At 38.7% G+C, this 127,833-nt stretch overlaps 1 protein-coding gene and 1 long non-coding RNA gene across 2 annotated transcripts; one reads left to right on the top strand and one right to left on the bottom strand.

The window, feature by feature from the left end:
• Positions 1 to 55,366: 55,366 nt before the first annotated feature.
• On the bottom strand, positions 55,367 to 73,896 carry LOC118980422 (uncharacterized). Its single transcript, XR_005065104.1, has 2 exons — positions 73,482 to 73,896; positions 55,367 to 55,454 (listed from the first exon to the last, which is right to left on the bottom strand). It is a non-coding gene; the product is annotated as an uncharacterized LOC118980422 (long non-coding RNA).
• Positions 73,897 to 74,176: 280 nt separating this feature from the next.
• On the top strand, positions 74,177 to 104,241 carry USPL1 (ubiquitin specific peptidase like 1). Its single transcript, XM_037037058.1, has 9 exons — positions 74,177 to 74,325; positions 77,268 to 77,433; positions 77,961 to 78,089; positions 80,798 to 81,446; positions 84,108 to 84,221; positions 90,678 to 90,807; positions 94,078 to 94,203; positions 100,195 to 100,352; positions 102,177 to 104,241. Exons 2-9 carry the CDS (start codon positions 77,335 to 77,337, stop codon positions 104,054 to 104,056), a joined length of 3,285 nt encoding a protein of 1,094 aa, XP_036892953.1. The 5' UTR covers positions 74,177 to 74,325; positions 77,268 to 77,334; the 3' UTR covers positions 104,057 to 104,241.
• The last annotated feature ends 23,592 nt before the right edge of the window (positions 104,242 to 127,833 follow it).

Below are 127,833 nucleotides of genomic sequence, written 5' to 3'. Positions count from 1 at the left end.
TGGAGAACAAAAATCCCATGCAAGTCCTAAAACAAGTATAAATTTATTTCAATGTTTGAGAAGCAAGAATTATACTCTAATATTTGTCAATGAAACAGCTAGAGATGTCACATTAACTTAGATGTCATGCTCAGGGACTACCTTTCATAAGCACCAAATATTATCGAACATAAGTCTTCTGATTCTAAGATGTACCAAGAAAAAATGCTGCCAATTAAACTATGAGATAATACTTTCTTAATTACCTATACTTTGTTTAAGACTGAAAAATCCAGTTGACATTTCTTTTTAAATCTTCACCTGAGGATATGTTTATTGATTTTAAGCTGGGGGAGAGAGAGTTGTCAAAGGAAGAACATCTACTTGAGAGAGAAACATAGGTCAGTTACCTCCCATATGTGCCCCACCTGGGGATCGAATCTGCAACTATATGTGTCCTGACCAGAGATTGAACCTAGTGGGTGTGAACTGATAGATCATTGTGACCATAACACTTATTTTGAAAGCACTTTCACTTGAATTTTCTCATCTGATCCTGACAACATCTATAGCTGTTCCTTTTTCACAGGCAAGGAAGCAAACACAGAATGACTAATTTGCTCAGGTGCCTCCAGATTCTGGGACCATGGCTCCTCCACTGTAACTGGCTATTCTATATCTAGCACAGCTGTCTGCTACAGAGTGGGATCAAGAAGGACAGGGATTGCAGGTAAAATGGTGAGGGTGGGAGGCTGGTGCAGAGCATAGACCTGGCATTTCTCTTTAGATGTTGGGGTGCTGCTGCTGGCGTTCATGAGACAGCACTAGCTGGTGAGCTGTATTGACTTGCGACGGCTCACTAAGAGGAGTCTGATTTTAGGAAAAGGTGCAGGTATAGCATAAGAGGTACAGAGGCAAAAAAACTGACAACTTGCAACAAAGTCTATAGCTTTGCCACTACAACTTATAGTAAAAGGCTGCACAATTCAGGTTAGTCTTTTTTTTTTTTTGCACATTTGTTCTTGGAACCATAACACTGAGAAAGCCCACCTCCCAGTAGGATTCGTTACTTTTCTTGTTCATGAACTGAGATAATGAAAGAATTTTTGCTTACATTTACATTTTCTATTCAAGAACTATCTTCATTATGTGCAAAAAATCAATATTTTATGAAATAATCTTCTTAGAGGTTAAGTGCTACAGTACCAATCTTTCCTAGTTAGAGAAAATCTGTATGTTACTAAATCTGCATGCTGCCAGCTGAACAGAGAAAAGACCTTTTAAGGGAAGCTTTCCTACCTCACTAGTAAAGTCACCTTCTAATCACTGGATCAAGAAACTCTATTGGACTTAAAGAGTGCAACAGATTGATTGGCATGTAATGCATCTACTGAAGTCAAACTTTTTTTTCCAGGATGTGTCCCAAAGATGTGTTACATTCTCAGTATAAAAACAAAACAATATTATTGATATTATTATTAAGGATCAGACCCTGAGCCTTCTCTCTCCCCACCACTCACTGCATATGCTAGTGTGGTTAAGGGAGTTGGTGTCCTCTGCACACCTGACAACTTAGTTGTTATTCTCATCATGTTGACAGCAGCTGTCACTTGTGGCATCTGACACTGCTTTTGGTTTTGTTGTTATTTTAAATTGGAAGGCAATATGTAACAGCATTAAATAACCCACATCTATCAACTTTTAATTATATACTATTTTGTGTTTTTATTAATCTAACAATATTTATAAACATTCTACTTTTACATTTTTTATAGATATTTTAGTGGCTGTATACCATTCTGTCCTAATCTACTAAATCTTTTCCTATCGCTGGACACCAGGGTGACTTCCAGGTTACATGCCTATGATAAGATCTCTTGTTCCTTTTTATTATTTCATTGGGGCCTATTTTTATAGAAGAAAAGTTGCAGTTATCAAATATCTTTGTACACCATGAACTTGATGTGAACTAGTCATTATTTCTCCAACTCTGTGGGATGATATTTTTAAAAAATTCCCATTGTGCAGTTAAGAAATGAACACTGAGAGATCTTACATTATTTAACTTAAGCATCTCAGATTCTTCATCTATGAGTATAAAACAGAAGTGCCCTGGCCAGTGTGGCTCAGTTGGTTGGGCATTGTCCTGCAAACCAAAAGGCTGCAGATTCAATTCTTGGTCATGGCTCATGTCTAGGCTGTGGGTTCGGTCTCCAGTGAGAGCACAAATGAAGGCAACAAATCGATGTTTCTCTCTCACATCGATGATTTTTTTCCTCCCCTCTTTCCCCTCTCACTAAACCCTCTCTCCCTTCCTCTCTTGCTAAAAGCAATGAAAAAATGTCCTTGGGTGAGGATAAAAAAATTAAAATAAATTAGAAGTAATAATAGTAACTACCTTACAGGACTGTTGGAAGCTCACAGCTATAAAGCACCTCATAGTGTTTGGCATGTAGTAATTTGTGAATGGCGAAAACTACCATCACGGTCCTACCTCCACCATCACTGCCAAGTCCCTTGTCTCCCAAAAATAACTAGAAAAGGGCCTTGTCCACCTGGCACCAATGCTCATCATACCTTCTCTACCACACCACTACCCTCCTGTGACAGGGGTTAGGTCAAAGATATCTTTATATTCTTGCTATTTTCCACATTTATTTTAATAATTTAGCAGCACCTGGAACTGTTTTGTCTCAGGTGCTCACAGCACAATCAGCCTGAAGTCTTGTCCCCATGAGCCAATCACTTCTCATCTCAATGTTTTCGATATGCCTGCTGATGGTCTTTTTCTTCACATCCCACATCTAGGCAGGCTCCTTGGCTAAGTAGGTGATGGAGAGGACTAGCAGTGTGCATTTTCCACAAGTGGCCTGGTAGTTAGATGTTGGTGGCTCAAGGACTCCCACCAGAACAGGGTCCCCAGTGGCTATGGATCAGACCCTGAGCCTTCTCTCTCCCCAGGGAGGCAGGGGGAAAATGAGAACAGGACCCTGACTGGGGAGGCAATTGCCAGGACCCAGGACTTAGTTCCATTGGCTCCTGTTGGCCAGGAGTGAAGTGTCACTTCTGAGAAACACTCCAGGGAGAGAAGGCACCAGCTAGAGCTCTCAACCTCCTGTCACCTCCATTCAGCTAATCCAGGACGGAGGTGCCTCCCCTTTCCTCTATGGCATGACAGGGGCCTTTGAGGCAGTGTGATGGGGTGAGTAAAGCCTGAGGCCTGGGTGAGAGCTCCTGTGACGCCTCTACTGACCCTCCTCAGGTGTTTCCTAGTTTGCCATCACTGGGTGCCTTGCTTCTACAGGTAAGATGAGACTGTCTTTTGCCTCCTCCCCAATCCCCATGACTGTCACTTCCTCAGGGTCAGCATCACCTTGTAGCATCCAGGGCTCCCTTAAATACAGATGGAATAGAGGCTCTGACTCATTGTGATATAAAGAGATGGGAAAGGAGGGCACTGGGCCAGACAGACATGTACCTACTGCCTTTTCCATATTTGTCATTTCATGTTCACAAGACTGTAAAGCAGCAACATTCCCACTCACCCAAAAGCCAATCAATACTTAAAAGTAACTTTCCCAGGGCCATACAGCCAAATATTTGGTGAAGCCAGGGTTTAAAGTCAAATATGTCTAGTCATGGAAAATTCTATTCTTTCTTTTTATATTAGAATGCCTTCCATAGTCCTGAAATCTCCCCATTCTACCTCATATATCAAAAATTTAAAAAAGCAAGCCAGGTGTTAATTGTTTAACATTTTTATTTAAAGTTGAGAACAACTGTTTAAATAAATCTGTCAGGGATTTATGTGCTGTGGTAAAATTAAACTGGAAAAGGCAGACACTTTTACAGCATCTCGTCCTTTTGTGGTCTTCACGACCTGATCCCTGCAGGGAACTCTGTGTGCTGTAGCTCCGGTGACCAGCAGCTCACTTCCCAAGATGTTTTCTGCTTAAAAGTTTTGACTTAGGTCTCCTGTCACCAGCAAAATATGAATGTAAATTGTCCTTCTTCAGGTGTTGGGGAAGGGTGAGGTGAGTGATCTTAAACTTCCCACCCTCTTTCATGGCCAACCTCAAACTAATTAGGAAAGTCAGAGGGGTGGGATAAAGGAAATAAGATGTTTTCAGCTAAGAGTCCTTCCTTTTCTAGGAAGATAAAGAAGATCACTACTGTGGTGGGTGGAGGGTAAGGTCATGTTTACTCACGAAGTACTAACTCATTACACCCCCTTGCTTTTGGTGCCACAGGTTGACCAGAAGGCCTATGCACCTATGTCATATACGTATTTGCTTGATTTAAAAAAAAAGAAAGAGAGAGTCCTGGCTGGTGTGGCTCAGTGGATCAAGTGCCAGCCTGCAAACCAAAAGGTTGCTGGTTCAGTTCCCAGTCAGGGCACATGCCTGGGTTGTGGGCCAGGTGCCCAGTAGGGGGTGCATGAGAGAGGACCATATGCTGATGTTTCTCTTCCTCTTTCTCCCTTTCTCTATAAATGAAATCTTTTAAAAAGAGAGAGAGAAATAATGAACTAGCTGTGAATGCAGTGTGTTTGGAAGACATAACCTCTCAAGACATAGAGTCCATGGGGAAAAAGCTGACAGGTATTTAAAAAAGAGAGAACCACTGGACCTACCTGGGGAACTGAAAGGGAATCAGGAGGAATGCCCTCCACTGACATTTGTGTGAAATTGACTTGTTTTTGGAGGCCCTGGTGGTCAGGAGTCATATTCTTTCACATGTAGGTGTCTCCAGGTGGTGAGTGGAGATGAACAGTATCCTAAATGGTGAACAAAGCAGTGGCATCTGTGAGTTCCTTGCATGGTCCCTGTCACAAGGTACTCTGGAGGCCAGTCTATCTGCTCCCACCCCCCATCTTGGTGGCAGTCCTGCTCAGGGAGGCTTGCACCTCTATCAAGACACCTGATTCTAAAAGAGGAAAATAATGTGCATTGCTCAAGCATTGTAGTTCACATATGCATGGGTTACAGATGCCCTATGAACCCATGACAACTGAGGAGGTAAAATGTGACTGAGCTATTACTGGTTGCAAAGACATTTGAACATCCTTTCTGCACTAAAGGAGCTATCTGTATTTTTCCACATTTACAGTTTCTTTACAGAGCTTTGAAACATGACCATTTGAAGAAGTGATTCTGAAATAGGTTTTCATGAAATCCCTTAGGTATAGAGGTACCATTAGGTGATGAATACAGACTTGACAAACTGGTATTGGCTTCTCCAGATGCTGAATCAATATCATGCCAGATCTCTGTGGGAAGAAGTGCACAGAGAAAAATAGACAAGATTTCTGTACTTTCAAAACAAGCTGAACAGGAAGAGATGGCCCATCTCAGCCAGGTGAGGGACTCAAGAATGCTTAATCAGCAGCCATACGGGTATTGGTTTCTATGCATGGAAATATGCCACCATCTAACCTATGGCCAGAGATGAAACCATAAATAGAGTACCTTGCACCATCCTCTCTGTCTCCTCTTTTTCGATGCTCTCTCCTGGACCCCATTTCCAAGCACATTCAGACATTCCTCTCACCACTTAAACAAGATGTAAATTCTAGGCCAGCCTTCCTGTTAGATCTGCAGAACTTGCATTACATTTCCAGATAGTTGTGGCAACAAAGACGTTTTCATCATCACCCACTGAAAGAAATTCAGATGAAACAATGAGATCCACTTTTTCACGTATTAGATTGACAAACATTTTAAGATAGTAATAATTACAATATAGGTGCAGGTATATATAAGAAAGGAATTCATACAATCACTGCTGGTAGGAATGTAATTTAGTGCTTCAAGATAATAATTATTATCCGCATAGATACTTTTTGAACAACACTAATTCTACTTATAGGAATTTGTCCTTCAGATCTCCTCACTAAAGTGGGGAAAAATATATGTAAAAATATTTTTGCAGCATTGATGGCAAGAGCAAAAATTGTATCAAAGGGTAATGGTGAAATGAATTATGATAAACCTATAAAATAGAATATTATGCATTTCTTTAAAAAATGTACTATATCTAAACCTATGCTGTGAAAAGATATTTATTGGTATATATGATATAATTTTACCTGTCTAACAAATACACACACATGTTTGTACACACAGAGAAGTTTGGGAGACCATACAATGAACCATTTCTGTTTTCGGGGTGTGGGACTTGAAGTTAAGAGTGGAAACAGAGACTTCAAGTTTTTACTTTACAAAATTCAGTATTGTTTGAATATTGAAGACAAGCTTAAATTGCATTATAATTAAAAAAAATAAAATGAGCCATGGCATGTCCTGTGAAGGGTGCTCTGAGCTCATTGATTAAAGCTGATGATGGAAAAGGGGCACAGGTTTCAACTATGAGTCTAATCAGAAAAGAAAAAAGTGTATTTTCATGCAGAAACCCTGGGCACAATGGTTTTTCCACTGCTACAGGAATATTTGATTTGAAGATGAAGAACACTTGTGCTGAAAGTGATTTCCATAACAACCACTAACTACTAAGGTCTAGTTGTGTCTCCACAATTATTATACTGGGTAATACACACATGCATATATGTATATACAGCTAAGTTTTTTTTTCAGAATATAAAATTCATGCATGCTGATTGTGAAAACAGAACAATTTACAAAACAGAAACGTAAAGTCCTTCATAATTCTGACTTCCAGAGAGATAACTACATAATCATCTTTATACTATTATAGCATTTCCTTATGCATGTCCAAAATATATTTTAAAATATTAAATCATGGCTTTACAAGTTGCTGGTTTTTTAAAAAAAATACTGTAGTAGTATTCAAGTATCTTTTTGTATCACTTGATCTAGGTCCATCTCCTTCTTTTCCACAGCTGCATAGTATTCCAAACTATGGATATATAATTTTTTAAAAAAGATCAGCCCCCTATTATTTGTTTCTAAATGTTTGGTTCTCTAAGTAAGACTGCAATCAACCATCCATGCATACGAACCCTTACACGAGTGCTGCAGAGGTACACTCCTGGACAATAGCTCCATTGACGGGAACATATCCAGGTATCCCTTGCTTTTCAAAAGTTTGCTTTACATAACATCACTTTTACAAAAGACCTATATTACTGCCTGTTTTTGTTAGTTGAAAGGAACCCAAAAAGGATTTTTGCTTTTATGAAAAAAGGTGAAAAGAAGAAAAGCATTTGTTTGGCAGGCAGTTGCTGTTGTAGTATTGACTTCCAGTCATAGGATACTAGGACTCAAATTTTTTCTCACAACACAGCACACTTTCCTTCTCCTACTTTCCTAATATGACAGTTTTTAAAAATTGAGTCCATGTTCAGTATTTATATTGTTAGATGACGATGTACATCTTACTCACTGCAGTGGACCATCACAGTCTTTTCTCTTTTGCACATCTCTGTGTTCCTACAGTTCATAGCTATCTATTTTCTTGTCATCAGCTTAGACCTCTATGTGCCTGTCACCTTTTATCATGCTCCTCTCCAGCAGCACTGTACATCGGCTCTCACCCATCAGGCTGCTTCTCAGTGGTGTTCCTCTTGGACTCCTGGACCTCTTGGGACCCATCCAGGCCACACAGAGTCATTGCCAACCTGCTGCATGGCCATGGTCTGGTGTTTCTTTTTACCATCATTTTGGAGATCGTATTCCCCTCTCTGCTTTCTGGATCCTCTGTCTTCCCTGCTCTCCTGTTCATGAGGTATATATATCTTCTAGAAACCTCCTGTGAAATGGTGCATGGGAGGTAAATTCTTTTGAGACTGTTTTACGAAATGTCTTTGTTTTACCTCCTCACTTGAGATTGGGAATAATTTTTCTCAGTGCTATGGGCATTTCTCCATTGTGTTTCAGGTTCCAATAGTACTTTTAAAAATTCTTAAGTTATTTTTTGGCTTGATTCTTTCTTTTCCCCAATTATATCTTCACATAATCCTGGTTTGGTGGTGACAAATTCCTTTAGTTTTTTTCTTGTCTGAGAAGCTCTTTATCTGCTCTTTGATTATAAACGATGGCTTAGAGCAATCTTGGCTGTGGGTCCCTGCTTTTCATGACTTTGAGTATTTCTTACTAATCCCTTCTAGCCTGCAAAGTTTCTTTTGATAAATCAGCTGACAGTCTTTGGGAACTCCCCTGTAGGTAACTAACTGCTTTTCTCTTGCTGCTTTTAAGATTAATTCATCTTTAACCATTGGCATTTTAATTATGATGTGTCTTAGAGTGGGCCTCTCTGCATCCATCTTGTTTGGGACCCTCTGTGCTTTTTGGACTTGCATGTCTATTTCCTTCACCAAATTAGGGACATTTTCTTTCATTATTTTTTCAAATAGACTTTCAATTTCTTGTTCTTTCTCCTCTTCTGGCACCTCTGTGGTGTGAACGTTGGATTGCTTGAAGTTATCTCAGAGGCTGCACATACTATCCTTGTATCTTTTGGATTTTCTTCTTGTTTGTTCTGATTTTTTTTCTTTTATTTCCCTATGTGCCTATATTATCCTTGTTTCTTTGGATTTTCTTGTTGTTCTGATTTTTTTTTATTTTCCTATGTTCCAAATCATTTATTTGATTCTCAGCTTCATCCACTCTATTGTTGCTTCCATGTAAATTCTTCCTTATTTCAATTAGTGTATCCTTCACTTCTGATTAGATCCTTTTTACACTGTTGAGGTGATCACCAAGTTCCTTGATGATCACCTCGAGCAGCCTTATAACCAGTGTTTTGAACTCTGCATCTGATAGATTGTTTATCTTCATTTTGTTTAGTTCTTTTTCTGGAGATTTGATCTGTACTTTCATTTGAGCTATGTTTCTTTGTCTCCTCATTTTGGCAGCCTCCCTGTGTTTGTTTCTATGTATTAGGTAGAGCTACTATGGCTCCCTGTCTTGGTATTATGGCCTAATATAGTAGAGGTTATGTAGGGTCCAGCGGCACAGCTTCCCCTATCACCCAAGCTGGGTACTCAAGGTGTGCCCTCCATGTGGTTGAGTATACCTCCTCTTGTAGTTGAGCCTTGACTGCTGGTGGCAGGTCAATGGGAGGGATTTACACAGGGCAGTCAGTGGCAAAGACTGGCTGTGACCACTGACCACCAATCTCCACCCTCCATGGAGAATCAGCTTTTCAGGGGCAGGGTGGTGGTGCTCCGGTGTGGCTTGTAGCTGTCCACTGATGTGGTTTGTAGCTGTCTGAGGTTTCCTGGGTGGTGCAGACCAAGGTGAGCCCCAAATTGTGTTCTGCCCTGGGGCCACCTTGCACGAGCTATAAAGCAATCAGATGGCTACTGCTTGAGCTGGGCTTAGAGATTCCCAGGTGAGGCTAAATTGTGAGTTGAGACTGGTTACTCTAGTGCCAGGTCTGGGACCACTTAGCAAGAGGTACGAGGGTATGGGGGCTCACTGAGGCTGCCTGTGCTTGTTTGATAGGATTTAAGAAGTTGTGAAACAAGAGCCAAGACCTGCTGTTCATTGGAAAAGTCACTTTAACAGTTTGGGTGTCCTGGTAAGTTGGGTGGGAGGGAGTCTCAGGGGATCTCCCAGGTGGGGCGAACAGTGTTCTCCTTGTTAATGGAGACTCAGATATGGCACCTGCCTGCCAGCTCTGTGGCTCTGTGTAGGGAGGATTCAGAATAGGTATAATGGTCTTGGCCCACTTTTCTGTCAGGGAGAAAGCTGTCTCCAGCTCTTGCCTTGAGGCCTGATACTTCAGTTCCTCCCTATATGCCTCTGGTGCTTTTCAAGGTGCTACCCCAGAGCTGCAATTCAGATGGAAAGAGTCTGAGTAATTCTGTATGTGGATTCTTTAAGAGGAACTGCTTGAGACTTCAAAAATTACTTCCACTGACTCAGTCCCTGCTGGTTTTTGCAGCCAGATGTTATGGGGACTTATCTTCCTAGTACTGGAACCCTGGGCTGCGGTGCCTGGTGTGGGGCTGGGCTCCTTGCTCCCAAGATATCCCTCCCGGATTTTTATCCACCACATGTGGTCGTGGGACCAGTCCATTCTGCATGTCCCCCACTCCTACCAGGATGGAGGGATGTGGTTGTTTTAAATCCGTAGTTGTCGCTTTCTATTCAACTTGATTTGTGATCTTCCAGGTGATGGCTGTTCTGTATTTTAGTTGTAATTTTGATGTGGTTATGTGAGGGGGTGAGCCCTATTTACCTATGCTGCCATTTTGACTGGAAGTTTTATTAATTATTATAATATGTTCCATACAAACAACTGTAAACCACTTGTGTCCCATGCTGTATTTCTGCCTTTTGTATAATTCTATTAAAACACTTATCACATTCTATTATATTGTTTTTTTCCTTTTTGGTAGTATCTGATATTTAACTAACTTCAACTCCTCTTGCACGTCACATGCTACCTGGTAGCTGTTGACTAAATGGATAAATAAGTGAATGAATGGTGACATTCCAGTTTCTCATTATAACTGTCTAGGAGCCTTCTGGGTACCACTTGGGCCTTCTTGATTTCACCTCATTTCGAAAGTTGCTACTGGTGCCCAGTCCTGTACAGACTTCTCCTGGCCTTGTGTAGGTGCAACCTGACAGCACCTCACTCTAAGCCTGGGCTGTGAACCCCAATACTGGCCTTCAAAGCTACACTGGTGTGGTGGCAAAGGATTCCACAGAACTACTTGACCCTCAGTCACGTACACAACCTGGACTTGACTTCATGGACAGGAATTCATGGAAAAAGACATCCCTCACTTTTGATCCCAGGGTGGCCAGTTCTGAGACTAATTTTGTAAGGTTTCTCAGAAGCTCCCACAGAACCAAGTAGCAGATGTTCATAATGGCTGCCACTTTGAACAGGAGCCTTAGATTGGCTTCCCCTCTTTGTTGGGGTCATTCCCATTTCTCACACTCTGTTCCCTGTGGTCATACTCTTAACAGGCTACCTGTATCTAAGTCTTTGGTAGAGTCTAAGGATCGCCCAGACTAATACAGGGTTGTAAAGTGCAAAGAACATAGTCTTGGGAGTTAGACAGACTTGAATTTGAACCCATGTTTGTTTATCTACTACTTACGATTTGGGGGTAGTAATTTACCTTCTATCAGCCTCACTTTTCTCAGTGTACAATGAGGATAATAATACTTTGCAGGATTGTGATAATTAGAAATCCCTCCCCTATACAATGATATATTGTGTGTATGTATGTGGGGGTCTCTGCCTGCAGGCCCTCCCTGGATGCCATGGTTGAGAATAAGTCTACCAAGACTTGATCTGCCTGGGGAGGAAAGGTAACTGATCTCTCAAAGGAGAAGGACCTTTAGGCTCTTTCTCAGTGGGCTTTTATTGGGTTTAGTTTACATAGGAATACAGGGAACAAAAGTAAAGCTCAACAATCATTGTCAGGCAGAAATGATTAAATGATAGATAACACTCAAAGAACTCTGAGAGCTTATTCTGAGTCAGAATAGTTAAAGGGCCATAAAACTTTGGGAAACAAACTTCATGCTTGGACCCTTATTATATAAATTAAGGTTATTAGCAAAGCAGTTTTCATAGGATTTTACACATTCTTTTTTAGGCCTGATTGCCCTGGGGGAACCAGCCCTTCCAGGGCCACACCCACCTCTGACATTGTTTCAGGCTCAAGGCATTGTTTCAGGCTTAACAATGTCAGGTAGGGGAAATAAGGCAGCCAAGAGATTAGGAGACTTCTCACAGACAGAATGAGGACTCAGACTATGTCAAAGCCGAGGGATGAGGGTCCATCACCCCCTTTTTCTATAGGCCCCTTAAGTCCTTTCCTCAGGGCCCCTTCTTGACCATGCCTTTCTTAGGTCATCCTCCTTTGAGAGATCTTACCTATCACTGGCTAACCAGTTACCCACCCGAGGCCAAGCAGGGTGAAGTAAAGGGGTCAGAGGCAGTGCCCATACAAGGAAGATAAGCTTTGTCTCCTAAGTGGCTTATGGTCACAAATTCTTTTTACTCTGCCTCAGCCAGGAGGGATTACGGCTTCTGAAACCAGGCAGCGCAGTTCCCAAATGTCTGCATGCATGTATGTGTGTATAAATACAATAAATACATTTCTAGAGTAATACTTGATGACAACAAACCATGTTGGATATTTGTCCAGCCTAAGTAACCATCTTTCCCCTTCTCATTTCTCCTAAAACTCAGTTCACTAGGAGCGGGCTCATGTGCTTGCATTTTTACTAGGAGACTCTGTGATTATCCCCCTCTAGCCATAGCTAAATGGACTCAGTAAATTCTTTATCTTGGGAAATTGGACTTGAGTTCAAGAAACAGGCAGTTAAGCTCTTATATGGCTTTAGCGATAACATGTAAATCCAGGATCTGCAGAAGGGATAAAGAAACACAAATATCTGGTATAGAAAAAAGCAAGAAGAGAGTACACTCATCATTATGGTGTTTCAGAAGCAGACACAGAGACAAAGAGGACAGAAGAGCTTCTTGGAGTCCTGATGGCCTCTAGTTCCCTGGTCCTCTCCTTTTTAGAGGCCTAGCTTTATTCTTCTATCCACAGCCCTTTTTTTTTGCATTGGTTAATTCTAGTCATTTTTAATAGCAACCAAAGTTCTAACTAATACACTGAATTATTTTAAAAAATTCCCATCTAAAATTTAGGAAAAGACAAACCATATTTCATAGTATAATGCAATGTATCAAATCTAAATTTGAGGAAGAAACTCTTAATTTGTAGATGAAAAACTGAAAAAAAACCTCCAACCAAGTATGCCATCGACATCTCAGAGAAATACGTTGTCTTATTTCTACCTAAGATTTTTGAAGCTTTGAGACCTCAAGAGTAGCTTTAATTCAAAACCCTCAACTAATTACTATAATCTCCATAGTCAAACCAGAATGTATGAATGTTATTGTGATTGAAATATTGACTCATATTGATCTAGCAAAATACTCCAGCTTCTTATGCGCTTATAGTGGGAAGTGAGATTTTAAAAAAAGATTCTACTTTCTCAACAAAAGTATCAGAAAGCAGGAAAGGCCTCAGAAGAAGCAGATTTTGGAAATTTCTGCCATAGTCATTAATAAGCAGGTGACACTAGCAAGTCTTCAAAGAGAGAATTCACTAAAACAATTTACTGAATTCTTAAGATATACTGAAATTTAATTAATTTACCTATACAACAACTTTAAAACACATTGTTTTTTAAACTTATTTTTACTATATTTTTCCATTATCATTTATCTCTCTGATAAACTCTTCCACCTCAACCTTTCTCCCCTGCAAAAAACAAATGATTTCTCATGTTAATGTTTTTAATGCCTAGCTTTTAATGATTTTTATGCAAATATTTTAAATGTATATAATGGGATCCCCCTGGCTTTTGTGGCTTAGTGGACTGAGCACTGGCCTGAAAACCAAACCATCGCAGGTTCGATTCCCAGTCAGGGCACATGCCTGGGTTGTGGGCCAGGTCCCCAGTAGGGGGCATGTGAGAGGCAACCGCACATTGATGCTTCTCTCCCTCTTCTTCTCCCTCCCTTCCCCTCTGTCTAAAAGTAAACAAATAAAATATTTAAAAAAGGATAAATGTGTATAGTGGGAAAATTATAAGTGAGTTTTTGTATGCTAAAAAATTTTACATTGAATTACACATTTGGGGGGATTACCTTTTTCCATGTTTTCATTTTTTTTTATACAAGCAGTGTTCTAATGGAAGTATGTCCAATTCTGGCAAAAAAATTCTTAGCTGCTGCACATCAGTCTAAACAATGTAATCTCTAAGCATTTAATTCTAGGTACAATCATGGTGAATCTCATCACTAGTTGAAGATATCTAACATAGCCCAGCACATACTATTTTGTTACTATTTGTGTATTTTTATATGTGTAAGTGCATATGATGCTTGAGGGTGAAGATCAGGCTTTATCTCTTGTATATGCCCAGTGTCTAGTACCATGCCCTGTGCAAAGCTGTGCTCTAATAAATGTTGATGATAGAATCCTGGATTATAAAGTCATCTTAGAGCTAGCTACCAGGGCTTTCAAGGTCATCTACCCCAATTCTTTGACTACCATCCTACTGTACAAATTCCCAGTCTTTGCTAAAACATGTCCAGGAAAAAGACTGCATCTATGCCAAGTCAGTTTCATTGACCATGACAACACTGTTGCATAATTATTTCTTAAATTGAGTCAAATTGTTGGTCTGGGTTGAAGCGGGTTTTAAGTCTGGTATATTGTTATACCAGTGCCCCAGAGGTTCCTGTGCCTGGCTCTTCACTCTTTTCACATGTCTAGCATGTTCTGCGTATGCCTGAGAAGGATCCATCCTAAAACTGTAATGACATATATACCTAAATTAGCAACACACAACTTCCAAAAATTGAGCCTATGCAAAAGCTATTTAAAAAACAGGATAGTGGAGGGAAGAAGGCTTCTTGCCTTCCTCTTGGAGCCTTCCCAGGTACACACTGAACAGAAAGCTCTTCTTGTCACTTCTGACTTGCGGCAGCAATCTGGAAACCGAACCCTTGATACCTTGACCACCTGACAACATTTTTCAATAGAAAGGGAAAAATGACAAAAAAATTCTAGGTACTCTATAATTTGACACAATTCAGTTTATGCTCACTTGGCGAAATTGAATAGTGCTGACTTTTGAGCACTAGTGTCTATATTTTGCATCTCACTGTTAGCCAAAATGATGGAGTTTAAAAAACCATCTGCTCACCAAGACCTCAGGAGGAAAATACAAAAGAGATCATTGAAATGACCACACGATTCACGTAAGAAAAGAAATGAACATTTTTTAAGATAAAAAATGTTAACCTTGCTGGCTTTAGGGAACTTTAAGTTAAAATAGCTGGGCTTTCAGCAATAACATTAGTTCTTATCGAAATACCTGTATCTCTAGCAGCCATGGATTCTGAAATCTGCTAAGATATTCTGACAGATAAAGCCAAATCTTTCAAGTGTCCAACAAGCACTGCAAATGTTAATTCTAAAGCCCTGTTTTAGCTTGGCTACTCTAACAAATTATCACAGATTGGGTGTTTAGACGACAAACATTCATTTCTCACAGTTCCAGAAGCTGGAAATCCAAGACCACAGTGCCAGCCAGCATGGTACATTTCTGGTGAGACACTTCTTTCTGGTTTATAGGTGCCTATCTTCTAGCTGTGTCTCTCACAAGGGCAGGGCAGAGAGGAAGCAAGCTCTCCCACGCCTCTTAGAAGAACACTAACCTCATTACCTAGGGCTCCACCCTCAGGACCTAATCACCTCCCAAAGGTGCACCTCCTCCTCCTACCACATTGCGGATTAAGATTCCCAGGAACAAATTTTGGGTGGTGGTGGTGGGAGGACACAAACATTCATTCAGAACAAAACCACAGGTGTTTCCTTTTCTGTATTCCCTACAACAATGGGTCACAAAGTGTTACTTGAGGCCGGCTTCAGGAGCACTACTTGAGAATTTGTTAGCATTGCAAATTTTTGGGCCCCACCCCAGATCTACTTACAGAATCAAAAACTCTGGTGGTGAGGCCTAGCAACGAATTTTAGCAAGCCTCCAGGTGACTCTGCTGTATGTTAAAGTTTAAAGACGTCAAGAGGTTATGCCTGTGAGGGCAAGGACCAAAGCTCGCTGAAAGTTGAAACCTGGCACACAGCTCCTAGCAAAGTGTGTTGAATGCAGGACTAGCCTACACATTTCCCCAGAAAACTCTGATTCTGTAATTATTTTCAAAAATAAAAAGTACCTTTTGAGTATTTCATTAGAAATAGGTGACTTGGGGACTTCCGCCAAGATGGAGGCATAGGTGGAAACACTGTGCCTTCTCCCACAACCAAGTTTGAATACAACAAAGGTTTGGAGAAACAAAGACACAACCAAAAGGCAGAAAATTGAATTATACGGAAGTCCGACTACAACTAACCGTTCAACAGGGACGGTAAGAGGGGCGGAGCCAGCAGCAAGCAGGGTCGGGCAGGACAGGGCCCCCGACCCAGGCGCGCAGGCAGACGGGAACCAGTTGGGGTGCGGGGCAGACCGAGGGTGCATATTCGTGCACAGTGAGACAGACCACGCAGGCCCCAGGGGGCGAGGGCTGACGGCGGTGGCACACTCGCGTGCAGTGGGACGAAACGCGTGGGCCTGGTGATGGCAGCAACTGCGGCACCGGTGAGGGCCATGGCAGCAGGCGGCGGACAGGACGCCATAGTCCCTCTTTGACCCCGCACCCACATACAGCGTCACAACTCAGCGACTTAGTTGACCTGCAAGACCAGTGAGAGCCATTGTCCCTCTTTGACCCCGCCCCCACCTATAACGTCACAACCCAGCGACTGAGTTGCCCTGTTCTAGTGAACACTTTAGGGCTCTGATCCTGCTATGGAACAAGCACGAACAACCCGAAAGATGACACAAGAACTCAAAGTCCCAGAGCCAATAACTCTAAGCGACCAAGAAATTGCCAGCCTCTCAGAAGCACAATTCAGGACACTATTTCTCAAGATGCTCACAGAACTGGTTGATTATAGTCACAAATTAGAGGAACAAAGTTACAAATTAGAGGAACGTGTAAGGGCTGGACTGATTGAAATGAAGGGAGATGCACAGGAAACCAATAGTGATGGAAAGGAAACTCGGACTCAAATCAATGGAATGGACCAGAAGGAAGAACAAAACATCCCACCAGAAAGGAATGAAGAAATGAGAATTCAAAAAAATGAGGAGAGGCTTAGGAACCTCCAGGACATCTTTAAACGTTCCAACATCCGAATTATAGGGGTACCAGAAGGGGGAAAGAAACAGCCACGAGTGGAAAACGTATTTGAACAAATAATAAAGGAGAACTTCCCCAGTCTGGCAAAGGAAATAGACTTCCAGGAAATCCAGGAAGCTCAGAGAGTGCCAAAGAAGTTGGACCCAAGAAGGAACACACCAAGGCACATCATAATTACATTAGCCAAGACCAAAATGAAGGAGAGAATCCTAGAAGCATCAAGGGATAAGGGGACAGTCACCTACAAAGGAGTACCCATCAGACTGTCAGCGGATTTCTCAAAAGAGACCTTACAGGCAAGAAGGGGCTGGAAAGAAGTATTCCAAGTCATGAAATCCAAAGACCTACAGCCAAGATTGCTTTATCCAGCAAAACTTTCATTTAGAATGGAAGGACAGATAAAGTGCTTCTCAGATAAGGTCAAGTTCAAGGAGTTCATCATCACCAAGCCCTTATTATATGAAATGCTAAAGGGACTTATATAAGAAAAAGAAGATGAAAAATATGAACAGTGAAAGGACAGCAAACACACAGTTATTAACAACCACACCTAAAACAAAAGCAAACCAAGAGGACAGCTAGATCAGGAGTGGAACCATAGAAATGAAGAACACATGGAGGGTTAGAAACAGGGGGGTGGGAGGGGGAGAAGAGGGGAGAAGGTACAGAAAATAGCATAGATGGTAGGCAGAAAATAGATAGGGGGGAGGGCGAGAATAGTGGGAGAAATATAGAATCCAAAGAACTTGAGACACGTGGTTATAAACTAAGGGGGGGGGGAGAATGGTGGGGGAGGGAGGGTGAGGGTGGAGGGGGTTGAAGGGGGGGAATAGAACAACTGTAATGGTATAATCAATAAAATATATTAAAAAAAAAGAAATAGGTGACTTGGTTTCTTAAATCTAACTTTAGGCACAAAGTCATGAAATGTCTTACATTTCCATTGTCTCTTAGATTCAGATTTCTCAGCTTTGGCATTAGCAGTATTTTGGACCAGATCATTCTTTGTTGTGGGGGTCTGTCTCATGCATGGTAGGATGTTCAGCAATATCTTTGGTCTCTACCCACTAGATGCCAGTAGCGCACACCAAGTTGTAATAATCACAAATGTCTCTGCGCATTGCCAAATGTATGGGATGGGGGCGGGGGGCAAAATCACCCCTGCTGAGAGGCAGGGCCTCAATTTATTCCTTACCAACATGATTAAGCCCTTACCCTAACTTCAATGCTGCCTTCTTTGCTTTTGAAAGGTGAAGAAAGGACATCAAGGGAGAACTCTTCCTTGCCATGACAATGGTCACTCACAAAACAATGGACTGTTTTACAGTTAAATCCTTGATCCCAGTCAGATTGCTAGGTTCAGTGCTGATTTTCAATGCTTCCTTGAACAGCAAACCAAATAGTTTGTCAAAATTATGAAATGGTGGATGTTAGGTTCAAACCAACTGTGTACTCTGTCCACACCTTTCAACCCCATTGTGACCCTAAAAGGAGTGTTCATAGGTAGTAGGCTGCCTACTCGAACACATGAGATCTACAGTTAAAGAGCTGTCTGTGGAAAATGCAGTTTTTAAGTGGATACAATTCAGTTTCAGACAGATGGACAGCTGGAATGCTGTGGAGTTCTGTTGCTGCTCAAATAAGGCATAACTGAAGAAAATGGACAAAAATCTATTTAAGTCCAGTCTCTACATAACTACTAATAGGAAGGAGGCTGGGAAAGAAAAAGTAAAGCATAGAAAAAGGCTAAAAATATCTCCATTTGGAGACAGCAGATTATGAAAGAATATGTAACTGACAGTTATTAAATAATTAAGGGTATGACTAAGACAAATATGCATTCATTCACCAAAATCCCATACTGGAAAAGAAAGTAGTATAGTTTGAGGTATGAGTCCTATGTATGTTTCAGATCTCAGGTGTACCAAGACAAGGCCCCTACCTAACCCATGAGCACACAGTGCTTAGTAGAATCCATAATGATTTATTGTTATTTGTGTGATTATTTGATTGGCTCTCTTTCCTTGAATCCTGTGAAGTCCATGAGGGCAAGGACTGTGTTGTACACATCACTGCAGCTCTAGGGTCAAGTTCAATATTTGTTGAATGAATCGAGAGGAGTCCCAATACTGCAGCAGAGGAAAAGGCTAAAAAGTTGGGAGTAGTGGCAGGAAAAAGTAGGATCATGTAAAACAAAAGTTCCAAGTGGGAAGGTCAGCAGTGAATAACATCACAAAGGTACAGTATAAGTTAAAGATGAAAAACCATCCACTGGTTTTGGCAAACGTGAAGCTTACAGGCAAGTTAGCAAGAAGTACTTTGTCAGAGATTTGGGGACAGAAGCTAAGTGCAGTGGACTGAGGAATCAGGCACAAGAAAGTGGTGATGGCCAATTAGAGGGCACTCTCACAAAAAATTTGATTCTCGGTAACGTAGACATCTTTTCCCAAGGAGGATAGGAATATAACAGTGGATAAAAAAGCCAGTATCAACAGAGGAGTTAGAATACAGTCCTGGAAAGAGAGAAGGAATTAAATCTGGCTTAGAGAAGGGGAAGGACATTTCTTCTCCTGGAACAGAAAATAAGGAAGAGTGGATATACTCACACAGAAGTATATTTCTAAGTGTTAAAAAAGAGGCCCTGGCTGGTGTTGCTCGGTGGATTGAGCGCGGGCCTGCAAACCACACGGTCATAGTTCGATTCCCAGTCAGGGCACATGCCTGGGTTGCAGGCCAGTTCCCAGCAGGGGACTCACAAGAAGCAACCATACATTGATACTTCTCTCCTTCTCTCCTTCCCTTCCCCCCTAAAGGTAAATAAATAAAATCTTAAAAAAAAAAAAAGAGGCTGAGGAAATTCTGGTGGGATGGTCTCATTCCACTCCCCTCCCTCTCACCACCTCTTTTTCCTGTGAAGCAGGTGGCAAAGTCAACTGCCAGGAGAAAGGATAGTGGTAACAACACTAAAGGATTTGAAGAGTGATGGAAATTTGGAATAACCACTTAGACCAGCAGAGGTGGAAGTTCATTGATCAGAACTGGCTTCAGGTCACATAGTTATATACATGGAGCAAGAAACAGGAGAGCTAGGTGTTTGAAGAGCTAAAAGATCAGTCAGATGAGGATAGCTAGGGTTAGTGTGAGGTCAGAGCATTCAGAGAAGTAGGTAGGAGCCAGATAATCACTGGCCTTATAATTCACAATTCAAATAATTGAAGTACTTTATTTAGTAGGAAAGTGACAGATTTAAGAAGATAGAAATATTTGCCAAAGAAAGTGGAAAGAAAACCAAGGCCTTCTGGAATCAAAGAAGCCAAAAGAGAGTATCCATCAAGGTGGGAATGGTCAGTGACATCCTTGTCTGGAGCTCAGAATGAGGAGGCAGCTCCTTCTGGTGGAATTACAACCATGGACGTAGCTGAGATCACCTAGCCTGTGGGTCAAATGAGAAGAGAGTAAGGACCAGGAGAAGTTCCCAAGGAGCATAAGTGAGGCAATGGTAAGAACACAAGCCAGGCTGCAAAGACTGAGCAAGCTATCAGCAGAGAGGTAGGTGGGTGGACTCAGAGAAGCTGAGGGGAGATAATGCATCCAGAAGAAAGGACATATGAGTAACCGTGAGATTGCTGCCACATATGGGTGACCAATGGTGACAAGGACATCTCTGAAAAGGCAACGAGAGCAAAGTCAGTGCAGTAGTAGGAAAGAACACAGGACACTGAGTTGAGAATTGAAAAGAGTGTGAAAAACGTGTGAATGGAAACAGAGGTGTAGATCACTTTTCTAAGGTATTTAAGTAGAGTTTCAGAAAAGAGGAATAACTAGTAAGGGATGTGTGGCTGAGGAAGAATTTTTGTTGTAAGATACAAGATACATAGGCATGTTTAAATGTTGGTGAGATGAAGTTCACAGATCCTGAAAATAGACCTCATTCTTGGAGACATGATGTCAGGATGATTGGTGCATGGGTCAGCATTTAATGATGATAGAATTGCCCCAAGCTGGCTTGGAGGAGGTCCCACTACTGTAATGGGAGGTGGTTGGTCTTGATGACAGGGAGCAAAACAAGGAAAAAAATTCTTGTTTTCCATGTTATTACTGAGACTAGAGGATTCCAAGAAGGTATGATTAAAATGCTTTATGGAAGGCAAAAGATTAGTAATCATGAGAGATTAACTCTGGAAGAGGAAATGAAATAGGTTAAGCTTTAATAGCCACCATGTAAGAGCTGGAATGGGGATGAATGTTCTATACAGTTTGGGGTATAAATCAGGTGTCAGTCTCCAGAGCTCAGTGCTTAAGTCTCCACACAGCAGTAATAGCAGGGAGTCCCCTAGCCCTGCCTTCTAAGGGCAATGACTCCAGTAAATTTTACTAAAACAAGGAAAATTTACTTCAAGGTCAAAATCAATTCCTGCCATTTATAGAAACAGCTAAAAGTTCTCTTGTTTAAAGAATAGGGGAAGATCCCCACAAATTTGATTTCTGATAGGGTGCCTTCCTACACTGCTTGACCAGTATTAGTAACATCACCTGGCTATTAATAGTAACATTTTATTTCTTTCACTCAGAACATTATAGCCATGTGCTTCAAAAGCTAGCCAAAAGTAAATTCTAGCCAAAAGTAACCTAGGATGTTTATGTTAGAGGTGCCTTTGCCATAAGTGTTACATGGGAGAAATGTATCAATCAGTTGAAGATAAATACGCCTCACTGTCAACTGAGATGTGGTTTAAGGTTTTGATGTAGCCAGTTTATTTATTAACAACTTATTTAAGTTTTATTAGCTGGCTTTCTACTCTATAGCTGTGCTTTTAATATACAAAGCAATGAAATTAAGATAGCAAATGGAGAACCTATCTTTCTTTTCAAAAAAGTGTTTATTTTAATAACTTCAGGGGCATTGTGCCCAAAATGTTTTAGCTGTGGAAATAAATTCAATTCACATTTTTTTAGAGTCAGTTTTATTGAGGGGATAGATTCTCAGAGGAAATGTAGACAAATAAATGATCAATGACAGCACAGGCTTAAGATACCAACCACTGCCCTGTGTTTGCAAAGGTCAGTTTTCTTCTATTCTCATGACTGCTGGAATTAAATTTCAGTAGGTTTCTGATAACTATCCTACAGAAAGGTTCTGTTGAAGTTTTCTGTTTGTGGTTAGTAGTGGCACTAATCCAGAAGTCATATTTAAAGAATACAATTAGTACACTCAGTAACTTTTCAAATACGTACTTTTATCCCTCTAATATTAATGATTATAATTTATCAAATTGACCTGATAGTATAAATTGTACCCTATGATACTTCGTGGTGACAGAAACTGAATTGTACCCTATGATACTACATGGTGACAGAAGCAGAAATGGAAATAGGAGATGAAAAAATTATGTAATCCTAAAACTCAGCATAGATCATTCAACATTAGTAGTTGTAATGATTTTATTGCAAAATTTGTTGGTAAGCTGCCACATATTGGTTAACTAAAGCATAAAGAACCATGATCTCCTAAGTTAGCAAACTAAAACATATGATAGCTATAATTACTGAAACACATAATTCTTTCTGGGCACTGTGGTATCTCCTTTACATAGATTATCTTCCATACTCATATTCTCTTTTTTTGCTATTTGTAAAAAAATGTATTTTATTGATTATACTATTACAGTTGTCCTATTTCCCCCCTTCACTCCCCACTGCCCTGCACACCCCCTCCCACCCACATTCCCCTACTTCAGTTCATGTCCATGGGTTGTACATATAAGTTCTTTGGCTTCTACATTTTCTATACAAATCTTACCCTCCCCCTGTCTATTTTCTACCTATCATCTATGCTACTTATTCTCTGTAACTTCTCCCCACCTCTCCCCTTCCTTCTCCCCTGCTGATAATCTTCTACGTGATCTCCATTTCTGTGGTTCTGTTCCTGTTCTAGTTGTTTGCTTATTTTGCTTTTGTTTTTGTTTTAGGTGTGGTTGTTGATAATTGTGAGTTTGCTGTCATTTTACTGTTCATATTTTTTATGTTCTTTTTCTTAGATAAGTCCCTTTAACATTTCATGTAATAAGGGCTTGGTGATGATGAACTCCCGTAATTTGACCTTATCTGAGAAGCACTTTACCTGCCCCTCCATTCTAAATGAAAGCTTTGCTGGATGGAGCAATCTTGGATGTAGGTCCTTGCCTTTCATGACTTGGAATATTTCTTTCTAGCCCCTTCTTGCCTGTAAGGTCTCTTTTGAGAAATCAGCTGACAGTCTTATGGGAGCTCCTTTGTAGGTAACTGTCTCCTTTTCTCTCACTGCTTCTAAGATTCTCTCCTTAATTTTAATCTCGAGTAATATAATTATGATATACCTTGGTGTGTTCCTCCTCAGGTCCAACTTCTTTGGGACTTTCTGAACTTCCTGGAAGTCTATTTCCTTTGCCAGCTTGGGGAAGTTCTCCTTTATTATTTGTTCAAATAACTTTTCCACTTGTTGCTCTTCCTCTTCTCCTTCTGGTACCCCTATAATTTTGATGTTGGGACATTTAAAAATGTCCTGGAGGTTCCTAAGCCTCTTCTCATTTTTTGAATTCTTGTTTCTTCATTCTTTTCTGGTAGAATATTTCTTTTTTCCTTCTGGTCTGCACCAGTGATTTGGGTCCCAGTTTCTTTCCCATCACTATTGGTTCCTTGTACATTTTCCTTTATTTCACTTAGCATACCCTTCATTTTTTAACCAATTCAACCAAATTCAACCAATTCTGTGAGCATCCTGATCATCAGTGTTTTGAATTGTGTATCTGATAGGTTGACTATCTCTTCATCACTTAGTTGTATTTTTTTTCTGGAACTTTGATCTGTTCTTTTGTTTGGGCCATTTTTTTGTCTTGGTGTGTCTATTGTGTAGTGAGGGGCAGAACTTTAGGTGTTCACCAGGGTGGAGCAACTCACATCACTGTGCTGTGATGCTGTATGTGGGGGACAGGGTCTGAAATGAAACAGTGTGGCTTGCTCCACTCTCTGCTGGTTTTCAGTCACTTCCCCCACTCCCCCCATGCGAACTGGGCCATTCTGGTGCAGATTCCCGGGTGGGAGGGTTTGTGTACATTTTAACACCCTGTGGGTTTCTCCAATAACTTTCTCCAAACTCTCCTGTGAGGCTAAGAGTTTCTCCTGCTGCCACCTAAACCCCCACAGGTGTTTTCAATTAGTGGTTTGAGGCTTTATTTCCCTGTACTGGGGCCCTGGGTTTCCAAAGTCAGTCCTGCTCCCCAGGTGTTCCTCCTGGTTTTATCTGCGTGAGAATGTGGGACCACCCACTCCACCAGCCACCACCTTGCGTGCCCTGCTCCACAATCCACTGCCTTGCTGGGTTCACCACCCACCACCTAGCTGAGAGTCCTCTCCACCAGGCCACCCATCCCTACCCCTCCTACTGGTCTGGATGAATGTGTCTTCTTTAACTCCTTGGTTGTCGAACTTCCATACAATTTGATTTCCTGTCAGTTCTGGTTGTTTTTTGTTTTTAAATAGTTGTTGTCCTTCTTTTGGTTGTGCGAGGAGGCACAGTGTGTCTACCTATGCCTCCATTTTGGCCAGAAGTCCATACTCATATTCTTAACCCAATTTTAGAGATGAGAAAATTGCGGCTCAGGAAAGTTATGTAAAAATGACAAAATAAGTGACAGAGCTGGGACTTGAATCCAAGTATGGATTAAGTTTCCATTTCCTGGCCCCAGCTGGGTAGCTCAGTTGGTTAGAGTATTCAACCTGATACAACAAGGTTGTGGGTTCAATCCTTGGTCAGGGCGCATATAAGAATCAACTAATGAACTTCTCTTTTTCCTTTCTTCTCTCTCTAAAATCAATAAATAAAAATTTAATTGAACAATTAAAAAATAAAAACAAAAAGTTTGCATTTCTGAATTTATATTAGGTCAAGACTTGCCTCTTTGGCCCTTTAAAATATTATTTGGCCCTGTGACCTATACAGGCAAGCCATCATTTTCAAACCTCCTACCTGCCTAAATTCCCACTCCACCACTGTTCACATTCACTGTCAGGGCTCCTAGTGTACAGCCACAGAAAATGCTAAGACTTTGAAGGTTTTAACCCTGAGGGTGTAAGAGAGGAAGAAACCAAAAAGGAGGTATAGTCTAGGGGAGTAGGTTCCTAGGCAGAGCTGTCATGTTTATGGATAACTTCCCAGGACCAAAAATGTATGCCTCCAAACTGCCTGAATATGTCCTTTCACTTCATAACATTGCCTGAAGTCCTGCAAAACTAGGACTTTATTTGGATCTCATCTCAATTTTCAATGCACACACAAATCACTTGAGGATCTTGTTAAAATTCAGAACCTGTCAGGGGGTCTGGTGAGAGGCTGCAAGGCTGGCTGCATTTCTAACATGCTCCCAGGTGGCACAGTGCTCTGGTCCTGCAACCAAATTCCTGGCAGCAAAGCTGTAGAAGGTGTTTGATTTATATTCTCTGGTTGCCCTTGCAGGGCTGCTCCTTTGGAGGAAATCTCTTTGTGCATCGTAAAGGGAGGGATGAATTGAAAATTAGCATTTAATATTAGAATGAGTTATTCACTCCTTTAATTTAGTTAGAGTGAGTTGTAATAGCTACCTAGCATGTGACCTAGGTTTGGCCAATCCAAAACTTCTTTCCAAGACCATGACCCTAGTGGCTACATTGCAAAGATGCAAGGACAATTTAGAAACGGGTCCCAACACAGGTGGCATTGGAAGCTTAATGTCAGTGGTTTCAGAGGCAGTGTCCTATTCAGACAGATTGTTCCTTGGCTTACCTGTCCCACTCTGCCTCTGAATATGGTAGAGTGTCTGCCCAGCTTATGGGTGCCTGTACACTGTCCTCAGTCCCCAAGAGAGAAGTCTGGCAATGATTTGATATAGTGCACCCACACTTTCCTTGGGTCCATCAACAGATTCAGGGGACAAACTCGAATTCTTGATATTTTGAAGTTCAAAACCAGGATTTTGATAAAGCCTACATTACAGCTTTTTCTGTAATGAGCTGGAGAGTTAGTGTTGTAGGCTTTCTGAGCCACACATGGTCTCTATTGCAACTACCCAGCTCTGCCATTGCAAGGCAAAAGTAGCCACAGATAATATGTAAGTGAATGAGCTCTGTTCCAGTCAAATTTCATGTATCATAAAATATTATTCTTTTGATTTCTGTCCAAATCTTTAAAAAGGTATCAACTACTTCTGGTCTGCAGGCCATACAAAAATAGGCAGTAGGCTTAGTCTGGCTCAAGGGTCATACTTTGTTGACCTCTGTTCTGAAGTAGCAATACCTTAATTGATCTATAGCAATCAAATTTTCTCCTTGGAACCAGGCATTTATTTCTTTTTACTAAGACAACAACAAGTTATTCTGAAAAATTAAGACCCAGTACTTATTTAATTCAGCATTTAGATCATGTCATGTCCTTCTCAATATTTTTATCATTATGGAAATCAGTTACATCACCCTAAAAGTTGAGTGGTGATGGAATATACTAAATAACTGGCTGACCAAACATCTATACAGGCACTGTGATAGAAACTATGAATGCAAAAAGGAAAAATGCAGTTATTAACTTTGAGAGTATCTTGGACTAGAGATGTTGAACAAATGAATTTTGATTTTAAAAACTTGTGCAATGCTATGTTCATAAGCAGCTTGCTATGCATATTGGTAAAAAATGTTATCATACAGTTACAACTCTCCACTGGCCTGGATTTTCTTCAACTAAAATACCATTCCAAACATTTTAGGGACAGCAAACAGGATCAAATTCTAAGTCTCTGAAAGGGCCTGGGTACTAGCACAAGTCAGAAGTCACTGTAGAGTCAACGAAATAAGGTGATTTCCTAATCTTTCTATATTCAGGCCTTATAGCTAATTTCCAGTGCTCCATTCAATGAGACACCCACAAATGTCAATAGTAATCCCCTCCATTTATTTACTTGTTAACCAAATTTCCATTAGATGTACCTTAGCCACGAAAAATTCTCGATAAAAGGGATGATGGTGGGAATGTGGAGAGGAGAACAAGTACTGGTAATGTGGTGAAGTGAGTGGATGATGGAGAAGCACTGTGGATGGTGGTGAAGTGGAAAAGCTGACAAGTACTGGTGATGATGGTGATATGACAGAAGGTGCTGACAAGTACTAGTGATGAAGGTGACTTGATTGGAGGGGATAACAAGTACTGATGATGGTAATAATGTGATTGGAGGGGCTGATAAGTACTGGTGATGTGGTGAAGGTAGCAGAGGGGCTGTCAAGCTCCGACAGCTACTGCTACCTTCTTTAGCTGGTGCTCCTGTGAACATCTCATCATGACTCTCAAGCCCAACCACATGTATGCACTTCTAGCTCCACTGCTTGTTTTTTATCCAAATATAGCTAGCAGGCTCCAGAAACTAGAGAGCACTGGCACAGTTCAAAAGGAAAACTGGACAAATCCCTCCAGTTCACCTGCAGCTAAAGATTGACCTTACCTGCTGGGCAGAAGTTTATTTCTACCTACAAAATTAACCTTCAGTGGTCCCATGACAACTGGTAGGGAAGCTCAAGTGTTCCCACCCTGGTGGAAATTTCAGGAAGTACAGTTTTCCTTTACCAGTTCACCTTCCCATTCTCCTCAGATCTGGTCTTTTCTCTCACACAGTATGTATATAGTAGTTGAACTGGAGTCCTCCAAAAAGATATGTCCATGTCCCAACCCTGGAATTTGTGGAGAGAAATACGGTCTTTGCAGATATAATTAAATTCAGGCTTTTAAATGAGATCATCCTGGATACAGAGTGGGCCCTAAGTCCTATAGCAGGTGTACTTATAAAAGAAAGTTGGTGGGAGATCTGACATAGACACAGAGGGGAAGGTTATGAGAAAAGAGAGGCAGAGATTCAGCGATCAGCTACAACACATGGTATGCCAAGGAATGCTGATAACCACCAGGAGCTGAGAGATACATGGAGCAGTTTCTCATTCCAAGCCTCCAGCAGGAACCAGCCTTGCTGACTCCTTGATTTTGGACTTCTGGCCTCCAGAAGCATAAAGAATAAATCTGTATTGTTTTAAGTCCCCAAACTTGTAATTTGTTATGGCAGTATTAGGAAACCAATTCAAAGTATAGCAGAGTAGGAAACGGTCATCCTAAGGCATAGGTCATCCTAAGCCAAGTCTTAAGAAGCAAAAAGAGGTTGATAGTCTGTGGTTCTGTGTTTGGCAAAACAAGCATATGTCTAGGATTACAGGAGCATTGGGATAAGCTCTGAAAAAGGAAAGCCTTTTCCACTAACTGTATGGCATTCCTAATTTCATATTTAGAGGTTATATCTTTAAACCCTATTAAAAAGTAAATGTTTCTGGAATAACACCTTGTAAGTTAAATGCATGACTCTTACTGCAAACAAGTCTACTTCCATTTCCATTTCCAGCTATTTAGAAGTGTTTCTATATGTTGGGCAGTGTACTAAAGACTTCAACATACTGCCTTGCTTAACCTCTGAAGAATTCTGTGTGGTAGGCATTATTCCTATTTTACAAATGAGAAAATGGAGCAAGCAATGCCAGGTTGCCTCACTTGTCTGAAATGATATATTCATTGAGTGTCAGAGTCAGGCAATAAACTACTTTGAGTTTGATTTCCAAAGCCTCTATTCTGAATTCCCATGTTGCCTTCATAGAGTGCTTTGATAGATACTGTGTAGAAAGCACAGGTCACAAAAGGGAAGGATGCAGGTGGGTGGTGGAGACAATTAAGAAAATAGCAAAGAAAGCACTAGGATACCAAAACCAAATTGTATATACTTTACAACTTGTTTCATTTCTTGAGTTAATGAGGCCAAGGGCTATACATTTCATCTCTGCACGTTTATCCTTGCTCAAGTCTTGAGAAAAAGACAGTCTTAAGACTGTCTAAGCAGAGTCTATAGACACCCAGGGTTCTCTAACAACCGGCTAAGTAGTTTATATATGCTTGTGCTTCAATAAAGCAGATAGAATAAAGCAGAACAGATGATTAGGAAGTCAGTGCATTCCCTGAGGATGGGTGTTTGTTTCCCTCTCTCCCCATTCATATGTTGAACCCCTACTCCCCAGTAGTGGTGATCTTTGGAGTGAGGGCCTTTTGGAGATGATTAGGTCATGAAGATGGAGCCCTCGTGAATGGGATTAGTGCCCTTACAAGAAAAGACCCAAGAAATGTTGTTGGACTTCCAGAACTGTGAGAAATAAATAAGCCATCTAGTGTATGGCAATTTGTTATAGCAGCCTGAGTAAAGAGAGACTTTTCTTTGCATGTGAAGGATAGTGCACCAGTCTTGATGACTCATAAGCAGAGAGAGTAGGAGTGAGATAGAAGTCTGAGGCTTTGCATAGAAGCAACCCTTCTGCTTAAATAAGTACACCAATGAAACAAGCAATAAATGATTCATATTCTCATTCTTTAAAAAATCACTTGTAAATTTCTAGATGTCAGTGAAAACTTTTTAGTGTTACAAAACTGCTTTAGGGTGTAATTGGGTCTTCCTTTTACTCTTAGCCTAAAGGTGACTTTTCACTTTGAACTTCTGCATCTTATTTTATGACCACTTAGCTTTCATAAAGCAATTTCAGTATGTACTTTACTTACTCTGCAGCCACACACTGACACACATAGCTATATTTACATATCTTTCACGTGATTAAGCTTCTGGAAATCTTGAATTTTCTACATGGTATGCTTCCGATTTTGTATGCAGCTTTCTTGTTCAAGCACCGTGTTAAATAAATGCTCTGCTCCCTACACTTCTAGGGACAATGAGAATAAAAGCAGTTTCAGTTAATTCTTCATATCAGAGGAAGTTCATCTCCTGATTATTAAAAGCTTTTGCTAAATACCCATCTTTAGGTGCCACTGTGCTACACACATCAAACAGATGGGGCTCATGCTCATTAGAGATAATTATATACTCCATAATTTTTGAAGGGGAATTCTTATTTCATGCAATCCCCCCCTTTTAAAGTATATTTTATTAATTATGCTACTACAGTTTTCCCAATTTTCCCCCTATATCCCCCCCTCCACCTTGTACCCCCAACCCTTCAGCATTCCCCCCACTTAGTTCATGTCCATGGGTTGTACATATAAGTTCTTTGAGTTCTGTTTCCTATACCATTTTAATCTCTCCTTGTCTATTTTATGCCTCCTAATTATGCTTCTTCTCCCCTATACCTTTTCCTGCTATTCCTCCTTTCCCCATCCCCACTGAACTCCCTCTGTGTGATATCCATTTCTCTGATTCTGTTCTTGTTCTAGTTGTTTGCTTAGTTTTTGTTTTCATTATTTTTCTTTCTTTTATTTTTTTAGGTTCATTTGTGATAGTTGTAAGTTTGTTGTCATTTTACCGTTTATATTTTTGATCTTCCTTTTCTTAGATAAGTCCCTTTAACATTTCATATAATAAGGGCTTGGTGATGATGAACTCCTTTAACTTGACCTTATCTGGGAAGAACTTTACCTGCCCTTCCATTCTAAATGATAGCTTTGCTAGATAATCATGGATGTAGGCCCTTGCCTTTCATGACTTGGAATATTTCTTTCCAGCCCCTTCTTGCCTATAAGGTTTCTTTTGAAAATCAGCTAATAGATTTATGGGCATTCCTTTGTAGGTAACTCTTTCCTTTCCTCTTGCTGCGTTTAAGATTCTCTCTTTGTCTTTCATCTTGGGTAACTTAATGATGATGTGCCTTGGTGTGTTCCTCTTTGGGTCCGACTTCTTTGGGACTCTCTGGGCTTCCTGGACTTCCTGAAAGTCTATTTCCTTTGCCAGACTGGGGAATTTTTCCTTCATTATTTGTTGAAATAAGTTTTCAGTTTCTTGCTGTTGTTCTTCTCCTTCTGGCATCCTTGTAATTCAGATATTAGAATGTTTCAGGTTGTCCCAAAGGTTTGTAAGTCTCTCTTCACTTTTTAAAAATTATTGTTTCTTCATTCTGTTCCAGTTAGATGTTTATTGTTTATTTCTTCCTTTTGTTCCATATTGTTGATTTGAGTCCTGGTTTCCTTTCTTTCACTGTTGGTTCCTTGAATATTTTGCTTTATTTCATTTTGGGTATCTTTCACTTGTTCTTTCATTTTTGACCAAACTCAATCAGTTCCGTGAGCATTTTGATTACCAGAGCTTTGAACTCTCCATCAGATAGGTTGGCTATCTCCTCATTGCTTAGCTCTCTTCCTGAGGTTTTTCTCCGTTTTTTCATTTTGGCCCTATTTCTTTGTTTTAGGGCACCTGTTAAGTTGTTAGGGGATGGGGCCTTAGGTATTCACCAGGGCAAGGCAACCCTCCTGCTGTGCTGGAGCACTGCCTGTGGGGGAGGGGCCAGAGAGGGAACATTGCAGTTTACTGCTCATCTGTAGCCCACTTTTCAGAGAACTCTCACGTGAGACTGGGAGTTTTTCCCACTAAGGCAACCACTGTAGTGCACAGTCAGCTCTGAATCTGTTTCCCCTTAAGTCAGCACCCCCTGTGCAGCCTGTTGCCTCAACTGAACCCAGCCAACTTGCCAGTTTCTCAGCCAGCCCTGCCCCCACAGTCCGCAGCCTCACCAGGATTTCTCTCTGTCTGCCACCTTACCAGTCTGGTTGTTCTGTTTGACTGTTTCTTTAATTCCATGGTTGTTGGAGTTCCATGCAGTTGGATTTTTCTGGCACTTCTGGTTGTTTATTGATTTTATTTAGATCGGTTGTTATTCTCCTTTTGGTTGTGCGAGGATGTGAAGGGTTTCTACCTATGCCTCCATTTTAGCTGGAACTCTCCTGTTCCCCCTTCTTAAATAAATGCAACTTTCATATTCTTGTAAGATTTTTCATGTAAATTATTTCTCAAAAAATAGTATCATGGGCCCTTTAAAAATAGTCTTGTTCAAAGGTCAACCTCATGAATGAATGCAATTATGTTTTCATACATTGAAATTTAAAGCAGTAAGAATAGTTGGAAGTTGTTAGAAAATTTTTTTCTGGCCAGAAATGCACAGTCACAAGCAAACTTGATGTATATAGACATTTTATTCTGTATTGTTTTCTGTTTGATTGTTGTAGGCAAAAACTAGGTAGGAAGTCTGACAACTGATTAGCAAAAAATGACTAAGTTCTTTTATGAACAATTAAGCGTAAGAATAAGACTCCACTTTTCATCGATGGCATAATATCTTGCAGTCTTGAAGCCACAAAGAGGTAAATGCAAAGCATTTAAATCTGTATTAGTCTGGAGAGAACTAGCAGTGTCTCCACACTCAGAGTGGAGACTGGAAAGAGTTTAGTTTAAGATTAGTAAGAAAAAGAAATTTGAAAAAAGAAAAAGAAATTTGAGTATTATATTTTGCATTGTTCTTAATAATAATAGTAGCTAATACTATATAATATTACCAATAATTTTAGAGAGTTTTATATATTAAAAATAATTTAATGGACAATTGCTTATATTCAATCTTGGTAAATTTAGTGTATTGTAAGTCCAGGTCATACTATGCACTGTGAGACCACACCTGAGATTGTTTTTATATTGATGTTTACCTGAACAGCAAGTATTACTTAGGAGACATAAAACAACTTCAGAATATAGTTCTAGTTTATGGTATGAGAGGAAGTATGACTTCAAAGAACTGACTCTGAGTTAAAACTTCAAGAGTGGATGTGATGTCAGCAGGTATGAAACAGTTCCAGGATTGGTGAAGGGTATTTGGGTTGTGTTGATAAATACTCCAGTTAGAAAGTACCTTTCTTTTCTCATACAAGTCAGCAACAGACTATAAGAGTATATCAGAGATAAAGTGTTTACCTTGGCTTTCCGAGACCAACCAGTTACATTTCATAATGGCATAAGGATTACTTAATTTTGAAGGTAATTCTAAATATAAATTCTCCACTTCGTTGATGGAAATTGGGGTGTTTAGTCTAAAACATTTTAAACGAAGTAAAATATCTAATTAGCACTATAGTAACAAAGGCAAAATCAGAATTCAAGACTTTACAATCATGGTAACATTATTTTAATGAAACTTTTAATTAACTGTAATTTCCTTTACCTTGATATCTAACTTTTAGTTTGCAAAACATTTTTCTATTATTTCACCAGAGCAAGATACCAGAAGGGTAAATCTTGGATCAGTGAACTTTGCCAATTCTTAGTAACTCTGGGATGAGGTTTAAGGAGAAAGTGAATGAAATTTTCATATACTTCTGCTTTCCCTAACTCCTAAGACCACTATGGAGAATAACTATTTACAGACACTATTTTAAATTTTGGATTAAGGAAGACCATGATTACGCATCATAACTTTTTAAAAATTAAATGGTTTCATTAGAAAAGCACAGAGGCCTCCCACACTCTAGATTTAACCTCATCATTCCCTAACTATCAACAACATTCTAAGTAGTTGGTTAACTACAGATGTCAAGGGCTGACAGTTTCACTTTCAGTTTTCAGAAGATGTATTGTTTCCGTGGTACAAGACCATCATCAGAATTCCTATAAAATAATTACTTATAATTGTAACTTGCATTAAATTAGCAGTAAAGAAATCAAGAAGATACAATAATTAATTATGGGAATTTGACTAAGACCTCTTCTGTGGGGGTGAGTTCTGAATTTCAAATGAAGGCATCTTTGCAAATCAGACTCAACTCCTCACTAGTTTGTGATGAAGGCTCCTCCAAATGGTGGCAGAAATGCATTGCTATTTAAAAACTCTAGAGCACTGCTAAAACTCGTGGTTCTGTAGAGAGAAGAGCAAATTCACAGAAATAAATTCTTAGAACAGTGTTATTTAAAATAAAAATACTATCATTACTGCATACCAGGACAGCTTTTCTACAATAGTAGGTTCACTATGATTTTCTGCATATTATTTAGATATTAGAATATTATTTTTTAATGTGAAAAAAATAAGTGACTTGTTTTAAATATGACATTTTATGTATGACTTAAAATTTTTAATTATGTAACTAATAGACTGATATACTCAAATATTTTTGATAAGCTTTCGAATATACACAAAGTACATCAATTGTAAAAAACTCTTAACTACTTAAAATTTCATGTAATGATAGTTACCAAATTATTATGGTAGGATGCAAGAGAGGGTGGGTGCAAGAGAGGGAGCCAAATGATTCTAGGATTTCCCAGCAGAAAGAATTCAAGTGTGAATGGTAACATCAGTGATCATGTTCAAGATCATGAGACCTAGAGGTGTGGCACAGCTGAGTATAGGGGGAAATGGTGAATATACCCATGGACACAGTGGATTTGAAACACCCAAGATGCCAGTGGGATAGTTCTTCAAAGTTCAACTCAAAAGTTACTTTCTCTATGAAACCTCTCCAAATATTCCCACCTCCAACTAAAATTTCCCTTTTGGGCTTACAAAAGAGAAAAAGATTATTTTGCATTTTGATAACAGAGTAACTATATTTTGTTTATAGACACTTCTATGACTACATGGCTTTATAGTTATAGTTTTATATAGTTTTATATAGTTTTTATATAGTTTTATAGTTATATCTTCACATTTCTTTTGCAGCATCAATCCTTTTTATCATAGCTGTTTACAAAATTTTTTTTCTCTCTTCTCTCTACTCTCCCTCAATCCCACTGCTTGAAGGCCTGTCATATTCATTTTTTCTGGTTGGTAATTCATCATTACCAACAGCGAGTATTGACACATTAGTGATACTCAATAAACAGTTGCTAAATATATTCTCTTATGAAAATAGCACTATTAATATGATCCTCAGTCAAAATTTCTTCTTAATATTTTACTTGATGGGCAAAATGTATTCATTTAATATGCTAAGTGAAATAAGCCAGGCAGTGAGGGACAAATACCATATGATCTCACCTTTAACTGGAACCTAATCAACCAAACAAACAAGCAAAATATAACCAGAGACATTAAATTAAGAACAATCTGACAGTAAACAGAGGGGAGGTAGGAGGGGATAATGGGAAGAAGGGGGAAAGAGTTTTCAGAAACAAATATAAAGGACACATGGACAAAACCAAGGCTGGGTGGAAGCAGGGGAGGGAGGTGGGGACGGCTGGGTGGGGGTAGAGTAGTGGGGGGTAAATTCAGATAACTGTAATTGAATAACAATCAAATAATTTAAAAAAACAGAAAAACATTTATCAAAAAGCTACTAACTTTCATGAACTATGATGGGAATATTAAATGAAAACTGTAAGCTTCCCATTCTACTGAACATCTTCACTAGTGCAGCACTATGGATCAAATTTTTCATGAAATTCCTTCTGTGGCTAAGATTTCTTATTTGGAATAACACATGTTACAGGTTCTGCCAAGATTTTCATATGCTCTGAAACTAAGCTTTGCCTATTTCATAATTTTGCTGAGGGCTCTGCCTGATACTATATTACTATACCATACATAAAAATTATTTTATTATGGACTTCTAGCCAAGATGGAGGCATAGATAGATACACTTTGCCTTCTCCCACAACCAAAGGACAACAACACATTTAAAAACAAAAAACAACCAGAACTGACAGAATATTGAACATATAGTCTAACAACCAAGGAGTTAAAGAAAAAACACTCATCGGGACTGGTAGGAAGGACAGAGGTGGACATCAGCGGTGGAGAGGATTCGTGGCAAGGCACTGGCTGGAGGACAGGAGAGAGAGAGGCAGCGGCTGGTGGATTAGGCAATCACATATTTGCATGTGGATAAACCAGGAGAAACAACTGGGGAGTAAGACAGACTGTGTGACCCAGGGTTCCAGAACAGGGAAATGAAGCCTTAAAACCTCTGTCTGAAAAAATCTGTAGGGGTTGGGGCAGTAGGAGAAACTTCCAGTCTCATAGGAGAGTTTGTTGGAGAGACCCACAGGGACCTAGAACATACACAAACCCACGCATCTGGGGAATCAGCACCAGAAGGGCCTAATTTGCCTGTGAGTATCAGAGGAAGTGACTGAAAGTTAGCAGAGAACAGAGCAAGTGGCATTGTTTCCTGTCTGACCCCTCTCCTACATATAGCATCACAATGCAGTGACAGAGGTTGCCCTGCCATGGCGAATACCTAAGGCTCTGACCCTTATTATGTACCTGGTGCACCAAGACAAAAAAAAAAAAAGGCCCAAATGAAAGAACAGATCAAAGCTCCAGAAAAATAGAACTAATTGATGAAGAGACGGCCAACCTATCAGATGCAGAGTTCAAAACACTAGTAATCAGGATGCTCACAGAAATGGTTGAGTGTAGTTGCAAAATAGAGGAAAAAGTGAAGTCTATGCAAGGTGAAATAAAGCAAAATATATAGGAAACCAACAGTGCAGGGAAGGAAACTGGGACTAAAATCAACAATTTGGAGAAGGAAGAAATAAACATCCAACCAAAACAGAATGAAGAAACAAGAATTCAAAAAAAAAAATGAGGAGAGGCTTAGGAACTTCTGGGAAAACTTTAAGTGTTCCAACATATAAATCATAGCAGTGCCAGAAGGAGAACAACAGTAAGAAATTGAAAACTTATTTGAAAAAATAATGAAGGCAAACTTCCCCAATCTGGCAAAGGAAATAGACTTCCAGAAAGTCCTGGAAGCTCAGAGAGTCCCAAACAAGTTGGACCCAAGGAATCACACACCAAGGCACATCATAATTACATCACCCAAGATTAAAGATTAAGGAGAGAATCTTAAAAGCAGCAAGAGAAAAGGAGACAGTTATCTAACAAAGGAGTGCCCCTAACACTATCAGCTGATTTCTAATAAGAAACTTTGCAGGCAAGAAGGAGCTGAAAAGAAGTATTCAAAGTCATGAAAGGCAAGGTCCTACATCCGTGATTACTCTATCCAGAAAAGCTATCATTTAGAATGGAACGGCCAATAAAGTGCTTCCCAGATAAGATCATGTTAAAGGAATTCATCATCACCATGCCCTTATTGTATGAAATGTTAGAGAGATTTAAGAACATAAAAATATGTACAGTAAAATGACAACAAACTCACAACTATCAACAACTGAACCTAAAACAAAAACAAAAGAAACTAAGCAAACAACTAGAACAGGAACAGAATCACAGAAATAAATAGAGATCACATGGAGGGTTATCAGTGGGGAGGGGTGAATGGGGGAAAAGGTACAGGGAATAAGAAGCATACTTGGTAGGTACAAAATAGACAGGTGGAGGTTAAGAATAGTATGGGAAATGGAGAAGCCAAAGAACTTATATGTGTGACCCATGCACATGAACTAAAGTGGCGGAATGCTGGTGGGAGGGTGGGTTCATGGCAGAGGAGAATAAAGGGGAGAAAGGGACAACAAATAGCATTACCAATAAAATATACTTTAAAATAAATTTAAAAAATAAATTTGAATAAGAAAGTCCTAGTATACCACCAGAAACCATAAAATTAGTAAGTGTTCAAAACAAAATATAACCTCTGCTTTATTAGCCAACAAATACCCCTCTGAGAAACCTCAGAGGGTGTCACACACACTAAAGGTTGGGCACTAGTTCTCACAATTTTTGTTTCAGTTACATGTGTGTGTACTGGGTTGAAATGTAAAATGCTTTACCCATTGTGGGGTGTGATTTTCAAAAAAGCTTAGAATATAGTCATTTCTTACTTTAGGATAATTCATTTTTTATGATGACCTCAATTATAATATAATGTCCACCATGTTTGAGAACATTTAGCGAGATGTGAAAATTTGTTAAGTAGAATGGATGTGTATCATAGCTTACTGTGACCTTACCAAACTTAATTAATTAGACTTACCCACAAGTTTCAGTTTTCTCACTGAAATCACCTGGAGGACAATAATAGTACCCTCCTCACAGACTGACTGTGAAGATTATTGGAGATAACGTGTGTAAAGACCTCAGCTTAGTGCTTGGTACCTCATATTTACTCAGCCAGTCATAGCAATAATTATGGTGATAACAGCATGGATCCTGGCACATAAGACATTTAAAAATGCTAATTCCTGCCTTCAATCAAATAAGCTTTAATAATCAATTTAATTGATTACTGATACCAAATTAGGGTAGGAATTCATTGCTAGCATCTTGGAAAGAGTGGTTAAAATAAAAAATGACAACCTGTAAAATTCATGTTAACCAAGTCAGAACCATCTGGTACACAGTGGAGCCATTCAATTGGAAGGAAAAGGAAAACAATACAAATGAATATATAATCATACACATGACAGAAAAAATAAAACAGCAGACTATCAGTTTCCTAGAACAAAACTTTATTTCTGATACAGAAACAACAAGAAGAGAGGGCTTCCCTCACATTAACTACTTCATCTCTTTTAGATTCAGTTTTTATCTGTAAAAAAAAGTTATTTTAAAGTTTTTCACTTAAAAAGAGTCCTAGTACATCACCAGAAACCCCCCAAATTAGTAAGTGTTCAAAACAAAATCTTAGTTCTGCTTTATTAGCCAGCAAATACCCCGCTGGTTCTAACCCCCAAATTAGCTCTTACTTCTTTTCATAAATGAGTCTGTTGTATTTATGTAATTCAGTCACTTCCTTTTACATATTTCAGTGCCATGTGGCAGTATGAGACAGGAAGAGCTACTTTAGTGATCTTGCTTAAATTGCTACCCATCACAGGCTATTTGGATTCACCTTGGGTTCAAGGTTGAACATTTAATTTTTGCTTGCTTTATCAATTTATCCATTGTTAATTGAACCCATTAGAAAATAATCTGCAAAAAAGATCATTTTATTGCTTTATAACAGGAGATAATAATTAAGTCACAAATATTTATTGAGCATCTCCTACATGCCAGGCAATGAGCTATACACACAAAAAAATCAGAATTGGATCATTTATATTAGGCATTTTTTCCCAGTAGAAGGGCATTCTCAGAAGACACTGCCTAGCACTGCATCTTGCATGTAACATTTAACAACTATTAGTTGAACATACTTAGAGACTAGAATGACACCCCAAGAGGCAAGAAAGTAAATTTGAATCTTTTGGAGAATTTCTATCATGTTTTCCCCTTGAGTTGTCTTTATCGATTCTCCATATTATTCCATTATCTAATCACCACTGGTAATCATAATTTAAACACCCTTTCCCTAAAAGCCACTGGCTATATGAGGACATTCTTCCTCCTTGGCATTTCTATTGTAGATGATGCAAACTTACAGCAGCATATCTACCTGCCTAATACAAAAAAATTTTTTTGTACACAAAAGAGAATCAAATCCCACCATTGAACCTTATAATTCACGTTACTCATGAGTAGATATATGATGCCTCCTTCTAATCAAATCTCATAAATAGCACAGCCAAGCTTTTGATTATAGCTGAACAGTGTAATAGTTTGTCTACTCAAGGCCTAGAGAAATGTTTAACAAATACTGGCTCCTAGGCTAAATCTGACCTGTATCTGGTTTTTCTAAATAAACCTTTAATACAATACAGCCATTGCCATTCCTTTTTGTGCTACAATAGCAGAGTTGGGTAGTTGACCCACAAAGATGAAAATATTTGTCACCTGACCTTGTCTTAGTCAGCGTGGGCTGCTATAACAAAACACCATAAAGTGGGTGGCTTATAAAGAATAGAAATTTATTTCTCATTTCTGGAGGCCGGAAGGCTCATATCAGGGTGCCAGTAGAATCAGGTTGTGGCAAGAGTTCTTTTCCAGGCTGCAGACTGCCATCTTCTTGTGGTGTCCTCACACAGTGAAGAGCAAAGAGGAAGTGAGCTCTTTTGACTCTTTTAAGGGCAGTAATGCCAGAGAGGAATCAACCCTCATAACCTCATCTAATCCTAATTACTTCTGAAAGGCCCTGCCTCCTAGTATCATCACATTGCATGGTAGGCTTTCAACATATAAATTTGGGTGACAAAAACATTCAGTCTATAATAGGCTCTTACAGGCAGCTTGCTCAATCTTGGGGAGTATAAGTATTCATGTTGCTGATGAAGAGGAGAACCACATGAATTTGAGGCCAGACAAGGAGATGATAGAGTGAATATCTATAATGGGAACGAGGTTCCTAATCAGGACTCCTGCTTTGATAGAAGGCTACCTTAACTCAGAGAGGAGTGAAGACACCTGCAGGCAAATACAAAATTCCTGCAGGAAGAAGTTTAAGTCCATTTAAACATGTGAACAAAGGCTCAGTTATTTATTAAGTCTGTTAACTGAGCTCCCACAGATGGTTTTCCGTGGCAAAGACTGCTTTCTTCAATAAGGCCAAGACCTTCTGGAAAGGTGGGAGAGATAGATGGGAGAGAAAGTATCTAGGGACTTGCTGAAGAGAGTGTTTAATAGTTTTCAGCAGAATCACCGAATTATGCCAGAACAAGTGATCATCAAAGCTGAAGCCAGCAGCAAGGAGGTAGAGCAAAACAAGACAGGAGAGAGAGGACGGGGCGGGGGGGGGGAGGTTGGTGCTATGGACGCTTCCACACGACATGTTTTCAGTGTGCTAGGGGCTGGGCACTTAAACAAGATGACACACAGGAATGCTAATAAAACAACAGCCCCTACTGGAATAGGTACAACTTATCCTGTTACTTTGATTTTGCAATCAAAAGCTTTAGAAATGTTTGAAAAATACTATATTATTTTTTAACTGGAAAGAAAATTACTTTATGATATCATTTAGATGGGAATGAGAATGAAGAATTACTGTCCAAGAAGAAAGGGACATAGCTGCTTAAATCATTTCTGTATTTGATATTTAACATGGCACCATAACAGGACAGGTGCCTAATAAACATTTCTGCTGAATATGACTTTCTCTCACACCCCACACCCAATCCATCAGTACATCTTATTTAACCAACCTCTACCATCTCCACTGTAACAACTTTAGTTGAACTATCATAATCCCTCACTTGAATCACTATAGATGCTTCATAATGAGCCTTCCTGTCTCTGTTCCACACAGGATTCAGAATGATCTAAATTGAATGGATCTTTAATCCTTCTCTGATTAAAACCCTTCAATGGATTACTATTAAGAAACCCAAGTCCAAGTTCTTTACCTTCCTCAACAAAACTCAAATAGTCGCAACTGCCTGAGCGTCCCCCACCGCTCTACTCCAATTGCTCCATAGCCCAGTCACACTGGCCTCCTTATCTTCCTGTTGCGGACAAACACAATCCTGCCTCACAAAATTAACACTTGCTCTTTTCTCGGACTTGAACCTCCTTTACCGATTATTCGGTCTTAATTCAAAGGTCACCTCAAAGAGGCTGTTTTTGATCACTTAGCAAAAGTATCATCATAGTCCCTCTCTACTATTTTATTTCTCCATAGTACTTGCTAGTGCTATGCTAAATATTGAGCAATGGAAATGTATTTCTCACAGCTGAGGCTGTAAGTACAAGATCAGGGTATGAGCATGGTTGAGTTCTGGTGAGACCCTCTTCCAGGTGCCCACTGCTCTCTGAGATGCCTATTTTTAGGGCACTAATCCCATTCCTGAGCACTACGCCCTCATGACCTTCCAAAGCCTCTGCCTCCTAATACTAGCAGATTGGGAGTAGAGGGGTTAGTATTTCAAACACACTAATTTTGAAGGAACACATTCACTCCATAACAAACTCTAATCATAATGTTGAATGCCTGGTTAATCATTTTTATTTTATAGAGAAAACAAAGGCTCAACAAGACTAAAGCTGAGGTCACAAGATGAGTGGAAGGGCCAGGATTCAAAATGGAATCTGATTCTTAAGACTATGCTATTTCCACTATATTTAGAATGAAGTGGATGGATTCAAGAAATATGTAGAAGGTAAATTTTTTCCAGGTGTACAGTCTGGAAGATATATATGTAAACCTAAATTTTTTGCACAGTAAAGTGCCAACAATAAAGATAAAAATGCCAATAAAAGGAAGGAATCTAACCCAGAAATTGGAAACAAGAAGGATCAGTTGAAAATGTTTCTTGTATTAAATGACACAATTTAACTCTTGAAGGACAAGTAGTCTTCGGATAGATAAGAAAGGAGACAAAGCAGTGGTGGGCAAGAGACAGTAGACAAAAGGCTCCAAGAAAGCACTGTGCAGTAGAACATTCTGCAGCAAGGTAAATATCCTGCTATGTGCACTGTCCAATAAGGTGGCTACTAGTCCCATGTGGCTACTAATAAGCACTTGGTATGTGGCTACTGCAACAGGAACTGGATTTTTAATGTAATTGTAATGAATCTAAACTTAAATTTAAATAGCTGCATGCAGGTATTGGCTATCAAAGTGGACAGTGCAGTTCTAAATTGTTAAAGTTAGATGTGAGCAAGGAAATGACAAGATGTTCACTGTTGTTAAAATATTAAGTACAAGGTGGTCTGAGGCAGGATAGAGGGGTAGAGAGGGAGGTAGAAGACATGTTACTAAGAAACCCAAGAGAGGGAAGATGGTGGAGGAGTGAAAGGAAATAACACTGACCTCCTCCCAGGGCTAATCTGGAACTTCAACTCAATTGTGGAGAAACCACCCAGAACAAACAACTGAGCAATAGCCAGAGAGAAGCCATATTACTTCAAACAAACAGAAGAACCAGCTTTTGGCACAACCTGTCTGGTAAGGAGTACAGGTAGAGACTGGAGAGCGCAAACTGGGCACCCTCAGGCAACAGTACCAAAGGGATAATTAAGCAGCCAGTTGAACCCCCCGGAGAAGTATGGGGTCTAAACCCTAAGCTAGAATTCCCAGTCTAGAGCACCAGAGCCCAAAAGGTACACAGATAACAACCAGCAGCAAAAAGTGACAGGACTGCAGAGACAGACAGCAGGGTACACAAGTCATTTAAAGGGCCTACACACAAATATTCATTTGTAGCCACTTACCTGGGCTCCAGCAAAGGTGAGGGCAGGGTGGGCAGGAGATGCCTGAGGAGAGACTGGGGACAGAAGCCTTGGGGAGAGAACTGAGAGAGTAGATGCTTGGATCCTGGTGCTGAGCCAACCATCCTGCTCAGGCAGACTACCCTCCACCAAGCAGCAGCAGCCTGAGGAGAAACAATAGCCTCCACCCCAAGAGGGATTGAGCCCCACACTATGGTGCTTAAATGTGACTTCTGAAGGCAGAGTGACCACATTAACAATTGAAGGAGACAGCCAGTGACGGCAGATCACTGGAAGTATTGAACAGGTTGCCTAAGGTCAGACAGGGTCAATATCTGACATCACCAGAGGCAGATCCACAAAGAAAAAAAACAGTGGTAAACACAAAAGGCTACTGAGAGGAAAGCCACTGTGATCTTCTTCAAGATTAGTGGTATTTTCTTTCCTGCATAGCTTTTTAGCATTCATTTCTTGTCCAGCAAGTTTGTACACATTAAGTCACTAGATTTTATACTATAGTGTATTTCTTTTTTTTTTAAAGATTTTTTAAAAAAGATTTTATTTATTTATCTTTAGAGGGGAAGGGAAAGAGAGAGGGAGAGAAATATCAATGTTTCCTCTCATGCGTTCCCTGCTGGGAACTGGCCTGCAACCCAGGTATGTGCCCTGCCTGGGAATTGAACTGTGATCCTTTGGCTCGCAGGCCTGCACCCAATCCACTGAGCTACACCAGCCAGGGCACTATAGTGTATTTCGATTCACATATTTTGCCCTTTCCTCCTCTTAACCCATTTTACCTTCCTCCTTCCTTGCATTATTATCATTTCAAATTTTGTTTTCTCTCTAGCTACAACTTGTTTCCATTCCCCACTCTTACTGTTTCTCCCCTGTCCAGACACACAAAACCAATTTTCTTATCAAGGGTCATTTCACGTGCTTTTGCCCTGCTCTTAAAATATCGATATTCTCTCTCCACCTTTAACGATCTTTGATCATTGGTTGTGGGTAGGGTAGTTGTTGCATCGTTTTTTCATCACTAGAATTTCACCAATTCTGTAGTTCAAATATCAAATTTTACTGGTCCCCTGTCCTACTTTTTTAGTCTCAAATTTTAATTTTGCTGTCTTAGCCTGTTTTTTTTCTTTTTTGTCTTTCTCCTATTTCTCTTTCATCCTGCCCTTTTATTTTTATTTATTCTTTTTTTTCCTTTCCCTTAAATCCCAAATTTTAATTTTTCCCTCTCTTAGCCTGGTTTTTGTACCTCATTCTTACCATTCCCTCTCCCTCCCTCATTTCAAAATCACTTCTCATTCCTCAAAACATCTCTTAGACTTTTGTTTGTTTCATTTTTCCCTCTTATTCCCATACCACCTATATTAATTTTGGCTCATTTGTTTTTTGATAATACTGTGGTGGATCTTTCTCTCCAATATTTGGCTCCTATATTTTTATTAATTATTTACTATTTTCCCTTCCTTTTTTTCTCTCTCACACTTAATTTTATTATACATTACTTCCATTTCAGTTTAAACCTAATAATATATGCTTCCCTTCTCTTACTCTATTCCATATTCTTCATTCTCTTTTTTATTCATGATGCAAATTTTACTTTCTCTCTTTGTATTACTCTGACTCCCAACTCTTATTAGTGCTCCTCCCTCCACCCTCTCAAAATCATTTTTCTTTAGGCAGGTCATCTCATATCCACTCCCCTTCCTTATAATAATTTTAATCTCTTTATATCTTATTAATACTGGTTCATTTGTGGTTAACAGTAGCATTCCGGGGGGGAGCAGTTATTCTTGTGGGTGTGGGTTTGTTTCCTGGGTTTGTAGTTTTTTTCTGGCACCACTTACACAACAGCACACAAGACATGGTGGGCAGAGTGCCCCTCAGTCAAAGAGCTGGAGGGAAGGACCCATGAAAAAAGGACCCAACAACAATCAAAACCCAATTACACCCAAAGAACCAGCATAAAAGGCATAAAGGGCATCCCAAGAGCATCAAGTTCAGATGATCAAGAGGACTTCATCACTGAATCTCACAGGCCTCCTACCATAGAAGTTCACACCATAAAGTCAGAAAGTCACAACATATTGATTTAAGAAGCAGAAGCAAACAAGAAGAATCCCACAAATGATGGGAAGACAAAACCCCAATCAACAGGAAAGGAAGAATCCTCAGGAAGAATTCTAAATGAAACAGAGGCAAGTCAACTATTAGATATTGAGTTCAAAACAATGGTTATAAGGAAACTCAAGGAGTTCAGTGCAAATTACCAAAAACTACAGGGAAACCATGAGGAACTTACTGCAAATTATATTAGCATAAAAAAGGACATAGAAACCATCAACAAGGGCTAAAAGGAAATGAAGAATACAATTTCTCAATTAAAGAACACAGTAGGAGGAATCAAAAGCAGGCTCAATGAAGCAGAGAGATGGAGGACAAAGTAGAAAAAAAACACAGAGCAAGAAAGGGAAAAAAGACTCAAGAAGAACAAAGAGGGGTTAAGGGAAATACAGGAAAACACAAAATGAAATAGTATCTGTGTAATAGGGATACCAGAAAAAGAGGAGGAGCAAGGAATAGAAAACTTGTTTGAAAAAGTAATGATGGAAAACTTCCCTAATTTGATGAGAGAAAAAGACACACAAGTCCAGGAAGCAGAAAGGGACCCAAACAAGAGGAACCCAAAGAGGCCCACTGCAAGACACATAATTAAAGTGGCAAAATTCAAAGACAAAGGGAGAATATTAAAAGCAGCAAGGGAAAAACAGGAAATGACATACAAGGGAGCCCTGATACGATTAGTAGCTGACTACTCAACAGAAACATTACAAGCCAGAAGGGAATGGCAAGTGATGAAGAGCAAAGCCCTGCAACTGAAACTACTCTATCAGTAGGGCTGTCAAATAAAATCCAAGGCAAAATAAGGAGCTTCTCGGACAAAAACCAAAAGCTAAAATAATACACTTCCACCAAGCCAGTACTGCAACATATGCTAAAGGGTTGCTTTAAGAAGACAAAGAAAAACAGTGAGAGAGAAAGGAACAAAGGTACAAAGGGAGTAAAATGGCAACAAGTAAGTACCTATCAATAATAACCTTAAATGTAAATGGATTAAATGCTACAATCAAAAGACATAGGGTAGCTGAATCGATAAGAAAACATGATCTACGTATGCTACGTACAAGATACCCACCTCAGAACAAAAGACCTACACAAACTGAAAGTGAAGGGTTGGAAAAAATATTCCAAGCAAATGGCAGAAAAAAAAAACCTGGGGTAGCAATACTTATATCAGACAAAATAGACTTCAAAACAAAGGCCATAAAAAGAGAAACAGAGGGACACAGGGTAAGAGAAAAGAGAGTGTGTCTATCTTTTCCCTTGAGACAGATTCTCAAGGGAAGAATCTATCAAGAAGACATAAACATTGTAAACATATACCCACCCAACATAGGAGTATCCAAATATATAAGGAAAATCATGGAGGATTTTAAGAACATATAGACAGCAACACTTATGCTAGGGGATTTTAATACCCCACTGTAAAAAAATGGACAGATCTTCCAAACAAATTATCAATAAGGATATTGCAGTATTGAACAATGTCCTAGATCAAATGGACTAACCAACACATATAGAACCTTTCATCCCAAAGAAGCTAAATATACATTCTTTTTAAATGCACATGGAACATTTTCAAAGGTTGACCACATGACAGGACACCAAACAAGCCTTAACAAATTCGAGAAAACTGAAATCATATCAAGCATTTTCTCTGACCACAAGGGACTGAAACTAGAAATCAATCTCAAGGAAAAAACCCAAAATACTCAAACTCATGGAGATTGAATACCATGCTATTAAACAGTAAGTGGGTTAAGAATAAGACCAAGAAAAAAATTTAAAAAGTTCCTGGAAACAAATGAAAATGAACTCACAACAACCCAACACTTACGGGACAATGTGAAGGCAATCCTGAGAGGTAAGTTCATAGCAATACAGGCCTAACTAAAAAAGACAGAAGCATTTCAAAGAAACAGCCTAATCCTACACCTACAAGATCTGGAGGAACAACAACAAAGACAGCCCAGAACAAGTAGAGGGAAGGAAATAACCAAGATCAGAGCAGAACTAAATGACATAGAGACTAAAAGCACAATTCTATAGGATCAATAAATACAGGAGCTAGTTCTTTGGAAAGATAAACAAAATTGACAAACCTTTAAGCAGACTCATCAAGAAAAAAAGAGGACCCAAATAAATATAATCAGAAATGGAAGAAGAGAGATTACAACTGACCCCACAGAAATACAAAGGATTGTAAGAAATTACTATGAAGAACTATATGCCAAGAAATTTGAAAACCTGGGTGAAATAACAAATTTCTAGAAGAATATAACCTTCTGAAACTTAATGAAGAAGAACCAGAAAGCCTGAACAGATCAATAACAAATGGCAAAATTGAAACAGTAATGAAAAAACTCCCATCACACAAAAGCCCTGGACTGGAGGGTTTCACAGGAGAATTTCAGAAAACATTTAAGGAAGAGCTAACTTCTACACTTCTCAGACCATTCCAAAAATTCCAAGAAGATGGAAGACTCCCAAACTCTTTTTATGAGGCCAGCATCATCCTAATCCCAAAACCAGCCAAAAACACAACAAAAAAAGAAAACTACAGGCAAATGTTGCTGATGGACATAGACGTGAAAATCTTCAACAAAATATTGGCCAACCACATCCAGCAATATATCAAAAACATCATACACTGTGATCAAGTGGGATTCATCTCAGGTATGCAAGGATGGTACAATATTCTCAAATTAATAAACATAATACCTCACATAAACAAAAGACAAAAATCACATGATCATATCAATAGACATGGAAAAAGCATTTGATAAGGTACAGGACCTATTTATGATGAAAATTCTCAGCAAAGTGGGAGCAGAGGGAGCATACCTCAACATAGTAAAGGCCACATATGAAAAACTTACAGCCAACATCATACCAAAAGACAAAAACCAAAAGCTTTCCCGCTAAGATCAGAAAGAAGACAAGAATGTCTGCTTTCACCATTCCTTTTCAACATACTACTGGAAGTTCTAGCCACAGTAAGCAGGCAGAAGAAGAAACAGAAGGCACACAAACTGAAAAGGAGGAAGGAAAACTATCATTGTTTGCAGATGACAAGATAGTATACATAGAAAACCCTACAGACTCCACCAAAAAACTACTTGATCTAATAAGTGAATTGGGCAAAACAGTGGGACACAAACTCAATATTCAGAAATTGAAGGCATTCTTGTACACCAACAATGAAATATCAGAAACAGAAATCAGGAAAAAAAATCCCATTTGATCCCAACAAGAAAAGTAAAGTACCTAGGAATAAACCTAACCAAGGACGTAAAAGACCTGTACTCAGAAAAATACACAACACTGAAGAAAGAAATTAAGGAAGACACAAATAAATTGAAGCCTATACCATGTTCATGGATTGGAAGAATTAACATCATCAAAATGTCTATACAACCCCCCAAAATTTAGAGATTCAATCCAATACCTATTAAAGTACCAATGGTATATTTCACAGATATAGAACAAACAGTTCAAAAATTTATATGGAACCAAAAACGACCCCAAATACCTGCAGCAATTTTAAGAAAGAAGAACAAAGTGGGTAGGATAACTCTATCTGACATCAAACTATATTACAAGGCCATGACAATCAAAAACAGTCTGGTACTGGCATAAAAACAGACCCATAGGTCAATGGAACAGAATAGAGAGCCCAGGAATAAACCCAAGTCTCTATGGTCAATTAATATTTAGCAAAGGGGGCAGAAGCATAAGATTGAGGAAAAAATACCCTTTTAAACAAATGGTGTTGGGAGAGTTGGACAGTTACAGGCAAAAAAAATGAAATTTGACCCCCAATGTACACCATACACAAAAATAAACTCAAGATGGATAAAAGACTTAAATATAAGTCATCACACCATAAAAGTCCTAGGGGAGAACATAGGCAGGAAAATCTCAGATATTCCATGCTGCAATATTTTCACCAATATGTCCCTTAGAGCAAGGGACATAAAGAAAAGATTAATAAATGGGAGTTCACCAAAATAAAGGCTTCTGCATGGCTAAAGAAAACATTAGCAAAATGAAAGAGGAACCAACAGTGTGGGAAAATATACTTGCCAATGATACCTCGGACAAGGGTTTGATCTACAAAACATATAAAGAACACAAACATCTCCATTCCAGGAGGACAAATAACCCAATTAAAAAATGAGCAAAGGACATAAACAGACACTTCTTCTAAAAGGACATACAGAGGGCCCATAGGCACATGAAATGATGCTCAGCATCACTAACCATCAAAGAGATGCAAATTAAAACCACAATGAGATACCACTTCACACTAGTGAGAATGGCCATCATAAACGTATCAATAAACAGTAAGTGCTGGTGAGGTTGTGGAGAAAAGGGACCCTAGTACATTGCTGGTGGGAATGACAACTGGTGCAGCCACTCTGGAAAACAGTATAGAATTTCCTCATAAAACTAAAAATGGAATTGTCTTTTGACCCAGCAATTCCACTGCTAGGATTTTACTATAAGAAGCCTGAAACAGTGATTCAAAAGAACCTCTGCAACCCAAAGTTCATAGCAGCACAATGTATACTAGCCAAGTGAGGGAAGCAGTGTAAGTGCCCATCATTAAATGAGTGGATCAAAAAACTGTGGTATATCTACACAATGGAATACTATGCAGCAGAAAGAGAGGAGCTCCAACCCTTCGAGACAGCATGGATGGAACTGGAGAGCATTATGCTAAGTAAGCCAGGTGGTGAAAGACAAATACATACAGTATTTGACAAAGATCAAATACCATATGATCTCACCTATAAGTGGAACCTAATTAGCAAAACAAACAAGCAAGCAAAATATAACCAGAGACACTGAAATTAAGAACAAATTGACAGTAAGACGACAGGAGGAGGGAGGAAAATGATGTGGGAAAGAATGGAAAGGATCATAAATGAGCATGTATAAAGGACCCATGGCAAAGCCAAAGAGGGGGTAGGATTGAGGGTGGGATGTGGGAGTAGGTAGGGCAGTAGAAAGTGGTGGTGCAAAAATGGAGACAACTGTATTTGAACATTAAAAAAGAATAAAAATAAAAATTTTAAAAAAGAAACCATTTTAAGTTTGAAGCATATAAAATTTCCGATATTAAACCAGTTTTGATTTTATAAAGATTTACTCAGTAATTTTATATATCACATTGTGCTAAAGAATTCAAAACACTGAATGCTGCTCTGTAAGATCTGTACAATGCAACACAGAGTTTTAAATTTAAGACAAACTAGTCAACTCTTAAACTATATTAACAATGTAAATAAGACACTCTAAGCAGTGTATGTCTCATTTATAATGAAAATCAGAGCCTATCTTATGGTTCACAATACTGCCATTTTATGGTCAGCCCACTAAGGTAGTTTGAAGGATCAATTACATTTATTGCAGTTTAATATTTATACTTTCCATTACTATTTAGTGCCCTTCTATATCCATCCTCCCAAGCAATCACCACACTGCTATCCATATCCACGGGTCCTTTTTCATTTTTCTTTAGTCTGTCTACCCCCACATCCAGCTGTCATCCTGCACTGCATCTATGGGTCTGTCATTTTCCTTGCTAATTCAGTTCATTTACTAGATTTCACATGAGTGAAATCATTTGGTATTTTCATTCTCTGACTGATTTCATTTAGCATAATGTTCTCCAGGTCCATCCATACTGTATAGCAAAAAGTAAAATTTTCTTTTCTTACAGCTGAATAGGATTACTTTGCATAAATGCCCCACAGTTGTCTTATCCACTCATCTAGCGGTGGACACTTGGGCTGCCTCCATATCTTGGATAGTGTAAATAATACTGCAATAAACATAGGGGTGCTTATGTTCTTTCAAATTAGCATTTTGGGTTCCTTTGGGTATATTCCCAGAAGTGGGATTGCTGGGTCAAAAGGCAGATGTTTTTAATTTCTTGAGGTATCTCCATACTGATTTCCACTGTGGCTGCACTAATGTGAATTCCCACCAACAGTGCAAACGGGTTCCCTTTTCTCTGCATCCTTGTCAGCACTTGTTTGATTTATTGATGGTAGCCATCCTGACAGGTGTGAGATGACACTTCATTGTAGTTTTAATTTGCATTTCTCTGATGATTAGTGACGTTGAGCTTCTTTTCATATGTCTATTGCCCCTCATGTCTGTATGACCTTTTTGGAGAAGTGTCTATTCAGGTCCTTTGCTGATTTTTCAATCTGGTGGTTCTTTTTGTTGTTGTTGTTATACTTTTTGGTAGGGACTTCATAAATTTTGGATATTGATCCCTTCTCCAAGATTTATTAACGAATATGTTCTGCCACTCTGTGGATTTATTGTGTTGATTTCCTTTGCTGTGCAGGAGGTTTTTAGTTTAATGTAGTCCCATTTGTTTTTCTTTTTTGTTTCCTTTGCCTGGTGAAATATATCCAATGAGATACTGTTACAAGCAACATCTGAGATTTTGCAGCCTATGTTTTCCTCTGTTTTTAAAGTTTCAGGTCTAACATTTAAGTCTTTGATCCATTCAGAATTTATTCTTGTGTGTGGTGTAAGATAGTCCAGTTTCGTTTTTCTGCACTTATCTGTCCACTTTCCCCAACACCATTTACTGAACTATCATTGGCCCATTGTTTGTGTTTGCTTCCTCCATCAACTATTAATTGGCTATAAAGTTGTGGGTTTATTTCTGGGCTCTCTGTTCCATCGATCTATGCCAGTACCGTGCTGTTTTGATTGGTATGGCCTTATAGTATAGTTTGCTATTAGGTAGTGTGATTCCTCCAACTTTGTTCTTTCTCAGGATTACTTTTGCTATGTGGGGCCATTTGTGGTTCCATATAAATTTTTTAAGAAAGTGTTTATTGCTTACAATGACATAAAACATATCATTTAAACTTCCCTCTATTTATTAAGTGCTTGATAGCAACAGCATAACAAAACTTTTGTACATCTGATGAGCTCGAATGACTTGTCTCATGCTGGGAGAGGAGAAATAGTAATAGCAGCTCTTTTGCTCTGAAAAGGCTATATTGGTGTAAATTAGTGGACAACCCTTTTGTATGTCAAATTGTAAATTTAATGTTTTCATTAGAATGGTCTTTTATATCACAACTCTCCAACAAGAAACAATAAAACAACTAACAGTAAACTCCAGTACAAGTACACTCTCCAGATTAACAAATAAATGTAAAAGGTAAATCACACATGACACAATTGAAGCAACCAAAGCAATTTAATAAAAAAAATTAAACTGCTTCAAATGCTTTACATACATTTCAACATAAAAGTCCCCAGAACAGATTTTTTTTGAACTATTTGTTATAGTTCTGTGAAATGTGTCATTGGAGTTTTGACAGGAATTGTGTTGTGTCTATAGATTGCTTTGGATAGTACAGACATTTTAATGATGTTAATTCTTCCTATGCATTAACATGTATGTGAGATCAATTATATTTATATACTACACTTAACTGCATGGGTAAAAAGATGTGTTCCTTTCCTCTCAGAAAATTATTTTGACTAAAATGTATACTTATCAATTAAATATTTCTCTTTGGTATTTACCAACATAGATGGATACATATAAAAACACACACCCACAAAACCTTTCCTCACTCTTATGTGAGATTCTGGGTCTTCTTGAATTCCTTTCTGTTCTCTAGGTGTCTTTTAAAGTCATGTTTCTGACGATAATAAAAATTCACATCTCCTTTGCTTTGGGCTGGTATTTAGCTATTGTATTAACAAAGTATAATACAGAATTTAGGATACATAGCTATTACATTTTCCTTATTCTTATATTGAGAATCACATGAAAATATCAATCTTCCTAGGGAATACAATTTTAGTCAAAGATCAAGAATATCTACAATAGTACAGCCATACTCATTCCCCTATGTTATGTTCAGAAAAAACAAATTATCTTTAGTGGTACTCTTGTTAGAAATAATTCCAGCTTCAGCATATTAGTATGCTATTTCCAATTTCAAAAGAGTATTTTGGGAAGCCCATGCATGACATTCCCCTACTGAAACCAAAGTCACAGAGTTAAGTGGCTGAGAATGGATTAGTCATCAGGTGAAAGTAAATGCCTAGGACTCTGGCACACGCAGAGAGTGAGGAACAAAACCATAATTAAGATCATAGCATCAAAAGATGCAAAGTTGTTTTATCTTCAGGCTAAAGAGACATTTTTCACACGTTAAACTAATGTGAAACATTCACCTGTGATACTGGTGGGAATGATGCATAAATAAATAGGTAATTAAAAATTCAGTGATATTATTTTTTAAAGTGAATTCCTGGGCATCTCATACAGCACAGAACAAGCGCAACAACTGAAAAGTTCAAGCATTAAAAAACAAAATCTGCCCTGGCTGGTGTAGCTCAGTGGATTGAGCGTGGGCTTGCGAACCACACGATCACGGTTCGATTCCCAGTCAGGGCATATGCCTGGGTTGCAAGCCAATTCCCAGCAGGGGACTCACGAGAGGAAACCATACATTGATATTTCTCTCCTTCTCTCCTTCCCTTCCCCTCTAAAGATAAATAAATAAAATATTTAAAAAAACAACAAAAACCCCAAATCTATTTTATCTTCCAGTCTCTTACAAGGTTGTTAAACATGCTGAAGTTTAACTGTAATTCTTAGGAATTACACAGTTAAAAATTTAGGGGTACAGGGCTATGCTGCAGGTAAACTACCGTTAAATGATTTAGAATAAATATTCTGTGTGTGTGTGTACACACAAGGCACCAAATCTAGGCTGTAGGGGGTGCTGAGCCACCTGGATGATTTTATGTTTTGCCCAAAAACTCTGCATGAGACGTGATGCATGAGCAGGCACATTGCTGTGATGAAGCTGCCAATCACCAGTTACCTGTAACTGCTGCCTCGTGAATCACCCACATAGTTTTCACAAAGGAATGTATAAGCTTAATGCAAAATTGGATGCAGATTCATTGCTCTACTAGCTCATTTTGAATGCGACAGCCACACAGTACATACACTCACTCAATGGCATCTATTGCCCCCACTGACTAGTACAGTGAAGTTGTCATTGTTCATGCATGTACATTCCAATCCACTATCCTTGCCTGCTAGGTTACATCAATGTTGTACAAACCATTCATATTATATTAATAATGGCTGGACTTTAGTCAAACTAATACATATACAAGCACATGTGTATATATACACAGTACTTACAGATGCAAGCATTGAGAGAGCAAACATGATAAAGTGAAAGACACAAAATCTTAATAGGTGAATTTAGGTAAAAGGTATATGGGTGTTCTTCATGTTATTTTTTTCAACTTATCTGTAAGTTTGAAATTATTTTTAATTAAAAATACAAGCAAGTAGGAATAAAAGGCATTCTTTTCTCAGTAAATTCTCTAAAGATGGCCACCTCCAACAGTTCTTTCTGATCCTGTTGTGCTTAGATACTTGTTAAAATGTTATCCCCCATATGGGCAACTGCATTTGTGTTTCATCTTTAAAACACTTTATTTTAAAGAAAACCTATTTAAAATATTGCCTTTATATCCAAATAAAAGAGTAGAGGTAATTTATACCTTTCCCAACAGAAGCAACAGGTACAACCCTGGTGGCTCTAGCCTTCATAGAAGTTAATCACAGTCAATTAAAAATATCTTCAGAGCAATGTCATTTCCACAATATCCTACTGGTCACAGAAGTCAATCCTATTTAGGCCAGGAGTACATGAGTAATGAATCGCAAGAGCCATTGGAGGCCATCTTGTGGTAGGTCAACTACCACAAAAAGTTGTACAAGAGGTAGAAAATACCAGGGAGTGAAAAGGAGGTACAATGAAACTCCATTCCTTGGGATGCCAATGATAAGAAATATTAGGTTATCTCTGGGTATATAAGCTTTTAAATTTTGTTCTTTACTCAGAAATCTAGCCAGTAATCACAAGAAAAAAATGACAATCTGGCAATATTCCTCCCTCTTGTAATCAAACATCACTAGATTGTATACCTAGATAGCTTTACCAAGTTTTTATAATTAGACACAGGGGCTCCACAATTAATACCCGTATATACTGCTCCAGGCCAGGTAAGTTTTAGTCTGTGAAGATGTCTAGCATATCTCCTAAGTATAAAGTTAAATGTATGGTCCCTAACCAACAGATACCACAAGAGGGTCTCATTACATTCAGAATTAGAATTTTAGAATTATAAGAGATTTCTGAAAATCTCATCCCTGCTCTTAAAGAAAAATGGGAATTAAGGCTTAAGAAAGTAATTTGTCAAAGGTCAAAAATAAGTTGAGTACAGAGCTTCTGGAGGAACATCTGCTCAGCAATGCTGTTGTAATAGGCAACGCACAGATCCACACCAATGGATGCTCTCTACAAACTTCCAACCACCACCTAGCCTGCACTGTGCATACACACTTAGACACTCTCCAGTAACAACAGACAATTGATCGATTCTTTCTAAACTAAATATACAAAAATGGTATGTATAATTTAATGTAAAATTAGTGCATAATGTGCTTGTTTCTGTAATGGAAATGATGGATTAATTCTGATCCATCTCTACTTTGTTTTTCTTCTGTGAATAATGAGGGCATATAAAACATGTGGAATAATATAACTAATCAATTGTATATTGTGGTATAAAGCATGTAGGTGAACAAGTACTGGACCAGACAGAGGACCTACATTTTAATACTAGTTCTTCACACAGAGCTGTAGGACCTGAATGACTTCTTTATACTTTCTTGACCTCTGTGTTCTCATCTGTAAAACAAAGGAGAAAATATTATAGGTTGAACTATATCCTCCAAAAGGATGGTGAAGTCTTAAGCCCCAGGATGTGTGAATATGACTTTATCTGGAAATAGGGCCTTAGCAAATGATCAAGTTAAGATAACATCATTAGGGTAGACCATACTCCAATAAGTCTGTGTCCATATAAAAAGGGAAATTTGGACAGAAACAGAAATGTACAAGAAAAATGCCATGAAGACAGAGATTGGAATGATAATGTCAACAAGCCAAACACCACCAAAATCTTCCAGCAAAACACTGGAAGCTAGGAAGAGGCCTAGAACGAATTCCTTCTCATAGCCCTCATGACGAACCCACCATATTGACTGATACAGTGATTTCAGGTATCCAGTCTCCAGAACTGTGAGACAATAAATTTCTGTTGTTTAAGCCACCCAGTTTGTGGTGCTTTGTTACAGCAGTCCTAGAAAATTAATATAAGGGAGATGATTTCTTAACATTCTATCCAGTCTAAAATGGAATAATTCTGTGAAGTACTACAAATGTTCAAGATGATTTCTCACATTTCACTGTTTATGGCGTGTCACCAATCTTTCAACCAAAAACACAAAACATATTCTCCGTAACTATATGAAAAGAATGGCAAACTTTTTTACAAAGAGTCAGATAAGTATTTTAGGCTTTGTGGACTATATACAGCCTCCATCATATACTCTTGTTTTTAACAATTCTTTAAAAATGTAAAAATCACTTTTAGCCCAAGGGACATAAAAAAAAAACCAGGCCTCACTATACACTTAATCCACAGACCATTTCTGACTCCTGATGTGTGGAGTTAATCTTTTCACTCGACCTCCTTTTTCTTCAGAATTCCAAGTCTATGGAAAACTATTACAAAGTCTTTTCACAACTAGGTGGAAGATAATTTACACTAGATGAGGCATGATCCCAAAGTACTTAGAGTTAACTATTGACTATTGACTATTACAACTGTTACAATAGTCCGGGGATTAGCAACTTTCTCCATTTTTCCTCCAGTTACTCTCCAGTTACTCTCCCTGTAGCTGCTGCTGTTAAAAATGAAGTGAATGTTCCCTGTTTGAAAAATTTTGTGGAGATGCTTTATCAGACTACTTTTGAACTGAGCTCCAGAAAGAAGCATTCATTGGCTCTGTATCCACTAATTACCTGCCTTCTATGTGTCAGTCAGAAGCAGTTTTTTTTTAAATAACTGGCATATTTTCCTACAGAATTGTTTGTCACATTTAAAGAATGGCATGGGCATGTCGATTACTTATGACTGTCAACAACATACTTTCAGAAGCACTAGCAGCAGCCCCCTGGTTTTTCCAGAGCCTTTCCCTAAGGATACGCTGCTCTCACACCTTACAAAATTATTTATATCTAAAGATTTAAATACAGGGTTTGGCACAAATAATGTCCCTTTTTATCATAAAATCTTTTATTTCAAAATCATCAGCATGTAATTCTGTTACAACAATATCATACTCAAGCATACCAAAGGACGTTTTAGGTGAAAAGTTCAAATTTCTGTCCATGTCGTGTGAGACATTCACATACCCTACCAACCACAATGAAGCAGGCACACTACTTCTGCTGGACCCTGTAGTTAGGGTATTTTTCATAACCACCAGGTACTATGGATCTGGGTAACGGCAGGGCTAAGTATGTAAAAAGCAGGGCAATGGCCAAAGACCCAAAGTTCCAAAGTGGCGTCACAAGGCTATCACAGTTGCTCTTCCTTCACTTTTTCCAAATTAGGCCACTGCTGTTTTCTCATTAAAGAAGATGGTTTATGTAAAGTAACATAGTGCCTAGCAAAAAATCGGTGCTCCATAAATGTTTAAAGCCCTCTCTCCTTCTTCAGTCAGGCTACTCACATGTCTTTTACAAAGTAAAGATAGAAAAACAACATGGAAGATTTGCCTGATGGTTAGGAGAAATAGCTAAGGCTTGAGAGAATATACCTGAAATATAAGGACTTAAGTGGAAAGAGCCAGGCATCTGGTATGCATTCATGCTGGAATGGGATACAGTGGTGTAGGGCAGGGTGAAAAGAATGGAGAAATGAAAGAGAAAATAAAGGATAAAATAAAGGATAAGAAGACACTTCTAACCTGGTCTATTTCAAAAACCAGATCATATAACTTAAGCACTTTTAAAGAAATGGTTCCTATAATCCATTTCTAGTTGTTTTTCTTAAACCAAAAATTTTGGGGTTTGAAAAAATAACATTAAACACCATATGTAAGGGTGGAAAATGGGTCTTATATTAGTCTTCTAGGGCTGTCATAATAAAATACCACAATTGAGTGGCTTAAATAATAGAAATTTATATTCTCACAATTCTGGATGCTGGAAGTCCAAGATCAAAGTGTCACCTGTTTTGATGTCTCTGTTCTGAGGCCTCTTTCTTTAGTTTGCAGACGGTCACTTTCTCACTGGGTTTTCATGTGGTCTTCTGCAGGGTACATGTGCATGTGTGTTCTCATCTCCTTATAAGGACACCAGTCATATTGGATTAGGGCCTGCCATAGTTTATTTTAACTTAATCACCTCTTTAAAGACCTTACCTCCAAATACAGTTACATTCTGAGATATTGGGGTTAAACCTTCTACATATGAATTGGGCAGTGCGGGGGTGGGGATGCACACAGTTTAGCCCCTAACAGCCCCAAACCTTAATCTGTCAGCACTGTAGTTGTATTTATAGTACAGTAATTGCATCTGTGTTTATCTAAATGTCATATATGCAAATGAAATAATATAGTGTGATGATATGAATTTATTTAAAGGCATCTCCTCTTTTTTCTATGGAAATCCAAATCTATAAAATGTACAAAGTGTGGTGAGTTACTTGGTAACATGCCAAACCTGGCCCATGGTGACAGGTATACCACAAGGCACACCATAAAAAAATATTTCCTAATCTTAGTTTCCTCACTAGCTTGCCACAAAACCTAAAATTCTATTTTATCCCTTCATTGGCATTTTATTTCCTCTGAAAATGTAAGTAACCTCTGGGAGAGTAATATATTAGGTGATCATCAGCCACTAACACCTTACGGTATAACAGCTAAGATTGCAGTCTACAAATAACTAATTGCATTGGAATGGAATATTTTTTATTGCCACTCTGCTACTGGAATGTTAATGACAGTCTCTTTTAATAATAATTCTAGGCTAGGACATTTGCAACTTTTTTAGGATAATGAGACAAATAGCATGTATAAAAACATTTCCTCATATAATAAAGAAACTTGAGAAGAGTAAGAGGAAGGTGTAAAACTAACATTTTTGAGCACCTGCTCTCTATCATGTGCATTGCTAGGCACTTTAGAAATGAAATTATTAGCCCTGGCTGGCATGGCTCAGTGGATTGAGTGCCAGCCTATAAACCAAAGTATCACTGGTTCGATTCCCAGTCAAGGCCCATGCCTGGGTTGCAGGCCAGTTCCTCCAGTTGGGGGCTTGCAAAAGGCAAGCATACATGAATGATTCTCTCCCTCTTTTTCTCCTTTCCTTCCCCTCTCTCTGAAAGTGAATAAATAAAAGCTTTTAAAAAAGAAATCAAATTATTAAATACTAAAAATAATTCTGTATAGGAGTATTAATGTCATTTTATAGTTGAGGAAATAGGATCAGATACATTAATGTTAACAAATTTGCTGATAAGTAAAGAGAAATTAAAACCTATGTCTGGTTCTGTGGCTTGCCTGTACTCATGGGTCAAAATAGTGCTGGGCTTTAGTTTCTGCATTTTAAAATGAAGGTATTATTGGTACCTACTTTTAATAGCGTAGTTGTAAGGTTTAAATGAGTTAATCTGCATAAATAACAATGTGGTAGAATGTCACAGAGGTGATGTTTGGCAACTTCTGACAGTCTCAGAAGCCCTGAAGCCTTTTGCTTTTGTCCTCTTGAACATTCTGCTGCCATGTTAAAGTCTGAGAGAGACTACCAAGGAGAGACTTCTGGGAGACACAGAGGCCCAGCTGACAAGCAGCACGTTGAGCCCCAGACACTCAGTGTGGACATACTAGATTGACTGCAGCTGCAGGAGCAGACCCAGGTGAGACCAGCAAAAGAACTTTACAGTTACCCACAGAATCATGAGGAATAAAAAAAAACAAAACCCTTTTTTTGAATCCTTAAATGAGAGCATGCTTCTTTTTTTTTTTTTTTTGAGAGAGGAAGGGAACAAGAAATAAAAGAGGAGAAATGTTGATGTGAGAGAAAAACATCAATCAGTTGCCTTTCACATACACCCTGACTGGGGACCAAACCTGCATCCTAGTTATGTGCCCTGACCTAGAATCAAACCTACAACCATTTGGTTTGTAGGATGATGCCCAACCAGCTGAGCCATAACAGCCAGGGCAATAATAAAGCATTTTTCTAAAGCCCCAAAGTTTTGGAGTGTTTTGTTGTACACCAGATGACTTTCAATTATACTAAAAACACAGTTTACAATCCCAAATTAAAAGTTTAAGAATGAGATTAAAAGAACACATCATAAACCATACTTTAAAGCACTTCTCAAAGATCTCCAAGTTTGAAAAAGTAATTTTTTAAATACCTAATAATTAAAATAGCCTTAGAACCTATGTGACTTGTCATAGCAAGCAGGCTCTATTTATCTAATCAACACTTTGGTAAGCCCTGAGGAAGACCACGAGTTCTATAGTACAGATGACCAGGTGACCCTATCTCCTTCGTTCCCCTTGTCACAGAGAAACACATCAGCACTCTCCACCCTTTCATTCCCACCCCCCCATTGTGGCATTTGATTCAAGAACTTTTTATCATACTAAATGACAAAGCTTTCCTTGCAATTCTGACAATGTAAAAATTTCCTCACTTATGCCTATTATTTCGAAATCTGTACCTACAGTCACATTTCTCCTGAGATCAAGACTCCTATCTCTTAACCACCTGAGAGAACAATCTCCTCATGGAGGTACCTTGGAATCAGTTCAAAACTGAACATATCACTTGCACCACTCCTCCTCATCCCTCTCCACAGTTACTGACCTTTCTTTTCTCTATACTATCAGTCAGTCCTATTTAGGCACCTTTTTTTTTTCTGGGAGACCCTTCAATATCCAGGGCTAGGTTAGGGGCTAAGCCTTTCTTGACATTTTAGCACCTATCTTGGTACATTATTGCAATTGTGTACATTATTAAAATTGTGCATCTTGTATACATTATTACCATTGTACTTCTCACCTTACCATTCATTCAAGAAATACAACATGTAAGGCAGTGATAAATTATGCAGTAAAGAAAAATAAGGCAGGGTAAAGGGTTGCATTTACTTAGTTGAATGGGTGCCCTTGATAATTTGCAAGAAATCAGCTCTACATGAGAAAAAAAGTGATCTTCACTTATATGTGTGTGCATACAGAAAAGGAATTTGTAGAAACAGATTTGAAGTTTCTTCCCTTCCCTAATGAGATGGGAAGCCACTTTTGAGAAAAGGTATGAAATGATGTATGTGTTTACATGACAACTTGGTTGCTAGATGGAGGATAAACTAAAGGGAGGAAAAGAAGGAAGCAGGGAGAACAAGAGACCATGGCTATAACCCACTGGCTCTCAACTGGAGGCAGTTTTGCTCCCAGGGGATATTTAAGCTGTTTGGTGACACTTTTGGTTGTCACAACTGTGGAAGAGGGGTTGCTACTTGCATCCAGTTGGAAGAGGCTATAAATACTACTAAGCATCCTATAATGCACGGAACAGCCCACTCTCCCCAAAAGTAGTACTGTCCCCGAATGTCAAATAGTGCCAAAGTTGAGAAACTGTTGTAATCTATGATGGAATGAATGGTGGCTTGGATTCAAATGGTAGTGGTGAGAGATGGAGAAGTACTTAGATCCTGGATATATTTTAAAAGTAGAGTTGACCATATTTGCTGAGGATTAAATGTACAGCACAAAGGAAAAGAGAGGAATCAAAGATAAGAGCAAGGTTTCTCATCTTGCTCTGTGGACATGTGGAAGAATGTGGGAGGAGCAGGTAGGGAACAGGTGCTTTGTTTTATTTGGGAGTGAGCAAAAGTGACTAATGTTACTCAAGCATTCCGTTTTATACATTATTAAATTTAAAATTCTATCTACTTGGCACAAAGGGAATATACAAGGTCAGCAAATGGATATATGAGTCTGAAGTTCAGGGATGAGGTTGGGATTGAATATATAAACTTAGGAAGCTTAGCATTTACACAGTGTTCCAAGCTGTAGGACAGGTAAGATTATTTAGGCTTGAATACAAACTGAGAAGAGCTTTGAGGCATTCCAATGTTTAAAGAGGAGGATAGTAGAATATACTACACAAGTAAAGAAGGCCTGAGATAGGCGGAGAACTGAGAGTAGGAGTGAGTGATAAATGCTATCTGGAGGGGACTATTTTCCTCTCAACTTCTTTACATACTCAAACATACAGGAAAGTTTATAGCATGATAACCCCCAACTTATATCTACCACAAACTCAGCAATTAACACTATCATGTTTTTCCTATATGTACACATTTATGCACACATACATATTGAAGATAATTTTACCTCTAGATACACATTAAAAAAAAGAAAAAGGTCATTCTCCTAAATAATGTTAATAACCATCAACACACCTAGGAAACTAAAAAAAATATCCAAATTCCCCTAATATGTTTGACAGCAGTTTCCCTCCCCACCCAAATCATGATTTCGTATGTCTGCATTGCATTTGGCTATTGTGTATCTTTGGTCTCCATGAATGACATTTGAAAAGACCTGTCTTATAAAATAGATCTGACTGATTCTTTCTGTCATGCCATTTAACTTGTTCTGTGGAAGTTTTGGAAGGTAGTATACATATTCATTATTCCTGGCACAATAGCCTAAAATTAACATTTCCCAACTTTCCTCTCTCTCTGCCCTTGAATTTTCAGAAAATAATTTATTTCAAAATTTCTTTTTATTTAACTGCCAAGTGAGCAACTTTCAGGGCTTATATACTCCATATTCAGAAAAATATACTACCACCTCTCATTTGCTATAAGAATTCATGGGAGATCTCTTAAAGCTAATCAGCATCTAAACCAAACAACATTTTATTGATTAATCATGACAAATTACATGAGAAGTAAAATGAATTCTCTGAAATTTCTTCCCTGATTAGCAAAATAGCATCTTCCTGATACTTGAGCATAAAAGCTGCTGTTAAATATGCCTACATGAATGGAAATTATAATGGCCAAATGAGCCCACTGGTCTGGTGCCAGATTGTATGCTCTATACACTCTTCTGTATACTGAATAGCTTAAATACTGATAAATTCTTTAAACAACTTAATGAGGATTCTTTTAGCAAATTAAAATGCAAACTGATTCATCAATGTTTATTGCTAGAATTCCAAAGAACACTGAGGCATTGTCAGTTAAATCATTTTCTGCCTTCATCTTCAAATTATTGTCTTTTCCACTGTTAGAAAGCATTAAAAAGAGAACTTTTTATATAAATGCTTTTTTTAAAAAGGACATTTATTGATTTTAGAGAGAGAAGAAGCAGGGGTTGGGAGGTAGAGAAAAACATGATGTGAGAAACATTGATCAGTTGCTTCCAGTACATGCCCCTACCAGGGGATCGAGCCTGCAACCTAGGTATGTGCCCTGACCAGGAATCCAACCCATAACTGTTCAGTGCATGGGCCGATGCTCCAACCAACAGAGCCACATCATGGGCCAGGGCTATAAATGGTTTTTATACACATGAACATTATATTCTTTAATTCAATGATGACTTCAAGTTCCCTCTAACTTACATTGCTATTTTTGCTATTTTACAAAGCCTAAAATTATTTCATATATTAAATGAAATCTGAATTATAAATTAATTCCATATTTATGAGTTCATAATGAAATAAAATGAGTGAAACAGTGAAATAAAAGGGTTCATCTCATAGGATAAAATGACATGGTTACTTATCATTTTATTAAAAATTTATTAAAGTATAATTGGCATCCTGGCTGGTGTAGCTCAGTGGATTGAGCACAGGCCTGCGATCCAGTGGATCACGGTTCAATTCCCAGTCAGGGCACATGCCTGGGTTGCAGGCCGGTTCCCTGCAGGCCAACTCCCAGCAGAGGACGCAAGAAAGGGAACCATACATCAATGTTTCTTTCCCTCTCTCCTTCCCCTCTAAAGATACATAAATAAGTAAAATCTTAAAAAAATATTTAAAAAAGTATAATTGGCATAAAATATTAGTTTCAGGTGTACAACCTAGGTATTTGACATTTATTTGTATGTCTTATGTGATCACCACAGTAAGTCTAGTAACCATCTATTACTGTACAAAGTCATTACAAAATTATTTTGTGATATTCCTTGTGCTGGAAGCAACATGATAGATAAATGGATAAAGATGTGGTATAATATGAATATTACTCAGCAATAAGACCAGAATTTTATTAATAACTGAAATTTTTAAAGACTGCTTTATGGCAATACTTTATAAGACTTTTTGTGGTAAATATCACTATTTTAAGGACTTTTTAAAAAGAATCTAAACATTTATTCCTTTTTATTCTGCATATAGAGGGACTTCAGTTCTATTTTTCTATCTTCATCACCAAAGTCAAAATTCAATTCTAAGAGGCCCCTCCTAAATTTAAAATTAATCATCATTTCTTCATTACTGCTACAGAACATTGCTTGTACAACCCTATTTAGCATTTACTTCATTTTGCCTTAGGTGAAAGCTACTTACTTAGAAATGTTTCTACTTCTCTTTGAGGATAAGGACTATGCATTATTTGCCTTTGTTGTTGTTGTTGTTGTTGTTGTTTTTCAATTTTTTAAATTTAATTATTTTTCAAATTATTCACCTTTGTGTTCATCCAGCATTTAGCATACTGCTTTGATCACTCATGAATAATATTTTTCTCAGTAAGATGAGCATATGTTACATACACTTCTTCTACCAAACCAACCTGAAGTAACAAATATAAGTATACGGGATAATACACCGATGAAATTCTTTTATTTTAAGTTTGGACAGCCACATAAATTGGGAATTGGGAACCACCAAGATCATTCATTCATTAAAAATATGTACTATGTACCAGGCAATACATATATAGTGGTGAACAAGACAGATGTAGTCTTTGCCCTGAGAGCTCACAACCTAGTAGAGACAGACAATATATGTATACAAGAACAAAACAGACAGCAAGTGGTAATAAGGAATTGGAGTGGGGGTAGATGGCACAGGACTGCTCAAATACAGCTTGACCAGGCAGCAGAGTTAAGGCCCTCAAAGTGTGATAGTAATGTCAGGGGATGTAATGCCAGCTTCAAGGGAATATAATTACTACAGCACATTCGCCAACATTTCTATAATCTCCTCTCCTTTTCTGATGGTTTTCCTGGCTAAATTAAGTGATGATATGAACTCCAGGAAATATAAGACTCTGTTTCTAAATTATTCTAATTTCCTTCCAGTCCTTGTAACTGATAAACTCACCTAAAACTGACACCTACGTCCCAATTAAAAGTGTTTCTCCATATCCACTTCAACTTTTTATTTGGAGCCCTCCTGATTGCTAATCAACATGTTGTATGATTACTTCAATAATTACTTACAAAACGTTATTTTACCACCAGAAGAAAGCACTGCTGCTTTCTGAACTCAAGGTTGCCCGTAGGGGTGTCCAGCCTTTTGGTGTCCCTGAGCCATACTGGAATAAGAGTTGTCCTGGGCCACACGTTCAATATACTACAACACATAATCGCAAAAAAACATCTCATAATGTTTTAAGAAAATTTACAATTATGTATTGGGCTGCATTCACAACTATCCTGAAATGCATGCAGCCCCTGGACCATAGGTTGGACATCCCTGCTAGAGCCTAGGCATAGTAAATGTATCTAAAGTAGTCCCTAACCATTGGGCATGCTCAGATCTGTTAAACACAACATGTTAAATTATGAGAGCATTTGATATACTGGAAAGAGTCCTGGATTAGAAATAAAATATAAACTCTAGTCCCAGTTCTGCCACTTTGTTATGCAAATCTGTGTAAATTGTTTACTTCTTTTAGGCTTAGCTTTCTTTTTTTAAAAAAAGATTTTATTTATTTATCTTATAGAGAGGAAGGGAAGGAGAGAGAGAGAGAAATATCAATATATCGTTGCCTCTGGTGTGTCCCCTGCCGGGAACTGGCCTGCAACCCAGGCATGTGCTCTGACTGGGAATGGAACTGCGATCACCTGGTTCACAGGCCCGTGCTCAATCCACTGAGCTACACCAGCCAGGGCTTAGCTTTCTTATTGGTAAAGAAGAATACACATAAAATTACACATACACATAAAATACACATAATACACATAAAATTACATCATATACTTCTGACCAAGATGGAGGCATACATAGATACACTTTGATCCTCACATAACCAAAACAACAACAAATTTAGAAACAAAAACAACCAGAACTACCAGAAAATCAAAGTGTATGGAAGTCTGACAACCAAAGGTTAAAGAAGAAACATTTGAAAAGGACACAACCCCCGCCAAGATGGAGGTGTAGGTGGAAACACTGTGCCTTCTCTCACAACCAAGTTTGAATACAACACAGGTTTAGTAAACAAAGACACAGCCAAAGAACAGAAAACTGAACTATACGAAAGTCCAACAACAACGAACCATTCAACTGGGACCAGTAAGAGGGGCAGAGCCAGCAGCGGAGCAGGGTCCGGCAAGAAGGATCCCGCAACCCAGGCGCGCAGGCAGCTAGGGTAGCATCGCGCACCCAGTGAGGGTGCGGAACAGGCTAACCTTGGTTGCACTTTCTCGAGAGCACAAATAAACCAGCAGAGGAGTGAGCAGTGAGACGGACCCTGGGGCCCTGGCAGTGGGAGGAGACAGAGGGGACCACCATTGATTTCCTTTGACCCCGCCCCCACCTACAGTGTCACAACCCAGAGACAGGGTCGCCCGGCCCTGGTGAACACCTAGGGCTCCACTCCTCATATGTAACAGGCACGAACAGTCCAAAATATGGCTCAAGAAGAACTCAAAGCCCCAGAGCCAATAACTGTAAGCGACCAAGAAATAGCGAATCTCTCAGATGCACAGTTCAAAATACTGGTGATCAGGATGCTCACAGAACTGGTTGATTATAGTCACAAATTAGAGGAACATATGAAGGCTAAACTAATTGAAATGAAGGGAAATGCACAGGAAACCAATAGTGATGGAAAGGAAACTGGGACTCAAATCAATGGAATGGACCAGAAGGAAGAACAAAACATCCAACCAGAAAAGAATAAAGAAACGAGAATTCAAAAAAATGAGGAGAGGCTGAGGAACCTCCAGGACATCTTTAAACGTTCCAACATCCGAATTATAGGGGTACCAGAAGGGTTAAAGAAACAGCCATGAGTGGAAAACACATTTGAACAAATAATAAAAGGAGAACTTCCCCAGTCTGGCAAAGGAAATAGACTTCCAGGAAATCCAGAAAGCTCAGAGAGTCCCCAAGAAGTTGGACCCAAGAAGGAACACACCAAGGCATATCATAATTACATTGCCCAAGATTAAAATGAAGGAGAGAATCCTAGAAGCAGCAAGAGAAAAGGGAACAGTCACCTACAAAGGAGTTCCCATCAGACTGTCAGCGGATTTCTCAAAAGAGACCTTACAGGCAAGAAGGGGCTGAAAAGAAGTATTCCAAGTCACGAAATCCAAAGACCTAGAGCCAAGACTGTTCTATCCAGCAAAGCTTTCATTTAGAATGGAAGGGCAGATAAAGTGCTTTCCAGACAAGATCAAGTTCAAGGAGTTCATCATCACCAAGCCCTTATTCTATGAAATGTTAAAGGGACTTATCTAAGAAAAAGAAGACGAAAAATGCGAACAGTGAAAGGACAGCAAACACACAGTTATTAACAACCACACCTAAAACAAAAGCAAACCAAGAAGCCAGCTCGATCGGGAGTGGAACCATAGAAATGAAGAACACATGGAGGGTTAGAAATGGGGGAGGGGGGGCGCTTGGGAGGAGGAGAAGGGGGGAGAAGGCACAGAGAATAGCATAGATGGTAGGCAGAAAATGGATAGGGGGGAGGGCAAGAATAGTGGGGGAAATATAGAATCTAAAGAACTTGAGACACGTGGTCATAAACTAAAAGGGGTGAATGGTGGGGGAGGGGGTGTGCAGGGTAGAGGGGAATGAAGGGGGGGAATAGAACAACAACTGTAATGGCATAATCAATAAAATATATTTTTTTTAAAAAAGAAGAAACATTTACCAAAACCAGCAGGAAGAGTGGAGATGCGCAGATATGGCAGAGAGCACTCACGGCAAGATGGTGGCTGGAGAACTGGGGCGGTCCCATATTTGTGTGCAGGTAAATTGGGAGGACCAACTGGGGAGCGAGACACACTGTGCAACCCAGGGTTCCAGAACAGGGAAATAAAGCCTCAAAACCGCTGACTGAAAATAACTGTGGGGGTTGTGGTGGTGGGAGAAACTCCCAACCTCACAGGAAAGTTCACTGGGGAGACCCACAGGGTTCTAGAATGTATACAAACCCACCCACCCATGCAGGAATGAGCACCAGAAAAGCCCAATTTGCTTGTGGGTAGCAAGGGAAGTGACTGAAAGCTGTCAAGAGCTGAGCAAGTGGCACTGTTCCCTCTCTGACACCTGCCCCACATACGGCGCCTCAAAGCAGCAAAGTAGGTTGCCCTACCCTGGCGAATACCTAAGGCCCCACCCCTTATTATGTACCTGTTGCGCCAAGACAAAAAAACAAAAAACAAAAATGACCCAAATGAAAGAACAGGTCAAAGCTCCAGAAAAAATACAACTAAACAAAGAGATAGCCAGCCTATTAGATGCAGAGTTCAAAACACTGATAATCAGGATGCTCAACAAGAATGGTTGAGTATGGTTGCAAAATAAGAGGAAAAAGTGAAGGCTGTGCAAAGTGAAGTAAAGGAAAATGTACAAGGAACCAACAGTGATGGAAAGAAAACCGGAACTCAAATCAACAGTTTGGACCAGAAGGAAGAAATAAAATTCAACTGGAAACAGAATGAAGAAACAAGAATTCAAAAAGTGAGGAGAAGCTTAGGAACCTCAAGGACAACTTTAAATGTTCCAACATCTGAATCACAGAGGTGCCAAAAGAAGAGCAAGAAATTGAAAACTTATTTGAAAACACTATAAAGAACTTCCCCCAATTAGCAATGGAAATAAACTTCCAAGAAATCTAGGAAGGTCAGAGAGTCCCAAAAAGGTTGAACCCAAAGAGGAACACATTAAGGCACATCATAATCACATTACCCGAGATTAAAGATACAGAGGGAACCTTAAAAGCAGCAAGAGAGAGAGTTATTTACAAGGAATTCCCATTAGACTATTAGCTGAGTTCTCAAAAGAAACCTTACAGGTAAGAAGGGGCTGGAAAGAAGTATTCAAAGTCATGAAAGTCAAGGACCTCCATCCAAGATTGCTCTATCCAACAAATCTTTCATTGAGAATGGAAGGGCAGATAAAGCGCTTCCCAGATAAAGTCAAATTAAAAAAGTTCATTGTCACCAAGCCCTTATTAAATGAAATGTTAAAGGAACTTATCTAAGAAAAAGATCAAAATTATGAACAGTAAAATGACAAAAAACTGACAACTATCAACAACTGAACCTAAAAAAATCAAAAACAAAAACAAAAATGAACTAAGCAAACAATTAGAACAGGAACAGAATCACAGAAATGTAGACCACAAGGAGGGTTCTCAGTGAGGACGGGGAGTGGGGAGAATGGGGGAAAAGGTACAGGGAATAAGAAGCAGAAACGGAAGGTACAAAACTGACGGGGGAGGTTAAAAACAGTGTAGGAAATGGAGAAGCCGAAGAACTTATATGTATGACACATGGAGGTGAACTAAGAAAGGGGGGAAATGCTGGTGGGAGGGGGAATTGCAAGGCAGAGGGGAATAAAGAGGGGTAAAATAGGACAAACTGAAATAGTATAATCGATAAAATATATTTAAAAAATAAGCCCTGGCTGGTATAGCTCAGTGGATTGAGCGTGGGCCTGCGAACCTCACGATCGCGGTTCGATTCCCAGTCAAGGGTACATGCCTGGGTTGCAGGCCAGTTCCCAGTTCCCGGCATGGCACGCATGAGAGGCAACCATACATTGATATTTCTCTCCCTCTCTCCTTCCCTTCTCCTCTAAAGATAAATAAATAAAATCTTTAAAAATAAATAAATAAAAGATAAGCTATATCACCAAAAAAAGAAATTATATCATACACAAATTCGAGTACAAGTATAGGTGCTTGGCAAAAAAAAATCTAAAGAAAAAAAATCAATTTAAGTAACACTTAATGAGCATACACTGTGACATGAGCCTGAGATGGAAAGCACAAACCCATTGTCACATCACTCAGTTCTTACATGCCTCTTGTTGAAAGTCTTTCTCTGCTACAGGATTTGAATGTTTAAAAATTAAAATATTTGTTAAACATATAATCCACTTGCATCATCAAAGGCTCAGATGAAGAGTCAGCCATTTAGGGGATGTGATTTATTTCATGTTTACTTTAGAACCAAGTACGGTGTTGACTCCACTATACTGGCATATGGAATACTTTAAGTCAAAGTTGATGGAACCCAAGAAACACACTGTTGAGACCCTGATTTACCAATCTGTTTGTTATTGGTTATTACATAACATTTTATTAAATATGTCATTACTCTAACAGAGCTATGCCACTGTCTTGGGCATAAATACATATACATATATGGAAAATAATGAATGTACAAAGTTACTCATTGCATTAATACTTTAAATAAGCATCAGGAAAAAACCTAAATATCTAAAAGGAAGGGACTGATGAAATGGTACATCACACAATGAAATATTACACAGACATAAAGAATAAAGAAACATTTTATGTAATGATAGACCAACTTGTAAAATCAGTGAAAAATTAGAACAAATTATGCATAGTATGTAGCATTTATGTGAAAAAAAGGGGGGAGAGATAAAAAATATATATAGTATTTATTTGCTTGTACATGCATAAATTTTGTTTTGAAAAATATAAAACTAACTGTTGGCATTAGCTGCCTCCTTGGCAAGGAACTGGTGGTTGAGGAACAAGTATGGAAGACTTTTAACTGCTTATCTTTTTTACCTTTTGAATTTTGAACCATGTAAATGTATTAGTAATCCAAAGAAGACACAAAATTTACATCAGCAGTTTGAGATGAAATAAGATAGTGTTCTTAACAGAAAACATTTATAAAAAGTAGGTATAGTCTAAGGGTAAATACCTGCAAGTAGAATGATGGGACTATAAGGGACCTTCCTTAAGAGACTCATCTATTCCAAACTTCTCAGTTTAAATCAAGCCTTGAAGATTAAGTGACTTGTGTAAGGTCACACAGAAGAGTTAGTATTAGTAACCTGATAGTCCAGTATCTCCTCTATCACTCTTCTTTATCATACTGTCTTCTCATTTTGTGTGGGCAAAATAGAGCTAGTTAAGTTTAGGCCTCACAATGGGTTGTCACGTTCTACCTAAATTTTAAGAGTCTGAAGTACAAAATAATCTCAAACCTTCAGACAACTAATATCTTGTTTGGTTTCTACATAGCTACACTAACAGGCTGTGCATCCCTCTTTGAACAAACATATAGTACAGTATGATAAATGTACTTTTTTCTATTCTTCTAACTCAGGTAAATTCACTGAGGAAAAGAACTTACCTGTATTAATTTTTTAAATGTACAAATGCCTAGCACAATTGTATTGCCAAAAATATTAATATGGGTTCACATTCCTTAACCAAAACCCAAGGGATAGATGCGCTTTAAAATAATTTCTTGGAACTTTAAAAATGTCATAAGGTAAACAAACCACTATGTAACAACTAACAGACCGGTGGCCAAGGGCCACACCCCATAATTAAACATAATTATTTCTTCAGCAAAACGTGTGATTATTTAAAGACCATATATAACTTCTTCATAGTTCAGGCCATATTTGCTGCCAAATGTATTTTGTCTCCAAGCTTAAAAAGTTTTTGGGTTTCAAAGCCCTCTGAATGTTGGAATCAGGTTAAAAGATTATAGACTGTACTCATAAAGCTGCTGCCAGACAATATGGTTAGTCACTTCAACTCTCATCTTTTTGATGCGACTAGAACAAGCAGGCAGTTTTTACATCCCAGATTTGGCTGAAGACTTGTTTTGTGATTTAAGAATCCACCCTAGCAGAGGTGGCAAAAGCTGACATTATGAATAGAGGAAAATGAAAAAAGAAAAAGAAAGTCCTAATCCTGCACCATTGGTAGGATTAATTTACTAAAAATTAATTTACCACCTATGGTAGCTGCTCGTTGGTGATTAATTTACTAAAAGCTCCCTGTGTTAGATCATGTTAGTTTTTAAATGGAAATAAATAAAAATCTGTACCACACTGCTAAAAGGGAATAGAAGCAAGGAGTTTTAATCCTACTGGAAGGTAAGAGTACTCTTTTGGGAACCAGTGTAGTACAAAAAGAGGCACTACAAATACACCAGTAATAAATAAGAAATGGTACCATTTCATCATGGTACCATTTCTCTAATATAAACAAAAGAATTCTGTTGTTAATTTCTGCTGATTGTTCTACATAAGTATCCTTCCTTTTTCTTATAAAGCCTTATATGACTTCTTCTACCTTTTGCATGGAAAAAGCTCTGGAACATATACTAAAATTCCTTCATTTGTTTTCACAACCCAAGTTCCACCTCCATTTTGTTACAATTACATATTTTTTTCCTGGCAAAAAAATTAAAATAAAATTTGCACTAAAGATTACAAATCTACTTTACAGGCAACAATGTTTGACTGATATAACACAGTTTGGGAATACTGACTTTTCAATCTTAACATTTTAGGTTCATTTTAACTGAATCAATTACTTTGTTCAATTTATGAAGTTCATATTTAGCAAGTGTCTACTAAAAAAGTGCGCTCCGCTTCAAAAAATTGGAAAAAGCAATAGCGAACAATAAAAACTAAGTTTTAGCTACTATTTCAGGAGGAAATAACTTTCTTATATTTTTATAACTCATTTTTTAAAAACCTATTTAGCTACATGTTATAACAATACACCAGCACATTAATAATCTAGCATAGTGATTTTCAACAGATATGCTGCAAGAATTTTTACAACATGCAACCAATACCTGACTACTTAGGGACACTGACCTCTTTTCCCTCGTCTCATCAGATTAAAAAATGACAATAGCCAACACAATAGCCATCTAGATCATCCAGTAAGTGAGTCAAAATTATACCTTTTAAAATCAGATCAGGAAAAAATATATTTTCCAGCATGCCGCAGAATTTTAGTAATTAGCTTGTGTGCTGTGAAATGAAAATTGTTGAAAATGGCTGATCTAGTATAACAAAAAAAGAAAACAAAAACTAACCAGGCTATATTTCAGTTTGGGAAAAAAAAAACTCCCTGTGGATTTCTTGACCATTTGCATTTAGAAGTACCAAAAACTAAAATCATTTTTACTAAAGAACTTCTTAGTACATGGGAATTGTTTCCTGTATACCATCCTATCAAAATGATCAGCATTATTCCACAATATGATCATTTAGTTTGAGATCACTAAAAAAACAAGTTCCGAAATTGCCAATGGTTACTCTGTAAAGAACTGGTCAGAAACTACATAATGTATTCTAGAACTAGAACCAATCGACTGCAAAGACTACACGGCCCCCGAGATTCAGAATGCAGACTAGAACTTGCACACATGGTCACGATGTCCCTTAAACCACTAACCTTCCCAGGAAAGCAGAGCCCTAAACTTAAACTAAATGAGAACTCCCCCTATATCCTAAGTTAAAACAAGGCAGGAGCCAGAAGTCAGCGCGGCAGAGACAAATCAGAGGCTTACTAGTTAGAACAGGTCGTGGACACCTGACTCCCTGTGTTCTGGCTACTCCCCTTACCGTTAGAAGATCTGGGAAGGAAGAAAGGAGCAGAAAAATCCCAGAATCCGGGCAGAAAAAGCCCCTGGCCTCGAAGAAGGGGTTTGGGGAGACTGGGAGGGGCAGCTCCGTGTGTGGTGAGTGACCCTTTCTGAGTACGCCCTCGGGCAGGTGGACTCTCACTGAGGGTTTAGGAGGACGGCCTAAGGAGGCCTCGCGGCCCACAGTCGCCGACACCATGATTCCTCAAAGACGCGCCCGCCAAGACTCTCCATTGCACCGTCCGCCGGCTGGGGAGCCTGTCCCTCGCCCGCCCACCAGGTCCCTCCTTTGCACTTAGGCTCCCGACTAGGGGTCGCGCAGAGCAGGCAGCAGAACCGCAACAGACTCTTTCAACACCGTAATCCTTCCGCGGCAGCCAACGAACTAGTTTAATAACGCCCCACTCCAACTGACGTCACCTCCGCCACTCGAGCGCTTTCCAGCAGCTTCCAGAAATGTCTCCTCCCTCAACCCAGCCAATCACAGATGGCGGGCTTTGCACCCACCGGCCCCGCCCCCAGTCGTCGTCCCGAGGGAAACTGCGGCTGCGAAAGCCAGGCAAACGGCACATCTCTGCGGAAACGTAGCGGAAGTGCTCCCGTCATCGCCTTCCGCCACGCTTACGGACGTGCCTAATCTTTTCTGGCCCCACGCGAGTAGGAAGGGGAACTTCTTTACCGCGGACTCAAGTCGGAAGCTGCTAGCTTAGCGGGGAGGTCAGTGAGGGAGGAGCAGGCTGAGGTTGAACGTAGAGTGAACGTTGCAGTGTGCGGTGGAACTGGAGTTCGACTCGAACCCGTGCGAAGAAGAGTACCTGCCGCGGGTAAGGGAGAAGGTGTCTTCCAGCTCTCGAACTAAGAAAAGGGGAGAGAAGCGGGTTGATCTGTGGAGTAATGTGTACGCCGAAAGGATGGGCTGAGCTGGGAGAGGGAAGGGCGGGGACAAGGTTCCTGTGGGAGGGGTTGAGGAATAGGGTGTATAGGCGGGGGATGTAGATTTACGTTTGTTTGGGCTCAGAGAGGTAAATGCTGAAGAGAAACCAGAGTTACTCTCCCCTCTTGCGAAGAGCGTGTAGTTGGGGAGGGTTTACGGAACCCAGCGCGTTTACTGAAAAAAAATGGGGTTTCCAGTGTTGGGGTTTGAAACTGGTCTCTGTGGGTCGTAGCCTACAGCCTAGGTTTGGGCGCGAAAGCCAGTCCCATTCCTCCGCTTCAGATCTGTTGTGGCTTCACTTTTGCACTTGCTGGGCAAGCTCAAAATTCGTATGATGCTTCTCTTGGAACTGTTCGTTCTTTGGGGTTTCACACTTTGCACGCGGACTGTGGGTCCATACGGGGTTAGTAATTCACGCTCCGGCTTCTGGAGTATCAGTGGCTTACAGAAGTAATGAAAAAGGGGGCGTCAGAAGAAAGATGCTGGGGGAGGGTGAAGAGTAGGGGATCATACTGTGAGGTGACAATTCAGTGACATTTATTTTAGGTCATAGTACTATTTTCAGGTCACTGCACTGAAAATAGTGCACTGTTTGGACAATAATCAGGTTGGTATTAAGAACTGATCTTAAGCTGGACAGGGTCAAACAGACTTGTTTTATAGAAGCATCACTTTGCCAGTGATAAGGGGTAGGATGTCGTGGAAAGAGGTAGGGACTTGAGACACTTCCAAAATAACTGTCCACATAACTGGTGACTTCTGCGTGAAGAAGTGGAAAGTGAAAGAGAACCACTAACATTTTCTACTTTATGTGTTTTGAAGGATGGACATGCCAAAATAAAAATGAGATACAAGAGAGAAGCTGGTTATTTTTTAAGAGAAGACAAAATAAATTGTATTTGGAATACCTGAATAGCCCACTTCTGTTATCTTATTAAGTGAATTTTCCTTGAGGGAGCGGGCATTCTGTATATTTAGGACTTCAACCACCAATCTACCTTTGGTGGCTTTTCTCATTGAAGTAGTGGTGGGTTAGGGGAGCAGATTCTTCCAGGGGAGAATCCCTGGAAGAGTTTTCCTGATCCCTGTAGCAAATGGAAATTATTGTTAAAAGCAGTTTATTCAAGATACAGAGATTACCTGTTTTTCTTTTGAGAATGATACAAGATGGATTTCATATTTTCTAGAGTGAAGTATAAAATTAGTACCAAGTATATAGCAGTTAAAATTTACTGTGTATCAGATGCTAAACATTTTACACGTTAGTGCATGTACTTCTTAAAACAACCAGTTTTACAAAGAAATTGCTGCAACCAGACTTGGAGGTGTAAAGCCCCATCCTTTAACTACTCTGAAACCGTAGAAGTTTGATTTTTTTCTATATCGCTCACTTTCGTAGGCAGATTATAAATAGAACCAGCCAGAGATGGTAAGTTGTCGTGTGTGAGCTTAAAAAGAAAAAAAAATTAAGCACTAAATTGTTTTTAACCTTTTGGCGGTGGTTCTCCGTTTTGCCTCCCAGGAGACATTTTTGATTGTCAAAACTAGGGGTAAGTAGAGGTCATAGATTTTACTAAACATCACATACAGTGTAAAGCACAATATTCACAACAAAGAATATTTGTTGTAGTTGAGAAACCTTGCCTTATTGATAATTTCTTGAGGAATAGGAAATTGAGATTCACTGACAGTTTCAAAAAGCATTTTAATTTATTTTTTAAATTATTCCGTGGCTTGAAAGTGTGTAAAGGGTATACAGCTGGAACAGAATAGCAAAACTAGCTTTTCTTTTTTTTTTTTTTAAGATTTTATATATTTTTAGAAAAAGGGGAAGAGAGGGAGAAAAACATCAATGTGTGGTTGCCTCTTGTGCACCCCCCACTGGGGACCTGGCTGACAACCCAGGCATGTGCCCTGACTGGGAATCAAACCCGTGACTCTTTGGTTCGAAGTCTGGTGCTCAATCCACTGAGTCACACCAGCCAGGACACATAACTAGTTTTTCAAGTGAACCTATGAACTGCAACTTCTCAGGAGATGGCTGTTATAGAATCATGATTTCTTAGGTTTGGGAAACACTTTTACTTGAAATTATTTTACCACAGCCCTACTAAGTGGTGACTTACTCTACTTATAGGTCTCCTGTCTCTGGTTTTCCTATATTTTAAATCCATATCTATACTACTTTTAACAATCACTTTTCTAACACTGTGCTCTAATCTCATGATTTTCACTTTCCTGAGTGTGATACCAGGCCAATGGACTATACTCAGAATAGGCTTGTTAACGTGTGTAATTTGTACTGTAACAGTGTTTATATTTTTTGTTCTGGTAGATGTCATTTTAATGTGTAATAGTGTCTTGTTGGCAGCATTCAAAAAGTAGCATCATTCTTAGTCAGTGAAGCACTAGGAATGTGTGGAGTTCTTCGATCCCTGTCAAGTATTGGCACATGGATCTGAGGTTTTTAAAGTACTTCCTTAGCATAGTGCTGACATTTGTTTTGAATTGTGCATAAACTTTAAATCTGGTTAATAAAAATGACTTTAAATAATACTTACCTCTATTACAAATTTTAATAAATTTGCTTAGAAATGAGTCCTTGAAAACCAGTCCTATTGCCAGTCTCTACTCTCTCCCCACAAAGTTGTTAGATTTATAAGTATATTTAGATCTTTTTTCAGTTCAAGGTTACAGTCTCAGAATATGTTTATCCTAAGACATATAGTTCTCAAAATATACTTAATATATACACATCTTGTAAAATACCAAAGCTCTATTTCAAATGAAATAGGATTTTTATTTAATTGTCTATTGACTTTTTTTTTCCAGGGTTCATTGAAAAATCGTTAGTGATATTGACATGTTTCAAGTGAAATATATTAGCCAATGACTCGGAATGATGGATTCCTCGAAGACTGGAAATGGTTTGCCAGTGATTGGACCAGGGACTGATGTAGGGGTATCTTCACTCCACATGGTGGGGTATTTGGGAAAAGTTAGTGAACCTATTTTTTTGCCTCAGTGCAGAGTTGGGTGTTTTTCCTCCTACTTTTGAGACTTAATTTGATTTTAATTTTACCCATTAACTTATAAATGTATCTATCATCTTCCACGGAAATCTTACAGTATTGGCGAAAGATTGTTTTCATTTATTTACCTCTCTGTGTTTTATTAATATGTGAAAATAGAAATAAAACGCAGACCTTATGGTTTACCATTCTTTGAAAATATGGAACATGCATTTTCCCTGGCAGTTTACATTACTTTTTTTTCTTGAAAATAAAACTGATGTTATCTTTAACACTTAAATTTTAATACTTTAAACTACAGTATATTCTTTGTGGAATAATATCTGTATTTAAGCCTATTGCATTTTTTAATTTCCCATACTAAAAATAGCTTGCCAGGAGACTTCTAAGTGAAAGTCGTAATTCTTTTCTGGTTGCTTTTCCATTTAGCTCTTTTGTAATTTGGCACAATCTAATAATGTCTGTGTTTTAATTTACTTCATTTCTCTTTTAGAATTATGATTTTGCTAACATCCCATCAGATGGGTATTGCCCTGCTTGTAGAGAGAAGGGAAAATTAAAAGCTTTAAGGACTTACCGGATTAGTTTTCAAGAATCTATCTATTTGTGTGAGGATCTGCAGGTAAAGTATTAATTTAATTTTATTTTTTAAAGATTTTATTTATTTATTTTTAGAGAGAGGAAAAGGGAGGGAGAAAGAGAGAGAGAAACATCAATGTGGGGTTGTTTTTCACGTGGCCCCCACTGGGGACCTGGCCTGCATGCAACCCAGGCATGTGCCCTGACTGGGAATCAAACTGGTGACCGTTTGGTTCGCAGCCCATGCTCAATCCACTGAGCTACACCAGCCAGGGCAAGTATTAATTTTAGATAGTATCGAGGTTTTAGCCTTTTGCTTTCTTAAGTGTTTGATTTGTACTTATTTTGTGTTTTTTAGACTATATTTTAAATACTCATAATCAGAGTTTCTAGATCTGTCTAGTATAATTTTAAAAATATTTTCTGTTTTTCCTCCTGGTTTCCTAAGTTATTGCAAGGATATGTTTATTTTTATTGTCATTAGACTTGTGAGGAAAAAAATACATTTCAAGATGGATTTTTTTTTAACCTTGTTGGTTGGCCCTTGTTAGCTGTTGGTGTATATTAGTTAATCTCTCTTCTCTTTGGTTTATTAACTTTGGAATGTATTGGAAAAGTTATTAATCTCTGTGTTATATATACTTAAGGTTCTAAATATCTTTAAGGATTAATTATAGTAGTTTATGTCTGTACTACAAACTTTTATATAGGAGCTCATTAAACTCCATAATACTCTATGTTTTATTGTACTTGACAGTTATGAAACTGTTATATACACATTTAATTCTCAACATTAGGAAATAGGAACACCTATTTTTTTGCAAGATAGGTGTTCCTGTAGGTGTTACCATTTTGTGAATAAGAAAACAGATGTGGAGAATTTAGGAACTGTAGAGCTATGCGGAGCTATGATTGGAAAACACTCTTCTAATTTCAGATACTTTATTTTTTCCATCCTTACCTGAGGACATTTTTCCATTGCTTTTAAGTAGAGAGGAAGAGAGAGAAAGAAACATTGATGTGATAGAGCAGCATTGATCAGTTTGCCTCCTGTACACCAGGGGTCGCACATGCCCAGACCAGGGTGTCAAACCCACAGCCTAGGTATTTGACCTGACTGGGAATTGAACCTGCAACCTTTTGGTTAAGGGATGACGCTCCAATTGAGCCACACCAGCCAATACTAATTTCAGATACTATATTCCAAGTAAGCTAGCAGTTCATCAGAATCGCCTGGAGTGCTTTTTAAATTTTTAAAGGTCTCACTCCCAAATGCTGATAAAAGTAGAATTGACCCAGAATTTTGCATTTCTGTGGCAAAGTCTGATGATTTGAGGGCAAGTCTGATGATTAACCAAGTTTGGAAAATACTAGACCACAGGTGGCAAACACAAGACACCTTGTTTTATCGGGCCCAGCACTTGTTCCTACCCGGTGTCAGTGCTGGGCTCCTTGCCGCTACTTAAGAAGCATTGCATTTGTACAGTCCTAAAATTCCATTCCGCCCTTTGAAGGCAACTGTGAGGCTGATACGGCCCCTGGTGAAAATGAGTTTGACACTCCTGTGCTAGACTAAATCATGCTATTGGTGATAGATACTTTGCTGGGTACAACTTGAGGAAAATCCTAGGCATCCTTACCATTAGGAATAAATTCTTTTTGCATATATTCAATAAATAGTTTCTGGAGCATCACCATGGTGATGCTATTTCAGTATACTAGGATACAGTGAGTAAAACAAAATTTTCTTGCTCTGAAAAATGTTATATTCTAGAGTGGGGATGAAAACAAGTAAAGTTTGTTTTTTGTGCGTGAGGTGATGAAAAGTGCTGTGGAGAAAAAGCCACAGGGACTGAGTTTCAGGGACTAGAGAGATCGCAGTTTTAAATAGTGTGGTGAACTCTTCAGTGAGAAAGTGACATTTGAGCAAAGACCTGAAGGAGATGAAGAGGAACGAGCTCCTTGGGTAGGGGAAGTTGCAGGTATAAATTCCTAAGCGTGGAGGCTGGGAAGACCCACAGTTTGTACTTCTCAATCCCTTCGCCCTTTTCACCCAACCTTACTCCCCTCTGTCAACCATTAGTCTGTTGAAGGCAGCATATTTTAAATGAGGGCACATAGAATATATATTTCTTGAATTTGCCTTGTAAAATATTTTGCTGGCTTTCAAATTTAGGTAAACTTAATTGGTTTTTAGTGGTTTGTTTACACTGTTGATATTTGGCTGAAATTAAAGTTGTTAAAATTCAGCCAATTTGAACATAAAACCTAGTGAGGATGTAAGGTTGATGTGCTGTGTACTCTCAGATTGATAGTCATTTCAAAATTAAGAAGCAGAAATTATTTCATGTGACTTTTTCTATTTGAAAATACTTTTGTAATTTTTAGGGTTACACAGTGTACCTGTCCCAAAAAGAATAACATACATCATAAAATGTTTCTTTACACTGTTGAAATTTTTTAATTCACTTGACATTAGCTTTTTATTAAGGCAGAAGGATGTATGTTTTCCTTGTTAGCTTACTCTAGTATATAATTCAGATTAAATTATTGACTAAGAAAAATTACTCTTTTGGGGGACCAAATTTCTGATTAAATAGTTGTTATCCCTAGTTATTTCAAATTTAGATTGATAATATACCCTCTCATGTGAATTAAAGCTAAAATTTTATACATTTCTTTCATGACTTATAGTAAAGTAAAATTTGAGCTTGTTTAAATTTCTGTAAACATTTTATTTTTTCTTCTTAGTGCATCTATCCTTTGGGCTGTAGGTCACTTAACTTAATTTCTTCCGATTTGGAAAATCATCACACTCCAAAAAAGCCTCAAAAAAGAAAGCTCTTGGAAACCAACTCTAAAGATTTATCTTCTGTAGCAAATTACAAGAAAAATAAAAGTCATAACGTTATTGATGATGAACGAGTTTTGAACAGCAAACATAATGGAGAAGCATATGACAAAACCTCATCAGATTTACTGGACTTACTGCACAGTGGTGAGCAGCGTCCATGTAGGACCACCGATTTCTTGGGACAGGAGGAGATTTTGGAAGCTGCTGTTGTTGATGTGGCTGCTGAAGAAGAAGATGCTGCTACAGTGGGTGTTTTTGGAACTGGAGAGACTGCTCCTCAAAATGAAGGAGGCACATCTGAACTGGAAATGCTGCCAGAGAGCAGACGTACACCATTTTGCCAGACATCATGTGTTCAATGGAAAAATTCTTATGCTCTCTGTTGGTTAGACTGTATCCTGTCAGCGTTGGTGCACTTGGAAGTGGTTAAAAAGGTGGTGATGACCAATCTGTGCCCTAAAGAGGAGTCTGTGTTCTCACAGTTGTTCACAAAGTATAATCAAGCCAGTAAGCTTCTGCACACCAGTCACTTGGATGCAGTTAAAGGTTGGTAATAATATTATATTTCTCTTTAATTTGTGAATAAATTAAGGTTGAGTTTTGCCTCACAGCAGGTGGAAAGACGCAATCAGTAGCGTCTGTTTTACATGGAGACATGGGAGCAAGGAGCTGAGGGAGGGTCATAAAGCTTGAGGTAACACAAGTTGCATTATCTTGACAGTCTAAAAGGCATCTTTTTAAAAAACTGAGTAAACATTGTAAAAGAGGTTGTGGTGTATCTTAGCCATCAGGGTAATGGTGGTCATCATAGAACCCATCAAAGTAAAGTTTTAAGTTTTTAAATTGCCTTAACGCAGAGTAAAGAAGTAAATACAAATTACCCACAATTCGGCAACTCCTTCCAAATCTCTCTTCACATGAGGGAAATATTATTTGTTTTAGTTTCTGTGAAATAGGATACCCATAACCCTACCTCCCAACCCCAAATTAAAAATATTCCTGGTAACTGACATCTACCTGTGTGTTCGTCCCCATGTCATCCTTCATCTCTGTCCAAAGTTAATCATCATCCTGAAATGTTTTATTCCTTCTTAATAGTTTTCCCCTCATATGTAGGTCTAAACAGTATGTTGTCTGGTTTTCAACTCTAAGCAAAGGATGTACAGTATGTTTTCTGGGACCTTTTTCATTTCATTAAGATTTATCTATGAAGCTGCTTGTATCTGTACTTCATTGATATTCATTGCTATAGAATATTCCCATTTTCTAAACGTATCAATGTATTTCTTTATTCATCTGTCATTGGGCTTTTCTGCCCTTATAAATACTTATGCTGTGACTTCTCAGGCATGTCTCCTGGGATACAAATAGCATTGCCCTTGACTGTACAGTAGAAATGAATCGCCAGATCATGGGCTCTGAGTTCAGTTTATAATTTGATGAATTGTGAGTTGTTTTCCAATGTTTTTGCCTCTCAGTACTCCCATTAGGGTATGCAAGATCTTCCTGACCCATATATTCTCCCTTGGTTATTTTCAGACTTTAAGATTTTGCTACTTGAATGATGTAAAATGGTCTGTGGCTTTGGTTTGCCTTCTCTAGATTTTAAAGAGGTTCTGTAGCTCTTCATGTGTACACTCCTTCTTTTGGCAAATGCCTGTTTGTGTCTTATCCATATTAGTTCTTTTTTCATGTTCTTACTGGTTTGTATGAGTAATTATGTTTTTGTTGCTCTTTTTATATCAAGTATGTGTTGCCAAATCTCCCAATTTAAACCTCCTAGTTTTTATCTTGTGTGGTTACTTTTCTATTCTTTTAATTTGTTGGTTGATTTTTTGAGAGAGATAGAGAAACATTGATTTGTTTATGCATTCATTGGTTGCATTCATTAGCTGGTTTATGCATTCATTGGTTGATTCTTGTATGTGCCCTTTCCCAGGATCTAACCTGCACACTTGGCATACATATCAGGATGTGTAACCAACTGAGCTACCCAGCCAGCCTTGTATTGTTTACTTTTTAAATGATGGCTTTAGATGACAGAAGTTACTGTCTTTTTCTTTTGTAGGTAGTAATGTGGCTTTTAAAACAAATCTTTCCTCCAAATTACAAAGTCACGCTCCTGTACTTTCACTGAAAACTCATAGTTTTACTTTTGATATTGAAATGTTTAGTTCTGCTGGAGTTAATTTTTGTGTATGGTATGTGGTAAGGACACATTTTTTCCAACATGTAGCCAGTTTTTCTAGCCCTACTTTCTGTCTCAACTGATAACATCCATGTGTCTGTGTGGCTGTTTCTTAACTCAGTTTTGTTCTCTTGGTCATTTCATCTGTCCCTGAACCAGGGCCACACTATTTCAATTATTAGGCCTTTTTGGGTCTTGGTTTCTGGTTAGTTAGTGTAAGAATCCTGACGTTTATTAAGTTGACTTTGCATGTAATCTTTTATATACATCTTATCCATTGTTTCCCCATTGGTAACCATTGAAGCTGCTTGCCATTTTTTGCTATGAGGAATAAATACCATGACAACAAGTATCTATATATCCTTTGACTCCATTGCTGAGTATATCCTAGAAGGGATATTAAAATAGGAATATAAAGATTCTTTCTGAATGTCTTTCTAAAGGATTATGTCAGCATACAATTCCATTTTCACGAATGGAGTGAAGAAGAAAATATCCCAGAGCATCTAATCACTTCTGGGTACAAACATTTAAAAAAATTATGATTTTGTTAGGTAAGAAATATTTTGTTTCAATTTGACTTTCTTTGAGATTGCTTTTTCACAAGCATTTTTGCTTTTGTCTTCTCTCTCTTCCTGCTTTCTATTATTACAGAAATCCCAGTACTGAGTAGGTGATGATCGTTCTGTTGATTGTTACAGAAGATTGTACTTCTTGTTCAAATTTTGATTTAAATATTAAATTGATTTTGTTTTTATATTTTAATCATTTTTTACAGAATAATTGCAGTTTTTGTAATTCAGTTGTACTTATGCCTATTTTAGCTGAATTACTTTAAATCATCAGGATATTTATGATATACTACAGAGAAGGGAGGAAGTATTAAGAAAATTTTGTGTTTTGCATTTTGTCTCTGCAAAATTTATTGTCCTATAAACTTTCATTCTTGGCAGTGTCTTAATTTTTTTTAAAGATACAGATTGATGAGAAATTGATAACATTCTATACTTTATTTTTAGATGGAGATTATAAAAATCTTACTTCAGAAATATTTGCAAAGATAGAGACCAGTCTGAATGAAGTCAGAAATAACATTTTTATCAGGCTTCAGCCTCAGCTTGGATGCACATTAGGTAAGTAATTTGTGTAATTTAACTGTAGAACTCATCTACCATAAAGAAATACTAAGATCACAAGGAAAGGTAATACGGCTTTATTTAAGTGATCCAGATTCTTAGGGGAGAGAATCTAGGTGGTTTCATTTAGGAATTGACCACCAGTTAAATCGTTGGTGGGCAGAGCTGGTCCATCTGAGCAGAGATATCCGACCTTTTGGTGTCTCTGTGCTACACTGGAAGAAGAATTGTCTTAGGCCACATGTTAAGTAAATTGTAACATGCAATCACAAATAAAATTTCATAAGTTTTAAGTAAATTCACAGCCATCCTAGGCTGTATGCAGCCTGTGAGCTGCAGATTGGACACCCCTTGTAAAGGATGCTGGCTGTGTTAACCCCAGAGTGGATGGTAGTCCCACAGACAGTTGAATACTTGAGTACTCTGGTGGCTTTTTCAGTCTTTCCCGCAGTAGAGTAGTCCCTCTGAAAATGCACCTAAGGGATTTAAAAGTAAACAATAATGCTAGGGCCCATTAAATAAGAATCTCAGGATGGAGCTCAGGGATCAGGAATTTTAGAAGCTCCTCTGTGATTCTTACGGAGGGTGGACAGGGTTGACAATCTGTGGTCTAAACCAGAGTAATTCTACTTCAGCTGCCAGTGATTGGTGTAGAAATGGACAGGTAGGACAGTTTTGCCAGGGGGCTATGAGGAAGAGTATACTGATGGCCCTTTGGGGACACTTTCTTACCTTTAAAATAGGGCACAAGAATGAGACCCGCTTTGTCCTCTATTGGCTTTTGGTCTCTGGGAGCAGTGTGGAGCAAGGGCACTAGGTCGCTGAATGTTTTAAAATGTTTTTAGTATTGCAGAAGGGAGCTGTAATGATTGCTTTGTTTGTGTTTGAGGGGGATGTCTGTTATATTTCTATTTATCCTTGTATTAACTCTTCTTAATATTTCATTGTAGAAGCAGAATATATGGTATTCATGATTAAATTGTATAAAATATCATTACCTTTAAGTTTTTCTCTCAGCAAGTGGCAGTTATTTATCTGAACTAGATACTGTATCTGAAGCAGTGCTTTTTTTTGGCGTGGTAGTATCTCCTTGGTTCACAGTTTTGTACCCTAGTTTTACTATCTTGTTTTTCATGAACTCCCACAGATACAAGTTTACTCTGTTATAATAATAAACAGATTTTCTAAAGGGCTTTTTAAATTTATCATTCGGTGAGATCTCATATGTGATGAATATTCTTTTTTTTTCTTTTTATCAAACTATGATGAACATATAGTAAAACCATTTAAAATGTATATAGTTGTTTAACCATTACCACAATGAGGGTATAGAACATTCTGTCACCCTAAAAACTTTCCCCAGGCTCCTAGTCGTCAACTTCCTTCCTCATCCCAAGTACCAATCCATTGAGTGGACACCATTTCAAGGAGTCTTTTTCATAAGATCACCAGCATGTAGACTTGAGGGGCTCCTGTATTGCACTTTGGAGCATTTCCCTCCAAGCATGATCTGAGATGTGTTAGTCAGGGTCCAGGCTCCAGGCTCCAGGGCCCAGTTGAATTAGAGAGTGGCTTCTCTCTCAGTCCGAATTACCACCCTCACCCCTGATAATTACGTATGGAACAAAGTTGAAACTTGCTCACTGCCACCTTGGGCCTGGTTTTCCTTGTAATAAAAAAGGGATTTTTAAATGATTATTTATGTAGTCATAGCAATTAGGTGAGCACTCAGCTTTCCTAATACAATAGGACCCCTCTCGTTATTGTTCCTGCTACTCATTCATTCAGCAGTGCTGGTGCTGTATTAGAGCTAAAGATCTTACTAATGGAGTCTAATCTTTGCCTCAGAGAGCACTGTAAAATCTTAGCATGTGTGTTCTCATTTGGAGTATTAATGTGTATTTTAAAGTACTAAAGGCAGAGATGTAGAATCTGTACTCACACTGATATTTTGCTTAAATTTTTAGCATCAGCCACTTGACCATTTTGATTATTGTTTTCAAAAAACACATTGCAAACTATCCTTTCTGCCTTCCCCTCCCTACAGTTTAAGAAATATAACATTACAATACAAACGAGGCCCCCTTTTACCCATCCCCAGTTCTTCCTTACCTCCCCACAAAGGTAACTACTATCTTGAGTTTAGTGTTTTCGTCCCTTCTGAGGTCCATATTCTTTTTATTTAAGAAAAAGCTAATATTGTTAATGGTTTCTACTTATTTTTGAGTAAATTGAAACAGTAATGCAGCCTTAGTATAGTGTACCACGTAAAGATAGATAGGCCAAATAGAACAGTGTCGTCCAGGTTAGGATCCTCCCCTTCGGTTGCTTCATAGTCTGACAGGTGGTAATGCAGGTACTGGGGAAAGGAAAGGCGTCAGTTGGTGTCTGATACATGGGCAGAATTGGATTTCTATTTGACACCATGATCAGAAAGAGACAGCATATTTAAAGACCTAAACATGAAAAACAGTTGTAAAGTTAAAAGAAAATATAGTTTAATATTTTATCACACGTTGGGGAAGAATTTCTTAAATAAGGTATAAAAGATTGGTAGATATGATTACATTAACATTTAAAGCAAAGAAGCAATATCCAGCATATCTTATAAAGAACACTTGTATATCAGCTTTTAAAAAATAGACCAACAACCTAATAGAAGTGTGGCTAGAAGACATTAATGAACAATTAACAGAAGAGAAAACATGAATTGCTAGACATCAAAGAGTCACTGACAGGTTTGTATCATGAAGATCCATGGTTAGGAGTTGGGGTTAGGTTACCAGAGGCAAAGAAACCACTTAAGCAGGAGGTTATAAAAATTGGAATTAGTTATTGGTATTGTGTTCTCTAGGAGCATGCTTTATACTTCATACTACTAAAATTTATACTCAGGTAAAATACTTGAAATGAGTTCAGGAGCTATATAAACTACTTAAAATGATCAGTATTCAATCAACTTTTTTGAGTTCTTTCATATTTTGATTCATTGTGAACTTTATGTATTTTTAGACCTAAAGATTTTATGTTGTTGTTATAAAATGTAAATTATTTACTTTTTCAATTAATTTTTAGTTACAGTAAAGTATGTAAAGGCTGAGAACTAATTAGAAACTCATACTAGACACTGTTTACATGTGTGGTGTTGGGTATATTTATTTTTAGATTGATTTGTATTTATTTCTCTTTATTAAAAATCTTTTTTATTTTTGTACAAAAAACAGCAGTAAGGCTGTACCACAAAGGTAACTATTAAAATAGCCTTTGTAACTACTGATATTTCTAGAGTATGTTTGGGTAATAATATACTGTTCTGCCCTCTGGTCCTGCCAAGATGACTCCTTTTGGTGGTATTCCTGGCAGCCGTGGTTCCAGGCTGGGAAGAGAACTGAACCATCGATGTCAGACTGTCCCAGGGGAGGAAGGGGATAGAATGATTCAGATTTTTCCAATATCTAAATTTCCCTGAGGAAAGGCAGGAGAGAAACCCATTGAAGAAGGAATGTAAGAGGAGAGTGTAAATCCTTCTATTTAATTTACTTGCCCATCTCCACACTGGAAGGCAGTATTCATGGTTCAGTTTTTATTTTTGCTTTCTTTAATATGTTTTATTGATTATACTATTACAGCTATCCCATTTTATCCCCTTTTATTCCCCTTCACCCTGTGTCCCCCCACCAGCATTTCCCCCCCGCCTTAGTTCATGTCCATGGGTCATATGTGTAAGTTCTTTGGCTTCTCTGTTTTATATACTGTTATTAACCTCCCCCTCTCTATTTTGTACCTACTATTTATACTTCTTATTCGCTGTACCATTCCTCCCATTCTCTCCAATCCTCCTCCCCCACTGATAACCCCCTGTGTGATCTGTATTTCTCTGGTTCTGTTCCTGTTCTAGTTGCTTGCTTAGTTTTTGTTTTTGTGTTTGGGGGTTTGATTGTTGATAGTTGTGAGTTTGTTGTCCTTTTACTGTTCATATTTTTGATCTTTTTCTTAGATAAGTCCCTTTAACATTTCATATAATAAGGGCTTGATGGTGAATTCCTTTAACTTGACCTTATCTGGGAAGCACTTTATCTGCCCTTTTATTCTAAATGATAGCTTTGCTGGATAGAGTAATCTTGGTTGGAGGTCCTTGACTTTCATGGCTGAATACTTCTTTTGAGCCCCTACTGCCTGTAAGGTTTCTTTCGAGAAATCAGCTGATAGTCTAATGGGAATTCCTTGTAAATAACTCTCTCTCTTTCTCTTGCTGCTTTTAAGATTCCCTCTGTATCTTTAATCTTGGGCAATGTGATTATGATGTGCCTTAGTGTGTTCCTCCTTGGGTCCAACCTGTTTGGGACTCTCCGACCTTCCTAGACTTCCTGGAAGTTTATTTCCATTGCTGATTGGGGAAGTTCTTTATTATGTTTTCAAATAAGTTTTCAATTTCTTGCTCTTCCTCTTCTCTTTCTGGCACCCCTATGATTTGGATGTTAGAACAAGTTGTCCCGGAGTTTCCTAAGCCTCTCCTCATTTTCTTTTTTTTAATTCTTGTTTCTTCATTGTGTTCTGGTTGAATGTTTATCCCTTCTGGTTGAAACCATTGATTTGAGATGCAGTTTCCATCCTGTCATTGTTGGTTCCCTGTACATTTTCCTTTACTTCACTTTTCATAGCCTTCATTTTTTCCTCTATTTTGTGACTATACTCAATCATTTCTGTGAGCATCCTGATTACCAGTGTTCTGAATTGTACATCTGAAAGGTTGGCTGTCTCTTCGTTGCTTAATTGTATTTTTTCTGGAGTTTCCATCTGTTTTTTCTTTTGGGCCATATTTTTGTCTCTATGTGCTTCTTACGTAGTAAGGGGCAGAGTCTTAGGTATTTCCAGGGTGGGGCAACTCATGTAGCTGCTGTTCTGGTACTGTTTGTGGGAGAGGGGTCAGAGAGGGAACAGTGTAGCTTGCTCTGCTCTCCTGGGCTTTCAGTCACTTGCCCTGCTACCCATAAGCAAATTGGACCCTTTTGGTGCTGATTTCTGGGTGGATGGTTTTGAGCATGTTCTAGGACCCTGTGAATCTCCTGAGTGAACTCTCCTGTGGGGTTGGGAGTTTCTCCTATTCCTGAACCCCTACCGGTTTTTTTAGTCAGGGGTTTTTAGGTTTTATTTTCCCATACTGGAACCTGGGTTGCATGGTATGTCTCTCTCCCCAGTTGTTCCTCCCAGTTTATCTGCACGCAAATATGGGACCACCCCCGTCCTCCAGCTGCTGCCTCCACCCCTCTCCACCAGGCTGCTCATCTCCACCACTTCTACTGGTCCAGACGAATGTTTCTTCTTTAACGTCTTGGTTGTCAGACATTCAGTTCGATTTTTTTTGTCAGTTCTGGTGGTTTTTTGTTTTTAAATTTGTTGTTTGGTTGTGCAAGGAGGCACAATGTAGCTACCCATGCCTCCATCTTGGCCAGAAGCCGGTTTTTATTTTAATGACAACATAATTTAGATCTTTGCTAGTTTTAAAGTTGTTGAAGGTTAACTTTCATTGTTAAAAGATTAAGCAGAGGGATTGGTGAGATTTGAGGCTTTTAGTATCTGTAGCAAACAATTTACACATATTTATTTTGTTTTATAATATTCGTGTGTTATTATAGTTCTGAGGGTCTTTTTTCCTGAGAAAAGTTAAAAAGATCTGAGACAGTAGTGTGCGTCTCTTGTCTTAAGTTTTCATACATGTCACCAAGAAAAATGAAAGAGAGTGAAGTGATAATTAAATCTTTACAATGGACATTTTTTAGAAAAATGCTTTTAAAACTTCCCCTTGCCCAGTTGTGAATAACCTGCTCTGTTACATATCCATATTCAGATGCATTCATAGTGTGAGTACAAGGGGGAACCCCACAAATCCTGAACTTACCTTCTGGAGGGTGGGCCCCTTGTAGCAGAGCTTTTCCCATTAGGTGAGTGTTCTAGGAACCCATCTATATCAGTGTAAGTGAATTTTTTTTTTGAAGACTCAGCACGTTTGCCCATTTCATGATGGGTGATTTGTGAGCACACCTGCCCATACTGTGCTGAGGGTTCCTTAGTTATTGACCAAAAAATGGCATGACCCCCATGCCCCACCCTCCGCATTCACCCAGTCTTGCCCAAGTGACATTTTTTATTTCCTCGGATGAAAAAAGTCCTTAAAGGGAAACGTTTTGCTGATGCGAAAGAGGTGAAACCAAAGGGACAGAAGTACTAAAAGGCATCAAAATTGATGAGTTCAAAAACTGTTTTGAGCAGTGGAAAAAACATCTTGATATATATATTGCATCAAATGGAGAGTACTTTGAAGGTGATTTTTTATAAACAATTTTCATTTGGGGGGGTCCTTTCTTATATAGTGAGAAAAGACCACAGTTCGTAATTTGCATTGACCTTTTTCTGTTCACCTTGAACAACTCATTTTTCCTTTTCTTTTCGAAGGTGACATGGAAAGCCCAGTGTTTGCATTTCCCCTGCTCCTAAAAATAGAAGCCCGAATCGAAAAGCTGTTCATGTACTCTTTTTCTTGGAACTTCAAATGTTCACAGTGTGGACACAAGTATCAAAACAGGTTGGTTTTTCTATTTTTTAAAAAGGATTCATTCTACTGAAAATGTTTACAAGTAATCAAATTTGAATAAAGTTTGTTTCCACTTCTAACACTGCTCTCTCTGTGGCTCTTTCTACCCCCGATAAACTTCCCACCCTATCTTGAAATCTCTCCAACTTTAAGGTTAAAAGGAAGAATTTGAGCCTCAGAAACTATAATTTACTTGTTTTCTTAAACTAGAAGAAAACCAATGGTTTGATAGATTACCAGTGAGAGTTTTCTTAAGCTTTTCAAGTAGAATCTTCCCTCTTCTTCCCTCTGGATTCCCTGCTAAGTAATCAATAACACCTCTCAGATCTCCTTGAAACCGTTTTAACATGGAAACTGATTTTGGTCTCCTAGAGTTTGGCAGCACCTCTCAGAGTAACATGTGCTTTTCTAACCCTAGTCCCTGAAAGACCAGCCGACCCCATAATCCTCCACATGCACTGTTATCCATCCTTTCCACCGCCCTGCCACCTATTGGAGGGTCCTGGTTGGTGTGCACAGCCCTGAGATTGACACTTAGGAGGAAGCAAGAGAAGAAAGAAACTGCAGGTTTCATTTGCTTTCATGGACCCTACCGCATGAGAGATTGGGTTTTAGAAGAAGTGTTAGGGAAAGAAAATTACCATCAACAGGATACCCTTGTTTTGTAAATATATGAGAAGGCTGGTGGTTGAAAAGATTATCAAACAGGTCCTGTTAGTATTTATTCAAATTTTCATATTACAGATAAATCCTTTCCTAATTTCTTAAACTCACCTACTAGTAAATTAGAAAATTTGGAGTCTTTCAAATTTATTTTTTTTGATGTGAGTTTCCTTAGATATTTATTATCTATAAAAGTGTTCCTTAGATATTTATTATCTACATTGAGGTTATTTTTAGGTATTTCAGAGTCATTTGAGAGTCCAGTCTGTGGAAGAATGCCTTAGGGAATGCCAGCAATAGAACCAGAAGACATTTTTTTTTAACCAGTTAGCCCAAAAGTACTAGAACATTCTAATAAGAATTAGCATTTCACGCATACCTAGGACTTACATAATTTTGTGTGTGTATGAGAACAAATAGCCGTTTCCTAGTCTTATATCATTGATTTACATAAGTTACCCGATTTTCCTCCCGCATGGCAAATCTGGAAACTGAAGCTGGAAAGGTGTTAAATAGGTGTCCAAGGAGACACCTAGCTAGTAAGTGGCAGAATTCAGGCTAAAGTTTTCCGGCTTGTAAGACTTTCTTGTTAGCAGTGGTGTAGTTCCTAATCTCCACCTGGATTTTACGTGGTATAAACAAGCTTGATTGAAATTGACTGAATTCTGGCTCTTCTAAAATGCACATCTTGGTTTGAGTTTTTCATTGAATAGATCGTGTGTGCCAGGAACTCAACTGAAATAATGTTTAGCTTGTTAGGCAGATTACACGTAAAGATGTAATAGAGGATCAGTGACTACATAATTATTCTCATGTTTTGGTTGCTTTAAGTTACTTTGAATATGAGGCTATAAGTGCACTTGGAGATATATAGAAAAAAACTCTTGAGAGTTCAAGGGAAAGAAGGCATCAGCCACTTGGGTTTGCTTTTCTTTTCTTACCCTTTTTAATACCTTGTTCTGAAAATGAAAGTAGATACAGAGAAAAAGCTAAAATGAAGTGACATTTTATTACATATACCTTAATATATCATGGGTTAAAACTTACTCCCACATAATCTGCTGGAAGAATATCCAGCAAACTGATTGGTTTTTGTGCTCCTGTTTTTAGTGCTGATTTTAGACCTTTTGATTTAGAAGGTATGTTCTGGAGTTAAAATGTGGTGTACAGTCATACTCCCTGTATTTCAGTCACCAGTTTGTCTTTTACCATGAGGCATATACTCTGCATTTTATTTTCCTCATCTGTACAATGGGGGTAAGAATAGTACCAGCTAAGAAGGGTTGTTGGTGTGCAGAAACCTCAGGTGTCGTATGAATCATTAATACTTCCTTGCTGAGACAAACCCCCTTTTATAAACTAAGAAATAAGAGAGAGCTTTTACTTAACAGTTATCTTTGAGAACCAAGAATTTTGGAGAAGTGCAGTCAATGCATTTGCTGATCCCTTTATACTGCTTTGCTTTTAAAGTGTCAGCTTCCCTGAGAGCTGATTAGTTTTAATAGCCTATGCTTATATCACTTATGATTTGTCAATATTTTCTATGGTTTAGAACAGATGCTGCTGTCCCTTAAGTAATAAATGGTTTTTTAAAAAATAAATATTGTATTTATTTATTTTTAGAGAGAAGGGAAGGGAGGGAGAAAGAGAAGATGAGAAGCATCAATGTGAGAAACATCGGTGGGTTGCTTCTGGTATGTGCCCCGACTGGGGACCAAACCTGCAGCCTAGGTGTGTGCCCTGAACAAGAGTCAAACCAGCAGCCTTTCACCATGTAGAACAATGCTCCAACCGCCTGAGCCACACTGGTCAAGGCAGTAATTGTTCTTTTAAGATAATATTTATTAAAGCAAATGCAGGTGAGGTGCAGTATGCATCTTTAAAGAGAATTGTTTTAGATGCCTATTGCTCTCAAGTATTCAAACTGAAGTGGTACAGTTAAAACTTGTATAACTGTGAAAACAAAATTCTTTCACAGTTAGTGTTCTAATTTTTTAAGGATCAAGAAAATTAAGTTGAATGTATTCCTGATTTTATATTTGGAAATGCCCTTTTGTTTTTGGCTGGTAATGGATAACCAGATGGTGAATTTTTTGAGTAAGGGCTGAGCTCTTAATAAATTTTGAAATCCTTAGGACAGTAGTTCTCAACTAGAAATGACTTTGTGCCCTGTGGATGGGACATTCAGCAGTGTCTGCAGGTACTGGGGCTGTTACTGAATGCCAGTAACAATTGGCTGGCAATTGTGCACACTGCACCATGGCTGGCTTGGTGTGTGTGCAGAAGCCAGGCATGGTGTTCAACATCCTGCAGTGCATGGGACGGTCCCCACAACAGGATTGCCCACTGCAAAATATCAGTGGTACTGAAACCCTGCCTTTCACATTTTCTTCATCTCATAGCCGGAAAAACTATAGGTAATTGATGTGGAAAGTCTTCATAAAGAACTTCACTAGGGTTAGGAAACAACATCAGCCTATTAATTTATTATATCTTGGGGAGGGGTAGGTTAAGTATGAATAAACAAATACTTCTAGTTTAGACATTGATTTAAATTAACATGAATGAGTTTAAGTCAGTTTATGTCTTTTTTTATAGGTGTATGAAGAATCTGGCCACCTTTACAAATGTCATTCCTGAATGGCACCCACTTAATGCTGCCCATTTTGGTCCTTGTAACAATTGCAACAATAAGTCACAAATAAGAAAAATGGAATTGACAAAGTGAGTTCAAATTGCCTTACTTATTTTAAAACAAATGAATATGGATTTACATATATTTTATTGTGTAGTATTGAAAGTGATGGCTGCAACCTACTTTTCAGGAGCTCGCATGTATTTGTGAATTGCTAAAATGCTTTTTTGTCAAGAACTCTGGCCAGTAAGCAAGCTGTGCCGTAGGTGAAATGACACTGAAGAGGAGACTAAGGGTGATTATATGACCCCACTGTCCTAGTGTCTTTCATTTTTTTGTCTTTTCCTCCCATTAAGAATATTAAACTTCATTTTTTTCTCTTCTCTGCCAAGTGACTGAAATCACTAGAATTCTGGGATTTCCTTAATCTAATTTCAAGAACTCATGATTCGATAATGAGCAACAGGCTCACTTGCCTGAATATCTGTCTTCTGCCAGACCTCAGTCTGCTGATTCTTCATCCTCTTACAAGAGTTCTGCTGCTTTGGGCAGATGTCTTTGTATTGGGTTCAGCCTTTCTGTCCGGAAGACTGGTCAGAACTATGGTACCTCTTCCACTGGGACCAGAAGCCCTGTGTCTTTAAACTCGCAGGTTAATACTGTTCTGGGTGGTTTGCCTCTCTTTTGTTAGTGTGCTCACATGTGCACATCTTCTTTAATCTTTATTTTCTGTCGTCCTTATCTCTAACTCTACAGCAAGAAAATGTTTTGAGGTTTAATTTGATGTACTAAAAAGTCAGTGATATTCTGACCTTTTCTGATGTCCATGGATGTGTCAAGAAAACCCTCAGAATCTTTCCTAAAGATTACTTTTCATCAAAGCAATAAATTTCCAAATGAGTAGTGTCAACGCTTAAAAAGGAGACAAGAGCAGTGTCCCTCCTACCCTGTTTCCAGGTATCTACTTTAAACCTTTTAGGTAGTATTTACTTTGAATTTTCAAAGCAGTGTGCTTATTCCACCTTTATACAGTCATCTCCTTTTATAGTATTTGAGGACAATCACTCTTAACCAACATCTGGGCCCATCTCTTAACTTCTCCCTTCCAATATGATTGCATTTTTGCTTAAATTAGTACTCATTGTTTATTATGAATATGTTATATTCCCTCTTTAGCCAAGCAGTATTCATGGTTCTGTTTTCTTTATAACTCTTTCTTTTCCCTGGAATTATTAATTGCCTTGTGTTTTTATTTGCTTTATGTACATAATGTGATTTTTTTCAAATTAAACACCTATTAATGATTTTCTAAACACTCAAATGCTTCAGAATTTTTGAGTCTCCTTCCCCCCCCCCCTTTTCCTTCCTGGAACCCTCTCTTCTGCCGCCTTTCATTTTTCTGCTTCACTGTTTCAATCTAAAATGGTTCCTCTCTGGGCTTGGTGCATGGGCGTGCCCTGTACTCACTTTCTGTCATTGTCCCAATTTTTTAGCCCAGGGCTTTGCCCCCACATTCTTCAGCATTCATTGCCGTTAGATGTTGAGTCTCCTATGCCTGTACTCTCACACTCACATCATTACTTCAACCATCCTGCTGTGTTACCTCTATTCTGTTTGCTTTTTGTCTTCTAAATATTTATTGTCTCCTTTTTTTTTTTTGTCCTTTCGATTTGTTCCCCCTGGTTTTGTTTTTTTTTTCCTTCACTAACATGACAATTCACATGGGAAGGCAGAGTAGAAAAGAAGAGGGGGTTTCTTTAACCAGAAGTCCATAGTGTCTTGGTTGTCTGCAGTCCAAGCTTTGAGATCAAGTGTCGAAGGAGGAGCCTTTTTTTTTTTTAAAGTCCTTTCCTTAATGAGGAGGTGGAAGGGCAGCAGGTGTGGGTGTGTGCCATCCTGCACTGGATCATTGAATTGCTTGAGGCTTCTGGTATGTATAATTTTCATCTAAGTTTATACCTGCTATATCATTTCATCTAGGAGTTTATACTTGCTTTTTCTCAGGCCTCAACATTGAAGATAAACTCATACTATAGTTTTGTTTGATCTGGTAATTGGTTTCATTGCAACATATAGTTTTTAATTATACAAACATGTTGCTTTACTTACAGATTCATGCTCTGATATGGAAATGTATATGCTGGGTGTAATTGTTTTGGGGGAAATGTGTTTAGAGTTTTAATGAGTCAGTTTATAAGCAGAATTTATAATTTGGTTATTTACTGTATTCAAAAATAAATTGAACTGGTGTGTAAAATTTAAATGACGAGGTCTGTGTAAAGGCATTCATGGTTTTTCACTTTGAAATTTGTATAACTTGCTTTTGGTGTTTAATGGAATTTAAAAACAAACAATACAGTTTTTAGGATAAATTAAAAGTAATTAGGTCTATCATGATATTATGCATAATTCAGTCTTACAGCATTCTTAAAACTAATAGTGTTACAGTGTCCCTGAATACCTTGTCTCAGGTGATCCTTATCTCTAATGTGTTCCCATTGGAAAGAGAGTTCATTGGTAAGTCAAATGAGTGATATTTATTGGGTCCAAATCTGGTACTTTTCTTTAAGTAACTTGTTTGGGAAGTAAATCATTCAGAACATGATGGCAATATGGAACACCAACTTAGAATCTGGTTTGATTTTACTTCACTAACTTTTGAAATGACTGTCTCATTCTCATTATTGCCCCCATCTTCTTTTTTATTTTATTTGTCATGATCTTCATTAGGAGTCTGGTTATACACTATCCTGGATTGGCTTTTGGAAGCATGTTTACTTAAACTTCAGTTGAACACTGATTTTTTTTTAACTATTTGCAAAAAATGGAGTGGTAGGAAGAGAAATAAAACATTTCTGTTCTATGCTTATAGAGCTTATTAAAGTGCCTAATACAATGATTTCAAGACTTCTAAGTAGACAAACTATCCTTTACCCTACCTTATTGAGTAGTTAAAATTAGGGTGTTTTTTTTTCTTAATCCTCCTCACACCAGGACATTTTTCATTGCTTTTAGAGACGGGGAGAAAGTGAGGGGGGAGAGAGGATCATCGATTAGTTTCTTTCTTGTATGCGCCCCAGCTGGGGCGCAGACTGCACTCTGGGTATGAGCCCTGACCAGGAATCAAACCCACAACCTTTTGGTTTACAGGATAATGCTTCAGCCAACTGAGCCACACCAGCAAGGGTTAAATTACGTTTCTTAGTTTAAATTTTTATTGTTTAGTAGAAAATGCTTTTATTATCTTTTCCTAGAACTTTAAAAATTTTTAATATATTTTATTGATTATGTTATTACAGTTTCCCTTTTCCCCCCCTGTATTCCACTCCACTCTGCAACCCTCCCCCTACCCGCATTCCCCAACCCCATTAGTTCATGTCCATGGGTTGTACATGTAAGTCCTTTGTCTTCTCCATTTTCTGTACTATTCTTAACCTCTCCCTGTCTATTTTGTACCTACCATATATGCTGCTTATTCCCTGTACCTTTCTCCCCCATTCTCCCCTCTAACCCTACCACTGATAATTCTCCATGTGATCTGAATTTTTGTAATTCTGTTCCTGTTGTAGTTATTTGCTTAGTCCGTTTTTGTTTTTGTTTTTTAGGTTCGGCTGTTGATAGTTGTGAGTTTGTTGTCATTTTACTGTTCATACTTTTAATCATCTTCTTTTTCTTAGATAAGTCCCTTTAACATTTCTTATAATAAGGGCTTGGTGATGATGAACTCTTTTAACTTGACTTTATCTGGGAAGCACTTTATCTGCCCTTCCATTCTAAATTAAAGCTTTGCTGGATAGAGTAATCTTGGATATAGGTCCTTGCCTTTCATGACTTGGAATACTTCTTTCCAGCCCCTTCTTGCCTGTGAAGTTTCTTTTGAGAAATCAGCTGATAGCCTTATGGAAACTCCTTGATAGGTAACTGTCTCCTTTTCTTTTGCTGCTTTTAAGATTCTCTCCTTAATCTTTAATCTTGGGTAATTTAACTATGATGTGCCTAGGTGTGTGCTTCCTAGGGCCCAACTTGCTTGAGACTCTGAGCTTCCTGGACTTCCTAGAAGTCTATTTCCTTTGCCAGATTGGAGAAGTTCTCCTTCATTATGTTTTCAAGTAAGTTTTCAATTTCTTGCTCTTCCTCTTCCTCTTCTCTTTCTGGCACCCCTAAGATTTGGGTGTTGAAACGTTTAAAGAAGTCCTGGAGGTTCTTAAGCTTCTCCTCATTTTTTTGAATTCTTGTTTCTTCACTGTGCTCTGGTTGAATGTTTCCTTTCGTTTCCTTTCTTTTCTGTTTTCTTTTCTCTTCCTGAGTATAGATACTTCTAATAGGAGGAGTTGAACCTCCTATTAGGAGGTTCAATAGGAAGATGAGTGCAAATGGATCTTGACATCACATCCCCTGGTTCCAGTTCAGTTAACCCTCCCCATACAGTTTTATTACGGTTGATTCAGAACCTGACTTGCTTCCTTAATGCTAAGTGTCGTCTTTGACACTCTAGGAAGGAGCCTGAAAACAAAATCTGTTGCTGGCTAGGGGTAAACATCTACCCTCATTTCAGAGGCTGTAAATGAGACAACCTGAAATGATTGCTAGACGAATACTGTGATTTTAGGGGACACTAGAGTCTAGTGGACCCACAGGGAAAATAAACTAGAAAAGTAGGAGGAGGAATATGCTTTATTTTATTGACTCCAAGATGCCATCATTTGTAAGTTGTACTGTTTTTTTAAATAAGTGATTAAGAAAAATGCTGCCTATTTAACATTTTCCATGTGTAAAATCACACCACTGAAATTGCAGGGTCTAGGAATAACAAGACAATGTTACAGTAATTACCCTCAGAAGGTATCTTGAAAAGGTATCATGAGACCAAGAAAGAACTAAATATTAGTACTTAAAAAGTCAGGCCCCCAGCCTGCCTGCCTGCCTTTCCAGCTCTGAGAATATATTATCTCTAGTTTTACTGTGAGTGGTTGATTCAAAGATACACTCTTCCCATTTTAACATATTTGAAATGGGAATACATCTAAAAATTGCTGGTATAGTTCAGTTGAAATAATAATAATAATACATGGCAGTATTATCTCATGGTTACACACTTTTCAGTCCGTGGCATCTTAGATTGATGAAACAGGTATGAAAAAAACAATGGGAGTTGAGTGTTATGAATAATTTTGCAAAACTTTATAGGCACTTAAATTTTGGGAACTGAATTATTTTCTAACAGAATGATTGACAGTGGATAATTTACAAATTGACCTTGTTGGTATGAAGAACAAGCATTTTAGCCATTGATTCAAGTTTATTTTCAGTTGAAAAATTTTCATGAGCTAAGTTTTGACAGCTGTTTAAATATTGTGAATAGAGATGTTGAGCGTTTTCTTTAAATCCTGAGAGCTTTGTTAAATGTAGTTTTTTGAGGCTCATCCTTGAGCTCTGTTTTCTGATTTGTGATGCATATCTTGAAGTTTATAGTAAATTAACCAGTATGTTGTTATTGGTTAATTTACTTCTCTACTTAGTTACAAAACAAACTGTTCCTAAAGGGAAATTTTGATTTGATGGACCTCCCTACTTCCTGAGATAACTGGAGAGAAAAAGGCCAAATTGTTAGCGTGTTTGGGTTTTTTAATTTTTTTTTTAATGTCGTAAGCTTGTTACTTTGTTTCACATATTACCTCTCCTTGCTAACAAAAGCAATTTATTTGACCACTTGATGCCAATGAAAATTGTTATAGGTCTGCATTTTTCCTTTGGTTCTACAAAGTAGTTACCAAGAAATCTTTAAGCTGAAGCAGTGTCAAAGTTTACAGAGCAAGTTTTGTTTAATGGTCTGTGTTAGAGCTTATTGCACGATGGCTTCCAACTGTCAGTGATCCCCTTCTGAGAAGGATTTGAACTTTACCCATGTCTTAGAGTGAGCTCTCCATCTCTAATTAAGGCATACACCTGGAGGCATGCAACAATTAGTGCAATTAGCCTGGAAAGCACTGTAGGATCTAACTGACTCCTGACCTTTTTTCATATGACCAGGCCCATGGTATTAAATTTGTTTGACCTCTCTTAACCTTTCTCTCCTACAGAGTGTCTTCCATATTCATGTTGCACTTCGTAGAAGGGTTACCACATAACAACTTGCAACACTACTCATTTCATTTTGAAGGCTGTCTTTACCAAATAACTTCTGTAATTCAGTACCACGCAAATAATCATTTCATAACATGGATTTTAGATGCTGATGGTAAGTGTTAAAACATTTTTCTTTTATGATAATAGGCATAGAGACTTAACTCTATTTTTTTTAATTTTTTTTAAAAAAAGACTTTGACTTGACTATTTTTCATTCACTTCTCGCTCTGACCTTTAATTTTTTTAGACAAACAATGATATCATATACTACTGGTGCTTATAGCTTGTCATTTTTCAGGTAATATTTTTGTTTTTATATCACATCAGTAACATACATTCAGTATAAAAAATGGTGGTAATTTTGATTTTTTTAAGGTACATTAATCATACTTGTAAAGAAAATGCATAGTACTGGCGGTTTTTGACTGAAAAAGAACAAAAATAACAAGTTTTACTTTGCAGTTGTTAGTAATATAAATAAAAATAAACGTCTATTTCTGAAACTATTAGTCATTGGAAACTGTACCCTCTCTCACTGTGAAATGGTTTGCTTAACAGCTACAGTAAAGGCAAAACCTTTATTTAAATAATTAAGCTTTTCAGTAGAAGGATAATTAGTACAGCTCATAGATTTTGCTAATTTTTTCCTTCTATTTATCTAATGTAGTTTACACTTGAGTTTGTTTTCCTCGCAATGTTCACTTTGTCTTGGACAAGAAAAATCAGTCCCTTCTCTTTGGCACCAAAGGACTGGTTTCGTGGGAGAGAGTTTTTCTACCGACCAAGGGTGGGGGATGGTTTCGGGATGATTCAAGTGCATTATATTCGAGCTCACTTCCTGCTGCGCATCCCCGTTCCTAACAGGCCGAGGCTGGTACCGGTGTGCAGCCCCAAAGTTGGAGACCCTGCCTTAAAGTAGTATATATCAGGCTGTTGATATTTTTTATTTTTCTATTTTTTATTGTTTGGACACATTATATTTGATATTTTCCTCTTGGGGATGATTTTGGATGGACGACACTAAGTACTTTGAAAACTGAAACTTGCATTGGGTGGAAGTGGTTCTCAGTAGCAAACAAAACTAAAAAAAAACAACTTATTTTAATTTTTATTGCATTCCAGGGAATGAAGTATCTTCTTTATGTAGAAGAGGTTAAATGGTTTCCATCCCTGACATGGTTAGGGGTGGAAAAAATATAAAAATATATTTTTATATATTTGGTTAGCTTATTTAAAATGACCTTATTCTCCCCTAGACCAATTGCCTATCTCTGGGGATTGGGCCCAAATATTAATTAGGTGATTCTGATATGCACCTGTGGTGAGTAAGCACTGAGCCAGACAAACAAGAGGTTCTCAAAGTTTTAATGGGTACAGAATAAGAAATTGTAGGTTCAGGTAGTTTATAAGGGTGTATCCACATAAACTTAGTGAATGGTTTTGTCGGGTGTGTGTGTGTTTGTAGAGGGGGTTGACCTCTTCTCCTGTCATCCATCATCCTATTCCTACTTTACAAATGAGAAAACTGAGGCTTATAAATAAAAAGCAGACACTTAAATACCTAAGGTTTTTTTTAACCAAAAGAAAACAAAAATTGAAACATATGTTAGTACTTGAGTTAACAGCTTCGTTTTATCTTAATAATTCATATATATGGGAAAAATCTATTTTTTGATGTTGTTGGATAAATTAGGTAATACTGTATTCTAAGTCCTAAAAGTTGAATATATTTCTCTTGATTTTTGTATTTTAAGAAAGAATAAAAACTCAAATTTTGTTATCCAAATAAGGACTTTAAGACTGGGCAGAGAAAAGTGGTGACATGAGGATGTGATCATGTTTTAGAGTGTTCTCTCAGTGGGTGTTCAGTGATGCAGCAGTTGAAGTGGTGGTTTTTGAATGTCTGACCTCTTTCACTTCTTCCCTCTTTCCCCAGGAAGTTGGCTGGAATGTGATGATTTGAAAGGTCCGTGTTCTGAAAGGCATGAGAAATTTGAAGTCCCCGCTTCAGAAATACATATTGTTATTTGGGAAAGAAAAACAGCCCAAATGACAGATAAAGCACCTGGCTGTCTTCCACTTCAAAAGACTAATGATCAACATGCTTCCCGTGATGAGAAACGGGCAACTCCACTATTGTGTTTAGTGGGTGATGCTGCCTCAGCTGAAACACCCTCAGGAACGCACCCCCAAAATACATCAGTTCCTCCTAATACTCTTTCCCAGGTTGAAGGTGTAGCTCATGGACCTCATGTACTTTCAGGTCTGAAAGGTGTGGTTGACAGTGATATTTTACCTTTGACACTTGAAAAAATACAGGTTAACTCCGAAGGTTTCCTGTTAGAAAATATACCTGTGGCAGAAAATGGAGTGATCATCAAAACTAATACTTTACAATCACAAGAGTTGCTAATGGCTGCTTTAGTATCGGCTCCAAGTAAGGAAGAGCTTATTCAAGACCATCTTGTGGACTTCAGCTTTCCATCTCAGGTTATAAATACAAACATGCAGTCAGTACAGCCAAATTCAGAAAGTACTGTAATTACTAAACCTGTGACTAATATTCATGCTGCTGGTCCTCTACAGGAACTAAAGTCAGTAGAAATTGAGGGTACTGTTGCCCTAGAGGAGGATGTTCCATTAAAACAGTTTCTTTCACCAAAAACTGAGAACTTAAAATCAGAAAAACACATTGCACCTCAGGAATCTAACTTAAAGAGAAGAATTTCTCAAACCATAGCAGCTGAGTCATCACAGAATCAATCTCTGAAAGAAAATCTGAAGAAACCATTTGTGGGGAGTTGGGTTAAAGGCTTATTAAGCAAGGGTGCTTCTTTTATGCCACCTTGTGTTTCAGCTCTTAATAGAAACACTGTAACTGATTTGCAGCCTTCAGTTAAGGGGGCAAGTAATTTTGGTGGCTTTAAAACTAAAGGTATGAACCAGAAGTCTCACCGGTCATCTAAGAAAGTTCGTAGGGGTGTGAATAAGTCTCCTGCGGCCAGTCACTCTCCACCAAGTCTGCCATCTTCAGGTAGCACAGCTTCTCCACACGCAAATGTTAATGCTGACCTGGAAGTTTTGAAGAAACATGAAAAGGCCTCATACGAAACTCAACTCAGCCACAGGTCTCATGGAAATGAAAATGGTGTTTCTTCATCAAACCATGAAGACTCTGTTGAGAGTCAAATTCATAAACTTCGTCTAAAACTTCTTAAAAAACTTAAGGCAAAAAAGAAGAAATTAGCTGCTCTTATGTCTTCCCCCCAAAATGGAAAAATTTTAAGTGAAAGTTTAGAACACATGTCCCATGGTGGGTCTCCAAATGACAGTCAATCAGTAGAAGACTTGTTAAAAGAACTACAATATCAAATTGATATTGCTGATAGTAAATCTGGAGGAATCAGCATGACCAATGTTTCTCCACATAGCCAAACTCATGAAGAAATTTTAGCAGAATTATTGTCTCCTGCAAATGTTTCGACAGAGCTTTCAGAAAATGGGGAGGCTGACTTTAGATATTTAGAAATGGGAGATAACCATAACCCAGCACCAGTACCTAGTGAATTAAATGGTATTCCCCAAAACACACACCTGAGACAGGACCATAATTACTGCAGCCCCACCAAGAAAAATCAGTGCCAAGTTCAGCCAGACTTGCTAACAAATAATGCCTGCGTTAGAACATTGAACTTGGAAAGTTCCCTGAAGACCGATATTTTTGATGAGTTTTTTTCCACTTCAACATTAAATTCCTTACCAAGTGACACATTAGACTTACCGTATTTTGATGACTATCTGTTTGAGAGTTGTTGAATGTTTATTAACTCTCTTTAGTTTAATATTTATTATTGTTTTTAAAAAACTTAACTGTATTTTTAGGTAGTGTTTGTACACTGGCCTTGTCATTGAACAAAATGTAAGCTGCTGAAGGCTTTACCTCTGATTCTGCCCCTAAAATATGTAATTTGTTTTATAAATTAAAATGACCAGGAATCTGTTCTCTTTGTTGACTTCATTTTGTATTTTTAGGACAAGGGTGATTTCAAAATGTCAAAAAAGGAAAAGTGGTATCTAGTTTCTGACAGCGTATAGTTTTGGTACATTAAATTTCCACATTTTAAGTTTTGGTTATATTGGTTCAGGAAAAACACTATATAAACTTAAGTCACTGTATATGATACATAGCTGTGTGACTGTTTTTGCTAGTGGTACTGGGGTAGAATGGAATGTAAACTCACATAGAGCTGGTCTCCATTCTCCATATAGAGGGTGGCAGGAGCCCTGTTACTAGAAATTTAAGTAATGGCAGTGATCAATAAATGACTTGTAACAGGAAAAGTAATCTATTTTTGCTTTGATGGGCAAAGAGTTTACATTATCATAAATATTATCTTTCTCCCCAAGTATTTATTTTTGTATCCAAAGTGGGAGCAGAATATTATTTGGGAGAAAATAATAACCAGTGCTTACAAACCTTGCTATGTGTCAAGTGTTATTTATGAAACATTAATTCATTTAAACCTTGACATTCCTATGAGCAAGATACTTGCATCATATTTAATACATAAAGTTATAGAGCTGGGGTTGCAAAGCCTGGTTCCTACAGCAGTTCAAACTGCTGGACTTGCCAATACAGGCTTTCTCTCTCAAGCTTCATTTAGAGTCTGGATACCCGGCAGCCTCCCTGCTGCAGTGACTTGATAGCAGTAGTTACTGAGGTTTGAGAGTGCCAGTCTTGGGGTAGAATGCTTTGCCAGTGATTCAGTACTTTATCATTTATCTGTCTAACTTACTAACAAATCTCTGCCCCCCCCATTTCTTATTACAGAAGTAATACATGTTTATTATAAGGAAGAAGTGAAAATGCAAAGAAACACCAAGATTTTAGACCATCCATCTTCACATGTAGTGGGAATAACTATTGCAAACATTTTCATATTTTATGCATATGGATGGTAAATAAAAGTGGGATTCTACTGTGCCCATTTGTATGATCTGTTTTTACTTTAGGGAGCCTTTTTTCCATCCGTTTAAAAAAAATTTTAAATACATTTTACTGATTATTCTATTACAGTTGTCCCATTTCCCCCCCTTTATTCCTTTCCACCCTATACACCGCCCACCCACATCTTAGTTCATGTCCATGGGTCATACATGTTCTTTGTCTTCTCCATTTCTCATATTATTCTTAACCTCCTCTTGTCTATTTTCTACCTACCATTTATGCTTCTTATTCCCTGTATCTTCCCCTATTCTTCCTACTTCCCCTCTCCACTGATAACCCTCCATGTGATCTGGATTTCCCCAGTTCTGTTCCTGTTACAGTTCTTTGCTTAGTTCTTTTGTTTTTTTAGGTTCGGTGGTTGTGTGTTTGTTGTCATTTTACTGTTCATATTTTTTATCTTTTTCTTAGATAAGTCCCTTTGACATTTGATATAATGAGGGCTTGGTGAAGATGAACTACTTTAACTTGACTTTATTTAGGAAGCATTTAATCTGCCCTTCCATTCTAAATGATAGCTTTGCTGGATAGAGCAATCTTGGATGTAGGTTCTTGCCTTTCATGACTTGGAATACTTTCCAGCCCCTTCTTGCCTGTAAGATTTCTTTTGAGATATCAGCTAGTAGTCTTATGCACACTCCTCTGTAGGTGACTCCTTTTCTCTTGCTGCTTTTAAGATTCCCTCATCTTTAATCTTGGGTGATGTATTTAGGATGAGCGTTGCTTTGTGCTTCCTAGGGCCCAAATTGTTTGGGGTTCTGAGCTTCTTGGACTTCCTGGAGGTTTATTTCCTAGGCCAGATTGGGGAAGTTTTTCATTATTTGTTTTTATTTTTTAATTTAATTCTTATTCAAGTACAGTTTTCTGTTTTATATTCCCTGCCCTGCCCCACCCAGTGTTCCCCACCTCCCTCCCATTTCCTCCCCCCACCTTAATTACTGTCCACGTGTCCTTTATACTTATTCATGTGAGTCCCTCATCTTTTCTCCTATGATTCTCTCCCCTCTCCTCTCTGGACCCTCTCAGCCTGCTCCGTATTTGAGTATCATTGGTCATATTTTGCTTGCTTGTTTGTTTTGTTGTCTAGATTCCTGTTAACGGTGATATCATTTGGTATTTGTCTTTCACCGCGTGGCTTATTTCCCTCAACATAATGTTCTCTAGTTCCATCCATGATGTTGCAAAAGGTAGGAGCTCCTTCCTTTCTGTAGCAGAGAATTCCATTGTGTAAATGTACCATAGTTTTCTGATCCAGTCATTTACTGATGGGCATCTAGGTTGCCTCCAACTCTTGGCAATCATGAATTGTTATGTATAGCTTTTAAATAAGCAGAAAAAATAAAACAAAATAAAGAAAGTTTTAATAATCTAATCAAGAGCAGGAAGGGGAAAAATAGTGAGAGGTGGGGTTGGCAGGGTAGAGGAGAGTAATGGGGGGAATGGGGACAGCTGCCCAGCACTATCTCCCTTTGGATTTTGGTTCTTATAGCATCACGGTGAGTTATTAATATGTATGATCTGTACTTTATTCAAACATTATAAATCTATGCAGAAGTCTGGTGTTTGGGTTTTTCTTTATAGCTTTCATTCTTCTTCCCNGAATATCTGAGATTTTCTTGCCAAGGCTCTCCTCTAGGGTTTTAATGGTTTCACGGCTTATATTTAAGTCTTTTATCCACCTTGAATTTATTTTGGTGTATGGTGTAAGTTGGTGCTCAAGTTTCATTTTTTTGCATGTAGCTGTCCAGTTCTCCCAACACCATTTGTTGAAAAGGCTGTCTTTACTCCATTTTATGTTATTGCCCCCTTTGTCGAATATTAATTGACTGTAGAGAGTTGGGTTTATTTCTGGGCTCTCTGTTCTATTCCATTGGTCTATGTGCCTGTTTTTGTGCCAGTACCAGGCTGTTTTGATTACAGTGGCCTTGCAATACAGTTTGATATCAGGTATTGTGATCCCTCCTACTTTGTTCTTCTTTCTCAAAATTGCAGCTGCTATTCGGGGTCTTTTATGGTTCCATATAAATTTTTGAAGTGTTTGTTCTATGTCTGTGAAATATGTCATTGGTACTTTAATAGGTATTGCATTGAATCTATAAATTGCTTTGGGTAGTATGGACATTTTGATGATATTAATTCTTCCAATCCATGAGCATGGTATATGTTTCCATTTGTTTGTGTCTTCCTTGATTTCTTTCTTCAGTGTTGTATAGTTTTCTGCATACAGGTCTTTTACCTCCTTGGTTAGGTTTATTCCCAGATATTTTATTTTTGTTTTTGCTATATTGAATGGGATTTTTTTCCTGATTTCTGCTTCTTCTGTTTCCTTGTTGGTATACAAAAATGCCTTTGATTTCTGGATATTGACTTTGTATCTCGCTGTGTTGCCAAATTCATTTATTAGTTCGAGCAGTTTTTTGGTAGAGGCTATAGGGTTTTCCATGTACACTATCATGTCATCTGCAAACAGTGCCAGTTTTGTTTCCTCCTAATTTGGGTGCCTTTTATTTCCTTTTCTTCTCTGATGGCTGTGGCTAGAACTTCTAATACTATATTGAATAGAAGTGATGATAGTTGGCAACCTTGTCTTGTTCCTGATTTTAGTGGAAAAGCTTTTGGTTTTTGCCCATTGAGTATGATGTTGGCTGTAGGTCTTTCATATATGGCCTTTATTATATTGAGGAATGTTCCCTCTATTCCCATTTTTCTGAGTACCTTTATCATAAATGGGTGTTGTACCTTATCAAAAGGTTTTCCCGCATCTATTGATATGATCATGTGGTTTTTGTCTTTGCTTTTGTTTATGTGGTGTATTACATTTACTGATTTACGAATATTGAGCCATCCTTGCATCCCTGGGATGAATTCCACTTGGTCATGGTGTATGATCTTTTTCATGTATTGTTGGATGCAATTTGCCAATATTTTATCGAGGATTTTAGCGTCTATGTTTATCACAGATACTGGCCTGAACTTTTCTTTCTTTGTTGTGTCTCTATCTGGCTTTGGAATTAGGATGATGCTGGCTTCATAAAGAGTTGGGGACTTTTCCCTCCTTTTGGATTTTTTGGAATAATCTGTGAAGAATAGGTGTTAGCTCTTTCTTAAAAGCTTTGCAGAATTCTCTTGTGAAACCATCTGGTCCAGGGCTTTTGTGTGATGGGAGTTTTTTGATTACTTCTTCAATTTCATCTGCTCTTATTGGCCTGTTCAGGTTTTCTGTTTCTTTTTCATTGAGTTTTGGAAGATTATATTTTTCAAGAAATTTGTCCATTTCACCTAGGTTTTCAAATTTATTGGCATACAGTTCTTCGTAGGAATTTCTTACAATCTCTTCTATTTCTGTGGTATAAGTTGTAATCTCTCTTCTTTCATTTCTGATTGTATTTATTTGGGTCTTCTCCTTTTCTTGATGAGCCTACTTAAAGGCTTGTCTATTTTGTTTATCTTTTAAAAAAACCCACTCCTAGATTCATTGATCCTTAGAATTGTGATTTTAGTCTCTATGTCATTTAGTTCTGCTCTGATCTTGGTTATTTCCTTCCTTCTATTTGCTCTGGGCTGTCTTTGTTGTTGTTCCTTGAGTTCTTGCAGGCGTCAGGTTAGGTTGTTTGTTTGAAATGTTTCTGTCCTCTTTAGGTGAGGCTGTATTGATATGAACTTCCCTCTCAGGACTGCCTTGGCCGTGTCCCATAAGTTTTGGGTTGTTGTGAGTTCATTTTCATTAGTTTCAAGAAGTTTTTTGATTTCTTCCCTAATTTTAATCTTGACCCATTCGTTGTTCAATAGCATACCATTCAATCTCCATGCTTTTGGGTGTTTGGGTTTTTTTCCTGTGGGGTTGGTTTCCAATTTCAGTCCCTTGTGATCACAGAAGATGCTTGGTATGATTTCTGTTTTCCTGAAGTTGTTGAGACTTGTTTTGTGTGCTATCATGTGGTCTATCTTTGAAAATGTTCCATGTGCACTTGAAAAGAATGTGTATTTAGCTTCTTCGGGATGGAGGACTCTATATATATCAATTAGGTCCATTTCTTCTAGAGTGTTGTTTAATGCTGCTATATCTTTGTTGATATTTTGTTTGGAAGATCTGTCTATTTTTGACAGTGGGGTGTTAAAATCCCCTACTATAATTGTGTTGCTGTCAATATCTTTCTTGAGGTCTTCTAGGATTTTCTTTATATATTTGGGTGCTCCTGTGTTGGGTGCATATATATTTATGATGTTAATGTCTTCTTGGTGGATTCTTCCCTTGAGTATTATGAAGTGACCTTCTGGGTCTCTCTTTATAGCCCTTTTTTTGAAGTCTGTTTTGTCTGATATGAGGATTGCTACCCCGGCTTTTTTTTCTTGTCCATTCGCTTGGAAAATTTGTTTCCATCCTTTCACTTTCAGTGTGTGGTGGTCTTTTGACCTGAGGTGGATCTCTGGTAGGCAGCATATGCTTTCTTAACCATTCAGCTATTCTATGTCTCTTAATCGGTGCATTTAACCTATTTACGTTTAAGGTTATTATTGAAAGGTACTTATTCATTGCCATTTATGTACCTGTGTTTCTCTCCGTCTCTTTTCCTTCCTTTCCTTAAAGCAGCCCTTTTAGTAATTCTTGTAGAGATGGTTTTGTGGAGGCGTATTCTTTTAGACTTCTTTTGTCTTTGAAGCTCTTTATTTGGCCTTCTATCTTGATTGAGAGCCTTGCTGGATAAAGCAGTCTCGGTTGTAAGCCTCTGTTTCTCATTACTTGGAATATTTCCTGCCATTCTTTTCTTGCTTGGAATGTTTCCGTTGAGAAGTCATTAGCCAACCTTATTGGGACCCCCTTGTATGTTACTTCCTTTTTCTCCCTTGCTGCCTTTAGGATTCTCTCTTTGTCCTGGAGTTTTGCCATTTTAATGATGATGTGTCTTGCAGTAGGCCTCTTTGGGTTCCACCTGCCTGGGACTCTCTGCGATTCCTGGATTCGTGTGACTTTCTCTCCCCTCATCTTAGGAAAATTTTCTGTTATTACTCTTTCAAGTAGGTTTTCTATCCCTTGTTCTTCTTCTTCCCCTTCTGGTATTCCTATTATTCGGATATTATTACGTTTCATATTGTCTTGTATTTCTCTTAGACTCTCCTCATTTTTTCTGATTCTCTTTTCCATTACCTCGTCTGTCTGGGAGATTCTTTCCACCTTGTCTTCGAGCTCGCTTATGCGGTCCTCCGCCTCATCAATCCTACTCTTCATACCTTCTACTGTGTTCTTCAATTCAGAAATTGTATTTTTCATTTCCTCTTGGCCTTTGCTGATGGTTTCTATTTCCTTTTTCATGCTGGTATAGTTTGCGGAGAGTTCATTGTAGCTCCTCTGTAGTTTCTGATAGCTCGTCGTAAGCTCTTTGAATTTCCTGATAACCAGTGCTTTGAACTCAATATCTGATAGTTGACTTGCCTCTATTTCATCTAACATTCTTTCTGAGACTTCCTCCTTTTCTTTCATTTGGGGATTGTTTCTTTGTCTTCTCATTGTTTGTGATGCTGTTCTTGTTGGCCTCAGCTTCTTAAATTGATCTCTTCTTGTCCCTTGAGTTTATGGTGTGAACTTCTGTGGTAGGATACCTGTGAAATTCCGTGGTGCAGTCTCCTGCAGGTATCTTTGTGTTCTCTGCTTCCACTACTCCTCTGGTTGGTTTCCAGCTAGTCAAACCTTTTCTTCTGGCCTCACTAGCTGTAGCAGCCTGAGGGGCTGTTAGTGTGGCTTTTCTCGTGCCTCGGTATGCTCAACTGGTCTCGCCAGTACCCCACCGCCCAAGATCCAGACTGGCGCTGCTCTCATGCGCCCTACTGAGAGCAGATTTTCTCCCAGGCTTTCCAGCCCTGGTGTGGCTTGAGGGCACTCGTTCCCAGCCAGGCTTTCCTGTTCTCGTAGGCTTGGCTGCAGACCTTTCCCTGTGTTGTGGCTGAACACACAGGGCAACTCAGAATTCTCCCAAACCAACAGCCACAGCCTGACTCCCTGTGTTTCCCTGTCTGTGCCAGCTGAGTAGGGATGGAGCTGGCGACTGGCTCTCTTCCAGGGGCCCAGCCAGCAGCCCGAGACTCCCTGAGATTGCTCGAGAGCTGGTGCAGGTCCTGTGCCACAGGGATTGCCCGGGCAACTCTCAATTCCCCAAGCCGAGGGCCAGCGCAGGCCCCGCGAGGGCCGGGAAGGCACAGGTGACCGGCGGGTGGTCAGGCCAATGGCTGGCGCGGGCCCACCGGGCCTGTGAGGCACGGGCGACCTGCAGCCACCCAGGGCGAAGGCCACGGCTTGACTCCCAGGGCCTCCCAGTCTGCGCCAGCTGAGAAGGGATGGAGCTGGTCTGTGCCAGATGAGTAGGGATGGAGCTTGCAACTGACTCACTTCTAGAGGCCCTGCCAGCAGTCCGAGCGTCCCCTGAGACTGTTTGAGGGTCGGCACAGGCCCTGCGAAGCAGGGAATGCTCTGGCAACTCTCAGTTCTCCCAAGCCGGCAACCTGACTCCACGGGTTATCAGAGCTTTCTGGGTTGCTTTCGAATGCTCTCTCCTCTCTCTGCCACTACTGGCAGACCGATATCTTATGGTGTTTTCCAATCTGCGCCCTGCCAGATGTGTCGGTGACCAGTTCTCTCCCAGAGTCGGTGTTGCCCACCCTTGGCTCTCAGAGACTGGGTCGGCCCGCCAGGGCCCTAGCGTGGCCTGTTGGGGGGGGGCGGTGGCCACCACCGCCTCTGCGCTGCTCCCTTGTACCTTGTTGATCTGCGGTTGTCTCCTCTCCTCAACCTCTGGTCATTCAGTGTCCCTATTTGTTCAAATAAGTTTTCTATTTCTTGCTCTTCCCCTTCTCTTTCGGGTATCCCTATGATTTAGATGTTGAAATGTTTAAACTTGTCCTAGAGATTCCTAAGTCTCTCTCCATTTTTAAAAATTATTCTTTCTTCATTGTGTTCTGGTTGAATGTTTATTTCTTCTGGTTGAAGCTGTTGTTGATTTGAGTCCTGGTTTCCTTCCCATTACTGTTGGTTCACTGTACATTTTATTTATTTTACTTTTCACAGGCTTCACTTTTTCCTCTATTTTGTTACCATACTCAACCATTGCTGTGCGCATCCTGATTACCAGTGTTTCAAATTGTGAATTTGATAGGTTGGCTGTCTCTTCATCGCTTATTTGTATTTTTTTTTCAAGCTTTGATCTGTACTTTCATTTGGGCCATTTTTTTTTGTTTCGGCGCACCTGTTAAGGGGTGTAAGGCGCACCTGTAAGGGGTGGAGCCTTAGGTATGTGCCAGGGTAGGGCAACCCAGGTTGCTGCTTTGTGGTGCTGCATGTGGGAGAGGGGTCTAAGAGGGAACAGTGTTGTTTGTTCAGGTCTCTGCTGTCTTTCAGTCACTTTCTCTGCTGCCCACAAGCAAATTGGGTCCTTCTACTGCTGATTCCTGGGAGGGTGGTTTTGTGTATGTTCTGGGATCCTGTGTTTCTCTCCAATGAAGTCTCCTGTGAGGCTGAAAGTTTCTCCTGCCTCAACCGCCACGGGTTTTTTCGGTCAGAGGTTTTGAAGCTTTATTTCCCCGCACTGGAACCCTGGGTTGCACGGTCTGTCTTGCTCCCCAGTTGTTCCTCCCAGTTTATCTGCGTACATATATGGGACTGCCAGCTCCACCGGCCGCAGCTTTGTCCACCCCAGTCCTCCAGCCACCGCCTTGCAGTAAGTCCTCTCTGCCCTACTGCCTGTCTCCGACCCTCCTGGTCTGGATGAATGTTTCTTCTTTTAACTCCTCGGTTGTCATACTTACATACAGTTCAATTTTCTTTCAACTCTGGTTGCTTTTCGTTTTTAAATTTGTTGTCTTTTCGGTTGTGTGAGGAGGAGCAGTATATGCCTCCATCTGGCTGACAGTCATCCATCACAGGTTTTGACAACATTGTGTGGATTACCATTGTCTCGCCAACCTTTAGGTGTTGAGGTGCCTTGTGATGTTTTGTTATTAATTGCCCTACAAGAATTATCCTTGTTGATAAATTTTTGCAGAGATCCAGGTGTTATTTATGTGGAGTGTAATTGCTGGGTCAAAGGATACGTACTTTGAAGTAGCTTGATTGGTTGGGGCATTGTCCCATGCACCAAAAGTTCTCAGGTTCAATTCCTGGTCAGGCACATATCTAAGTTGCAGGTTCAGTCCCTACTTATGGGTGTGTATAGATGCATATAGAAGGCAACCCATTGATGCCTCTCACACACTGATGTTTCTCTCTAAATAAATGTATGCTCAGGCAAGGATTTAAAAAAATAATAAGCCTTCTAATAATTGCTGATTGACTTTAAAACTTTGTTTTAAAACTCGGGTTACTGAACATTTTACCTTTAGTTCTGTTTGAGAGTTGTTGCATGCTTAGTTTAGTCTTAAAGTTGTTAAGTCTTAGTTTAACATTTATTTTGTCTTAGGAAAACTGTGTTTTAGGTAGTATTTATACAATGGCAGTGTCAAGAACAAAATATTCCTGAATCCTCACCAACACTACCTAGTAGCATTGATAGGGGAAAATTTCTGTTTTTGTTTACATTTCCATGATTACTAGTGAGATTGGATATTTTCTATAACTTTGTTAGTGAGTTGAATTTTTTTGAGGAAGTGCTTATTTGTTCTTTTCTTGTTATTATTCATTCAAGAATTTCTAGATTTCTGCTAAGTGCCAACGAACTGTTGTAAACTTGTAAACCCCAGAGATACCACAGTAATAAAAAAGAAAAGAAAAAACCTTTTTGCCATTTAGTTTATCTTCTAAACGAGGAGTTACTTTTATAATGTTAGGTGGGACTAGGTGATAACCACAGTCAGTTCTTGTCATTTGTGGTAGTTCTGTTAAAGTCACTTTGAATGCTGAATTCAAAAATACTGAACCATTGCTCCTAAGGGAAGTATAAGGTTAGGTTTCTGTGAGCCTCTGGTCACATTTTTGTCAAACAGTTAAAGAACCTTGTTATTTGTCTATAGCTGTTTAAAGACACTGTATGGAATATAGTGGTTCCCCCCCTTATCTGCAGGGGATACATTTCAAGACCTGCAGTGGATGCCAAAAGCTGTGAACAGGACCAGCCCCTACTTACCGTGGTTTTTGGACCATAAGATGAACCTGGGTTTTAGAGGAGGAAAATAGGAAAAATTTTTTGATGCAAAAAATGTGGTTAAATAGTTAATAACATAAATAACATAATATTTCACCAATGTAAATATAAACAGAACTCAACAGCAGCATTAACAACCATTATTCCTCTGAAGGGGGTGGGAGTGCATCTTACAGGCTGAAAAATAAGATAGTTTTTTTTCCATGTACATACATACATACCTATGACAAAGTTTATGGCTTCTCTTTGGTATCTCTGAATTGCGGCATCACTGCTCTTGCACTTTGGGGCCATTACTATGTAAAATATAGTTTCCCTGAACACATACACTGCAATACCAACACAGAATGATCTGATAGATGACTCCTAAGTGACTGATGGGTGGGGACCCTCTGGTGTGGAGACACTTGACAAAGGGAGGGTTTACATCCTGACCAGGGTGGAGTGGGATGGCACAAGATTTCATCAAGCTACTCAGCACAAAATTTAAAACCCAAACTTTATTTCTGAAATTTTCTCGCCAATATTTTTGGACCATGGACAACAACCCACAGAAAGTGTAACCAACAGGCATGGTATGGGGGTGGGGGTGGGATTAATGTATGTGTTGTTAGTTCATTAACATTGAACACAAAGCCAATAGCATGAATCTTATCTAACGTTTTTTCTGTATTTTCTCCAGACACATCATACCTTTCTTGCACTTAGGAACACCAGACAGCACTGTAGCACTACATTTGAGGGCCTTTTTCAACAGTGAAATCGGCAACAAAAAGTGGAAGATGTGACACTAAAAAAAAAAAAGTGTAAGAGCTGAATCAAAGGCAGTGCTGGCTTGTTACACCTCAGCTGGGAACCTGTGTTCTCGGTGACTCAAATTTTTCACTGCTCTGTGCATGTCCATGGATGACCACAAAAGCATTGATTGATTGTGAATATTTAGGGTTACAAATAAATCTTAGAAAGTAGACAAATTCACAAATATAAAATCTGGGAATAATGAGGGTTGAATTTATGACATCGCATAGCCTTAGTGCTATGGAGGAGAAAAGGGGATGAGTGAATGGTAGGATTCTTGGAGATGGGGACTTTGAGCAGGGTCTTCAGTGAAGTTAGGTAGTTGGCAACGTGACTGGATAAAGGGAAGAAAAAAAGTCCTGAGGAGTGAGGGTACTTAGCACGATTGAGGACAGGGAAGAGGCCAGTGTTGAGCAGTGAGCAAGGGGAGAAGAGTTAGAACATGAGGTTAAAGAGGTTGGCAGAGGCCAAATGTCACTGGGCTTTGTGAGCCATAGTGAGGCCTTGTCTATGCATGAGAATAATGGGAAACCACTGGATCACTGAAGTGTGGGAAGTGACTATGAAGTAGAAGCCCTGGTCTACTACAGTCTTCTTAGAGTTCAGGGGTGATAGCTATGGAGGTTGTGAAGAAGTAGTTGGGTTACTTTTCATTTGCATTTCAAAGAGACAATAGGATGTGGATGGGTCCCATGTGGAGTAAAGAGCAGTCAAAGATTAGTCTGGTTTTGTTATCTGACCTAATGGGTTGTCTATTTCCTGGGACTTGGGAAAGAAAAAAAAAATAAAGAATTCAATCATGTATTAGGTTTGCCAAAACGTCCATTTAGTTTTTTGCATAAAATAAAAGACATTTTTCATTTCCATCAATAACTTTATTGAGTTGTATAGTTTGAGTATGTCAGCTATTCCCCACTACTGGCATCTAGTGGGTAGAGGCCAGGGGTGCTCCTGAACGTCTTCCAATGCAGAAGACAGCCCCACAGCAAAGAATTTGCCCAAAATGTCAGTAGTACCAAGAATCTTTGCAAACTACTTTTGACATGTTGGATCAGATACAGCACCTTCTCCACACAGTGCACAAATCCTTTTTTTTTTTTTTTGCATTTTAGTTGCATTTTTACCTTTCTTGAAATAAAGCACAATATGCTGAAAATGTTGCATATTTTCTACCATCTTCAATATTAAGATAGCTTCACAAAATTTCACCAATTTTTGATAACTTTAAAAAAATGCCCGCGGATATGATAGCTTGTGTAACAAATACAGTGTAACAAAATAGTTTTGAATGAAGTTAAAGACCACTAAGCACTACTAGAGCCATTGCATGGAAAAAACACAGTGGACTTTTTTGCCAACTCAATATACAAGGTCTGTCTAGAAAAAAGGCCAACCATTGTTGATATAACAAGAACAGATTGTACAACACCACTGTGCAACAGATTGTGCAACCTGATAGTCAAGGGAAGTGGACTGGAATGTGTGTGCATGAACCATGACAACTTCACTGTACTAGTAGTGAGTAGGGGCAGTAGACGCCATTGAGTGAGCGTGTGTACTGTGTAGCCATAACATTCAAAATGACTGAGTGAGTAGAGCAATGAATCTGCATCAGATTTTGTGTTAACCTTGAACATCCCTCTGAGGAAACTATTTGGATGATTTAGAAGGCTGCAGCTATGGGCAACTGGTGATTGGCAACTTCATCATGACAACATGCCCTGTCATGTATCAGGTCTCATGCAGAGTTTTTTGGCAAAACATCAAATCACCCAGGTGGCTCAGCCCCTCTATAGCCCAGATTTGGCACCCTGTGACTTCTAGCTTTTCCCAAAACTAACATCACCTTTGAAAGCGAAGAGATTTCAGACTGTTGATGAGATTCAGGAAAATACGATGGGACAGCTGATGGTGATTCCAACAAAGGATTTTGCAGTGTTTTGAACAGTGGAAAAGATGCTGGGAGAATTCTGAAGTTGCAAGGTGCCTACTTTCAAGGGGAATGAGGCATCACTGTGCTATGTACAGAGTTTCTTCTTAATAAATGTCTCTTTTGGTATCACATGGCTGGATACTTTCTGGAAAGACTTCGTATGTCAAAATGTATGATTCCTATTAGACTTCCAATTGGAGATAATTGCATAGGAAAATGAAGGTGCAATCCTGGGGACCAGGAGAGAGATAGACACCAGAGATTCTCATTTAGGAATGAAAAATGCGTGGGTCATATTTAATGCTCTGATACAGAGTGGGGTCATTTAGGGGTTAAGACAGCTTTGGAGAACAAAAGAGCCAGTAGGAGGAAAACCAGGTGAGTGGGGTGTCCTGAAAATTAAAGGAAGAAAGATCTGTTTGTTTGTTTGTTTTTTAAGGAGTAACTGATGCTGATCTGTCAGATGCTGCTGTGAGGCAGAGAATTAGGAAGTGACTATTGGCTTTGCTAACAGGAGCCCTTGGTAACTTAGCAAGGGTGGTTCAATGGAGTTGTAAGGACAAGTGAGTGGGTTCACGAGTGAAGGGTGGTGAGAAAATGCAGATAAGGACTCATTTTTTTCAAAAACATCTGGTGACTGTTGAAGGAATGGGAGGTCAAGGTTTGTGTTACTATTTCTAAGATGGGCAATGTCACAATGTGTTTCTGTGTGAAACTACATGTTCTGTGGAGAAAAAAAGCAATGTTGTAGATGAGAGAAGGGACAGTAATGAGAGCAAAGTTCTCCAGGTATGGGATCCAGTATACTGGGGCAAGGGGGTGGGGGCAAAAAGAAATGGAATTTATTTATTAAAATATTGTATATTTATTCTTACATGAAGATGTAAGAATGTATACATAAAGATGTATATTTATTCTTACATGAAAATGTCTCAATATACCTATGGAGACATTTTTTCCCACTGCTCAAAACAGTTTCTGAATTCATTGATTTTGATGCCTATTAGTGATTCTGCTGTTTTTTGTTTCACCTCTCCCACATTGGCAAAACATTTCCCTTTAATGACTTTTTTCATCAGGGTAACAAACAAACAAAAAGTCACTTGGTGAAAGATCAGGTGAATCGGGAGAGTGGGGCATAGGAGTCATGCTGTTTTTGGTCAAAAACTGCTGAACTCTCAGCGTGGTGTGGGCTGATGTGCTTGGGAATCATCCATCATGAAATGGGCAAATGCGTTGAAAGAGTCTTCAAAAAAATTCACTGAAGCCAAATGCAGCCTCTCACAATAATACCAGCTGGTTCACTGATACAGATGAGTTCCTAGAACACTTACCTTGCACAGGAAGCCTATACTAAAAGGGTCCTGCCCTCCAGAAGATAATTCTAGTGGTTTTTTTTGGGGGGGGAGTCCCCTTTTATATAAGAGGAGGAGAGCATGACCTTAAGAGCTTGAAGAGTTTACCCACTGTTATACCAGGAAAGACAAAGTATTTAGGTACAGATATTAGGAGACTTGATGATTAGAGACTGAGAAAGGTCTGGTGATTATTTTCTCCGGGATATAGTGGAATCATCAGCAGAGGGTGTGAGGGGAGGAGGATTTTAAGACTGGGGAAGAGAGGCTTGAATTATTAGTTTTGTGAGCTAGCCCAATAGGGACATGCAGTAAGCTTGCTAGGCAGTTCTGAGAGCCCACCAGAGGTTTAAGGTCATCACTTTAAGTAAGACCAGCTAAGATAGTTGTTTGTTTTTCTCCAATCACATTTGCTGCTGAGATGCAGGGCAGAGGGAAAAGGTGGAAAGTTGTATTCAGCCAAAATTAGAGGTATTGTCAGACAAATGGGACAGAAAGAGGAAAGAAATTAAAGTTTTATGCAAGGAAAATGATTAATTATAGCCATGGATGAGGAAGAAAGAGACATTGTGCAGGTGATGGTCCTTTAGAAGTGGTGGCAGATCTCAGTGAATGGGAGGTGGGTTCAAAGACTGCTAGAGTGGGATTAGTGGACAGAGGAAGCTGGTTTGAAAGGGATGTGCTTTGAAATCGTGCTTTTGGACACAGGGCAGTTATTAATGATAACAAGGTATGAAGTATGACAAAGAAAGTGTGTAGACAAGTTTTGGGAGAAGTCAGTGAAAAGTAAGAAGATAAAGGAACTAAGAGACCGGGATGGGGTATGGATTGACTCTGCAGAAGGCAAAGTCATCTAAGTGGTACAGGGGAGTCCTGGTGGGGAATACACAGTAGACCAGGAGCTAAAATCCTCAAGGAAAGACAGAATACTATGAAAATGCCAGATGACAGTAAAAGGAGCAGTATGTCTTCCTTGATTTCTTTCTTCAGTGTTGTGTAGTTTTCTGCATACAGGTCTTTTACCTCCTTGGTTAGGTTTATTCCCAGATATTTTATTTTTCTTTTTGCTATATCAAATGGGATTTTTTTCTTGATTTCTGCTTCTGCTGTTTCATTGTTGGTATACAAAAATGCCTTTGATTTCTGGATATTGACTTTGTATCTCGCTGTTTTGCCAAATTCATTTATTAGTTCGAGCAGTTTTTTGGTAGAGGCTATAGGGTTTTCCATGTACACTATCACGTCATCAGCAAACAATGACAGTTTCGTTTCCTCCTTTCCATTTTGGATGCCTTTTATTTCCTTTTCTTGTCTGATCGCTGTGGCTAGAACTTCTAATACTATATTGAATAGAAGTGGTGAAAGTGGACAACCTTGTCTTGTTCTTGATCTTAGTGGAGAAGATTTTAGTTTTTGAGTATGATGTTTGCTGTAGGTCTTTCATATATGGCCTTTATTATATTGAGGAATGCTCCCTCTATTCCCATTTTTCTGAGTACCTTTATCATAAATGGGTGTTGTACCTTATCAAAAGCTTTTTCCATGTCTATTGATATGATCATGTGGTTTTTGTCTTTGCTTTTGTTTATGTGATGTATTACATTTACTGATTTATGAATATTAAACCATCCTTGCATCCCTGGGATGAATTCCACTTGGTTGTGGTGTATGATCTTTTTGATGTATTGTTGGATGCAATTTGCCAATATTTTATTGAGGATTTTAGCATCTATGTTCATCAATGATATTAGCCTGTAGTTTTCTTTGTTGTGTTACAAACAAATGGAAACATATACCGTGTTCATGGATTGGAAGAATTAACATCATCAAAATGTCCATACTACCCAAAGCAATTTACAGATTCAATGCAATACCTATTAAAGTACCAATGACATATTTCACAGACATAGAACAAACACTTCAAAAATTTATATGGAACCATAAAAGACCCCGAATAGCAGCTGCAATTTTGAGAAAGAAGAACAAAGTAGGAGGGATCACAATACCTGATATCAAACTGTATTGCAAGGCCACTGTAATCAAAACAGCCTGGTACTGGCATAAAAACAGGCACATAGACCGATGGAATAGAACAGAGAGCCCAGAAATAAACCCAAATCTCTACAGTCAATTAATATTCGACAAAGGGGGCAATAACATAAAATGGAGTAAAGACAGCCTTTTCAACAAATGGTGTTGGGAGAACTGGACAGCTACATGCAAAAAAATGAAACTTGAGCACCAACTTACACCATACACCAAAATAAATTCAAGGTGGATAAAAGACTTAAATATAAGCCGTGAAACCATTAAAACCCTAGAGGAGAGCCTTGGCAAGAAAATCTCAGATATTCCACGCAGCAATATTTTTACTGATACGTCCCCTAGAGCAAGGAACATAAAGGAAAGAATAAACAAATGGGATCTCATCAAAATTAAAAGCTTCTGCATGGCTAAGGAAAACAGTATCAAGATAAAAAGAGAAGCAACAGCTTGGGAAAACATATTTGCCAATGATACCTCAGATAAGGGTTTAATCTCCAAAATATACAAAGAACTCACTCAACTCCACTCAAAGAAGACGAGCAACCCAATTAAAAAATAGGCAAAGGACTTGAACAGACATTTCTCCAAGGAGGACATACAGAGGATCCAGAGACACATGAAAAGATGCTCAATATCGCTAGTTATCAGAGAGATGCAAATTAAAACCACAATGAGATACCACTTTACACCAGTCAGAATGGCTATCATAAACAAAGAAACAAACAACAAGTGCTGGAGAGGTTGTGGGGAAAAGGGGACCCTAGTTCACTGTTGGTGGGATTGCAGACTGGTACAACCACTATGGAAAACAGAATGGAACTTTCTAAGAAAACTAAAAATGGATGGATGTGCCTTTTGACCTAGCAATTCCACTATTAGGAGTATATCCTAAGATCCCCGAAACACCAATCCAAAAGAACCTATGTACCCCAATGTTCATAGCAGCACAATTTATGATAGCCATGAGTTGGAGGCAACCTAGATGCCCATCAGTAAAAGACTAGATCAAAAAGCTATGGTACATTTACACAATGGAATTATCTGCTGCAGAAAGGAAGAAGGAACTCCTACCCTTTGCAACATCATGGATGGAACTGGAAAGCATTATGCTGAGTGAAATAAGACAGGTGGTGAAAGACAAATACCATATGATATCACCATTAACAGGAATCTAAACAACAAAACAAACAAGCAAGCAAAATATGACCAATGACACTCAAATACGGAGCAGGCTGACAGGGTCCAGAGGGGAGAGGGGAGAGAATAATAGGGGAAAAGGGGATGGACTCACATGAACAAGTATAAAGGACACATGGACAATAACTAAGGTGGGGGGCGGAAATGGGAAGGAGGTGGGGATCACTGGGGGGGCAGGGCTGGGAATATAAGACAGAAAACTACTTGAACAAGAATTAAATAAAAATAAAAATTTAAAAAAGGAGCAGTATGGATGGTTCAATGTAATGGTTTGTGCTTCAAAGTCTGTCATATGCATATGTTTCTGACATAGTCTTTCCTGTAAGTCAGCTAGGCAACTGCTCAGATAGCTGCCTGCTGAGCAGCCTGGCACCCCGGAATGGACAAGAACCACACGCAGTACCTATACTTAGCTCTTATAGAATGCAGGTTCACTCAGAGTAGAACATCAACACACATTAACATCCTGCTCACACTCTAACAGTCTAAGAGAAATGTAATACACACAGAGAGCAATCAATGGGGGATGACAACCCCAGTCCCAGAGTCTCTGTCTGCAGGTCCGGGAGACAGCACAGTGGGCAGGGGAGTTTTCAGTGTTTTTTAAGGAAGGATCTCTAGAGCCAGGTGGGCATCAGGACAGAGGCTCCAGCAGCCGATACCAAGGTTCATCAGCATGGCATGGAGCAGCGCTCTGGTGTGTGGAGCTGGGCTGTCTCAGTAGTGGTCTGGAACCTGCCTCAGTTCTGCCTTGAAAGTGGGATGCTCCACCCTTCAGGTATCTTTGATAAATGCCTTGGCACCCCTGATATCAAGTGTGGAATTCCCCCAGGAGCCTGTCTATGTTCATTCCCACTCTGCAGACATGGCTACTCTGACACATGTGCAGATATCTTAAGTGTGTCTCTCCTGGCCAGATGTGTTTACTCTGACTTACGTAATTTTCCTCTTGAACCAAAGTGTCATGGCTGACAGCCATTTTAGTTGACATAAGTGACTCCACTTTGTTTTATATACTTTGTTATCTCAGTCATTTTTGTCAATGACATTTTATTGGTCCTGCTCTCCACAGGGGCACTGGAGGGTTATAAGAAAGACAGAGGAATGGTTGAAATAGCACCAGGGAACCAGGAAGGCAGGACTGTATTGGAAGCTGTTTCTTCAGGGGATATTCAGATATCCTATGAATTGCACAGATTTTTCACAGATATTCTGTGAAAACATTGTTTTCACAGAAGAGGATATAGGAGGTCCTGTCATATATACTGGAGAGCACTGTGGAGGACTAAAGTGTTGGATAGGAGTGGGAGAGATCAGATCTAGAGTTTAAGGTCCCAAGAGGCTTAGAGTTCATAGGATGACAGAAATAAACAAGAACACAGGTTAGGATGAGGTCTTGGGAAGAGGAGATTGGGCAGTTGACCAGTTCTAATACAGCACCCCACTCGGGACGGGGTCTGAACTAGCTCTCTGAACAGGGAACACGAGGAGCATGTAGGCTGCTCTTCAGACCATCAGTGGCTGAATAGGAGTCTTACTAATTTACATCCACTCTTTAAGTATAAGGGTATTAAACCTTTCTTTGTCATGTGGCAATTGGGTTTTCATCTGACCATCATTTTTGTGATTTGACTGAAGTTTACATTATTTTTTTCCCTTTGGTATTATGTTTTAGCAAGGTCATTTCTACCCCCAAATGTATAAATATATCTTCTAATGAAGCTAGGTTTCTTTCCTTTTCCCCTCCCCCACCCTCTTTTTGGTCAAAAACCTTTTAATTCTTTTGGAATATATTTTGATGTGTTCTGTTGAGGTTTCTTTTTTTCCCCATTAGTAAGTTTGTTCAAATACCATTTATTGAATCAACTCACTGTTCTTTAACCATTGAACATATACCATTCACATATTTTTCATGTTAATAAATTTATTGACAAATATTAAATTCCTCTTGTAGGTTGAGGTTATGTGGGAAAAAATTTAGTAAGCAATTCTATAATAGCAATTAAACAGTGTAAATACCAATTTTCCAGAAGAAAAAAAAGGCTAGGAGGAAAGTCTATTAAATTTTAGCTAATTTTTTTCCAGTTACATTATCACATTTACATCCTCTGCAAGTAAGAGAAAGTGTATGAAAAGTGAAAGATACAATTTATAAGAGTTTTGTTTGTTTTGTCTTCTACTTTTATTTAGATATAACTGACATACATCCTATATAGTTTACTGTGTCCTAAATAATTGTTTGATTTGCATATATTTCAAAATAATTACAGCATTACATTTAGTTAACTTAGTTTTGCTATGTACTGCAAATGCAAACAACACCAAATGGACTGGCTTCTCCAAAATTAGAGTTTGGAGAACAAAAGTGGAATCAATCTGGTGGATTAGAGGAACATCCCAAAGAAGTGACATTAAACTAATGATTTCATACTGAGCAGTTTCCATAGCCACCTCCTATGGGTTGTTCCTGCCACAGGCTGTTTGGTGAGATTATCTGTGACTGTCTTTCTGGCCTTTGTCCCCTTTTCACCACCAGGAGCTCCACACCCCTTTTCCCCACTAGTGTACCTTCAGGAAGCTACAGGAACAGGCAAGTGGGGCTGTAAGGCACACCAGGATGCTTCTTAGTAAATGAGATCCATGAAAAGGTGCTTATTAATTTCTGCAAAATAGCAAAAGGGCTAAAGACATGACAAATCTGGTCTTGGAGAAGTTTAAAACAATCAGATTAGCCCTGGCTTGTGTGGCTCAGTGGATTGAGTGCTGGCCTGGGAACAAAAGGGTCGCCAGTTCAATTCCCAATCAAGGGTACATACCTGGGTTGTGGGCCAGGGTCCCGGTAGAGGGCACTCAAGAGGCAACCACACATTGATGCTTCTCTCCCTCTCTCCCTTCCTTCCTTCTCTGTCTAAAAATAAATAAATAAAATCTTTTATAACCACAGAAGCAAGAAATCAACAGAACAGGAACTCCTGTGAAATACTGCAAATGACATAGTAAAAATGCATTTTGTTCCGTTACTGCAGGTGCTTACTATCTTGGGAAAGCACCCTTCTTGCCAGCTTTTCCTTTATTATAACTGTCTCACTGGGTTTGGAGGCAAAGTTTACCTAAGTGTGCAAGCTAGGAGGTTCAAGTGTCTCTGCAACCCAGCTGATAGGTCATGCTCCCCGAGTCCTAAATAAAACAGTCCTTTTCAGCAGATGGCAAAATGTTTGCCATTGTAAGCTGAGTTCCTCTGGTCATGGTACTTGTTGTTACTGTAAAGAATCCACATGCTTAGTAATTAATGAAGAAATTCTATATTAAGTCTCAACCATTGTTGGTTTTCACCTATGTAGCACTTAAACAATAAGTACTATAAATGAATGGCAATGATCAGGCCAGCCTATATTCTAGTATAAGTGAATATATTGTGTGATTAAGTATAAATAAACTATCAGTATGCTCATACATGCATGTGATAATGTATGATAATCTACTTCTCAGTTTATTACTATTGTAGTTGGAGAATTTCTTATTTTAAAGTGTGTATTTGATTGACTCATTTGGGAAAACTAGTTTTGTTGGCGACGGGGAGAGAGCCACAGCAGGTGCTTCACCGGTGGGGTCAGACTGGACCTGGTTCAGCAACCTTGGAACGGGAGTTCTGGCTAGGAAAGAATTCAGAGTCAAGACTCAAACTATAAGAGAAAATTTATTTAGAATGTCACAGAGGTAGAAGTGAATGGCAGAAGGAATAGGCTCAGGAAACAAGTTACAGAGGCAAAAGAAGGGCCTTTGAAGCTCAGGAGAGGGGAAAATAATGGTAACTTTCAGGGTGGGGGTTGGGGGTCAAGACATGAGCATGCTCCCTGGAGGGAGGAAGGAGGCTGTGCTGGGTCCTAAAAGTTTTTAAGGGTGGAGAGCTTAGGGATGATGTTGGGAGAATTTAAATAGAGTATTATCAGTTTCCAGGTGTGTCCTTTCAGGGTTGTGCTCTCTGCTGATTAATTGGAGCCAGGGCAGGGGGTCATTAGTCAGTGCAGCTGGTCCTGGCCATCGCCCACTCTGGTTTTGACCAGAGCTGAAATACAGCTGAGGCCTAGATGTTATCTCTAGGAAGGAAAGGTCAGGGGGTCTAAACCTTGTGACCAGTGATATGTTAGGGGAGGAAACCTTACCCGGGGGCATATCTTGGTTTTCCCAGTTATGCACATGACCTGTACCTGGCCCATCATTCTTGCTCTGCTCATGTCTGTCTAACTGCCTACCACAGTTGGAATCATCTTTGTGAGACAATAATTTTTGTTGTTTTGTTTTGCTTAAAAAAAGTAATGAAAATCAGCTCAATTCCTATGAGTAGCTAACTAAAACATGAGAGTTCGCTGGGTGCCATTAAGTAAGTTGTAAGGAAGAAATACAAATTGGTATTTGCCAGTGCTGTAAACCCTGATGGCAGTGACCCTGAATAGATTGATATATTAAAGTCCTTCATGTCCAGTCATTCCAGATTGTGACAAGCATTAGGTGTAAAAACCTCAAGAAAATTTTTTTTTTTGTATCAGGTTCTGTATTATATCTACTTAATTTGTTTCTCTTTGTGACTTGTCAATACCATTACCTTAAAATCTTCAGTTTAGTAATTTTTCCATAGCTAAACATTTTGTATTTCACACACTTTATGACCTTTATCAGTAGTTGGAATACAGATTGAATAAATAAAATACAAAGCTGGGCCTTCAGAATCTGGGGGCCAAGAATTCTGCTTCAGACGGTTTATGGCTCCCTTGGACACTGTAAATAACGGACTTACTGTGAAAATGTGCATTCTGGGGAAGGGTCCTTAGCTTCCCATTCAGGTTTTCACGGGGCTCCATAAACCTTATAAGTTTTTTCTTAGGAAGTTTATCTTAAATAAAGCTTATCTTAAAGTGGAGTTAAACTTTATGGAGGTTCCCTCCCCTTCCCCCACCCCCAGGACTAGGTTCTAGATGAATTTCATCCTGAATCAGTGTAGAATCAGTCACAAGTAAAATACTCTGCCAAGATATCTCATCCCTCCAAATTCCCAACATCAAGCAATGTTGTCACCAAGTTCTAAGTCACCAAGGCTCGAAATGTAGGTACGGCCCTCAGAGTCTCTTCTGTTTCAGTCCCTAGGTTCTATCCTATTCCCTTGAATTACAACTATGCCTTCTTTTTGATACCCACCATAGCCCAGAGCCTCATTGCTCCTTTCAAATATAATTCCCTCTGAACTGTTTTCTCTAACACTGTCAGGAAACACTCTGTGTGCTGAACTGAAGAATTTGAGCTATATCTGAAGGAAATCCTTTGGAACCTAAAATGACTATTAATAACAGAAAATGGTCTATTCTCTCAAGGAGCTTAGAAGGATATGCTGTCCAAATCCCCACCTTCTTTATTACACCTTCTTTATCTTGAAATGTTAGCCTCGATTGAAACTGTATAAATGATTTTATGACCTAATTTCCCCTCATTTTTTCTGTTTCTACTGTTAGCGATACTTAAATTTCAGTGGAAAGTTTGGAATCTTGAGAAGCATCAGAAAGGCCACTTACCTGAGAACATTTTGGGGGCCTAACTGTTACTCTGCCTGGAATTCCATGGTAAGTGTCAATTGTATCCACTCCTTTAGGGCTCCTAATTTGGCAGCAGTGGGTAATTATCAGCCAAACTTCCATAATTACTCCCTAAAAGCCTAGTGAGACAGCTCTTCCTTCTTCTAGGTCTCTAAATTCTATCCATGGTAAGTCCATCTCAGAGACACAGCACCACCACATGACCTATCTCCGCAGAAATGAATTCTATTATCCTGTTATCATAACATAATGTGGTTCTCCATCTCTGTAGCGAACTCTTATGTGATCATGTGCTTGAAAAGTGTCTTCTGAGTGACCAGGGTTGAAAATAGGCCATACACACCTTTCAATGGGAAACCATACTCTTTTTGTCTGAGTTTGGTGTCCTGTAGAATTCTGTCACAATCTGCAGTAAACATTGATGCCTTTGCCTAGGCTCATGTCTGTTGCACAGAAGTGGCAGCAAACCATAATTTAGCAAATGGTTTCTTAGGGTGCCTGTGCTCCCATCAGGGTTCTCTGTACCTCCTCTTGGGTGGATGAGGTGGT

This window comes from Sturnira hondurensis, unplaced genomic scaffold (genome assembly GCF_014824575.4).
Source record: "Sturnira hondurensis isolate 20B ecotype Veracruz unplaced genomic scaffold, ASM1482457v3 Scaffold0022910, whole genome shotgun sequence".
NCBI lineage: Eukaryota > Metazoa > Chordata > Mammalia > Chiroptera > Phyllostomidae > Sturnira > Sturnira hondurensis.
Note: the sequence above shows the minus strand (reverse complement) of the source record. Positions and strands in the feature narration are given on the sequence as shown.

What these genes read in the sequence shown, in the direction of transcription:
- USPL1 (XM_037037058.1), top strand. Translation starts at nt 77,335, where the DNA reads ATGATGGATTCCTCGAAGACTGGAAATGGTTTGCCAGTGATTGGACCA. An exon ending in TCACTTGGATGCAGTTAAAG is followed by an intron (nt 81,447 to 84,107) that starts GTTGGTAATAAT and finishes CTTTATTTTTAG; the next exon opens with ATGGAGATTATAAAAATCTT. An exon ending in GGACACAAGTATCAAAACAG is followed by an intron (nt 90,808 to 94,077) that starts GTTGGTTTTTCT and finishes CTTTTTTTATAG; the next exon opens with GTGTATGAAGAATCTGGCCA.